Source organism: Bufo gargarizans, chromosome 6 (assembly GCF_014858855.1).
Source record: "Bufo gargarizans isolate SCDJY-AF-19 chromosome 6, ASM1485885v1, whole genome shotgun sequence".
Classification (NCBI taxonomy): domain Eukaryota; kingdom Metazoa; phylum Chordata; class Amphibia; order Anura; family Bufonidae; genus Bufo; species Bufo gargarizans.
This window is the reverse complement of record NC_058085.1, coordinates 334,204,966-334,337,505: the sequence shown is the minus strand read 5'-3', so window position 1 is coordinate 334,337,505 and position 132,540 is coordinate 334,204,966. Positions and strand designations below refer to the sequence as shown.

General features: G+C 43.3%; 1 protein-coding gene across 21 annotated transcripts; it reads left to right on the top strand.

The window, feature by feature from the left end:
* The first annotated feature begins 11,106 nt into the window (after nt 1-11,106).
* LOC122940834 (janus kinase and microtubule-interacting protein 3-like) lies at nt 11,107-107,482 on the top strand. 21 transcript variants are annotated; one of them, XM_044297627.1, is made up of 20 exons: nt 11,200-11,598; nt 24,459-24,674; nt 46,431-46,541; nt 51,041-51,187; nt 51,703-51,834; nt 61,476-61,511; nt 66,308-66,367; nt 70,544-70,660; nt 73,279-73,407; nt 75,310-75,393; nt 78,151-78,213; nt 82,574-82,672; nt 84,767-84,865; nt 84,950-85,003; nt 89,770-89,835; nt 91,002-91,070; nt 91,160-91,237; nt 103,015-103,218; nt 106,284-106,349; nt 107,432-107,482. In XM_044297627.1, exons 1-20 carry the CDS (start codon nt 11,215-11,217, stop codon nt 107,480-107,482), a joined length of 2,265 nt encoding a protein of 754 aa, XP_044153562.1. In that variant the 5' UTR covers nt 11,200-11,214. The 21 variants fall into 21 exon arrangements, with proteins under 21 accessions (XP_044153579.1, XP_044153562.1, XP_044153566.1 ...); XM_044297631.1 differs by having other exon boundaries at nt 46,428-46,541; nt 73,279-73,401; nt 84,950-85,009; XM_044297626.1 differs by having other exon boundaries at nt 46,428-46,541.
* The last annotated feature ends 25,058 nt before the right edge of the window (nt 107,483-132,540 follow it).

The following is a 132,540-nucleotide window of genomic DNA, read 5'->3' as shown; positions in this document are numbered from 1 at the left end:
TAGCAATTTCATAATTTAGTGGTTTCTGCTATATCAGAGCTATTTGAAATCTATCCCTAAAAGGGTATATAATATTCAAGGTGCACATTGGGTCATTCAGAATAACTTCACACACACCCGCTACTGTGTATTTCCAAGTCTAATTCTGGCACTAAACCCATACCTGTCACCCAGCGCCTAAATACTAGGCCTCAAATTTATATCCCGCTAAATCTGTCCCTAGTGCTGTAGCTGGGCGAGTTATTTAGTGTCCGTTCAAGCACATTTCTTGTTCTGGGTTGAAATACAATTCCCAATTTAGCAATTTCATAATTTAGTGGTTTCTGCTATATCAGAGCTATTTGAAATCTATCCCTAAAAGGGTATATAATATTCAAGGTGCACATTGGGTCATTCAGAATAACTTCACACACACCCGCTACTGTGTATTTCCAAGTCTAATTCTGGCACTAAACCCATACCTGTCACCCAGCGCCTAAATACTAGGCCTCAAATTTATATCCCGCTAAATCTGTCCCTAGTGCTGTAGCTGGGCGAGTTATTAGTGTCCGTTCAAGCACATTTCTTGTTCTGGGTTGAAATACAATTCCCAATTTAGCAATTTCATAATTTAGTGGTTTCTGCTATATCAGAGCTATTTGAAATCTATCCCTAAAAGGGTATATAATATTCAAGGTGCACATTGGGTCATTCAGAATAACTTCACACACACCCGCTACTGTGTATTTCCAAGTCTAATTCTGTCACTAAACCCATACCTGTCACCCAGCGCCTAAATACTAGGCCTCAAATTTATATCCCGCTAAATCTTCGTTACCGCTGTCCTGTTGTGGCTGGGCGAAGTTATTTAGTGTCCGTCAAAGCACATTTCTTGTTCTGGGTTGAAATACAATTCCCAATTTAGCAATTTCATAATTTAGTCGTTTCTGCTATATCAGAGCTATTTGAAATCTATCCCTAAAAGGGTAGATCATATTGAAGGTGCACATAGGGTCATCAGAATAACTTCACACACACGCTTCTGTGCATTTCCAAGTCTAATTCTGTCACTAAATCCATTACCGGTCACCCAGCGCCTAAATACTAGGCCTCAAATTTATATCCCGCTGAATTTGAATACAATACATTGGGCCAAATAATATATTTGTTGTTGTGGTGAACCATAACAATGAGAAAAACATCTAGTAAGGGACGCGGACGTGGACATGGTCGTGGTGGTGTTAGTGGACCCTCTGGTGCTGGGAGAGGACGTGGCCGTTCTGCCACATCCACACGTCCTAGTGTACCAACTACCTCAGGTCCCAGTAGCCGCCAGAATTTACAGCGATATATGGTGGGGCCCAATGCCGTTCTAAGGATGGTAAGGCCTGAGCAGGTACAGGCATTAGTCAATTGGGTGGCCGACAGTGGATCCAGCACGTTCACATTATCTCCCACCCAGTCTTCTGCAGAAAGCGCACAGATGGCGCCTGAAAACCAACCCCATCAGTCTGTCACATCACCCCCATGCATACCAGGGAAACTGTCTCAGCCTCAAGTTATGCAGCAGTCTCTTATGCTGTTTGAAGACTCCGCTGGCAGGGTTTCCCAAGGGCATCCACCTAGCCCTTCCCCAGCGGTGAAAGACATAGAATGCACTGACGCACAACCACTTATGTTTCCTGATGATGAGGACATGGGAATACCACCTCAGCATGTCTCTGATGATGACGAAACACAGGTGCCAACTGCTGCGTCTTTCTGCAGTGTGCAGACTGAACAGGAGGTCAGGGATCAAGACTGGGTGGAAGACGATGCAGGGGACGATGAGGTCCTAGACCCCTCATGGAATGAAGGTCGTGCCACTGACTTTCACAGTTCGGAGGAAGAGGCAGTGGTGAGACCGAGCCAACAGCGTAGCAAAAGAGGGAGCAGTGGGCAAAAGCAGAACACCCGCCGCCAAGAGACTCCGCCTGCTACTGACCGCCGCCATCTGGGACCGAGCACCCCAAAGGCAGCTTCAAGGAGTTCCCTGGCATGGCACTTCTTCAAACAATGTGCTGACGACAAGACCCGAGTGGTTTGCACGCTGTGCCATCAGAGCCTGAAGCGAGGCATTAACGTTCTGAACCTGAGCACAACCTGCATGACCAGGCACCTGCATGCAAAGCATGAACTGCAGTGGAGTAAACACCTTAAAACCAAGGAAGTCACTCAGGCTCCCCCTGCTACCTCTTCTGCTGCTGCCGCCTCGGCCTATTCTGCTGCTGCCGCCTCGGCCTCTTCCTCCGCCTCTGGAGGAACGTTGGCACCTGCCGCCCAGCAAACAGGGGATGTACCACCAACACCACCACCACCACCTCCGTCACCAAGCGTCTCAACCATGTCACACGCCAGCGTTCAGCTCTCCATCTCACAAACATTTGATAGAAAGCGTAAATTCCCACCTAGCCACCCTCGATCCCTGGCCCTGAATGCCAGCATTTCTAAACTACTGGCCTATGAAATGCTGTCATTTAGGCTGGTGGACACAGACAGCTTCAAACAGCTCATGTCGCTTGCTGTCCCACAGTATGTTGTTCCCAGCCGGCACTACTTCTCCAAGAGAGCCGTGCCTTCCCTGCACAACCAAGTATCCGATAAAATCAAGTGTGCACTGCGCAACGCCATCTGTGGCAAGGTCCACCTAACCACAGATACGTGGACCAGTAAGCACGGCCAGGGACGCTATATCTCCCTAACTGCACACTGGGTAAATGTAGTGGCAGCTGGGCCCCAGGCGGAGAGCTGTTTGGCGCACGTCCTTCCGCCGCCAAGGATCGCAGGGCAACATTCTTTGCCTCCTGTTGCCACCTCCTCCTTCTCGGCTTCCTCCTCCTCTTCTTCCACCTGCTCATCCAGTCAGCCACACACCTTCACCACCAACTTCAGCACAGCCCGGGGTAAACGTCAGCAGGCCATTCTGAAACTCATATGTTTGGGGGACAGGCCCCACACCGCACAGGAGTTGTGGCGGGGTATAGAACAACAGACCGACGAGTGGTTGCTGCCGGTGAGCCTCAAGCCCGGCCTGGTGGTGTGTGATAATGGGCGAAATCTCGTTGCAGCTCTGGGACTAGCCAATTTGACGCACATCCCTTGCTTGGCGCATGTGCTGAATTTGGTGGTGCAGAAGTTCATTCACAACTACCCCGACATGTCAGAGCTGCTGCATAAAGTGCGGGCCGTCTGTTCGCGCTTCCGGCGTTCACATCCTGCTGCTGCTCGCCTGTCTGCGCTACAGCGTAACTTCGGCCTTCCCGCTCACCGCCTCATATGCGACGTGCCCACCAGGTGGAACTCCACCTTGCACATGCTGGACAGACTGTGCGAGCAGCAGCAGGCCATAGTGGAGTTTCAGCTGCAGCACGCACGGGTCAGTCGCACTACAGAACAGCACCACTTCACCACCAATGACTGGGCCTCCATGCGAGACCTGTGTGCCCTGTTGCGCTGTTTCGAGTACTCCACCAACATGGCCAGTGGCGATGACACCGTTATCAGCGTTACAATACCACTTCTATGTCTCCTTGAGAAAACACTTAGGGCGATGATGGAAGAGGAGGTGGCCCAGGAGGAGGAGGAGGAGGAGGAGGAAGAGGGGTCATTTTTAGCACTTTCAGGCCAGTCTCTTCGAAGTGACTCAGAGGGAGGTTTTTGGCAACAGCAGAGGCCAGGTACAAATGTGGCCAGCCAGGGCCCACTACTGGAGGACGAGGAGGACGAGGATGAGGAGGAGGTGGAGGAGGATGAGGATGAAGCATGGTCACAGCGGGGTGGCACCCAACGCAGCTCGGGTCCATCACTGGTGCGTGGCTGGGGGGAAAGGCAGGACGATGACGATACGCCTCCCACAGAGGACAGCTTGTCCTTATCCCTGGGCAGCCTGGCACACATGAGCGACTACATGCTGCAGTGCCTGCGCAACGACAGCAGAGTTGCCCACATTTTAACCTGTGCGGACTACTGGGTTGCCACCCTGCTGGATCCACGCTACAAAGACAATGTGCCCACCTTACTTCCTGCACTGGAGCGTGATAGGAAGATGCGCGAGTACAAGCGCACGTTGGTAGACGCGCTACTGAGAGCATTCCCAAATGTCACAGGGGAACAAGTGGAAGCCCAAGGCCAAGGCAGAGGAGGAGCAAGAGGTCGCCAAGGCAGCTGTGTCACGGCCAGCTCCTCTGAGGGCAGGGTTAGCATGGCAGAGATGTGGAAAACTTTTGTCAACACGCCACAGCTAACTGCACCACCACCTGATACGCAACGTGTTAGCAGGAGGCAACATTTCACTAACATGGTGGAACAGTACGTGTGCACACCCCTCCACGTACTGACTGATGGTTCGGCCCCATTCAACTTCTGGGTCTCTAAATTGTCCACGTGGCCAGAGCTAGCCTTTTATGCCTTGGAGGTGCTGGCCTGCCCGGCAGCCAGCGTTTTGTCTGAACGTGTATTCAGCACGGCAGGGGGCGTCATTACAGACAAACGCAGCCGCCTGTCTACAGCCAATGTGGACAAGCTGACGTTCATAAAAATGAACCAGGCATGGATCCCACAGGACCTGTCCGTCCCTTGTCCAGATTAGACATTAACTACCTCCCCATAACCATATATTATTGGACTCCAGGGCACTTCCTCATTCAATCCTATTTTTATTTTCATTTTACCATTATATTGCGATGCTACCCAAAGTTGAATGAACCTCTCCTCTGCCTGTGTGCTAGGCCTAAATATATGCCAATGGACTGTTGCAGTGGTGGCTGACATGAAGCCTGATTCTCTGCTATGACATGCAGACTAATTCTCTGCTGACATGAAGCCAGATTGTCTGTTACGGGACCTCTCTCCTCTGCCTGGGTGCTGGGCCTAAATTTATGACAATGGACTGTTGCAGTGGTGGCTGACGTGAAGCCTGATTCTCTGCTATGACATGCAGACTGATTCTCTGCTGTCATGAAGCCAGATTGTCTGTTACGGGACCTCTCTGCTCTGCCTGTGTGCTAGGCCTAAATATATGCCAATGGACTGTTGCAGTGGTGGGTGACGTGAAGCCTGATTCTCTGCTATGATATGAAGACTGATTCTCTGCTGACATGAAGCCAGATTGTCTGTTACGGGACCTTTCTCCTCTGCCTGGGTTCTGGGCCTAAATTTATGAAAATTGACTCTTACAGTGGTGGGTGACGTGAAGCCTGATTCTCTGCTATGATATGAAGACTGATTCTCTGCTGACATGAAGCCAGATTGTCTGTTACGGGACCTTTCTCCTCTGCCTGGGTTCTGGGCCTAAATTTATGAAAATTGACTCTTACAGTGGTGGGTGACGTGAAGCCTGATTCTCTGCTATGATATGAAGACTGATTCTCTGCTGACATGAAGCCAGATTGTCTGTTACGGGACCTTTCTCCTCTGCCTGGGTTCTGGGCCTAAATTTATGAAAATTGACTCTTACAGTGGTGGGTGACGTGAAGCCTGATTCTCTGCTATGATATGAAGACTGATTCTCTGCTGACATGAAGCCAGATTGTCTGTTACGGGACCTTTCTCCTCTGCCTGGGTTCTGGGCCTAAATTTATGAAAATTGACTCTTACAGTGGTGGGTGACGTGAAGCCTGATTCTCTGCTATGATATGAAGACTGATTCTCTGCTGACATGAAGCCAGATTGTCTGTTACGGGACCTTTCTCCTCTGCCTGGGTTCTGGGCCTAAATTTATGAAAATTGACTCTTACAGTGGTGGGTGACGTGAAGCCTGATTCTCTGCTATGATATGAAGACTGATTCTCTGCTGACATGAAGCCAGATTCTCTGTTACGGGACCTCTCTCCTCTGCCTGGGTGCTGGGCCTAAATTTATGACAATGGACTGTTGCAGTGGTGGCTGACGTGAAGCCTGATTCTCTGCTATGACATGCAGACTGATTCTCTGCTGACATGAAGCCAGATCCTCTGTTACGGGACCTCTCTCCTCTGCCTGTGTGTGTGCTGGGCCTAAATATATGCCAATGGACTGTTGCAGTGGTGGCTGACGTGAAGCCTCATTCTCTGCTATGACATGCAGACTAATTCTCTGCTGACATGAAGACAGATTCTCTGTTACGGGACCTCCCTCCTCTGCCTGGGTGCTGGGCCTAAATATATGCCAATGGACTGTTGCAGTGGTGGCTGACGTGAAGCCTCATTCTCTGCTATGACATGCAGACTGATTCTCTGCTGACATGAAGCCAGATCGTCTGTTACGGGACCTCTCTGCTCTGCCTGTGTGCTAGGCCTAAATATATGCCAATGGACTGTTGCAGTGGTGGCTGACGTGAAGCCTGATTCTCTGCTATGACATGCAGACTAATTCTCTGCTGACATGAAGCCAGATTGTCTGTTACGGGACCTCTCTCCTCTGCCTGGGTGCTGGGCCTAAATTTATGACAATGGACTGTTGCAGTGGTGGCTGACGTGAAGCCTGATTCTCTGCTATGACATGCAGACTGATTCTCTGCTGACATGAAGCCAGATCCTCTGTTACGGGACCTCTCTCCTCTGCCTGTGTGTGTGCTGGGCCTAAATATATGCCAATGGACTGTTGCAGTGGTGGCTGACGTGAAGCCTCATTCTCTGCTATGACATGCAGACTGATTCTCTGCTGACATGAAGCCAGATTCTCTGTTACGGGACCTCTCTCCTCTGCCTGTGTGTGTGCTGGGCCTAAATATATGCCAATGGACTGTTGCAGTGGTGGCTGACGTGAAGCCTCATTCTCTGCTATGACATGCAGACTAATTCTCTGCTGACATGAAGACAGATTCTCTGTTACGGGACCTCTCTCCTCTGCCTGTGTGTGTGCTGGGCCTAAATATATGCCAATGGACTGTTGCAGTGGTGGCTGACGTGAAGCCTAATTCTCTGCTATGACATGCAGACTAATTCTCTGCTGACATGAAGACAGATTCTCTGTTACGGGACCTCCCTCCTCTGCCTGGGTGCTGGGCCTAAATATATGCCAATGGACTGTTGCAGTGGTGGCTGACGTGAAGCCTCATTCTCTGCTATGACATGCAGACTAATTCTCTGCTGACATGAAGACAGATTCTCTGTTACGGGACCTCTCTCCTCTGCCTGGGTGCCGGGGCCTAAATATCTGAGAATGGACTGTTCCAGTGGTGGGTGACGGGAAGCCAGATTCTCTGCTATGGAACCTCTCTCCAATTGATTTTGGTTAATTTTTATTTATTTAATTTTTATTTTAATTCATTTCCCTATCCACATTTGTTTGCAGGGGATTTACCTACATGTTGCTGCCTTTTGCAGCCCTCTAGCTCTTTCCTGGGCTGTTTTACAGCCTTTTTAGTGCCGAAAAGTTCGGGTCCCCATTGACTTCAATGGGGTTCGGGTTCGGGACGAAGTTCGGATCGGGTTCGGATCCCGAACCCGAACATTTCCGGGATGTTCGGCCGAACTTCTCGAACCCGAACATCCAGGTGTTCGCTCAACTCTACTCGGAAGCTGTCTTACATTTAGAATCAACGGAGGATACGCCGAAATTATGTAAAGCCCGGCGCCTCTACATAACTTCGGCGATTCACCAGCAGCGCAGGGGCTTATAAAGACCAGCGTCTAAAATTTCAGTCTTAAAGTGTAACTGCCATTTCATTTTTTTTTACCCTAATGGTATAGTACACCCTGCTGTATAAGTGCTTTTGTGCTTTATCATTTAAACTGTTTCAGTTTCACCTCATAATAACCCCCAGAAATGCGTATCACTTTCACATTGAGCAGGCCTCTTCTCACAGGGTTGTAATGTGCAGCAGTCTCCTCTGTATTATAAACAAGAGAGGGGAGAGCACTGGGAGAAGGACCACAGCCCTGAGCAATGGGGAGAGCACTAGGAGGAGGAGCACAGCCCTGAGCACTGGGGAGAGCACTAGGAGGAGGACCACAGCCCTGAGCACTGGGGAGAGCACTAGGAGGAGGAGCACAGCCCTGAGTACTGGGGAGAGAACTGGGAGGAGGAGCACAGCCCTGAGCACTGGGGAGAGCACTAGGAGGAGGACCACAGCCCTGAGTACTGGGGAGAGCACTGGGAGGAGGAGCACAGCCCTGAGCACTGAGGAGAGCACTAGGAGGAGGAGCACAGCCCTGAGTACTGGGGAGAGCACTAGGAGGAGGAGCACAGCCCTGAGCACTGGGGAGAGCACTAGGAGGAGGAGCTGAGCCCTGAGTACTGGGGAGAGCACTAGGAGGAGGAGCTGAGCCCTGAGTACTGGGGAGAGCACTAGGAGGAGGAGCACAGCCCTGAGCACTGAGGAGAGCACTAGGAGGAGGAGCAAAGCCCTGAGTACTGGGGAGAGCACTAGGAGGAGGACCACAGCCCTGAGTACTGGGGAGAGCACTGGGAGGAGGAGCACAGCCCCGAGTGCTGGGGAGAGCACTGGGAGGAGGAGCACAGCCCTGAGTGCTGGAGAGAGCGCTGGGAGGAGGACCACAGCCCTGAGCACTGGGGAGAGCACTAGGAGGAGGAGCACAGCCCTGAGTACTGGGGAGAGCACTGGGAGGAGGAGCACAGCCCTGAGCACTGGGGAGAGCACTAGGAGGAGGAGCACAGCCCTGAGTACTGGGGAGAGCACTGGGAGGAGGAGCACAGCCCTGAGTACTGGGGAGAGCACTGGGAGGAGGAGCACAGCCCTGAGTGCCTGGACTCAGGCACAAAGTGGAGGGGGGAGAGCTGCTGTAGATGCTGCTTTCTCCTGAATAGTAGCAGCTAGAAACATGCAACTGGTCTTGTTTGAAAGCTGACATTCCAGGATGACAAGACCAGAATGACAGCTAAAGTCCAAGCAACAGAGGAGAAATCACTGTTAGAAATCGAGTCGGGAATAATGGCTGGTAAAACCTGCTTTTACTTTCACTTTCAGCTGTAGTCACTGCATCCCAATTTCTATTAGTGATATCTTCCCCTGTTCTGAACATATTGCTGTCATTCTGGGATTGTCTAAAAGCTTGGAATGTCAGCTTTCAAACAATAGCAAACCAGAGATATGAGCAGCTAAAGCAGCCCCCCCCCCCTCCATGTTAGTGTGGAGGAGAATGAGGGAGCAGCTGCAGAGCTGACAGGGTGAGATAAAAAAAATTACTGATTTCATGTAATGCAGGGCTTGTCTGTCTCTGGTTAGCTGTATGTGAGCGGATACACGCTGCTCTGGGGTAGTGGGGGAGGTTATCTGCATTCTGCTTGGTCTTGTCTGTCTCTGGTTAGCTGTATGTGAGAGGATACACACTGCTCTGGGGTAGTGGGGGAGGTTATCTGTATTCTGATTGGTCTTGTCTGTCTCTGGTTAGCTGTATGTGAGAAGATACACATTACTCTGGGGTAGTGGGGAAGTTATCTGCCTTCTGATTGGTCTTGTCTGTCTCTGGTTAGCTGTATGTGAGAGGATACACACTGCTCTGGGGTAGTGGGGGAGGTTATCTGCATTCTGATTGGTCTTGTCTGTCTCTGGTTAGCTGTATGTGAGAAGATACACATTACTCTGGGGTAGTAAGGAAGTTTTCTGCATTCTGATTGGTCTTGTCTGTCTCTGGTTAGCTGTATGTGAGAAGATACACATTACTCTGGGGTAGTAAGGAAGTTTTCTGCATTCTGATTGGTCTTGTCTGTCTCAAGTTAGCTGTATATTAGAGGATACACACTGCTCTGGGGTAGTGGGGGAGGTTATCTGCATTCTGATTGGTCTTGTCTGGCTCTGGTTAGTTATATGTGAGAGGATACACACAGCTCTGGGGTAGTGGGGAGGAGTTATATGCATTCTGATTGGTCTTGTCTGTCTCTGGTTAGCTGTATGTGAGAGGATACACACTGCTCTGGGGTAGTGGGGAGGTTATCTGCATTCTGATTGGTCTTGTCTATCTCTGGTTAGCTGTATTTGAGAGGATACACACTGCTCTGGGGTGGTGGGGGAGGTTATTTGCATTCTGATTGGTCCTGCTAGTTCATGTAAGAAGAGCAATGGGTTATGGGAAGTGAGGGAAATACAGGATTGCCTCGAGGATAGCAGAGGCCATCTTAGGAAGATGCTGAAAAAGAGGCACAGAGAAATAGGGTTGCTAAGGGCTGAATACAGACATCAGAAAGGTAATATTAACTGAAAAATAAAGCTTCATGAATATCTTCCCTTCATCACACATGTTAGGAATTTCAATTTTGGTAGTGAAATGGCAGTTATACTTTAATAAATGTGCCCCTTTGTCTATAAGCACCATCTAGTGGAAGGCAGGAAGAATTTGTAGCATTTATGGCTTTGTGAATGGAAGCAGCGGTTGCCTATGATCATAAATAAATATAATAAATGAACGCAATTTGTGTTTGACTACTGCACAGGAGATTATTTCTGTTCAAAAGCCATTTATACTATGTGCTATCCTAGGCAACCACCTACCTTCCGCAATAGAAGTAGTTGGTCAGTAAGAGAAATTATTTACAATATTGTTATACCCCAGTAGTTGCGGCACTATATAATCCCTATCTTTCTATATGCTACCTCAATTTTTTTAGGGAAGGCCTCTATCTTGGCGTATGAATAGCTCCATCTAGTGTCTGGTGGTGTTATATATTCTATTTTATTTTCATTTTTTCCCCTACAATTTCTCTGGGATCCGACAAGCAAGATTCAACATGCCAGGGATCTACCGTAGTTACATCTGTAAATTGGACAGGAAATATAGAGTTGATGCTAGGATAATACAGATTGGTCCCATTGCTTACTGATACAGTTCCAACAAAGAGTGGTGAGGGAAGAGTTGTAGAGGGTGAAGAGGAGAAATTTATTACATTTTCTTCTCCACTGTATTCAGATAAAATGCAGAGTGTAAAAGTAAACTGAAATATAATTGGGAGCTGTTATTTATACTGTTTCCTAGTATTTTATTTGAAGTAGCTGCTGATACTCCTTACGTTGTATTTTAGAGTACCCCAATAATTGCTCGGTCTTGGAAGCTTCCACATGATCTCTATGTCATAGATTGATTTATATATGTTATATTTCTTTAGATATAGATATTCATGAAATATATATTTTTGGGTCATTTTTAGGTAAGCAAGCTTGAACGAGAGAAAAATCAGGAAATCCGCCAAATTCGAGAACACGAACAACATAAAAACATTGTTCTTGTGACAGAGCTAAAGGCCAAACTTCATGAGGAGAAAATGAAGGAGCTCCAAGCCGTCCGGGAAGCCCTATTGAGGCAACATGAGTCGGAACTGATCCGGGTTATTAAAATTAAAGATAATGAAAATCAGAGGCTGCAAGCTGTGGTGAATGCTCTGAGAGACGCGGCCCCGGACAAAGTGAAGACAGTTCTTTATAACGAGGCAAAGGAAGAAGTCAAAAAAAGTTTTGAGTTTGAGAAAATCAAAATGCAACAAGAGATTTTTGAGCTCAAAGGAGCCAAAAAACAAGTGGAGGAGGCATTGACTGTGGTTATTCAAGCTGATAAAATGAAGGCTGCGGAAATTAGGAGTGTGTATCATTTACATCAAGAGGAGATCTCCAAAATCAAAAAGGAATGCGAGAAAGAAATCCGGAGATTGGTATGTGGCGAAATAAAGTTTATAAAGTACAAACTATGCAATGATCTCACATATTTACATTTACAGAAATGTCTCTAGCTGCATTGTTGACTCAATTTTGAGCTATTTAACGGTTAATGTATAAATGTGTCATTTGTGGTAAAAATAGAAATTCAGATATTATTCTAGAACATGCCTCAATATGTAATAAGAATATAAGTTTCTGCAATAGGCATCCTAACCACTAGGTGGTGCTATGGAAAACTGCACTACAACCTCTTGAATGACAGGGCTGTATCCTTAATGTGTTTCTGTACAGTGATCAGCTTAACAGCACACCATGTGGATGGTCATGGTATTGCAAGCAATATCTTTCATAGCTGCCATTAGATAAACAGACAGTTTTGGTACCTTACAACCCATTAGTGGTCCTCAAGTACCAAAATTGGATGTCCTACAGCAAACAAGCCTCTGAAGGCGACGATTATATAATATGCAGACATGTAAAATAATTTCCTCAGCTTACAATACACACTGTGCAAATTATATACATGGTCGAGTCACATTATTATGACCACTTCCTACTTTTGACGCCGGCAGCGTGTAGCTCATGAAGCAAGTCACGTGTGATGAGCTGGCTCGATGGGTATATAAGGTATGTGATAGGCTGTCTGCACACATACCCCTTGTTGCTATCATGGGTAAAAGGGGTATTTTCATAGTTGCAAAAGGAATGATTATTGGCTTTCAGGCCAAAAGTGGCGGTATTTCTGAAACTGCGCAGTTGGTGAACTGTTCTCGTGCTGCTGTGGTGAAAGTGTATCGTGAGTGGACAAATGGCACCATTGTGAATAAGCAACGTGGAAACTGTGGAGCACTACCTGCCATTGACACGAGAGTGTAACATTTGCTATAAAGGTGCACAAGGGTGGACTGACACGCCACAGTGGAGAATCTCACCACCAAAATGAACCAGGGGGCTACCAGATGTGTGTCTAACACATCTCTTTTCTGCTTCATAGAACGGATGGATGTTGGTGTGTCAGGCGAGAAACATCAGAGAACAAACCCCCTGCAACCATTGCTGGAAGAGCACAAGCTGGTGGTGGCAGCATTATACTCTGGGGAATGTTTTTGTGGCATTCTCTGGGGCCTCTCAACCAAATTGGGTATGAATCCATCCTTGCAGAACACGTACACGTATACAGGCTGATTGTCTTCCCTGGGGTGGATGGGATGTTCCAGAAAGACAATGAGACATGTCACATGGCTAGAAATGTCTGACATTGGTTGGAAGACCATGACCAAGACTTTCAAGTACTACCCTGGTCCCCTAATTCCTCCAACTTGAACCAGATGGAACATCTGTGGGACAACCTCAATGGTCGTGTTCTATGGATTCCCCCCCCCCCCACGCCCCCTCTAGTAGCTGTGGGATGTTCTGCAGTCGGCATGGCTCTAGATACCTGTGACAACCTACCAGTACCTTATTAAGTCACTTCCAGCCCTTCTAGCTACTGTGAGTGTGGCACACAGTGGTTACTCTGAATATTAGCTGTTGGTCAGAATAATTGGACTCGACTGTGTATATTCATGGATTCATATAAAATAAGTCAACAAAATAATAAATTTATTGTACCTGTGCAGGAAAAAAGGGAGAACTTGGTTAACATTTTTAGCAAGATCACAGCGCTGGATATTTTATGAGGTAAGTAAAATTGCACCAAAAATGGTGCCTCCTCTATCCAAGTTCATATTTTATATAGGACACCATTATATAAGGGGCAGGCTTCCTTATATGTCACATCCATTCATCATTATCAGCTGCCTTATGCCAACCCTTGAGCTGAGAACATCAGTTGAATGCAACTCCATCTTTCATTCTCATCCATGACCTCTCCATAAGCTCCTTTGATGAATTCAATGTAATTAGAGGTGTTGGAATTTGTCCCTCTTGTACTGCTTTGTACATCTTGGTAAAATCCTCCCTTTTTGTATACAAACCCAGAAGCGGAATGGATAGCGTGGATAAGAATGTGCCCTGCGACCTTGACCCAGTTAAGTACTCGTAAACGTCCTTGTGTATGGACATTGATATAAAGACAACTGGAAGATTGGTCGAATATTTATAGTTTTTGTTTTATTGTTTTCCAGATATCAGAAAATAAGAAATTGCAAAAAAAGACAAATCAAGGCCGAAGGGTGAGACTGATTTTCCTCATTACAGAACATTTCAGTGGATCAAAAAGAAATGAAGATAATTTATTGAAAATAAGAAAAGTTTTCAAATTGATGTCATATGCTATACATACTGTTCTATATAATCTCAGGTCTAGAAATGTAACTACTAATTGCAATAGCCTGACAGATACCTTTAATCATAATGTCCATTGCCCCTGCTGTCTTTTGCTGTTTTCTAAATTATAAAATTTGAGGCAGTTGCAAGGATATACTGTCCAGGACGGAACTACTGCTGTAGCAGCCATAGCGGCTGCTAAAGGGTCCGCAATATAAAGGAGGCCCAGTCAGTAGCTGACACCATAGCCAGCTAAAGTAAGGGTCTGTTGTGACCTGCTCTATCTCAGGAGCTATAGCAGCTAGAGCTAAGAGCCAGGTCTTGTTTTAAAGCTGACAATCAGATCTAATTTATGACCTGCTTTATTGAGGATCTACTGGTTAACACCAAAATCCCTGTCTTGTTTTAAAGCTGAGATTAACAGCCTAAGAGAGAGGAAGATAAATATAGAGCAGGTTAATAGGGCCACCTTTCTTATCTTCAGCCAACTGTGCTTGAAGGAGAGGGGTGCCAGTGGGGGATGTGCTGACAGGCTGCAGGGAGAGGAGAGAGATCATCTTATCTCTCTGTAAGTACTGTAGAGAGCCCAAAGGGAATGTGTAACATGGACTTCTGTGCATTTTATCCCCTTCCTATCCCTTTAAATCACAGAGCATAGTGGCTTTCTGATGGAATGCAAAGATGTGTGTATGCCCATCTAATCGCCTCCCTGTGACTACTGTATCAGGTATTTTATTGACACCATGACCCAGACATTTATTAGCGTTCGTATCACGGCATAAAATAGGTTGCACCAAACATTTGCACCTCACACAGACATTAATAAAGTTTCCATTTTACACCACTCCTATGCTTTCCCTTTTGTTTCCACGAGACATACTATTGTTGTACAAAAGTAGTAAAACGGAAAAAAAATAAAATTGGTATTGCTGTAATCATTCCGATACAGAAAATAACACATTATTTATAGCACACGATGGTGAAGGGGGAGCATATTCAAAAGATTGCTATGGGGCTCTGCCTTTTCTAGTTGCAACCCTGGTGCTGGGTGACCTTTGCGAATTTTCCTAAACATATGTATTCTGTTGACAATGAATTTTGAGCAGGCTTTCTTCTCTAGCTCCTATCTCTGCCTCCAACCACAATGGGTTGCTTTTGTACACCGCCTGTGACATGCATCCTGCTGCATAGGGCACAGTAATCCACCTCTCCTGTGCCTTAAAACTTGGACTCTCCAGCATCTAAGATCTTCTGAACTATAGCTTCTGAGACGTGATCTGGACACCCCTGTTTGTTTCTGTAACTCTTTTCCAGTTTTACAAACAAAACAGATATGCGTTCACCTCCACGACAGAAATTGGACAGCGACCTCCACTATATCGGGATAGGTGGTGGACCCGGCTGCTGGATCTCTAAAATTAAGATATTTATGGAAGACTGAAGTACCATGCTTGAAAATAACAACGTAAATTCCAACTAAAATAAAGTGCAAGGAAAAGAAAACCATTTTGTACTGCAGTACCGGATAATTGTGCTATATTGAAGCTGGTTCATGGGGTGGCGGTAGAATTTATGTTTATTGCTTTTCCTAGGAATCCTCCAGGTTGATTCTGTAGCCACAAAGCTATATTTTATGCTTCATATCAAGACTTCAAGGTGCTGAGATATCAAATTTAGCCAGCTAACATTCCCTATAAGCCTTCCAATCACACAGCAGGGACAGCCCCACAGGCAGCGAACAAATGGTAGCTCTAGGCTTGTGAAATAAATCAGTAACGTTGATTCTGCCATCAAGAGGTACAGAATCTATATGACATCTTACCTCATTATCTGCTTCTTTCAAACCCTTGAGGATTTCATTTAGTTCTTGTTAGGCATAGCTAACCAATCAATAGATCACAGAGCTACAAACATTCACTGTACTGCGGTTGGTTTTCTATAAATTTTGCGTTGTTTCTTTTATATTATTTTTATCTTTGATCTTAATAAACCTCCAAGAAGCATCAACACAACATTTGTAAGATAAATGTGGAATCACATAGACCATGCAGCGTGAACATTAAGGGGGGTCACTTATTATGGGAAGTACACCACTTTTTGGTGTACTTTTGCTACAGTTTGGTCGCAAATGGGATTTGTGGCCGAGTCTGAGATTTTTCTCCGCTCATGTAACTTTTTCTAAGGTGGCAGGAAAAGGGAGAAAGGGGCGGACAGGCAGGCCCATCTGATTCATCATTTTCTACGCCTGTAGCAAGGGAGCTGGCATAGATTTAAGCAAGTCGCACGGCCAACTGTAAAGCTCCTCTACTTAACTTAGGCACGCAGCAGCAGACATGGACTACGACCGGTGTCTAAATCGCCGGTCTTAGTAAATGTCCCCCTAAAGGTCTACCCATATAAAAGAGTACAGACACAATCAGTGATGTTATTGATGGTGGAGGGTAAGTTATAGGGTGTTTTCTGACCTGTTGTAAAACCTGTGATTAAAGGGGCTTTCAAGAACTGAAATATTAACGACATCCTTAGAAAAGGGCATCAATGTCATAATGGTGGAGATCGAACTCGCAGCACCACCGCCTATTAGTTGTTTGAAGGGGTAACTCACTCATTCGACAGTTGCGGCCTCTTCTTCTGGTCTGTGACATCAAGCTCTTTGTTCACATGACATTTTTGCAACTTAGTCCTAATCAAGTGAATGAGAGGCCTCATACACACGACCATATCCATTTTGTAGTTCGCAAATCACGGATCCACAAATTACAGATGCGATCCGTGTTTTGTCCGCATTTTTTTTTGTGGACCCATTGACTTCAATTGTTCCATGGTCCGCATTTTGCATGTATATCTGTTCCACAAAGAGATAGAACATGTCCTATATTTGGCTGCAAAATGAGGATCACGGACCCCATGAGTATGTAAAAGGACTGTATGAAATTAGAAGAGCATGGAGACTTTCAGCTTTCTTGCCCATGGACTAAGTATGGTATTGCACATCAGACCCACTCATTTGACAAGAGTGATGCTGTTACTGGAGAAAAGCCATCATGTTTTTCTAATCCCATACAGCACATTACACATACACTTTAAGCCACTGTCCAACATGGAAACCAGGAAACATCTTGGAGAGCCATAAAGAATGGGAGTCAAAGCTTCTTTGTCCTAGTAATTCGACATGACACCACACCGTGTCAACTTTTAAACAGTGTTTTTAGATCATTCTGAATTCTTCAAAGGTCCTTTATCTCTTGCAAAGTCTTATTATGTCAGTGCAGTAAAGTTTGCCTGTGTAGGTATACCATAGATTATGAGAAATAGAAAATTGCATGGTGGCTCAGTGGTTAGCACTGGTGCCTAGGTTTCAATCCGACCAAGGACAACATCTGCATGGAGTTTGTATGTTCTCCCCATGTTTGCACACGGTTCCTCCGTGTACTCCGGTTTCTTCCCACACTCCAAAGACATACTGATAAGGAACACAGCTTGTGAGTTCCAGTGGGGTCGAGTAAAATTAAAATAAATAAATAGGTTTACAGTGGGATAGATGGAGGAGTATTTGGGTCTAGCGTACAGCACTTGCCCCATCCCCACTAAAGAGTATAACTTACTATGAATGACATGAAAATGTAGTAATGTGTTGTGTAACAAATCATGCAAAAATAAAATGTCAAGTTCAGTATTGTTCTCCTTGTGTTATTGACACTAGCACCATCTCAGATCAGACATCTGTGTCTCTACAAAAGCACCATTTCAGATGAGCCAACCTGCAGTGCCTTACAAGAGCACCATCTCAGACAAGAAAACTTGTGCTGTCACAAGAAGATCATCATCTCATTTAAGACAACTTGACGTGTGTCTATAAAAGCACCATCACAGATGAGCTAATCTGCAGTGTTTCTACAAGAAAACAGATTAGCTAACCCCCATTGTCTCTACAAGAGAACCATCTCAGCTAAGTCAATCTGCAGTGTCTCTAGAAAGAACACCATCTGAGACGAGAAACACCTCTGTGTCTCTACAAGAATACCTCAGATGGGGCAACCCACAGTTTATGTACAAGAGCACTACCTTCGATCAGGCAACCCACAGTGTCTTTAAATGAGGGCTATCTTAAGAGTCTGTACAAGGGCACCATCTCAGATAAGGCAACTTGTAATATCTCTGCAAGAGTACTATTACAGATGAAGCAAAGCATTTTCTTAGAAAAGCCAAACTTCGAAGAGTTGACTCATGGTGAAGAGTACCATTTCAGATAAGCCAATATGCAGTGAATCTACAAGACCACCATCTCAGACTAGCCAATCTACAGTGCCTCTACTAGAAAAACATCTCTGATAAGCCAACCACTATTGTCTCTACACAAGCACCATCTTAGACAAGCATTGTTATCACTTTTTCAAAATGCCCAGAAATGCTAAAGTGAGTTGTTCTGACTTTGTCTTGAGATGGACCCTGTGAAAGAACCTTTGGACTTTACTGACATTACTTCCATATTTCCTGAGATTTTAACCTGACGTTGAGTTCAGCAGCAATCTCCATTCTCATTTATTCATTCTATTTATGACATTGACATCTACCATCTAAATTCTACAATAAATGGCAGTCAAGCTACAGTAAAAGAGTTTTCCAAACTAATGTATTACTGGAATGGGAGGAGTATTAAAAGTAATGATGGAGACATTAACACATTGTATCCCATCACTAAGGCTGTCCAAAAATTCTGAAACCACACACTGGCGACCAATGAATACAATTATTTCTATATGGACGTCACAATCCTATGACCCATTTTTATAAATATTGAAACATTGGGTCTTCTTCGAGATGGCTTTGTGTCCTGGGAAATTTACATGACACTAACTGTAATACTTAAAGTGTGCCTGTTTAATCCTATTTAACCAGATATACCGCCTGACAGGGTTGATCCTGCTGATTAAAATGATACCTGACTTGTGAAAATTGGTTGTCGTGCTCCTGAGAAAAACTATTTTAATTCTTTATGTCGATGAGGGCTTCAGTTCACTGAGAGGTGTGGCCATCACTGGAGAGCTGAGGGTTTAGGCCCCGCCCCTCCATGTACTGAAGCCCTCTGCTGGGTGAAGAATAGAAGTCTGTTTTTCTTGGGAATGCTGCAACCGATTTTTACCAGACAGGTATCATTTTAATCAGCAGGGACAACCCTGTCTGGAAGTATTTCTGGTTTTATAAGGTTGATCCTGCTGGCAAGTGCTTACAATTACAAGCCTAGGATATATTTTACTGACTGTCTCATTCTTGAACATTCTGATTATAGTGGACTTTATATGAGTTTCTCCGTCACTGCTAAATGAAAAAACTTGTAGGAGCTTATGGTAGGCAAATAGAAATTTGCACTAAATGGATCATATAGGAAAAAAATGGGTTAGGAAATTTTGTTGAAAAGTGGAACTTTCCTTTACTTCATTGTCTATCATTGGTCATTGTTGCACACTGCATAAGCAATCATATTGATCTCATGATATTTGATATCCCACCCTTCATTTCCTAGATGGACATTGTCTTTGTTGGATGCGTTCGGCTATGTCTTCTACACATTCTGTGCTCTTGGCTTCTCCATGTTCCTGAAGTCTGCATACTATACTACAGTGGATGATTTTATATTACACAAGCACGTTGCACCAATCCAGCGTATCTCTATTCCATTTTGCAGAGTTAAGCTGCTTAGTGCTGTAACTTAACAATGATCTCTGTACGACCCCAGACGTATTTAACATGCCCGAAACCGGATTGTGCTAAGCAGAGCTAAGATGCATTGTGTGTATTCTGTTAAGCCTTGCTTCACTTGGTGTCTCTGTGATTACATTGATTTTTACTGTATTAACAGCGCATTTATTATCAATGTAGTCAGTATGTGTCACATGCAATGGGTCTTCATGTCTAGATAAAGACATTTTACCCAGATTTCATGTTTCCCAAGGATATGTGGGGAGAAAAAAAAATGGAGAAATGTGTTGGTGTTCCTAAAATGTATGGAAATGGTGATGCTAATGGAAGAGACTTTCTGTGCAGATCTGTGTGTTGCAAGGACAAAGCTGCACTTAAATCCAATCTAAAAGAAATTGAATCACCTTCAGTACTTGGTACATTTGTGATAAACGAGTTGACCTTAGGTCGCTGTATGGTAGTTAGCTCTGTTCCTGTACAGCATGGGATCCCGAGTTTAGAACTGATCTGGTCGAAATTAAAGTTCAAGGGGCACATTTATTAAGATCAGCCTTTTACCCGCAAATCATTAAAAACCCTTGTGCTGGAGGTGGATCCGCTGGAGTTATGAAGAGGCACAGGCTGTTAGACAGTTTCCGAGCTGTGTTACACTTAGACCTTTTTCTATGCCAGAAACAGGCGTAGAAAATGGTAAATGAGATGGAACCTACTGGCATATCCCCTTCCCCACCCACGCCATGCCCACTTCTTCAGACCTGGCGTGAGCAGGGAACAGAATCTGTGCCTAAAATACCCCTAATATAGGCATATTTCAGCTTCATAAATTACCCCCTAAATGTTCTCTCCAGTTTCGTATAGGATTCCTCCCACACTTCAGCTATATACTGTAGTAGTCTAGCCTTAAAGGGGACCTTTCACCGATTATTACAATGTGAACTAAGTATACAGACATGTAGAGCGGCGCCCGGGGATCTCACTGCTCTTACTATTATCCCTGGGCGCCGCTCCGTTCTCCTGCTATGCCCTCCGGTATCTCCGCTCACTAAGTTATAGTAGGCGGAGATTTCAGTCACTAAGTTATGGTAGGCGGAGTCTGCCCTTGTTCTGCTCTAGCGCTGGCCAATCGCAGCGCAGAGCTCACAGCCTGGGAGGTTATTTTCTCCCAGGCTGTGAGCTCTGCAATGCGATTGGCCAGCGCTACAGCAGAACAAGGGCAGACTCCGCCTACCATAACTTTGTGACCAGAGATACCGGAGGGCATAGCAGGAGAACGGAGCGGCGCCCGGGGATAATAGTAAGTGCAGTGAGATCCCCGGGCGCCGCTCTACATGTCTGTATACTTAGTTCACATTGTAATAATCGGTGAAAGGTCCTCTTTAAAGGGATTTTCCGGGACTTTGATCTTGATGACCTATACTCAGGATAAAGTAGGACATTAATACAGGGCTCCACCCGGCACTAACACCGATCAGCTGTTTAATAAAGCCACCAGGGGGCGGAAGCATAACATAACATCCAGGATCGGGAAGCAGAAGCCTTGGCCCTCTGTTTAATGGCCTTGTTCCATTGTGATGGGCCCCCATCAATCTGATATTGACATATCCTGAGGATAGGTCATCAGTAGGTAAGCTTGAAGGAAATGTGTTAAAAAAAAAAAATTCTGCCAGTTAAAACCATAGCCATAGACACAGTGGTCTGGAGCTGAACACATTGACTTCTAAGGGAGAGTTTTATAGGTATGCTATGTGACCTGTGCAGTAGGGATGCGCGAACTTCAAGTTTTGAAGTTCGGGTTCGTGTATATGCTGAATTGCGTTATGGATTCCGTTACCACGGACCATTAGAGGCATTTCATTAAACATTCCGTCATGATAGAAAGTCTATGGTCAGCATAATGGATCCGTCCGGTTTCTGTTTTGCAGGAGTCCCCCCTATTCCATTATGCAGGAGTCTATTTATTTATAAGGGCTCTTTCAAACAAGAGAGTTTTCCATTCAGATGCGATATGTGTTGTGAATGCATAGTATCTGGACTGAATCCTGACCTATTCATTTCAATGGGTTTGTGTACATGAGTGATGTTTTTCATGCATCCTCTTTGCGTTCGGGAAAAATCACAGCCTGTTTTATATTGTGCTTTTTTCATGCAGCCCTGGGTCCTTAGAAGTGAATAGGGCTTGCGTGAAGGTCATAAGGCAACCGCATGCAATGCATTTTTCACTTATGGTTGCAGGGAGATGTAGATGGTTGTTCTTCAGTTTGCGTGAAAAACACATGCAATCCAGATACAATCTGGACAGAAAAAATCCACACACTGAAAGCAAAACTGATTCAACTTGCCTGCAAATCAATCAGTTTTTGCCTAAACAGATCCGGACACAATTAGTATCACTTGTGTTAGTACTTTCACACTTGCGTTTTTCTTTTCCGGCACAGAGTTCCGTCCTAGGGGCTTTATACCGGAAAAGAACTGATCAGTTTTATCCCCATGCATTCTGAATGGAGAGCAATCCGTTCAGGATGCATCAGGACGTCTTCAGTTCAGTCTTTTTGACTGTTCAGGACAAAGATAAAACCGCAGCATGAAAAGACTTAGGGCTCTTTCACCCTGCGTTATTGTCTTCCGGCATAGAGTTCCGTCGTCGGGGCTCTATGCCGGAAGAATCCTGATCAGGATTATCCTAATGCATTCTGAATGGAGTGAAATCCGTTCAGGATGCATCAGGATGTCTTCAGTTCCGGAACGGAACGTTTTTTGGCTGGAGAAAATACTGCAGCATGCTGCGCTGTTTGCTCCAGTCAAAAATCCTGAAGACTTGCCGCAAGGCTGGATCCGGAATTAATGCTCTGACGTCATTCTGGAGCGCACCGGGAGCCGCACGGACTGTAAGTATACCGCTCCCCCGCTCCCCACTACTACTATGGCAACCAGGACTTTAATAGCGTCCTGGCTGCCATAGTAACACTGAAAGCATTTTGAAGACGGATCCGTCTTCAATTGCTTTCAGTACACTTGCGTTTTTCCGGATCCGGCGTGTAATTCCGGCAAGTGGAGTACACGCCGGATCCAAACAACGCAAGTGTGAAAGAGGCCTTACCTGAATGCCAGATCCGCATTTTTTTCCATAGGAATGTATTAGCAAAAAATACCAGAATGCTGGGATTCCTAATGCGCAGAACGAAAAAAAGGTGAAAAAAATAAATGCCGGATCAGTTTTTTCAGGTGACACCGGAAAGACGGATCCGGCATTTCAATGCATTTTTATGACTGATCCGGAAATTTTTCAGACTGATCAGGATCCTGATCAGTCTTACAAATGCCATCAGTTGGCATAAGTTTTGCCGGATCCGGCCGCAAGTGAGAAAGTAGCCATAATTAGTATTTTTTCTTTTGCCAGTTTTTTTTGTCAGACACTCTTTGACGTGAGGGTGGGACTTTAAGATTTCTATCGTTACTTTGTGGACTAGATTTTAGGTTCTAGGTTTTAGTGACCATATGCCAAGTTACAAAAATGCTGTGCTCTTTTTAAAGATGGAAAATGAAATCTACACTGAATATTTGAAAGTAAAATGAACAAAAAAAATTGTTTTTATTGCAGTATATTTAGAATACCACAATAGAAATAATTAATTGCAGAATCAGGTAGGATAAGGTTAAGATATATAACTCAAAGGAAATTTCAAACAAAATACTACAGCCATTCCATTTGATCGAAACCCTTCTTTGTTTCAAGTGTATCTTCTTAATCAAAATCTATTGGTCATCTTAACGGTAGAAGAATCAGACACATACAGTATGTCGTGTGTTTTAGTAAATACTTGCTTCCCCCATCCGTGTCATGCTATTCCTTTGTTTCCTCCTAGAAATGTAGAAATAAGTTGATAACTGAGTATTACGTCCTCCTTGTCTATACACTTTTAGCACTGACTGGACAGTGTCAAACCTTTAAGCGACAAGTCCCATTGACAAGGTGATTGATAACACCGGTTGTCAATTTCTTGATACATTTCCAGAAGGAACAACACAACACTATGTAAAGTTGTAATAACAGATGATCGAAAATTGTTTTACCATGAGGAATACAAATATTTGCTTAAAGGGTTTTTTCCAGAATTTTTATATCGATGATGACACCCACCACCTCCACCAATCAGCAACAATCCATGCCAGCGCACCTCCCCTTCATTGTTTGCCAGCTTGCCACTGACATTGAGCGGTGATCAGGTGTAATCACTTCTATGGGACGGCTCCTTCCTATTCAAGGGTATATTACAGAGCCGTCCTATAGAAGTGAATGGGACGGCTTGTAATTACACCTGCTCACCACTGCTTCAACCAGCTGATCGGTGGAGGTGCAGGGTGTCGGACCAATCTGATATTGATGACCTATACTAAGGATAGGTCGTCAGTTTTAAAATCCTGGAAAACCCCTTTCAACAGACAGGTCAGGAGAGCTGAAAGATTACTCCAGAAATTTACTAATGATGGCCTATCCTCGTAATAGACCATCAATATCTGATTGGTGAGGGTCTGACACCCTGCACTTTATGCCAATCAGCTCCATCCATGGTGTAGTGGAGGAACTGGTTACTGCAGCACTGCTAGCACTGAAGTGAATGGGAGCAGCCCTGCAGTAGCCATCTCCATCCACTACACCACGGATAGAGCTATGTAGTCCTGCCTCAGACCTCCAATTCCGTAGCGACTCAAGAACAGTAGATCAACAGGTTTCAGACCCCTCCCTGCCAATCAGATATTGATGGCCTATTCTGAGGATAGGCCGTGTAATGGTAAAATTCTGGAAGACCCCTTTAGGGCGGTGTCTGGTGAACGTATCACCCAGTACAGCTGCATACAAGTGATATTTCTTCTGTTCTCATTATAGATGGATGCAATTAAATTGAAAGACAGATCAGTCTGCTTGTTGGAAAAAGAGTTAGGTGTTCAATCCGGGCATGCTCAAAGACTGCAGCTCCAAAAGGAGGCTTTAGATGAACAACTTGTCCAGTTCAAAGAGTCTGACCGCCATCTAAGTAGCCCAAAGAGAGAACTTCCTTGTGCAAGTGGTGCAGGAGAAGCTTCTGATCATTCCGGAAGCCCTGTAAGAACAGTTTATGTGTTGCTGGCTAAGAATCCATCCTGCTTCCGTCTCATAGACTTCTTGCTAGCTTGCTCTTTATTTTTAATTCCATTTTGTCTTCAAATTTCCCATTTTGTGATTGCTCTATTTATTTTTTGTGCCATTTTTTAGTGAACAGAAGAAATTAGAAGAATCTAGCAGTTGCTTAAAGGGCCAGTGTGTCTTTCTCATTGAGAAAGTTTTAATGTTTAGGTTCCCTTTCACAATCATTTAATGTCCCAGTTTATTTGAAAGGAAAAATGTAGCAACTTTGCAATATGTTTTAATTTAAAATTTCCCATTGTTTTGTTTCCACAGGCCATATGCAGATCTATGTTTTCTATGGTTACAGACTACAAACAAAACTTGAATGTAGTCTGATCTTGCAATTAGTCCCTTTAAAGGGGTTGTCTGGTTCCCTATATTGATGACTTATCCTCAGGATAGGTCATCAATAACAGATCTGCAGGGGACCAACTCCTGACACCCTAGCCAATCAGCTGCGGCGAGCAGTGCAATTACAGCTCCTCCGCCCCATTCAGATCCCTTATGAGCCATAGAGGAGGATATCAGTCCAAGAATGAAGCTGTATATGAGAGCCAGTAAAGACAGCAGCATCCTGGACACACAGATACAGTATGTAATGCTAGGAGAGTCCAAGTGAGGAAAGTCTAAATCCAGAAACCGACTGCAAACTGAATATCAGGATGTCTGAAAGTAAATGAGGATATGTAGACTAAGACAGTGCAACTTTTTTTTTAACCTCTTAATGAACAGCCTGTTTTGGGCCTTAGGCCTCTTGCACACAAATAGAGATGAGCAAATTAATAAAAAATTTGATTCGGCCGGTTTGCCGAATTTTTTGAAAAAAATTTGGTTTAATACGGATTTATTGCGGTAAATCGGGTTAAAGAAAGGGCTATTATCTGGCTGCAGAGAGCCTTTATAGTGGTGTATAACACTGTGCCTTGCACATAGGGAGTCTGCTGTGTAAGTTAAATGTAACAGATCTCCTGGCACCCCGACCGGGTACCTCCATTGATGGATGCTTCTAGCGCTTCCCGAGGGCTCTAAGCACTCCACTTGACACCGTAAGCACTGCAGACCCCACGAACCGCCAAAGCTTGGTTGAGGTCTCGCCGTCTCCTACCCACCCTGGACCTACGACAAGGCTCCAGGTACCAGGAACAGCTCTTACAAGAGCTAGTAGTAAACTCCCTTTATTGAAGACCAACTCAGTATATATACAGTTCAAGAAGTTTAAAAACAATAAACCATTAACAACATGCAAACAGACATCTTCACCCCCTCCATAATGAATGAATAGAAAGAGAGGAGTCACATGTGATGGGATTACCTCCTGAGTGTATCATAGGGTGATCTACTCATCTAGGAGTCGGCTGCTATTATAATCAACTATCTTAATCCCATCACTAACACAATCATTGGGAGTCTCAGTGCAGAGTTAACCCTTTTTGTGTTGCTGAATCGACACCATGCCTTTTTAATGGGCAATAGGAAATATGTGGCATATAAATTACACACATAAATCAGGGTTCATTTTCCTTGTCACCCCAAAAGGTCTTAGGGGGTATACATAGTTCTCGGTCCATAGTCTTTAGGAAGGAGGCTGGCCCTCAGGCTTCTCCAGCAGCCCCAGTGACGGTTCAGTCCATCACATTAAAGAATACTGTGAGTCAGAATTACATGCAGATGACAGGCATCACTCTTAGAATCACTGCACACTTCACTTATTAGGGCAGTCACGGGGCCAAAACTGACCAAATAACTCAAGTGGCCCAGTCATGAAGTAGGGAGGGTGGAAACAGCATGAGGAGACCACAGAGTGGCCCAATGACAGTGTGGAGGTGGCAGCAGCATCGGGAGGCCACATAGTGGCACAATGACAGTGGAGAGGTGGCAGCAGCAGCATCTTGAGACCACAGAGTGGCAAGGTGACATAGTGTGGAGGTGGCAGCAGCATCAGGAGACCGCAGAATGACCTGCTAACAGAGTGGGGAGGCGGCAGCAGCATTAGGAGACCACAGAGTGGCAAGGTGACATAGTGTGGAGGTGTCAGCAGCATCAGGAGACCACAGAGTGGCAAGGTGACATAGTGTGGAGGTGACAGCAGAATCAGGAGACCACAGAGTGGCAAGGTGACATAGTGTGAAGGTGACAGCAGCATCAGGAGACCACAGAGTGACCCGGTGACACAGTGGGGAGGTGGCAGCAGCATCAGAAGACCACAGAGTGGCAAGTTGACATAGTGAGGAGGTGGCAGCAGCATCAGGAGACCACAGAGTGACCTGGTGACAGAGTGGGGAGGTGGATGGCAATACGAGTACCAGCTGAAGATGGTGGGTGAATAAAGAGCACTTGGCATCAGATGTGTGGCATCAGGCGGCTGGCAGCATCAGAATAGTAGTTGAGGCAGGTAGGCAGAAGAAACCGGTCTCTTGTGTCAAAGGGTTGGTGTGGTACCATGGATGATCTACTCTGATGCATCAGGCATTGGTGGGTGGAAATCCTGGCTGATCCACGCCTGATTTATCTTGACAAAGGTTAGTCTCTCCACATTTTGGGTGGACAGGCGAGTTCTTCTTGGGGCAACTATGGCCCCCGGGGCACTAAACACCTGCTCTGATGCCACACTACTGGCCGGGCAGTAGGGGTGGCAGGGTAGTGTCCAAGTATGCCACCCCCTGCTGGTTCAGGTCCTGCTCCAGGTCTAGCTGCTGCTGCTGGTAAGTAGTTTCTTTAATAGGCGTGTGAAGAAAGCTGCTCATCAGCGACTCTAGTCTCAAGTTGCTGCTGATGGAGCTGGAACTGCTCCTACCCCCCCCCCCCCACCCTGCCACAGCAGCCATGGCAGTTGGAACATGAGTGCAAAGGGCCCCCCGGTTCATACGTGCGAAAGGATGGACGATGGCGCAAATAGGCAGCGGCCAACTCACTATGTAGGATGTCTCTATAGTAGTTTAGTTTGTCCTCCCTCTTTGCGGGTGTAAACAAGGCCCCCATTTTGGACTGGTATGGTGACAATTCGGCTGTCACTACGCAAGCAAGTGAGCATGCATCGGGTCATTTGTGCAAGTGACTCGGAGGGACTCCCTGCCTCCATCTCCACTGCATACTGCCACAGTGTGTCTGGGTCATCTGCCTTGTCTTCCTCATCACCCTGTAGCTCCTCTGGCTGCTCCTCTTCTCCTGTCACCTGTGTGTAAAAACCACCCATTTCGCTACACATTGCTTGTGCTCCAATGTCCTTTTCCTCCTCCTCCTCCAGTTCAGCCCCCACAGGGCTCATGTGGCCGTGAGATCTAGGCACCATGTCTCCAGTCCCCTGACCAGCCAGATTTACCAGCATCTGTTCCAGGACATGAAGCAGTAGAATGACGTTATTCATCTTATAGTCCTGGCGACTGACAAATAACGTGACCTCCTCAAAGGGCCTGAGCAAACGGCAGGTGTCACACATGAGCTGCCACTGGCTGACATCGAAGTTACACAAAGGAGTACTCCTGTCCGCTTTTCAACTTGAATGGGTCCGTGATCCGTCCTGCCTCCGTGGGGTTTCGATCCGTGCTTCCGTTCTGTCCGCAGAAGTGAATGGGTCCGCTGTATGCGGGCCGCAATATGGCTACGGGCACACATCGTTTGTGTGCAAGAGGCCTTAGTGACCAAGAGTTTTTTTTCTTCCAATTTTTTTTAAATAACAGAACTATAACATTTTTATTTTTCATAGTGTTTGGAGATGGCTCTCCTATTGACCAATATATGGAAAGGGTTCACCTACTGGAAAGATTCACACAATCTTCGTATGAGAAGTAATATTGATAAATAATAGTAGGGCACACCTACATTCGGCTACACACGGAGACAGGCTGTAATAGCAATTAAAATTTATTGAAAGTATAGTAAATCAAATTTATTTAAACTATAGTGCACCACAATTTTTTTTTAAAACACTGATAGTTCCCTTTAAAATACGTAGTATCTAAAAACCATATATATAATGTAGACTATTGTATCAGTTGTAATATAAAGACCATTGCGTCGGCATAGATGGTGCTGACACTGTACATCTATATGCAGTATACAGAGAGACCAGGTAGTGGCAAGATCTGCGTAGTAGCTTAGTGCACAATAGCCGCCATACGCCGATCCCCTCTTCTATAGACTGCAAACAATATTGTATAGATTTGTTGCAAACAGATAAGTGAGCTGCTAGTTTGTAAAATAGCTCGGTTCACTGTTAGTTTATTGGAGCTAAATTAGTGTCTGTAATGTAGCTCATATATTGCACCTGGGAGCTAAACTGGTGCAATATATGAGCTACATTACGGACACTAATTTAGCTCCAATAAACTTTGTTTGCAACAAATCTATGCAATATTGTTTGCAGTCTATAGAAGCGGGGATCGGCATATGGCGGCTATTGTACACTAAGCTACTACGCAGATCTTGCCACTACCTGGTCTCTTTGTACACTGCATATAGACGTACAGTGTCAGTACCATTTATGCCGACGCAAAGGTCTTTATATTACAATTGATACAATAGTCTACATTATATATATGGTTTTTAGATACTACATATTTTAAAGGGAGCTATCCTGGCATTTGTTTTGTTTTTTTTTACAACGTTCATTGTATGGAATAATTCACATTATATTTGTGTAGTGCGGTTTAAGGATGCGACGATACGAAACATGTGGAGATTTTATTTTTGCTATTTTTTCCATTGAAAAGCATTTTTATTTCCTGGGGGGAAAAAAGTTTGTTTTTTAATTGGAATGTTTTAATTTTACTTTTTTAACCATTTATTAGTCCCACAAAGGGACTATAATAGACTATAGAGAGGCGCAGCCTACTGGGAACACGCAAGGCAGGCTTGGGGCTCATACTATGTCTCGGCCTGCTATTCAAACATCAGCACCCCCTGCAATCTCATTTGCGTGGTGCTGATGGGATACAGAGTTAGTCCGCTGCTTCTGTAACCACTTACATGCAGCGGGCACCATTGCTCGTAGTAAGGCGTTAACCAGCCTGGATTGGCGCTCCTGACAGTCTGGGCTGTTAGAGCAGGAGCACAGCTCTCATGTGAGAGCCGAGCCCCTGCTCTCTGCTGCATGGGAGACCCAAGCAGCCCTGAGACTGGGCTGCCATGAATAGGTGGCGGCCCAGCCTAAGGCCTCTTAGTGACCGCCACAAAAATTCATATGGGTGGTCACTAAGGGGTTAAATTCAAGGAAACAATTAACTTTTAGTTAAAGGTTTCCATAACAGTAGCCCCGCACAAACATTACCCAGTGGACTAAGCCTTCTGCTTCTAGCATCTTCCACTTGGCTACTGCAAGCAGTTGATTGGTGGAGGTTTCGAGTGTCGGACTCCCACTGATCTAATATGGATGACCTATCCAAGTGGTAGGTCATCAATATATAAAAGGTGGAACATCCCTTTAATGTAAAACTATGCAATATATAGCTATGTACCATAGCAAAAATCAATAATGGGCCTCTCATTACGATACCATGTCTCACCACCCATGCCCTTCTATGACTCTTAAACCAGTACTCCAGACCATTGAGAGGGGAGCTCTGCACAAATTCTTCTCATTCAGTAACAAAGGGTATGGAACCCAAAAGGGCTCGCGCCTACTCGCAAGGGCACCAAACTGTAGAAGCCACATGTTCAGCCCCTATAGTTTATATACCCCTGGCCCAACACAATGTGAGCCTAGTGTTAGTTTAACAAGCCTCTGATAATTTTTTATGGCACCAGTAAACTTGATAAATGTACAGGCAAAGCTAAGTAACCAACAAAGCACCTTCCATGAGAGCAACCCATAGAGATGACTAATATTATATAAATGATATATCTCAGCGCATTTAACACAAGCCTAGATTTGTTCTGCAGGAAAAAACATTAAAATGGAAAAGTACACTTCCTGTACATTGTCTATGCAGGCGTGATAAATAATTCACATCCATATACTCTGTCCAGGCATGTAGGGGATAAGTGTTTCCTGACTTTTCTTTTTCTACTATGCCTGTCCAAGACAATAAAGACTACATTTTGCTTGCTCTAAGCAGTTTCCAAGAAAAGTCTCTTGTACTCTACAACAGTTTTTACCAAAATTAAAGGGGTTTCATTCAGTTTATTTATTTGGAATGTCTTCAGATCTTTCCACTTTTTTTTACATATTGTTATGTTTCGACCTTGTGCTAAAATTAAAAAAATGTAGTTTTCCCCTGTCATTCTGCACTCAATACCTTATAATGAGAAAGTGATAACAGAATGTTAGAAATCTTTGCTAATTTGTTGGAAAGGAAAAACTAAAATCTCCCATTTACTAGTAATCAGAGCCTCCAGTCTTCTTGGGTATGATGCCACTAGGTTTGCACACCTGGATTTGGGGATTTTCTGCCATTCATCTCTGCAGAACCTCCAGGTTGGATGGGGACCGTCGGTGGACAGCCATCCTCAGGTCTCTTCAGAGATTCTCTATTGGGTTCAAGTCAGGCCTCTGGCTGGGCCACTCAAGGACATTCACAGAGTTGTCCCTAAGCCTCTCCTGTGTTGTCTTAGCGGTGTGTTTACAGTTATTTTCTGGTTGGAAGATGAACCTTCAGCCCAGTTTGACATCTTTTTTGGTCTGGTCTTGCATTGTGTGGTTGCACCAAATTTATGAAATGGTGCACAGTTTTCATGTATTTGGTGTATCTGCATTGTGTTGTATGACTACACAAGGGGGTTGCATGGCATGTCGCAGATAGTAAAGACTCCACGCCATAATCTAGATCTAATCTCACTTTTCTGCCTTGAACATAGACCACTTTGAAAAGTGGCTTGTCTCCTAAATGTCATAGAAATGTCGCAATTGCCATGTTGTGCAACATTTTTACACCAAAAATCTGACATGCTGTATCTGGTTTGATAAACTTCCCTTTTACAATTGAGGCCAAAACTTCAAACTTGCTTTCATCAGACCAGAGAATCTTGTTTCTCACAGTCCGAGAGTCCTTCAGGTGCTTTTTTACAGACTCCAGACAGGTTTCATGTGTCGTTTACTGATAAGAAGCTTCTTTCTGGCCACTCTACCATAAAGTCCAGATTGGTGGAATGCTGCAGTGACGGTTGACTTTCATGAAGTTTAGTTTGGTGGGGTGGCCAGCTCCAGGAAAAGTCTGGGTTGTTCCAAACGTTTTCCATATAATTATGGAGGCCACTGTGCTCTTGGGAACTTTCAGTCCAGCAGAAATTTTGTACCTATCTCCAGATCTGTGCCTCCACACAATCCGGTCTCTGAGCTCTACAGGCAGTTCTTTCCTCCTCATGGCTTGGTTTTATCTCTGATATGCATTGTAAGCTATGCCACCTTATATAGACAGGAATGTGTCTTTCCAAATCATGTTTAATAAACTGAATTTACACAGATGGATTCCAATCAAGGTATAAAAACATCTCATAGATGATCAAGAAATCGGAGGCCTTCAGAGCAAAATTTCAAGTGTTATCGCAAAGGGTCTGAATACTTATGTCCTTGCAAAGGTTTACTTTTTCCTTATTAATACGTTTGCAAAGATTTATAAAATCATGTTTTAACATTCTCATTACAGATTGATTGATTTGAAAAGTAGATTTTTTTTTTTTACTTTGGCACAAGGCTGTAATATAAAATATAAAAAAAATGAAAGGGTCTGAAGACTTTCCAAATGCATTGTAGATTGTATCCTTTTTATTGGCTTCTCCAGTGTATTCAATGATATTGTGAATGTTGCTTGGGATTTTTTATCAGTATCATCAAAGACAGTATAGCACATGGTTGTAAAATGCAGCAATACATTGCAGAGATAAGCAAACTTTTTGAAATTACCGGTAATTTCATGTTCAATTTGTCTTTAAAATTTTTGGGGGATTTGTGTCCAAATCGATTCTACACAAATCTAATATGCTCCAACTGGCCTGAATATTAAGGCTAGGTCTACCTTTTATTAATCTTGTTGATTTTTATATCTTTTCATATTTATTTATATTTTTTTCAAATTTTCATTGTTTCTCTCCTCCCTCCCCACTTTAAGATCTGATAATGACAGCAAAAGCAAATAATGTCAGTGTGACACTGACATATATAGCTGTGGGTAAAAGCATGGTGGACGGTGTTAACAAACACCATGTTTAAAAACATTGTGCCATCACATGTATTATCATTTTGAATAATTGAAACCTTCTGAATATTGTCCCTTATTGGGGCAGATGGTGTTCGAACATACACAGTGTTATGGGAAAAAGGACAGTAGCTTGTTGAGACCAAGCATCCAAAAATTATACCTTAACATGGGAAGACATCAGCACCTGTTTATACACATACATGTTAATATCATAAGAACCAGTTGCTTTTTTTAACAAGCATTCAAAAAATATGCATTAATGGGGGCAGAATGCCTGCAGAAATATTTACACAGAAAATCATTAATTGTCAGAAGAAACAGTGACTTGTTCTGTAGTTGTAGCCTGGAAAAATTATCCCCTTTAGGGCTCATGCACACGACCGTTTTTGTTTTGTGGTCCATTTTTCACGGATCCGTTGTTCTGTATCGGAGGTTTTTTTCTCTCTGATTTAAGTCCTCTTCCGTTCCGTCATTCCACAAAACATATCCGTATGGTTTCTGTATGCAATCCATTTTTTGCATATCGGAAACAGAAAAAATAACTTATTAATCACCAAACACATGAGCAATATGGGCTGTGCATTGCATTTCTACAGTATGGATGCGCAAAATACGGATGAAATACGGATGACATACGGATGTGTTCCGTGTGCGTTCCGTATTTTTTGCGGACGCATTGACTTGAATGGGGCCTCGGACCAATATTTGCGGACAATAATAGGACATGCACTACTTTTTTGCGGAACAGAAATATGGAAACGGAATGCACATGGAGTACCTTCCGTTGTTTTTGCAGACCCATTGAAGTGAATGGTTTCGCATACGGTCCGCAAAAAAAAACGAACGGAAGAGGAAAGAAAGTACATGAGCCCTTATTTTGGAACAGAAGCAGTACAGTGTGGCTGTGGAAAGGGCAGTATCAGCAGTAGCTACCAGCACTAGCGGCAAAGCATGGAACAGACAAGTAGATGTGTGTGGCTGTGTAGGGGTAGTAGCTGTAGTAGTGGCAGCTGTATAGGAGTAATGTAGTGGGAGTAGGGGGATTAGCAGCGGAGAGTAACAGCTGTGTCAGTCGCTGCAGCAACCATAAGGTACAGAGCATGATGGTAAACAGGCAAACAGCAGCAGTGGCATGATGGGGCCGGTGATCAACATCCACCATTAGCAATTGCAGATCTATTCATAGGCCTGAGCCAGAGGTGTGTGAAAATCTTCACAGATCCATGCTTGACCCATTTTGACAGAAGTGATGTTTTGTACACTGGAGAAGGACAAGTTTGTCCATTTGGGGGTGACAACGCTGCCTGCCACGCCAAAAACTCTCTAAGATGACACTCAGGGATGGCCAAGACAGTACAATGAAAGCAAACTGGGCCAGTTCAATCCACTGTTCCAATCTACCCTCCAGTCCATAAGGTCAGGGAACACAGTATGTGCCAGGGAAAGGCCACAGTCATATAGAAAATTAGACATTTTTAAACAATAAAAAAATATGGGGGGTTCAGTCAGCACAGCCCTGTATGCAGGTGCACATTGCTATGGCGAAATACAGATACAAACGTAAAAACACAAATGCAATCGCACTCTGAAACCAGCACTCTGCCCTGCCTCTATGCTGGATGTTGAATAAGGCATTGGTGTACATTTTGGCCAAAGCGTAATAAGCCACTCACCATGTCAAGGTCGCCTCCATGAGTGGTCCCTAACACTAGTTCCTACCTGTTATGGGCCATGACAGCCACACAAAGTCCAGGGAGCGCAGGCACAGCATGCACGCCAAGCACACTCTGCCCTTAACCCCGTCCGGTGCCATTACAGCTTTCATCGGATCCAGGGATGCAAGTACCAACATGCATGCTGAGCCCACTATATACTTCTCCTGGAGCCAAATGGTTACTGGTAGGCGCTATGAAAGCAGACTCATAAAAAAATATGGACAGCTAGACCAAAGTACTAATCTCATACAGCAGAATTACATTTTGGTGAAAGTGCAGAACTGTGTCATATTTCCATAATGATGAAACAATATTTACGGTCGCCTGCCTGGAAAAAAGTCCAACTGGTGGCATACAGAAGAATTCCGTTTTTTAAAAGAATTACATTTTACGGAAGAAGACACTGTAGACACCTGGCCAAAAGTCTGACAGATGGAGTATGGCAAAAACTGCGGCTGATGGAATTAAGAATAATTACATTTTAAAGAAAAATAACATTTTGGTGAATGGGCAGAACTGCTCCTTAATTACCAAAATTAGGTGTTACAGCAGCAACTGATCTGCCAACAACTTGGCCAGGTGTGAGTTGCTCAAAACCTGATTGCTGAGCACTTAAAGTTGTTTTCTGGCCACACATTCTATTATCGATGACTGATGATAGAGCGGAGAAGGAGTCTGAGCAGGAAAACAAGTAATTGAGGATGATAATGACAAGGACACTCTACTGGTTGTGGATGTGGGCCTGCTGCCGCAAAGGATACCAGGAGGAGGACAGACCTGTTCTGATTTGGAACGCTGGCCAGTTCTATTTTCCCATATGATCTGGTGATGCCGCCTCATGTGCTACAATAGAGCCCTGGTACCTATGTTTGTGTTTGAACTTCCATAGCTTATTTTAATCCTGCAGATGTTGCACACGGCTGTTGTTTTGTGAGCAGCCTTATGGATAAAAACTGCCATACCGGAGATACTCGAACAGAGCTAGCGGCAGCAAAGGTTTGGTCTAGATCTGGCATGTTTTGAGCCTGCGCCCACAGTATCATTGGCATCACCATTTCTCCAGCTGACCACATTAGAAGCAGATCTGGCCCTGGCAGTTCTTTTGGAGGTTTTGGCTGTACGTTGCATCCACCTTTTATTACTGCTGCGGCCACCACCCTTCTCCTCTGATGTATTTTCCTTCTCCTTAGCACCCAGATCCAGCCTCCAGGTCCTGTCTAACACACAAGCATCATCATAGTCCTCATCCTCCCCGCAACTTTTATCAGACTGTGATAGGTCATTGTGGGCTTCCTGGTCCCTCTCCTAATTCCCTTCTCGGTATTTGCCCTGAGTACTACTGTTATAACAACGGCCCATACCTCCACTACAATGGCTACAATTGAAACTACTGCTACTGCTACTGCTACTACTACTACTACGCATAGGGTCCCTAACCTCTGTCTGAACCTGCTCCTCATGCAGTCCAATCGCTGATTGTTCTCACACAAATCATCAACATGGTGACTATATTGAGAACCTTTGATAGCACATGGGGTTTTGTCACCTCTTCTTAGGAAAAATGAAAGCATCCCACTGGGAGGGGCTGGTGAATACAGAGAGGATGCAACTGAAACTGAAAGGCTTCTCTGGGGCCAAAGCACAGTATCTGGCTCTAAAACACAGTATCGAAGGTGACATCCACATAATCCTGCTATGACTGAATCTTGGATGATGAAGCATGGGTCTTTTGTTTTGCATTTTTCCATTTACCAGACATTTTATTATGAGGCCTATAAATGAAAGATTGCAAGTTTTGTACACAGATTATTAAACGGCACTAGCAAAATTGCATGTGTTTTATTTTCTGTAATTTAAAGACAGGTGCAACTAAATGTCCCTCCCCTTCTACAAATACAATGTACACTGGTATTGTCAATTTACAATAGTAAAAATGCAGTGTTTGCAGTAAAATGTATTTGCTGTAACTACATGAAGTGAAAAATAGCCAGCAGCACTCCAAATCAATTCAAAAGTAGATGGTTTATTGGACCCAAAATCAGGCGACGTTTCAACAGCTTGTTGCTGTCTTTATCAAGCACAGTGCACATGTGTTACAGACACACTTTAAATAAGGGCATCAATCAAAAATAGATTAACATCAATTGAACATAATACAGTGAATATACAGTGAACGAACAATACATGTGATCATGAAAAATACATATGACAAATTGGCCTCATTTGGCCAAAATAATACATCAAATTAAAACTACATTAATTCCACATATCGTGATTTATATGGAATGTATCATAATAAGTGTCAGTGATTACCCTAATAAGGTGAATTAAAAACTCACTGTCAGGTGGGCAGCTGCATGGTTGGCGTTAAACATGCTCCATTGGCGTCCCCATGCATGATTTGCGCATGCGCGAAAATACTATACGTAATTAGCGCATGCGCGAAAATCTCATAATTAGCGCATGCGCGAAAATACACGTAATTAGCGCATGCGCGAATATATCAAATCTCGCGATTCCTCCGTTTTCGAGCGGCTGGCTAACGCCCACAACTAAGATGGACGAAACTGGATCAAATGCATTGTGCGCATGTCAGAGCAGTAATGGGTGCCACCCAACACATATCACATGATCAAAGTGATCTCAATAAAGCTGCTAGTCCATGGAACCCGATATTATAAATGAATGGGTCCTAGGGCAATGCCGCACGGCCACCCACATGTCAAAGCACGTATGGTAGTCGGGCACAGTGCCCCAAAGATCCAAAATCAAAATAATAAAAATTGTTTTACATGGTTTGTATATGAATGTCACATATTAATTGACAATTCATAATAATGAGATGTCGGCGTGAACAATGGGAAAACAACCCTACATTGCAGGGGGAACCCAACGGCACGCCACTATTCTCTCAAAAAGTAACAACATTGATATCCATAATTGAATATAAGCATTCAATACAAGGAAAAAAGGTGAAGAACAACCATAATAATGCAGGTGCCATGGTCAAACAGATCAAATTTTTCTATATGAACGGTACACGGGGGCATCCAGAACAATGTACAACAAATTCCGCACAAATAATAAAGCACTGAACCAGGCATATATTGGTTGAATAAAGTAAATAGATATTGGGGAGCCAACTGGAACCAGGATGAACGTCACATCATGCAGTGTCTCCGCCAAGGCAGTGAGATCAAAATGAATCTAAAAACAAAAAGAGAAAATTTTAGTAATTCTCATAAAAAAATTATACTTGATTCAAGATAATCATTCAAATGCAGAAACACACGTGCATTTGACCCACAGAAAGGAATACGGATCCTGCAGAGTAGAGAAGGCATAGGATATGGGCAGTGCCAGGGCCAAACTACACTAATCCACCCTAAAGTCCACGTTTAACCCATTAGGTTTTAACGTCTTTAGCGTATATATCCAGTATAACTCGCGTTTTTTGAGGATAGCCTGTCTATCTCCACCACGCCTCCCCAATTCTACCTGTTCCAAAACACGAAATCTCAAATCACTCTGTGTGTGCCCTGCCTCTTTAAAATGTTTGGACACTGGTAAATCCATCTTTTCTTTCCTGATGGAGTAGCGATGTTGATTCAATCGTGTCTTTACATCCCACGTGGTCTCACCAACATACCACTTCCCACACGGGCAGGTAAGTTGGTAGACCACGTAGGATGAGTCACAGGTCAAGAATTGAGTGATTTTCATCATCCCACCAGTGGCCGGATTTAAAAATGTATCTCCTTTGATCATAAGTTTGCAATTTATACAATGATAGCAAGGGTAGCAGCCAGTACGAGTAGAACCACACATTGTCCTCACATTGATCCTGGCACTGCCCACATCCGCCTTCACCAGTCTATCACCCACATTCCGTCCTCTCCGATAGGAGAAAAGAGGGGGTGATTTAAATTCCGCAATTTCGGGAAAACTATTCCCTATCAATCTCCAATGTCTCCGAATGACACCCGCAATTTGCGGGCTGTCAGTCGAGAAATGGGAGATGAAGGGAATGCGAGGACTTTGAGCCTCTTTCTGAACGGTAGTATCAGTGGGTTGATTCCCCAATCTATCAATGGTGTTTCTGATCAGCTTTTTCGGATATCCACGTATGGCAAATTTCTGACTCATTTCTTGGAATCTAGTATGTCTCACTTGTCTGTCCTTGACTATGCGATGTACTCGCAAGAACTGGCTGTAGGGTAGAGATCGGATCATGGAACGAGGATGGTGGCTGTCATATCGTAACAGAGTGTTCTTGTCAGTAGGCTTAACAAATAAATCAGTGCTCAAACCTCGTCCCATGATCCGGACCTCTGTGTCCAGGAACTGTAGTTTATCCATGGACTGCACCATAGTGAATTTCACAGTGGGGTCGATTTCGTTGAGAAAAGCGTGGAACGCAAGGAGGTCCAACGTGTCGCCCGTCCACACCAAGAAGATATCGTCGACATAGCGCCACCACCCCAGAACATGTCTGAAGTGGTGGCTGTCATAGATCGACGACTCCTCGAGGTGGGCCATGTAGATGTTTGCATAAGTGGGCGCCACGTTGGACCCCATCGCGGTTCCACGCAACTGAACAAAGAAATCGTCCTGAAAAAGAAAATAATTTTTCGTGAGAACAAATCTTAATAATGAAAGTAAAAATTTTTGACAAATTTCAGAATAATCAGAACTTCTAAGACACGTCTCAACGGCCTGCAGGCCGAGCTCATGGTCAATCGACGTGTATAAACTACACACGTCGAATGACACAAGAGCCGAGCCTGCAGGGACCTCAAGATCATTTATTTTGGACAAAAAATCACCCGTATCTCTGATGAATGATCTGGTGGAGATAGCAAAACGGCGCAACATTTTATCAAGAAAAATCGCTACGTTGTAAAAAAGGGATTCCCTCCCAGATACAATTGGGCGGCCAGGCGGGGGCGAAACCCCCTTGTGTACTTTTGGCAGGGTGTATAACAGAGGTGTACAGGGCTTGTCCCGATACAAGTAGCTGAACAACTTGTCATCAATAATTTCCGCCTCACGGGCTTGATTTAGAATATCTCTTAGCTCCCTTAGTAAGCCAAATTTCGGATCCTGTGCGACCCGTTTATACACCTGCGGATCGTTAAGTTGGCCATGAATCTCCCGAATGTACTCACTGGTGTCCATTACCACAACCCCACCACCTTTGTCCGCGGACTTGATGGTGAGGCTGTGGTCGGAGGCCAGAGAGCACATTGCAGTCATCTCGTCAGAGGTGATATTAGCAAATCTAAGATCACGGTGTTCAGAGACACTTTTCAATTCATTTAGGTCCCTGCGTATGGCTAGAAAAAAGGCATCAACAGCTGGATGATCAATCACAGGGTTAAAATTACTTTTAAGATATAGACCTGTATTGTGCAAAGACAATTCTGTTAATCTATTAACTTCACCTCTCACAGTTTGGTTTTGTGTGGCAAACCAAATCTTGAGTTTGATACTACGTAAAAATCTATGTAAGTCCAACTCAATGTTAAACCAATCAGTCTTGGACACAGGGCAAAAGGACAGGCCCTTGTTCAAGACTGATAGTTGTGCATCATCTAGAACCGTAGAGGAGATATTTACCACTGTGTCCTCATGGAGGACTATACACGTGGATTCATATATATATGGCAACGTGATCCCAAGAATCCTAGAGGAGGAGATAGGAGGCAGATTCATCCCTCTGACAAAAGACATACACGATCTCAATCTCAAAATAAGAGTCAGGAACGTGTAGAGGCCAACCAGCAAGCAACTTGTCCGAAATCTTTTTTAGGACTGGGTACGGATCCTATAGAACCAGGAGGGGCGGCAAACGCCACCGGAGATGGCGAGGACAGAAACAAAAACCTCAGACCTCAGCGCCAGAAAGTAGTGAACAAAAAGAGGACACAGTGGTAAATATCTCCTCTACGGTTCTAGATGATGCACAACTATCAGTCTTGAACAAGGGCCTGTCCTTTTGCCCTGTGTCCAAGACTGATTGGTTTAACATTGAGTTGGACTTACATAGATTTTTACGTAGTATCAAACTCAAGATTTGGTTTGCCACACAAAACCAAACTGTGAGAGGTGAAGTTAATAGATTAACAGAATTGTCTTTGCACAATACAGGTCTATATGTTAAAAGTAATTTTAACCCTGTGATTGATCATCCAGCTGTTGATGCCTTTTTTCTAGCCATACGCAGGGACCTAAATGAATTGAAAAGTGTCTCTGAACACCGTGATCTTAGATTTGCTAATATCACCTCTGACGAGATGACTGCAATGTGCTCTCTGGCCTCCGACCACAGCCTCACCATCAAGTCCGCGGACAAAGGTGGTGGGGTTGTGGTAATGGACACCAGTGAGTACATTCGGGAGATTCATGGCCAACTTAACGATCCGCAGGTGTATAAACGGGTCGCACAGGATCCGAAATTTGGCTTACTAAGGGAGCTAAGAGATATTCTAAATCAAGCCCGTGAGGCGGAAATTATTGATGACAAGTTGTTCAGCTACTTGTATCGGGACAAGCCCTGTACACCTCTGTTATACACCCTGCCAAAAGTACACAAGGGGGTTTCGCCCCCGCCTGGCCGCCCAATTGTATCTGGGAGGGAATCCCTTTTTTACAACGTAGCGATTTTTCTTGATAAAATGTTGCGCCGTTTTGCTATCTCCACCAGATCATTCATCAGAGATACGGGTGATTTTTTGTCCAAAATAAATGATCTTGAGGTCCCTGCAGGCTCGGCTCTTGTGTCATTCGACGTGTGTAGTTTATACACGTCGATTGACCATGAGCTCGGCCTGCAGGCCGTTGAGACGTGTCTTAGAAGTTCTGATTATTCTGAAATTTGTCAAAAATTTTTACTTTCATTATTAAGATTTGTTCTCACGAAAAATTATTTTCTTTTTCAGGACGATTTCTTTGTTCAGTTGCGTGGAACCGCGATGGGGTCCAACGTGGCGCCCACTTATGCAAACATCTACATGGCCCACCTCGAGGAGTCGTCGATCTATGGCAGCCACCACTTCAGACATGTTCTGGGGTGGTGGCGCTATGTCGACGATATCTTCTTGGTGTGGACGGGCGACACGTTGGACCTCCTTGCGTTCCACGCTTTTCTCAACGAAATCGACCCCACTGTGAAATTCACTATGGTGCAGTCCATGGATAAACTACAGTTCCTGGACACAGAGGTCCGGATCATGGGACGAGGTTTGAGCACTGATTTATTTGTTAAGCCTACTGACAAGAACACTCTGTTACGATATGACAGCCACCATCCTCGTTCCATGATCCGATCTCTACCCTACAGCCAGTTCTTGCGAGTACATCGCATAGTCAAGGACAGACAAGTGAGACATACTAGATTCCAAGAAATGAGTCAGAAATTTGCCATACGTGGATATCCGAAAAAGCTGATCAGAAACACCATTGATAGATTGGGGAATCAACCCACTGATACTACCGTTCAGAAAGAGGCTCAAAGTCCTCGCATTCCCTTCATCTCCCATTTCTCGACTGACAGCCCGCAAATTGCGGGTGTCATTCGGAGACATTGGAGATTGATAGGGAATAGTTTTCCCGAAATTGCGGAATTTAAATCACCCCCTCTTTTCTCCTATCGGAGAGGACGGAATGTGGGTGATAGACTGGTGAAGGCGGATGTGGGCAGTGCCAGGATCAATGTGAGGACAATGTGTGGTTCTACTCGTACTGGCTGCTACCCTTGCTATCATTGTATAAATTGCAAACTTATGATCAAAGGAGATACATTTTTAAATCCGGCCACTGGTGGGATGATGAAAATCACTCAATTCTTGACCTGTGACTCATCCTACGTGGTCTACCAACTTACCTGCCCGTGTGGGAAGTGGTATGTTGGTGAGACCACGTGGGATGTAAAGACACGATTGAATCAACATCGCTACTCCATCAGGAAAGAAAAGATGGATTTACCAGTGTCCAAACATTTTAAAGAGGCAGGGCACACACAGAGTGATTTGAGATTTCGTGTTTTGGAACAGGTAGAATTGGGGAGGCGTGGTGGAGATAGACAGGCTATCCTCAAAAAACGCGAGTTATACTGGATATATACGCTAAAGACGTTAAAACCTAATGGGTTAAACGTGGACTTTAGGGTGGATTAGTGTAGTTTGGCCCTGGCACTGCCCATATCTTATGCCTTCTCTACTCTGCAGGATCCGTATTCCTTTCTGTGGGTCAAATGCACGTGTGTTTCTGCATTTGAATGATTATCTTGAATCAAGTATAATTTTTTTATGAGAATTACTAAAATTTTCTCTTTTTGTTTTTAGATTCATTTTGATCTCACTGCCTTGGCGGAGACACTGCATGATGTGACGTTCATCCTGGTTCCAGTTGGCTCCCCAATATCTATTTACTTTATTCAACCAATATATGCCTGGTTCAGTGCTTTATTATTTGTGCGGAATTTGTTGTACATTGTTCTGGATGCCCCCGTGTACCGTTCATATAGAAAAATTTGATCCGTTTGACCATGGCACCTGCATTATTATGGTTGTTCTTCACCTTTTTTCCTTGTATTGAATGCTTATATTCAATTATGGATATCAATGTTGTTACTTTTTGAGAGAATAGTGGCGTGCCGTTGGGTTCCCCCTGCAATGTAGGGTTGTTTTCCCATTGTTCACGCCGACATCTCATTATTATGAATTGTCAATTAATATGTGACATTCATATACAAACCATGTAAAACAATTTTTATTATTTTGATTTTGGATCTTTGGGGCACTGTGCCCGACTACCATACGTGCTTTGACATGTGGGTGGCCGTGCGGCATTGCCCTAGGACCCATTCATTTATAATATCGGGTTCCATGGACTAGCAGCTTTATTGAGATCACTTTGATCATGTGATATGTGTTGGGTGGCACCCATTACTGCTCTGACATGCGCACAATGCATTTGATCCAGTTTCGTCCATCTTAGTTGTGGGCGTTAGCCAGCCGCTCGAAAACGGAGGAATCGCGAGATTTGATATATTCGCGCATGCGCTAATTACGTGTATTTTCGCGCATGCGCTAATTATGAGATTTTCGCGCATGCGCTAATTACGTATAGTATTTTCGCGCATGCGCAAATCATGCATGGGGACGCCAATGGAGCATGTTTAACGCCAACCATGCAGCTGCCCACCTGACAGTGAGTTTTTAATTCACCTTATTAGGGTAATCACTGACACTTATTATGATACATTCCATATAAATCACGATATGTGGAATTAATGTAGTTTTAATTTGATGTATTATTTTGGCCAAATGAGGCCAATTTGTCATATGTATTTTTCATGATCACATGTATTGTTCGTTCACTGTATATTCACTGTATTATGTTCAATTGATGTTAATCTATTTTTGATTGATGCCCTTATTTAAAGTGTGTCTGTAACACATGTGCACTGTGCTTGATAAAGACAGCAACAAGCTGTTGAAACGTCGCCTGATTTTGGGTCCAATAAACCATCTACTTTTGAATTGATTTGGAGTGCTGCTGGCTATTTTTCACTTCTAGTACATTGGACCAAGGTGCTGGTCCACACTGGCCGGACGTGCACCCCCTGCTTATACAGTGTGCTGCTTCCTCACTTTCTTCAAATAATTTGCTGTAACTACATGTTATCTTGCAGTAGTATACAACACTTTCACTAACATAGGTATAATAATTGTGTTATTGCAATAAAATGCCTTTGCTCTAACACTGAACAGTATCTTGTCAGCCTCTGAGCCAATCAGGGAAAGCTCTTTCCCCCACTTCCTTCCTGTGTCATGTGATCCCTCATCTTCTTTTTTACTCCTGTTTTTCCTGCCAATTTTCACAGTAAAATGGCACAGGACGCCGATTTTTCTTGAGTCATCTGAATCAAACTAAAAAACTTTGGATTAGTTTTGGCACATGATTTTTTGTGAAATTTGTAATGAATCCGATTCTTTTAGAATCGATTAGCTTATCTCTGATTGCGAACATTATATATTGTACATGGGGCCAACTTTTATATGTTTATGGAGAAAAATGGGTATGCAGCAAGCATTTTCATCTATTTCCATGAACTAATTTGTTACATATAAATATATGTAAGTTATCTTTAAAGGGGTTGTTCGCAATACAAACACATCCTATATTAACAGAAGCCAAAATATGGCTTTTTCTTTCCCTTTTGTAAACATCCCTGATCAGCTTAGTCACCCAACACAAGGCTTTTCCCAACATGGCTAGTTTGGTAGGCTATTTATGGCAGATTTTTTGGGATTTTGCATGGCTATGGTATTCTTTTTTTCCTCCTCTTTCTTAAAGCACATCCTTGAAGTAGAATCTGTCATTATCATATTACCATATCTTCCCGATCGTGCCAAGCCTTAATCTCTCTGCTTCAGTATTGTGCGCTTTATTCCTTTATATGCTTATAATATCAATCAGTATCTCTTGGAATTTTTTTTTCATCTTAAAAGGAAATGTGTCATCAGAAAATTACATATTGTTTAAATCACATTTTTATGCTAAACAAAACATATTTCTTTGGAATTTTTAGAGTTTTTTTTTAATCATTTTTCAATGCCACTGTATTAAAACAATGTATACTCAGGGTTGGACTGGCCCACCAGAGTACCAGTGGTTCCTTCGGTGGGCCCAAGCTCTGACAATAATGGACCCCTAATAAAACAGGACCCTTAAGGGCCTATATACACAGAGGGTGGGCCCTCAGAATAAATTCCTCTGGTGGGCCAATGGACTTCAGGATGACATTGTGTATACTATCCTGCAATTTTCACATTTTCTACTAGGCATTATAACAGGTCATGAATTCTTGTTCTGTGCAGGTAACTTTTCAGTAGCTATCTTATTAGCACCACAGGCAGAATTGCAATGACCAGCAACACCTCTATATAGATAACACAGGATCTACCATTCACAAAAGGTGATATCACAGCTTATCTGCTCCCTCCTGACCTCTGCACAGGTCCCAGAGCATGCCTAGAAAACTCTCCCATAGAAGTCAATGGGTCAGCTCCTGTCCATTGTGTCTATGGCCCATGTAGCTGCTCTGAAAAAACTAGTGGCCAGTGTGAAAATTGCAGGATTATATGCATTTAAAAAAAAATATATAGATAGTGATAATTGGATTATTATTTTTTTAACTCACTGAAATTCAAAAAAATATGCTTAACATAAAAACATGATTTAAACAATTGTTAATTTTCTGATAACATGTATCTTTTAAGTTGCCCATAAAACTTTCGAGTCATCAATTCTCATCTTTATTTTTGCTTTTCGTAGCTAAACAACCTGACTCTTAGGGTTGTTGACCCACGCTCTCTCCTGCACCAGTTGTATGATGGAATGGTTCCAGTCTTAGAGCCGAACTGCCAGTTTTGAACTTATTATGGGTTATATAGGTGACTGTAGAACCAGAGTCCGTGTCTGGTTTCACATTCTTATAGTGAATTGGAGAGGGTGGGTCGGGTGATAATTATTTTGCTGTTGCAGAACAGAGAAGCCTTTGGGTGAGTAACGTGCAGAAACGTAACATGTACTGTATGTGTACAGAGGTCTGGACTATACGCTACACTGGCAGGAATGCTACTTTATTTTATGTGGCGTCTGTGGCTTTTTTGTGCCTCCATAGACTTACATTTCCCTCTCACTCAGACATGCTTCGTATGTGCCATTTTTTGTAGTATAACTCTTTGTGGGATCTCAGTGACTTTTGGTGGTCGTTGTCCTCACTTTCCAATCAATTTCCAGTTATTTGCAGTGGATCTTTGTTTCAGGAACAGCAGTTGGATGAAAAGGATGCTCGCCGCTTTCAACTGAAAATTGCAGAATTAAGTGCGATTATCCGTAAATTAGAAGACCGCAATGCTTTGCTCTCAGAGGAGAGGAATGAACTGGTATGTGTATCAGGTTTTTATATATACACTACACATGATTCATGTCTTGAATAGATGATACTGAAGTTTAGAAGTAAGGGTGCTACCACATAGTTGGTTTTTTTTATGCAGTTTTTGAAGCCAAAAGTAGAAGTGGATTAAAGTAAGAGAAGAAGAAGAAGTTGTATCTGTTCTTTATAGTTTCTCTTCTTTTATAATTCTGGCTTCAGAAACTGCGTAAAGAAAATGGGAACGTGTGGCAGCACCCTGAATACTAAAGCAGGGGTGCAAATAAGAACCATAAAGCAGTGGGATGCATAGCCATGAACCAATAACAGGCATGGGTGCCATTTTATTATGGGATCCTCTCTGGTCTATCTACAGCCTGTAAACAATGCAACAATCTAGTGTCAAAAAGCCTAAAAATAAAACCCATAATCCAGTAAAGGCTGGGCATGATAGGTATAATATTATAATATAGGCTCTGTTAACACTTGTAGTAGATGATTTTTTTATGACCTGAATACCATAGTAAAAAAAATTGTCAATCGTGACATAATGGGTTAAGGAAAATCCTAACACATTTTTTTCAAGAACAAATTAAAAAGGAGCTGTCCCATCTCCTGACATGTCTTTTTTACTAACTACTTGCATTCCCCATGTAATACCAATTCTGGAGCATCTATTCTTATGACTCTTATGTTGTGCCATTCCTTTATTATTCTATTTAGAAATTGTCAACCAATTGCTTGCACTAGCAGTTTGCAATAAAGGTCCAGATGGTTGTTACCAGCTGAGGATGTGTCCCTGCACAGTCTGACACTATCCAATCAGTGCTGCCACACTCCCAACTGGTAGCACCCAGATGGACCATCACTGCAGACTGCTAGTAATTCATTCATAACTTCTAGCAGGAATATTAAAGGAATGGCACAACATAAGAGTCATAAGGATAGATTATACGGAATTGTTATTACATGGGGAATGCAAGTAGTTACTAAAACAGACATGTCAGGTGAGGTGTCAGGTCCTTGTTAAGCTTCCTTTATGCACACATACACAGATTTCTGACCATTAATATTAATCTACAGCTTCATGCATATGGCTATATTATGACCCTGTACAAACACCCGTAGAAGTCTATGGGACTCCTGTGTCCATATGTCTCATATTTCATAAAGAAATGACTGTGCTTCTTTGTTCAATCATAACATTGAAGGAACAGTTATGTTTGGCGTTCCCTAAACTCTCTTTAAAAAAATATATTCAGTAATAATATGTTAGTTGGATGCACAGGATGGTTGATACACCAAACAGGGTGCTCTCAGTCTTGCAGCGTCACCCCGCTGTTGAAAGGAACAAAAATATGAAAAAGATGACTGGGCACACCTAAGATATTGGTTACTAATATTTATTAAAGTACTTGTAATAGTTTAAAACACAAATCCAATGTGATGATGTATGGTACAAAAGTATAACTTTAAAACATTGCGACACTGTTTGGCAGCATTCAAAGCAAAAGTTCTGCGTATTTGTGGTTGGGATGAAGCTGAATTGGTCACTCACAGATGATCTTGTAACCTAACATCCTCATTCCAAACTCAACATGGGCAGAATGATAAAGTACGTGAGGTAGTACATAGAGTGAAAATAAAGCAATATATTAGCGGTTAAACTACAATATTAGTAATAGTCATACAGTGACATAGAGTATAAAATCAGGTGACAGTAGGATAAAATAGGGATTCGCTTGATGTAAAAAGGTTCTAAATATCCAGATGTAGCAAATACAGTCCCACAGACTGTATTTGCTACATCTGGATATTTAGAACCTTTTTATATCAAGCGAATCCCTATTTTATCCTACTGTCACCTGATTTTATACTCTATGTCACTGTATGACTATTACTAATATTGTAGTTTAACCGCTAATATATTGCTTTATTTTCACTCTATGTACTACCTCACGTACTTTATCATTCTGCCCATGTTGAGTTTGGAATGAGGATGTTAGGTTACAAGATCATCTGTGAGTGACCAATTCAGCTTCATCCCAACCACAAATACGCAGAACTTTTGCTTTGAATGCTGCCAAACAGTGTCGCAATGTTTTAAAGTTATACTTTTGTACCATACATCATCACATTGGATTTGTGTTTTAAACTATTACAAGTACTTTAATAAATATTAGTAACCAATATCTTAGGTGTGCCCAGTCATCTTTTTCATATTAAAAAAATATATATTTATACAAACTGGATTCCCAAAAAGTTGGGACACTAAACAAATTGTGAATAAAAACTGAATGCAATGATGTGGAGATGGCAAATGTCAATATTTTATTTGTAATAGAACGTAGATGACAGATCAAACGTTTAATCCGAGTAAATTTATCATTTTAAAGCAAAAATACGTTGATTCAAATTTTCACGGTGTCAACAAATCCCCAAAAAGTTGGGACAAGTAGCAATAAGAGGCTGGAAAAAGTAAATTTGAGCATAACGAAGAGCTGGAAGACCAATTAACACTAATTAGGTCAATTGGCAACATGATTGGGTATAAAAAGAGCTTCTCAGAGTGGCAGTGTCTCTCAGAAGCCAAGATGGGTAGAGGATCCCCAATTCCCACAATGTTGCGCAGAAAGATAGTGGAGCAATATCAGAAAGGTGTTACCCAGCGAAAAATTGCAAAGACTTTGCATCTATCATCATCAACTGTGCATAACATCATCCGAAGATTCAGAGAATCTGGAACAATCTCTGTGCGTAAGGGTCAAGGCCGTAAAACCATACTGGATGCCCGTGATCTCCGGGCCCTTAAACGACACTGCACCACAAACAGGAATGCTACTGTAAAGGAAATCACAGAATGGGCTCAGGAATACTTCCAGAAACCATTGTCAGTGAACACAATCCACCGTGCCATCCCCCGTTGCCAGCTGAAACTCTACAGTGCAAAGAAGAAGCCATTTCTAAGCAAGATCTACAAGCTCAGGCGGTTTCACTGGGCCAGGGATCATTTAAAATGGAGTGTGGCAAAATGGAAGACTGTTCTGTGGTCAGACGAGTCACGATTCGAAGTTCTTTTTGGAAATCTGGGACGCCATGTCATCCGGACCAAAGAGGACAAGGACAACCCAAGTTGTTATCAACGCTCAGTTCAGAAGCCTGCATCTCTGATGGTATGGGTTGCATAAGTGCGTGTGGCATGGGCAGCTTGCATGTCTGGAAAGGCACCATCAATGCAGAAAAATATATTCAGGTTCTAGAACAACATATGCTCCCATCCAGACGTCATCTCTTTCAGGGAAGACCCTGCATTTTTCAACAAGATAATGCCAGACCACATTCTGCATCAATCACAACATCATGGCTGCGTAGGAGAAGGATCCGGGTACTGAAATGGCCAGTCTGCAGTCCAGATCTTTCATCTATAGAGAACATTTGGCGCATCATAAAGAGGAAGGTGCAACAAAGAAGGCCCAAGACGATTGAACAGTTAGAGGCCTGTATTAGACAAGAATGGGAGAGCATTCCTATTTCTAAACTTGAGAAACTGGTCTCATCGGTCCCCAGACGTCTGTTGAGTGTTGTAAGAAGAAGGGGAGATGCCACACAGTGGTGAAAATGGCCTTGTCCCAACTTTTTGGGGATTTGTTGACACCATGAAATTCTGATTCAACATATTTTTCCCTTAAAATGGTACATTTTCTCAGTTTAAACTTTTGTTCCGTGATTTATGTTCTATTCTGAATAAAATATTAGAAGTTGGCACCTCCACATCATTGCATTCAGTTTTTATTCACGATTTGTATAGTGTCCCAACTTTTTGGGAATCCGGTTTGTATATATAAAAACTCTCTTTTAGCCATATTATTCCCTGTTTCGGCTGCACAGCTAGATGTATTTCTCTCAGAAGCAGGTGGTGCCAGTACTGTACGCAGTGATCTCACATCCCTTACGATATTTGTTTTCTTCTAAGAAGCTCAGAAAGCTGATAAGGATGGATAAATCAGACTTACAGAAAAGTAGGAGGCTGCTATAATGCTCAGAAGCAGAGTCAAAGCTGCTGTTTTATCAGGTTCAGGATCTCAGCTAGCTCTGACATACCCCCACTTCCTCTCATCTGTCTTCTGAGTCTCTGTTACCAGATCTTGCCTGACAACAGGCAACAGATTTCAACTTAGATGGAAGTGAGACCCCTAGTGGCCATGACTTTATTGCTTTTTTCAGGTGGATGCAGGCATATTTTTTTTTAAATGTAGTGATTTAGAAATTTGCTAATTACACCATTCTCTATTAAATTAAATGGAATTGTGTGAAAGTGCAGTGTCGCTTGAAAGCCCAGTAAAAATATGATTTAGCCACCTAAGTCTAACTTATCATAAAAAAAAAGGGTTCTAATCTCAGGCAATAGAAATATTTATTAAATATTAATGTATTGTTTAGGAACCACATTAATATGAAATTTTGTGTGTGGTTGGTTGCAGCATTTACTTCATCCATACTTTTATATTCCAGCTTAAACGCCTCAGAGAAGCAGAAAGTCAATATAAACCTATCCTAGACAAAAATAAACGCCTTAGCCGGAAAAATGAGGAAATGTCTAATTCACTGCGACGTATGGAAAACAAATTAAAGTTTTTAACACAAGAAAACATAGAAATGGTGAGTAATGTTCAGACCCAAACATTTATGTCTAAAACTATCTAGTAGCCTTGCTTAACCCTGCTCAGAACCTGGAAATTCAGGTATGGAATCAAGATATCCCTAATATCTCGTCACCCACATGCTGTACTGAAAGGGTCCAGGACAGTAAGGTATGTTTTGGGAGAACTTTAATAGCTAAATCTGTCAGAATTCTGGCTGAATTTGGATCCAAACACTGGCATATATGCTGTGCTCCAGATTTATTATGTGTTTTATACTATTGATAGTGATGAGAAAAGGGGTGCAGCTTACAGAAAAGAGGCGTGAAGTCTAGGAAAGCATATTACTTGAAGTGCACCAATGGAGATCAGTCAGCATATGGAAGGGCATTTTTTATCAAGACTATTTTCAATGGAAATAATTTGGTTGCAAATTAGGTGCATGCCCTTTAATGTCAGGTTAGGCTACAGTATTCTTTCCTTAATGTCCATTTTTTATATTTTATGTATTTTAATATGTATCTTATTGTCTAGAGACAAAAGGTTCGTACTATAAGAAGACCAAGCTCTTTGAATGATCTTGACCAAAGCCGAGAAGAGAGGGAAATCGACTTTCTAAGGCTACACCTTAATGAACAGCAAATTATTATTGATGAACTTTCTAAGGTAAAATATGGCGGTGACCATGCTGCATTTGTTACCACAAGAGATCTTCATTAGAGATGGCCTTGCGGTTTGCCCGGCGGTCGTTTTGCGGCGAACTTTGCTCGTTCGCAATTCGCCGAACATGCGAACACATGCCGATATTCGCACGCACCATATTCTTTTGCATAGCGCCGAACTTTGACCCATGACACATCCATCTGGTGGGAATGGACAGCCAACTGAGATGTTTCAGCACATGGACACACCCCCCAACCCTACAACAGAACCCAATCTGGTAGCCATTTTATATTATGTGTTTTGCCAGTGTAGGGAGAGGTTGCATTTTAGAGCAGGGACAGTTAGGGACACGAAATGCTAGCTAATAGGGCCACAAAAGTCCTTTTAAGGACTGGTATAGGTGTGCTATCAATGGGTGTGATATAGAGGGGTGTGATATACTTGTGATATAATATACTTTCTAACATAGAAATTATATTATAGTGTATTTGTATTGTGCAGCAGTTGTGTGCGGTTCTGCTGTGATACCGCAGGTATATAGAGGGACAAACGCTATTGGAGTAACTAATTGCAACGAGTGTGATATACCTGTTGCCCCCAAAAAAACAGCTTGAGGGCTGCAATATACCTTCTTCCACAAAATCCTGATTGAGGGGTGCTATATATCTGTTTCCGCCAAATGCTGATTGAGGGGTGCTATATACCTGTTTCTGCCAAATACTGATTGAGGGGTGCCATACACCTGCTTCCACAAAATAGTGATTGAGGGCTGTGATACACCTGCTTCCACAAAATACTGATTGAGGGGTGCGATATACCTGTTTCCACCAAATACTGATTGAGGTGTGCTATATACCTTCTTCCATAAAATCCTGATTGAGGGGTGCTATATACCTGTTTCTGCCAAATATTGATTGAGGGGTGCTATATACTAGTTTCCGCCAAATACCGATTGAGGGGTTCCATATACCTTCTTCCACAAAATACTGATTAAGGGGTGCTATTGCTATAAACCTTCTTCCACCAAATACTGAGTGAGGGCTGCCATACACCTGCTTCCACAAAATACTGATTGAGGGGTGCCATATACTTGTTTCCGCCAAACACTGATTGAGGGGTGCTATATACCTGTTTCCGCCAAATAGTGGTTGAGGGGTGCCATATACCTTTGCAGTGATGGCCAGTTCGCCATGTTCGCCCGCGAACATATGCGGGCTGCCATCTTTTCTCACAAGTCCGGCGAGGCGCAGGTAAGCCCTTACCTGTGCCAGGAGCCGGTCTGTAACAAGTGCGGTCAGCGGGAGCAAGCAGTTCCGACAACAGCCCGATGAAGGCCCCCGGTGGCTGTTATCGGAACTGCCTGCTCCCGCTGGCCACACTTGTTTCAGACCGGCTCCCGACACAGGCACAGGTAAGGGCTTACCTGCGCCTCGCCGGACTTGTGAGAAAAGATGGCAGCTCGCATATGTTCGCGGGCGAACACGGCAAACTGGCCATCACTGTACCTTTGTCACGTACCGAGATCAGACCGGCCCACCGCGTCACGTGACAAGAGTTTGCCAAGCCCTTCAGGCCGATTCACCTTACACCCTCACACTCTGGTAACTTGAGCATAAATCGCCACTTGAAGCCTGCAAGCACACCCACGCACTAACACGAAACTTTCACTGCCACCACCCGCCCGTTATAAGGTCGACAGGACACCCCTGAGTGTTCCACTCGCAAGCAGACACTCACACGATAGCAAGCCTCACGGAAAAACAACATACAGCCTCAGACTGCACACACACTCTTCATGGAACTAACAGGTTCTTAAAGTTACAAGACAAACCATCAAACTATTAGGTTTAATGTATAAAAAATAGACAGTACTTGGTTACAAAAAATGACACATACATAAATGGCAAACAATTGTAAAATAAAAAGGAGAAAACAAAGAAAGTTCTAATACTTAACATTTGTGTGGTAAAAGTCCTTTCCTCCCAGGAGATATGGGTAGAGTAATGGTGCACAAACCAATTCGATTGGATCTCCCACTTTGCAACACCCAAATATCCAGGGATTGCATTTTTATGCCTTTCCTCCAGGGGCAGGCCTGAGGGGGACTCTCACTCCCACCTCTGGCTCAGCCCCTCTAGGCACAGCTACATGACCCATGCAGCCGGCCCCCTGGCCAACTTGGGAACAGGTATGAAAATATCAAAAAGATAGTTTTCCAGTTGCCCTGGTGAAGATACAGACCCCAGCCCTTCTTCATATTTCATATCTCATCGATCCGAGTCCTAGCATATCAAACGCTACACATCAAGGACGCGAAGATGAGATCCTTATTTAAAGAAGATGAAGGCGAGTTGATGTCTGGTGTCCAGCGATGCCCCCATCATACCAGAGATGATAAGCTAGATTTTGGGAACATCCGATCCCTCCTGAACAAGTTATGAAGGATTATGGTTCATGCTCTGGTTAGAAAACCCCCATGCTGACGCGAGGCGTCGGAGAGTCTGTTGTCCCCTGTCCCGAGTGTGACCAGCAAACGGGTCCATCCTCGTTAGCATCTCTGTGCTAACTACCCCCCGGGGAGCAGGCTGCTGTTTTCCCAGGTAAGAGGCAGACATCTCGGCCTATATGCAGCCTTAAAGGGTTTCTGTCATCAGAAATAACGTTATGTAGCTGACTGACATTAGCGATGTGCTAATGTCAGCAGTACATGGCTGCCGACATTCTCTTAAAATAAAGACTTTTAAAATATGCTAATGAGCCTCTAGGTGCTAATGGGGCATTGCTTCAGCACCTAGAGGTTTGGTCTACTCACCCTTTGGCAAGCCCAGGTCCCACTGATAGACTTCTCCTCATCGTCATGTAAATCCTGCGCCTGCGCCGTCCCGTTTAGTATTCAGCGCAGGCGCAGTGAGTGAAAGACGCACTCCTGGTACCGGCTTCCTCACTACGCCTGCGCCGAAGGAAGGAAGCCAGCAGCAGGAGCGTGTCCTTCACTCACTGCGCTCCATGTCCTGCCTCTTCTCCTTTTCCTCTCTCCTCCCATTTGTCATCCACTCCACCTTCCACTGTGCCGTCGTCGCGTTCATCTCGCACAAGGCAGCTTCCATGGCCCCAATGTTCGAGCGTAAAAAATGATGATGCTGGATAATCCTCTTGCCCAACGGCTGACCCCTGGCTTGTCTGAGCTGATAGCCCGCCAACTACTGCCATATAAATTGGTGGACTCGAAGGCCTTTAGAAAATGTGTGGCCATTGGCGCACCGCAATGGAAGATCCCCGAAGGAAATATTTCTCCCAGAAGGGCATCCCTGAACTTTATGGCCACGTTCAGCGGCAAGTTAATATATCTCTGGCACACAGTGTCAGAGCCAAAATACATCTGACCACAGACACGTGGTCTAGCAAACACGGGCAGTGAAGGTACATAACTTTTACTGCCCACTGGGTGAATCTTCGGACGGCCATCAATCATGTATCCCGTGGCACCCATGTGGATTTGGTGTTGCCACCATGGATTGCATGCAGGCCTGCATCTTCTTCTCCTCCTCGGCTGACTCCTTTTCCACTGCTACCGCCTCTTTCGCTGCACCCCCCAAGCTCCCCAGAACCCTTTTGACGTGCCAGGTGAGACGTTGCCATGCTGTGTTGCGGCTGTTGTGCCTGGAAGCCAAGAGCCATACCGCTCCTGCACTCCTTTCAGCTCTGCGGTCACAGGCCAATCAGTGGCTAACCCTGCTCAATTTGACAGTTGGTAAAGTGGTGTGCGACAATGGTGCCAATCTGCTGAGCGCCCTGAAACAGGACAAAGTGACACATGTGCCATGCATGGTACACATCCTGAACTTAGTCCTGCAGCAATTTGTTGCCAAATACCCCAGGGTCCAGGACGTCTTGCGGCAGGCCAGGAAAATCTCTGGCCATTTTAGAAGATCTTACACGGCCATGGCTCACCTTGCTGACGTTCAGCGACAACACCACTTGCCCGTCAGACGTCCGATTTATGACAGCCCAACGCACTGGAACTCCACCTTGTATATGCCTGATAGGCTGCTTCAGCAGAAATGTGCCATTAACGACTACCTGTACGAACTCTGCGGCAGGACAGGTTCTGGGGAGATTGTGAGATCTGCTCACGTGCAACGCCTGCAGACTTCTGCGGCCATTTGATGAGATCACCAAACTGGTCAGTCACAGCCAGGGTGCAATCAGTGACGTCGTACCTTACGACTTCTTTCTGGAGCATGCATTGCGTCGTGTCATTGATCGAGGAGCAGGAGCTGGCCTTGCTGCGAGAGATGCTGCATTCTACTTTTGCAGGCACTGGCAGAGGAATTTCCACCCACACCGAAACAGGTGCGGGAACCAATCCTACGGCGCCTGCAAAAAGAGGGCGGTTTGAAGATGTGTTGGTCACTTCGAATATTGCAGCCAACCCATCGACAGCCGCCCTCCGGATCCAGCCTCAGGGAACGCCTAGACCGACAGGTGTCCGACTACATTGGGTTAATGACCAATGTGGATGCTCTGAGAAGCGAGGAACCCCTTGACTACTGGGTGTGCAGGTTTGACCTGTGGCCAGAGCTGGCACAATTTGCCATGGAACTCATGGCTTGCCCCTCTTTGAATGTCTTGTCCGAAAGGACATTCAGCACAGCAGGGGGGATAGTGACCGATAAGAGCACTCGCCTAGCTCACGACAGTGTGGACTACCTCACATTTTTAAAAATAAATGAGGCATGGATCTTGGAGGAATTCAACACCTGTGATGACCATGTGTAATTGAATTTCCTCATGCCAGCCCACACATATCCGCCACCACCCAGAATAAAGAGTTGTCCTGGCCTTATGTATATACAGCAGCATTAAAGGCCTTTTATGTCAGGTGAATGCCTAATTTTTTTTAACAGTTACATATTTATCCTGTGACCGCCTAATGTTCCTCCAGCCACAGAATCCAAAGTTCTTTGCTGTCAGGTGAATGCCTATTGCCTAATTTTTTGGGGCCTGTACTGGCCGACAGTTACATATTTATCCTGTGACCGCCAAATGTACCTCCAGCCACAAAATCCAAAGTTCTTTGCTGTCAGATGAATGCCTATTGCCTAATTTTTGGGGCCTGTACTGGCCAACAGTTACATTTTTTATCTCTAGCCACATAATCACACCCTTGTCTCACTCCTCTGGCTCATATTATGGTGGCGTATGAACCGCATTCACCATAAAGACCTTCTAATATCACAGGGTCATGTGACTGTGCCACCTTATACCCCGCATTGTGCCCTCTTACCACACCCTGTGCAGTGCCCCTAGTCTTTCCCTGTACTATGCCCTCTTATACCCTTTTATCCGGTCACAGTATGGCAGTGTTATCCGGTCACTGTACAGAGGTGTTATCCGGTCAATGTATAGCGGTGGTATCCAATAACTGGATGGCCATAACTGTATCCCTTTCCATGCCCACGCCATCCTTTTTTATACCTGGCATGCTAAGGACCTTTGCGCCAAAATCTGTATCAGAAATACGCCTAACATAGACATATTTCTATATAATAAATGACCACCTAATTGTATTATTATTCAGGGGTAGGGCTGATATCTTTATATTTTATAAATTCTAGTGTATTATACTGTGCCCTGTATTTCCCAGTAGAAAATTATCCTTAGGAAACACAGTTCTCATCCCTGACCACCAGGACCAGGTAGTCTCTGTCAGTACATGGCGGCCTCCCCTCTCCGCCACGCTGCTCCGCTGTGTACTGGTGCTTATTCTGACACTAGGGCTGGGTTCACATCCTATTTTTGCCATCCATTTAATGCATACCAAAAATGTATGCGTTAACAGATGCCTTAGACTGATGCCGTACAGTGGCGTCCGCTCACCATACAGTACCATGGTAGAAAAATGTATGTTAACGTATGCATTTTTTTATTTGGACTCTGCAGGATACAAAAACATGGAGTGCTGCACATTTGTATACATCAAACCGATAGGAAATAAAAAATTTCCAGGCTCCAGCAGGGCACATTTTTGAGAGTTTCCCTTTAAGACGCATAAAAATGGACCCTGATTAAAATACATATTTTTTATGGGAATTTTTGCCAATAATTCCCCTCTGGTATATCACTGTCCATGTTGTTGGACTATTTGTGTACTTCTAGTAAGTGTTTATTGGCTGCAAATATGACCTGAAGGTTTTTCAGGTTTGCCTGCCATTAAAGGGAATGGGGCACGCCACGAACGCGTGGTTCGTGAACATTTGATCGCGAACGCGCGTTCGCGAATCGTCCTGGCCAATGTTCGTCATTCAATAATCTTCATCAGTCCTCATCAGGTCATGTTTCCTTAACTTGAATATATTGTTTTTGGGGCCTGTACTATGAAATGTTATACTGGTGGTCTGTGCCCATTGCGTCTCACTCCCCCAGGTGGACATGGTCGCCAGAGCTCCCTTGTCCTATTTCCCTGGCAGTTTGTGTTTGACATTGTCCTACTGCTGTCTCCAGGCTGGCATGACTGCTGGAGTAGCGCTGATTAGTTTCCTTCATGCGGGTGGACACCTGTCTCTCCTCTGCTGTATGTAGGGCATTCCTGCCTCCTCCAGCTCTTGAAGGCACACCTTAGTCTTCCCTGGCCAATGGCTAGCCACCTTAGGGTATTTAGGGTATTTTGCCTAAGCAATAGATTCTAGTGTCCTGCTAGGTGCGCCATTGTCTTTGCCTATCTGTGTACTGACCTCTTTCTCTCTCTGGATTTTCCCCTTTTCTGCCTGACCCTTCTTTTCCTGACCTGATCTCTGCCTGTTGCTTGTACTGACCCTGAGCTGCCCGCCCTGACCCTTGGACTGATTATGGATTGCATGAACTCTAAATGCCCTGCCTGACCTCAGCCTGTCCCTAACAACGGTTTTACTTGACCACTCTGTGCTTAATGCCAGTGTCTCTTGACTCCTGTGGGTCTGCAGCCTCTGAAAAGGGACTTCTCCAGGAGGTAGTGGACGGGTGGTTCCCTGCAACAGAGTCTAAACCCTTGTATAGGAATTGAAAAGTGAAGGCAAGGGGCTGGCAGGATAACACCTGTGGAGCCCCAGTCCAAATGAGTTCAGTAGGCACAGCAGAGCCACATCCATTTCAATAACAGGCAATGGACTCCTTTTGAGCATTTTTTATTACTGATGTAGGCTTCTTTCACATTAGCCTTAGGATTGTCCAGTAGGCTGTTTCGGCATGGGAACAGCCTACCGGATCTGTACTAATGCTTGCACATGTGTGCTGCCGGAAGTCCGCTCCGCCCCCATTCACTATAATGGGGACGGGTCGGAGATGCGGCCGCAGCACGGTAAACATGCCATCAGGAGACCGGACAAAAACCGTAGCGTCCTAAGGCTAATGTGAAACTAACCTTTCATGGAATTTGGACTAAAGCATTTTTATGCAGACTGGGTGGCTAAAAGTTCTGTCTTCAGACACTCTCTCTCCTCTCCAGAAAAATCTAAACTCCAGATCAGAAGTTCACAGTGACTAGCATTCTGCAGTTTACTATGCACAGTGAAACATACAGTAGAAGCTGCATAAGCCAAAGAAAGCAACATTTTTAATAAAAACCTATTACAAAAATGTGGAATCTGGCTCCAGAGGTGTCCATAGACTTTAAACTATAGACTTATTCAATGGCAGATATTAAAAATGAAAATGGCTGCTCAGACTGTCCATATTCTGGGCCCCCTGCAGGCTAAAACATATTGCCAAGAGAAATGAAGATAATCTGACATAATACTGTCTTTGAAGTGAATATGCAGTCAGACAAGGGCTTTCAATAAAAAATAGATTCCCTATTTGTGTATTTTTGTACTCTTAGGGGCAAAAGAAAAAGATATACTATAGTAATAAAAATGATGTTTGATGCACACAACCCTGTTCCATCAGTAGCTAATACAAACCGGATTCCCAAAATGTTGGGACACTAAACAAATTGTGAATAAAAACTGAATGCAATGATGTGGAGATGGCAAATGTCAATATTTTATTTGTAATAGAACGTAGATGACAGATCAAACGTTTAATCCGAGTAAATGTATCATTTTAAAGGAAAAATACGTTGATTCAAATTTTCACGGTGTCAACAAATCCCCAAAAAGTTGGGACAAGTAGCAATAAGAGGCTGGAAAAAGTAAATTTGAGCATAACGAAGAGCTGGAAGACCAATTAACACTAATTAGGTCAATTGGCAACATGATTGGGTATAAAAAGAGCTTCTCAGAGTGACAGTGTCTCTCAGAAGCCAAGATGGGTAGAGGATCACCAATTCCCACAATGTTGCGCAGAAAGATAGTGGAGCAATATCAGAAAGGTGTTACCCAGCGAAAAATTGCAAAGACTTTGCATCTATCATCAACTGTGCATAACATCATCCGAAGATTCAGAGAATCTGGAACAATTTCTGTGCGTAAGGGTCAAGGCTGTAAAACCATACTGGATGCCCGTGATCTCCGGGCTCTTAAACGACACTGCACCACACACAGGAATGCTACTGTAAAGGAAATCACAGAATGGGCTCAGGAATACTTCCAGAAACCATTGTCAGTGAACACAATCCACCGTGCCATCCGCCGTTGCCAGCTGAAACTCCACAGTGCAAAGAAGAAGCCATTTCTAAGCAAGATCCACAAGCTCAGGCGTTTTCACTGGGCCAGGGATCATTTAAAATGGAGTGTGGCAAAATGGAAGACTGTTCTGTGGTCAGAGTCACGATTCAAAGTTCTTTTTGGAAATCTGGGATGAAATGTCATCCGGACCAAAGAGGACAAGGACAACCCAAGTTGTTATAAACGCTCAGTTCAGAAGCCTGCATCTCTAATGGTATGGGGTTGCATGAGTGCGTGTGGCATGGGCAGCTTGCATGTCTGGAAAGGCACCATCAATGCAGAAAAATATATTCAGGTTCTAGAACAACATATGCTCCCATCCAGACGTCATCTCTTTCAGGGAAGACCCTGCATTTTTCAACAAGATAATGCCAGACCACATTCTGCATCAGTCACAACATCATGGCTGCGTAGGAGAAGGATCCGGGTACTGAAATGGCCAGTCTGCAGTCCAGATCTTTCACCTATAGAGAACATTTGGCGCATCATAAAGAGGAAGGTGCAACAAAGAAGGCCCAAGACGATTGAACAGTTAGAGGCCTGTACTAGACAAGAATGGGAGAGCATTCCTATTTCTAAACTTGAGAAACTGGTCTCCTTGGTCCCCAGACGTCTGAGTGTTGTAAGAAGAAGGGGAGATGCCACACAGTGGTGAAAATGGCCTTGTCCCAACTTTTTGGGGATTTGTTGACACCATGAAATTCTGATTCAACATATTTTTCCCTTAAAATGGTACATTTTCTCAGTTTAAACTTTTGTTCCGTGATTTATGTTCTATTCTGAATACAATATTAGAAGTTGGCACCTCCACATCATTGCATTCAGTATTTATTCACGATTTGTATAGTGTCCCAACTTTTTTGGAATCCGGTTTGTACTTCACATGCAAATATTCCATTAATCCATTTTATCTCATCCTATCATATTGGATTAGACAATGTAGCAGCGACCATATTGCTGTTGCAAACCTAATTTTATAATATTTCTATTTTTTTCCCCTAGACACTGGAAACTGCAGGCTATGTGAAGAGTGTCATTGTAAGTATTAGAGATGAGTGTGTACTCACTTTATCCTAGTGCATACAGAAATGCAAGAATTATCCATTGTATCATGTCCACCTTTAAATGGGTATTGAAGTTCCAGCAAATAAAGGTTGCTGCAAGATCTCTGCTTGCTGTCATTCAGCTGGGACTTTCATTGCTTACTTCCAGGGGATAAAACTCTGTGCTGTCCATGTGATGGACCCATAAGTGCACGACTCATTGCAAAGAGAAAACCGTACTGTCATTGTAACGAACTGTGCACATGTCTGTCCAGCCAAAAACCAGGACAGATTTTTCTTGAAACTAAATTGGAAATGATAGCAAGCAGAGATAAAGTATTGCTTTCTTTTAGCGCCACACCTGTTCGCAGGTTATAGGTGGTATTGCAGCTTATGCTCATTCACTTTAATACAGCCATACAAAATACAACCTATAGAAAGATGTGGTGCTGTTTCTGGAAGAAAGTAGACATGATGGGGGTCATTTATTATGGGAAGTATGCCACGTTTTAGCGTACTTTTGTCGCAGATTTGGTCACAAAGCGCATTTGCGGCCAAATCTGTGACTTTTCCCCGTTCACGCCACTTTTCCAAGGTGGTGGAAAAAGTGGATGGAAGGGGGTGGGCTGGCAGGCCTGTCTGATTCATCATTTTCTACGTCTGTTTTTGGTGTAGAAAATTACTTAAATCTACACCAGCAAGGGAGCCGGCATAGGTTTAAGCAAGTCGCACGGCTGCCGGTAAAGCGCCTAAGCTATGTAGAGGCCGGCCCCTCTACATAGGCGCATCAAGCGGCAGCGGACATGCACTAAGACTGGCGTCTAAATCACCGGTCTTAGTAAATGTCCCCGGATGTTCTTATCCTGGACACCCCTTTATTCTGTAATACTTTGTTGATACCATTCTACAGAAGAATGAATAACTTTGTAAACGCATCACATCATTTATCTTGTATGAATTTCGAGTTAAATCTTGTATTATACTCCAGAGCTGCATTCACAATTCTTCATATACTAGAGCTAAAATCTCCCAGCTATCCCTGCTGGCTCATGTCATGGTAGAATTTTTGCATGATCCCTAAACAAGGGATCTAGCCATGTTGTCTGCAATGCTCCAAATATAAAAATTTACTCTAGGGGTAAAAGAATGATGAGACAAGACTCCGGGTGGTATTTGAGTCTTCTTCTACCTCTTCCAACTCCAAATGGCAGAAGGCCCCTCACTTCGTTAGCCAAGCCCTGGGTGTCACCCGTACAACCTAAAAATACAAATGAGCCTATAGGAATGTGACATGTGGTTTAGCAAAGAGTGACATATGTATCCTCATAGTGACATATACATCCTCACAGCATGCATCTGGACGCAATTAGGATACTCCAGGCAGGAAAACCAGCCAAATATTTTAAGGCTACTTTTAAACTTGAGTTTTTTTTTGGATCGGGCAGGGTTCAGCAAAAACGCTTCCGTTACTGATAATACAACCTTCTGCATCCGTTATGAACGGATCTGGTTGTATTATCTTTAACATAGCCAAGATGGATCCGTCATGAACTCCATTAAAAGTCAATGGGGGATGGATCCGTTTTATATTGTGGCAGATTGTGGCAGAGAAAACAGATCCGTTCCCATTGACTTGCATTGATGCTCCGCATCCCAGGACGGAAAGCAAACTGCAGCATACTCTCCGGTATGAGAACGGAACGGAATGCATTTTGGAGCACTCCGTTCGGTTCAGTTACGTTTTGTCCCCATTGACAATGAATGGGGACAAAACGGAAGTATTTTTTCCCGGTATTGAGACCATATGACGGATCTCAATACTGGAAAATAGAAACGCTAGTGTGAAAGTAGCCTAACCCTGGTATATTCAAAATGTAATTGTGTTTAAAATAATCCTACCATATCACTCAGTATCTGCACAGGGCTTGTTCTAGCAAGACCTTTTTCCCAATTTAGCATTTAATCAATATTTTTATTTATTTATTTATTTAGTTTGTTTTTAACCTAAAAGAAGCATTTACAAAAAATGGCAAATTATTTTCTCTTTCTTGACTCCACTTATGATCTTGGCTTTAAAAAATGCATTAAAAATACAGAAGAAATATTGAATGATGGCCTGAAGTGCATCTTGGTGGGTGTTATTCTTTACACCAGGCATTTTCCAGCAAACTGATGGAGGAAACCAATAAAACTGACTACACATTAGATATATGTCAGCTGAACGCGTTGAGACTGGTGGAACCAGCTAACCAAGTATGAAATACTTGGCCAACATGCCCGATACGCTTCATTAAAAACACATGCACATGTTTCTGAACTGAATGTGTATGGCCAATGTAAAGTGGTGTTCTGGTTAGATGAGGTTCTCCTGTATCCACATGGTAGAGGATAACTATTAGGCCTCTCTCACACTACCGTATGGCTATTTCAGTGTTTTGCGGTCCGTTTTTCATGGATCCGTTGTTCCGTCTTTTTGTTTCCTTTGTGTTTCCGTTTCCGTTCCGTTTTTCCGTTCCGTTTTTCCGTATGGCATATAAAGTATACAGTAATTACATAGAAAAAATTGGGCTGGGCATAACATTTTCAATAGATGGTTCAGAAAAAAACGGGACGTATACGGAAGACATACGGATGCATTTCCGTATGTGTTCAGTTTTTTTTTGCGGACCCATTGACTTGAATGGAGCCACGGAACGTGATTAGCGGGCAATAATAGGACATGTTCTATCTTTCAACGGAATGGAAAAACTGAAATACGGAAACGGAATGCATACGGAGTACATTCAGTTTTTTTTGCGGAACCATTGAAATGAATGGTTCCGTATACGGAACGCAAAAAACGGCCCGCAAAACGGAAAAAAAAAATAAACGGTAGTGTGAAAGAGACCTTAGGCTACTTTCACCTCAGCATTTTTGCTGCATCCTGCAGGGATCAGCAAAAATGCTTCTGTTAGGATAATACAACCGTCTGCATCTGTTCAAAAGTAGCCTTAGCCTGGAGTAAGTCTGATCACTGGGACTCCCACCAATCATGAGAATGGGGACCCTAGACCCCCGAAAAGAATAGAGTGGCAGGTTATACAGGCAACATTGCCAATCTATTCATCTCTATAGGACTGCCAGAACTAGGCGAGCGCTTGTACACAGCTACCTCCCGATAGAGAATGAATGAGGCAGCAATGCGGTTGCTTGACCGGCTGCTTTATTCATTTTAGGTTTATGGGGCCCTCGTTTTTGTGATTGCTGGGGTCCTCAGTAGTCCGACCCGCACTGATCTAATAGTTATTCCCTGTCTCATGGCTAGGGGATAACTTCATTTAACTGGAATACCCCTTTTACTGTCCTTCTGGTTTAGAGGAGCACAGCTAAGGCAAGGTTCACATCTGCAGGAAGGAATTTTTCGGATCCATCATAGGAGCCGAGAAACAGAATTCAAGCTGTGATGGATCTGTCAAATAATGGATACCAATCCTACCCAATGGACCCCATTGACCTGTAAAGGAGTCCGTTGAGTTTCCATCATGGAAGACAAACCTCTGGCACAGATGTAAACCAAGGCTAAGCTCTTAAAAGTGACAGCAATCTTGTTGGCTGTTTCCAGTAACAGCAAGCAGAATTGTGAATGCAGCTCTGGGCTGTAAGACAGACTATAACTCCAGCTTCATGCACATGGCCGTCTCCATATTTTGGTCTGTAAACCACAGTTCCGCAAAATAAAGATACCTTCCTTGTGCGCGGTATTCTCACTCCCATCAATAGAAATGACTGTTTTTGCAATGCGGACCAGAATAGGACATGTTCTATCATTTGTGGAACAGCCAGATGGATCCGGAAAATGTGTCCATAGCCCCATAGAAATGAATGGGTCAGCATGCTATCAGCAAAAATGAAAGAAATTCTGGGCATGTGCTTTAGGCCTTAGTAGTAGAACAAGATGTGTCTGACATCAAGCTTTTTGACTGGTTCTAAAAAAAAAACTGAAAAACTGTAACATTCTCTCTGAACAGCTGTAAAATGCAATATAAAAATGGTCAGTGGAGGACATGTCCTTTAAAGAGTAGGTTCTTCTTGGTGTACAGGTAAGTTGGGGAGTTATAGGGGTATTACCGTAAATTCAGCTTATGTCCCATCTACTGCATACAGCATAACTAACTGCTGGGTGGAGGTATGACCACTGGAATCTCCACCGATACCAAGAAAGATCTCATAGCCTCGCCCCCAGTAGAGCGGGAGGTCAAGAATGTACTCTACCACTCCATTAGTTCTCTATGTGATAGCTGAGCGTCGTACCCTGCTTTCTCCAGCAGTCCCATAGAGAATGAATGGAGCTGTGAGGTGCATCTTCTACCTGCTGCCCCATTAGGATGGGAGCTATAGGGTTCCTACAGCTCCCATCCTAATGGGGCAGCAGGTAGAACATGCTCCTATAGGAACCCTATTCTTGGGATCGGTGGGGGTCCCATCAGATGGACCCCCACTGATCATATACTTATCCCCTATTTAGTGAATAGGGGATAACATGTAGTTACCAGAGTACCCCTTTAAACAAAAAATTATCTCGATCTGTCCATTAGCATTTGGCCAATGGTACAATTTACGCTGTCAGACCTAAAACAGCCTATACCACCTGATAGAGAAGCTGCGGAGAGCTTCAATTCCCAGGGGTCTCTCCATGCCAGGTAGTAATTGGCAGCCCCCAAACCAACCAAGCGAGATTTACCTCTTCGGTTTCTCATGCCAGTCACATACTGAAAAACGACTTATAACTGTGCAATTAATTTTTATCTACAGGACCGAGAAAAGCTTTTAAGATTTAGGAAGCAACGGAAAAAAATGACAAAACTCCCTAAGGTAAAATACTTCTCCATTTATAAAGATTTCTGTGCAGAACAGATGATTTAGGACAAACCGTTCCGTCTCTAAGTGGAGAAAGGCAGCAGTGCCTGCAGAGTGCGTTCTTTCTAAGTGTCACACTCCATGTCTCTCAATTTCTTTTAGATCTTTGAAGAGTAAACCCTTTGGCCTCTGTAAATATTAGAACGGGCTTTGTGGGAACCGGTGTGAATTTGCTTTGCCGGTGTCTCGCTCAAGGTCAAATTGCCTATTAAAGGGCCTTTCTATTCTCGGAAGGTGATTGCATATTGCTAGAATATGCTATCACTTCCTGAGTATGGGGATCTGAGTGCTGAGAACCCCCTTGTTCTTAAGAATAAAGGGACCTAAGTTCTGATTTAGTGCTGTAGCACCTTAACGGTCTTTCATAGCACTGTAGAGCCCCTGACCCCCAGGGACCTGCAAAGTATCTCAGTTCAAGTGAAGGTTCTTATGATGCGTTTCCCCGCACAGCCAGTGGCCACAAGTGTTGCTGTGCAAGGAAAAACTTTGAACAGGTAGCAGCCAAAATTGCAGCTCCTTCATTCTCAAGATCTATTGGGGTCTCCACTATCAAGATCCCATTGAGGAAGTGATGGCATATCCAAGCATTATGGAATATTGTGGAATATGAGACATTGTTTTGGTTCTCTGATGGTCAAATTGCCTATTAAAGGGGCTTTCTATTCCCGGAAGGTGATGGCAAATTGCTAGAATAAGCCATCATTTCTGAGCAGGTGGGGTTTGACTGCTGGGAACCCCCCATGTTCCTGAGAATAAAGGGACCTAAGTTCTGGTTTAGTGTTGCACCTTAACAATCTTTCTCAGCACTGTATAAAATCACCACTGTGCTATGTATATCAGATGATACATGATTGAGGCATCTAAAGGATCCAATAAAAGGGGGGCAGCACAATCGCCGCTCCGTCATTGCACCCACTACTTACAAAGAAGTGCACGTGATGAAGTAATTTGTCACCAAGCAAATTTTTTTTGCTAAATTTGGCGAAGAAGCCGAATTGAATTTTTGAATACTTTGCCGATCACTACTCCTGAACAACAGGGACCTGCAAAGTTATGCTAGACTATGCCATAATAGCCTGAGTATGGGGGTCTTACTGCTAGGAATGTCCTTGTTGTTGAGAATGAAGAGGAGGTTTCTGCCTTACTGAGATGACCTTGCTGTGGTAGGCAGACACAGATGTGTTTTGATAAAAAACCAGATCCTTCATTTTGAGAGTCTCAGCTACCAGGATCCCATTGATGAGGAAGTGATGGTATATGCAAGCCATGTGGTATATTGCAGAGTATGAGACATTGTTGTAGGTTCTGAGCACTTATTAGAATATTTCTTTTTTTTAACCAGATTTTGGATCAGTCTCAGGTTACGGGGGTACAGCTATAATGAGATGTTCCACAGTTTGTATAAAATCATCATTTACTCAGCTCCAGAATCATCAAACATTTACACAGTTACTAAGTAACGGCAGCAGGAATCCCGGTAAAATAGGGCGCCTGCTGGTAACTTTCCTTACTGCTTTGCTCCTGATGTTAAAAGATTCAGCTTTTATTCTGTGAAAAGGAAATCGAAATGTAGCAACCAAGGTATAAATAAACAAAATTCTTAGGCTACTTTCATAGTAGCGTTAATTTTTTTCTGGTATTGAGATCTGTCATAGGGTCTCAATACCGGAAAAATAAACGTTTCTGTTTTGTTCCAATTCATTGTGAATGGGAACAAAACGTAACTGAACAGAGCGGAATGCTCCAAAATGCATTCTGTTCCGTTCTCATACTGGAGAGCAAACCGCAGCATGCCGCGGTTTGCTTTCCGTCCTGGGATGCAGAGCAAGATGGATCTGTCATGATCCACAATGCAAGTCAATTGGGACGGATCCATTTCATCTTACACAATAGAAAATGGATTAGTCCCCCATTGACTTTTCATTTTTTCAGCAGCAGATTCGGCGATTCCAGGACTCCTCTTCTGTCATCTAAGATGGCCGCACTGCTTCTCAGATGCATACCATGCATTTGGTAGTCCTAGACACTTCCTACTTGTCCAGCCCTGCTCTTGGATGGACAGCATTGCTAACATGAAGTGTCAGTATGCATCAAGTAGTCTGAGAAGCTCTGCGGCCATGTTGGATGGAAGAAGAGGAGACGGGGAATTGGTAGATCTGCAGTTAAAAAGAAAAGGAGGTCATCAGTTAAGGGTTCCCCACTAAATGTGATTTTATTTCCTTGACTATTTCCTTGAACAGGAGGATGGACTTTATTAAAGTCTGCCGTAAATCGGTGGTTCTTGAGCCATTTGTCTAGCTACCTAAGGCTGGACGCTGATTTAAAAGGCAAGGATGTTTTTAAAGAAGAGATATTACTGAAAATAATAGCATTGCACACAATGTGCTGCTACTTGTTACCTCTGTGTGTACCAAGCATCCAATGAGAGGAAGAGCACGCACAGCTATATGTACCACCTAATCAAAGCAGCCTCTGGAATAGGCAGGGTAAAAGTGCACTGAAGACACCCGCTTCTTAGATGGGATAACAGGAGTACATTCAGACTTGGAGGTAGCTACACCTTTAAGTATATACTACAAACGAAAAAAAATCACTGAAAAAGATAAAAACATCCTGCATGATATGATAAATAAATATGCAGATGTACATAGCTATATTTAAATAATAGCACTCACATAATAGATGCAAAAAATATATGTAGACTAAAACCTTGTTCTGACATACTAAAATCTGAGATTCTTAGCTAATATATTTTGAACAAAACACATCTGTGCCTGCTTACCAGCTCCAAGGTGATTTCAGTCAGGCAGGAACCTATTCTATTTATTACCTGTTTCTATGCCAGTGGACATCTACATGCAGGAGTGACTGCAGGAATGTTTTCCATCACTTCTCTCTGAAACGTAAAAAATGTGCCTGTTATGGAGGCATTTGCTCCTTGTTTGCCTATTTGGATTTTTTTTTACTAATTCAGAAGTTTTCTCATTTTAGAGACATGCGCCTATTTCCAGCTTACTTGCACCACATTTTCATGTGCATACTAAGTAAACCAGTCTTAGTGAATATAAACCTGTCGTAGAAATAAAGAACCACTAGAGGTCAGACTATTGTCATTATGCCTAGTCTAATTCATAAAGTGATTGATAAATAGTCGGCAAAATACAGACAGGTGAAGAACATATGCCTGTCTAATTGAAAGCCTAAAAATACACAAGATTGATAAATGTGCCCCAGTGCCTACTAAATGTTCAGTGCCCTGCTACGTCTATTGGTTCCAGTGATCACCAGGATGAAGGACAGGAGCAGTCAGGTGTAACCCAGCAGAGCCATTACAACTATTGCAAGGCTGACTAACTCCCCTATAAGTGAATCTGTAATGCCAGCCCTAGTTATAGGAGCATGATATTTCATAAAAAATTTACAAAATAATAATGTCTTTTTATAAAGGTACACACTGTAATAACAAACAATACAAAAAACTGTTGAAAAAATAGAAATAAAAAAATCAGCCACCTAAAAAACATCTGTAATCACTCAGTCAATAACCATAATCCATTTACAACAATTATTGGGTCTATTTTTTGGAACTGAATTATATGAAAACTAATACGGTCATATATAAAACTTCTAAAATAGCCTCAATAGCCCCCTAGAAAGTATTAAAGTAATGTGTACTAAAAACAGCCAAATAGGTTCTGGTCTCGAAGACATGAATCAGTTAGATATGAAATATGGAAAATCCCGTTCTGACACTTACCAGGTCCTTGCTGGTCTCTACTTCTTCCTGATTCCGTCTCAAGACAAAATGCCTGGAGATGGTGACTCAGCCAATCACTGTCCACATTGGTGACCCGCCTCAGCCAGTGAATGGTTGATCAGGCATCTAAAGCCATTTCCTGACCACCAGAGACCACCAGGGACCTCCTAAGCATCGTAACGGGAGCACTGGTAAGTATAACTTTTTTCACTTTTTTTTTTATCCCACTCCTAGGCCTTTCCTATTAGTTTTTACTACCCTGGACAGTAAGAACTCCTTAAAGTCACATACTCCATAGGGGGCAGTATTCCCAGGCAGGTGCTCTTGGCCAGTCAAACCCATCATATAATGGGTTTTCCATTTCTAACTTCTAGCCGGTGGTGGAAACATTTTTTGGTTATGATGAAGAAGCATCTCTGGATTCTGATGGTTCCTCAATCTCCTACCAAACAGACCGCACTCCTTGTACGCCGGATGAGGATGTGGAAGAGGTGATCCGATTTTGTTTATTATATAATTCATAGAATTAATCCATTACGTGCATAGCCAATTTTATCATTTAGGACTTTTCATTTTTTAGGGATTTGTTTTTCATTTTTTTCTTATTGCAGTCCAGCCGACATAACTTTATTGTACTTTATTCATGTAGCTGCATGAGGGCTTGTTTTTATTTAGGACAGGTTGTGTCTTTTTTAAAGGCTATGTGGACACGTTTAGGGGTATTTTTGGGTTCAAAAATCTTTTTTTCACTTGGACTTTATTAAAAATGTTCAGATGCAAGAATTAAAGACCAGTCTATTTGCAAATTATCACTTTTTGTTTTCTTTGAATCCTGTCATCTGATATCTGATGTGTAGCTCTTATCTCTGATCTACTGATGTCCTAAACACTCATTATAGATCAATTCTTATTAAAATGATAATAATATGGCTTAAATAAGATCAGAAGAACAGAGGATAAGGAGATAAGAGCTAAATATGAGCAGTCAGATGACGGGAGTCAAAGGAAACAGAAAGTGACAGCTTGCAAATAGACTGATTTTTAAACCCTTATTTCTCAGAAACGGCTCAACAGACCAATTGAAAGAATCATTTTTAGCCCAAAATGACTAAAATACAATTATTAAAAAAAATGCCCTCAAAAGGTATACATAGTCTTTAATCCCTGTTTTAAGAAGCATTAACTATGATGAATTATTTAAGAGATTTTTTTTTTTTACAGCACTTTTGTTTTTTCATCTTGCACCATTCACCACGTTATATAAATAACATATTAAATAGAAAATTGTAGTTTGAATCTGTTTCAGTAAATCATTTTATTCCCTATACTATAACATTACTACTTTGTGATGCTCCCCTGTTACTCTTCCTAGAAATGTATAAATAAGACTCTTTCACACGAACGCTTTTTTTTACGTTTCCGTTCCGTTTTTGCATTCCGTACCATTTATTTCAATGGATCCGCAAAAAAAACCTGAAAGTACTCCGTATGCCTTCCGTTTCCGTATTTCCGTTCCGTTTAAAGATAGAACATGTCCTAGTATTGTCCGCAAAACGGACAAGGATAGTACTGTTCTATTAGGGGCCAGATGTTCTGTTCCTCAAAAAACAGAATGCACACGGACGTCATCTGTATTTTTTGCGGATCCCTTTTTTTGTGGACCGCCTAGAGGCCTAAATTGAAAACTGGGTGTCAACATTTCCCAAGTGAAGTGGGCGTGGCACTTCACAGTCAGCACTGACTGAACAGTATCAGACTGTACAGGGACCTACCCCCCACTGATAACACCCACTAGTTAAAACTGAGTTCGGTAAAAGGTTTTTAATAGTAGAAATAAATTTCGAAAGTTATTACCCAAAGTCTCGCGAGGCTTTGCGAAGTAATAGCTTTGGCTCATCAGAGCAAATACATTTTAATACTGTACGAAGCGCTCGTTCCGTACAGTATTCTAACAAAGTTTTATGCTAATCGACTTCGGATGTTTCATCCGAAGTCGATTCGCTCATCTATAATTAGGTGTAGTAAAATGATGACATTGTAGAAAAGCAGACAGATCCTATTAAAAATTATTCTGTGGTACCACATTATGGATTAGTAGTACAAAATTTGTGTTGGGGGAATTACACAGCCACAATTCTGGAAGTAAAAAGTCACACATTTTGTTTAACGGCCACATTTTTCAAACATTGTGCAACATTTGATAAACTTGGCTCAAATTAACTGATGACTTTTATTTTTAGATATTAAAGGTTGCCCAAGTTATAAAAAAAAGATGAGCAGGTCATCAGTATCTAATCTGTGGTGTTGGGGCAACTCACAGAGCACAGCAATGACAAGCAAGAAGCAGGGAGGGATCATCGGTTCAGATGAAAAAGAAATCTAGAATATTCCCGAATGCGAATATATAGCACTATATTCTAAATCTTCCCGAATTCTCGAAGTGGCAATATTCACAATTAAAATTCGCAATTCTAATATTCGCGCCCAACCCTACTGCTTATTAGTGATTTATTATATCCATCCAAATAAATATACAGACGATGACCAACGTCTCGGGCCAACCTGGACCTTGTTCAGGGCTGTGGCGTCCTGATACAGATTTGATGGAGGATGGCGTGCTGCCGAGGTGACCACACAATAGCTGGGCCTGCGCAGTAACCTCAGCAGCACGCCATCCTCCATCAAATCTGACGTGAACAAGGTCCAGGTTGGACCGAAACGTTGAGCTGCACAGCCGCTTTCCAATGGAGGGCACTGTGCTTGGCAATCTGCAAAGAGACCACAGCGCTCACTGAAGTGCCACACCATTTTTAAAAAGTTTATTGGCGGGGGTGCCAGGCATCTGACCCCCACCAATCAAATAGTGATGATAGGTCATCATCAGTATTAAGCACTCGGACAACCCCTGCAACACATTGGAATACTCCTATCCTGACCATTACCACGAGCCGACATCCAGTGGGTGATGATGCAAACAAAGCTCCTGAGCCACCATTACATTTTCTTATGGTATAAGGAACTGAAAATAGATACAAAATGATAATTTATAAACAGAGCAGAAAACACAACTATTGCTGCCATTTACTAAAGCAGTGCTTGCACATTGTAGGGCATGGCTAAGGAAGAGACAGAGTTGAGATTCCGCCAGCTGACCATGGAATACCAGGCTCTGCAGCGAGCGTATGCTCTTCTACAGGAACAAGTCGGTGGGACTCTTGATGCAGAACGAGAAGTTAAGGTATTGTTTTCTGTTCTGTGCCTTCTAAATGAAAGCCTAAGTGCAAGGACAAACAAACTTACACAATTGCAGACATTTTGCAGTGTCACACCATCTTCTGCTCCGAGTGATGTCACACTGTCAATCCAATGACATCATAACCTGTCTCAGTGAACACACAGTTGAGTATCCTAACAGGCCTCTTTCACATGAGCGAGTTTTCCGCGCTGATGCAATGCATGAAGTGAACGCATAGCACCCGCACTAAATCCTGACCCATTCATTTCAATGGGTCTGTGGCCTTCAAACATCAGTTCTGCGTTGCGTGAGAATCGCAGCATGTTCTATATTCTGCATTTCTCACGCAGCTCTGGCCCCATAGAAGTGAATGGGGTTTCAGTGAAAAACGCATCGCATCCGGATCTAACCTGGATGCAGTCCGGGTGCAATGTGTTTTTCACAGATGGTTGATAGAAGATGTTGTTTGTAAGCCTTCAGTTTTTTTTCACACGCGTGAAAAACGCATCAAAACTGATTGCACCCGTGCAGAAAAAACGGAAATACTGAACGTAATTGCAGACAAAACTGACTGAACTTGCTCTTGTTTGTGTGAAAGAGGCCTTAAAGGGGTTTTCCAGGTTCATGAAGAAAAACCACAAAGAAAGGCCTTATGCACACGACCGTTGTTCTGGTCCACATCCGAGCCGCAGTTTTTGCGGCTCAGATGCGGACCCATTCACTTCAACGGGGCATCCGTTGCTCCGTTCCGTGGCCCCGCCAAAAAAATATAACATGTCCTAGTTTTGCGGACAAGAATAGGCATTTCTACAATGGGCCGCCTGTTCTATTCCGCACACGGGCGGCTTCCGTGTTTTGCGGATCCGGATACCGCAAAAAAAACGGAACGGTCGTGTGCATGAGGCCAAATACCGATGTACGTGATAATACCATGACCATAGATTTTATTCATGAAAAAAATTACATTTCTGCCACTATATGCATCCCTGCCGTTTGTTGACAGGCTGCAGTTGTGGGGCATCTCAGTAGTTTCAGTTTTATGATTGAACTACATTTCCCAGCATGCCCCACACTGTCATATGATTGGTATTAATCTCCTCCCTCTCCTCAATCCCCTGTTCCCTGCTCGCAGATACCATTCTATATGTATGCGTGGATCCAGTATCTGTTTGCTGGATCCTTACATGCACGTTTCCCACACCACAATACGTTGCTCCCAAAATGGGGCCGGGATTGCTGGGGTTCTTCACCACGTGACCCATAGATTTGACATTATCACAGCAGTTCTGCTCAAGTCGTGTGATTGCCGGTGAGGGCTCGGCACAGGGGCTGTTGATGTAAGGTGAGTAAATTACAAAGATGGCATTTGGATGACTGTGGGTTGGTTAGCAAATTAAAGTGTGGTCATCGACTATACTTCAGACAGGGGTCTGGAGGGAGCAGGGCAGAAGGTTTCCACTCATGAAGGTAGAAGTCATTATAAAACATGGCTGTCCCGTTGAACACTGTGTAGTGGCCATGCCTGGTTACTGTACTTCACTTGCCGCCATTCACTAGAATGGGACTGAGCTGCAGTAACCAGCCATGGTCAGCTTATGGTAGTGTATGTGCCTGTTTCTGCTGCCTGAGGCGAAAACTAAAACAGCACCCCCCCCCCCCCACCCATGCCAATTTCTTAACCTAACCTCTTCGCCACAATGAAAGCGTTCATTGCCCATGGTCCTTCAGTTGCCCCCCTCTTGCCCCTACCTAGTGCTGCCTGAGGCAATCGCCTCACCTGGCCTCATTGGTGGTGCACCCATGGACCTATCCCAAGAATTAAAGTCCTGGAAAAAAACCTTTAAGTAGGTTGTAACTTACTTTTAACTTTTTATTTTCACATGTGTATTTGCATATATCCCACAGACTCGAGAGCAGCTACAAGCAGAAATCTTCAGCTATCAAACAAGGATAGAAGATCTGGAGAAAGCAATGTCTGAGCAGGGTCAGGTAAGACACATGCTTCATATATCTGTAGACTATATGGAGACCAGAATTTGTAACCAATCAAAAACCTTAAAGATTTTGTCATCAAGATGTATTCAATGTTGTTTATGTTATGGGGCATCCATCTTTTATGGGAGAGTTCTGTGGGCATGCTCTGGGTCATGTGTACCATTCACTTTGCTGTGAGGGGGAGGAGGAAGAAGGAGCGGTCATCTCCATTGTCGATGGTGTGAGCATAGTCATAGCTAGGCCCTCCCTCGCCCACCACTCTAGCCTTATATCTAAAGACCCTGGCCAAGGCAGAATGGCATGTTGGCACCTCCCTGGCATCAGCAGCACAATCCCTGCTAGCCACCCCTTCCCTCCTTGCTTGTGCCCTGGATGTAATCCTGTGTAACCATCTATCAGCTTTGCAGCAGAGGTAGTAACTTTCATTGCAATCTTGCCCTCTGATGATAATGGTGTGACTGCTGATCCTGCCCCCAGTGTACACAGCACAAGCTGAAAAGCAACAACAAGCATTGAGAGAGTTTGGTGGTCTCTGTGAGGACTGAATATGTGGGTTTAAATTTTTTTTAAAAACATAAATAGTTGTGCTGAACTGAGTATAGGCAGGAGACTATGCTTAAAGTGTTACATACTGTAGAGCCCATTGAACCCCAGGGGGAGGGAAGAAATGTGCTTCAGGGGAAGTGAGGACTATATGTAATATAGTTGGAGCTTCGCATATGTATGATTGGGGTGTAATTGTGCCATATCCCTCCAAAATGCGTTTATTTATCAATGTTTCTTTTTTATTTGTATTTATCTATGTATTTTTTTTTATATATTTATTTATTACATTTTTATATAGTCTATGTCTCTCTTTTTTTTTACATTAGGTCCCTGAAAAGCTTAGATACATTTGAGACATTAAATTATTTCATGTAGTAATTTTGTTAGAATAATAAATTACAATAAATGTATACCCTAATTGCTATTACATTGTTCTTCCCATTCTTTTATGCAGACATCATTACTCTGATTCTCTGCTTTTGTTGATCAAACTGCAAATCTACAAAGGCGATCTGACGCAGGCGTGCTTAAATTACTGCTCCAATATGGCTTTGCCATTACAATGAATCAGACTGAAACATTGGTTTTAATCAAAGCTCCTGCTTTCTAGAACAGGCTAGAAAGCCCAGCAGGTGAAGTGGCAGGGAGGTCAAGGAAAGTCTACTGGCAGAGCAATAAGGGGTGTAGAGGTTGCAGCTGTGCATATTTCTGCATGTCTAGGGTAGCCCTGGTGAGATAACAGAAGTTTGATAAATAGGGGCTATTTAAATTGTACTTTAACTTGGGGCTCACCAGCCCAAGACTGTGAGAGCATGCTGGGGGTTGTAGTTTTACAAAATCTGGAGAGTTCCAGGTTGCAAGACTCTAGTATGAAATCGTCAGGACTAGAGGGCGAGGCTTCAAACTATGGTTATCAAATGTGCCTTCTGTCACGCTGATATCCTAATAAGTCATTGCCTGGACAACTATATCAAGGAACTGAGGAATTGGCAGTATGGGGTGACGTGGTTTCTGCCAGGATTCAGTGGCATGATCAGCCTCAGGCCTCATACACAATACATATAGCCGTTTCCGTCTGTGGCCCGTATTGCGGCCCGCAAACAGCTTTCACTTGCGGAACAGAGGCACAGAACCCCACGGAAACACTACTGAGTGCTTCCGTGGGGTTTCTCTCCGTGCCTCCGCACCGCCCAAAAAATAGAATAGAACTTTTCTTGAGATGCGGGCGGATCACTGACCCATCCAGGTTGAATGATCTGGATCCAATAAGGCAGCCGAATGGATAGTGTCCGTGCATTGGGGACCGCAAATTGCAGTCCCCAATGCACGGAATGGCCGAGCAATGTCCTTGTGCATGAGGCCTTATAGGAATAATAACATCTGTTCTTTTATGCTTGAGCTGGACACAAATTATTATAAATGGGTGCATATAAAGAGAGGCCTCAGCAGTGTAACATCGGGCCGCAATATAAAAATGCAAATAGTGTCTCCAACCTGCCTTGTGCAATTTATAATACTGACCTTTGGACCCTCTAAGACACCAAGAGGCTAAACCTCTGAAGGGCACCAGAATAAGCTCTTTCCTGGAATCTCTTGGCACACTACAATCCTAGTGAGATTAGTGACTTATGTTAAGCACAGTACTATTGCTTACCCAACGGGTAACCCCCATCTGGATCTTCATTGCAAACTGCTAGTAATTCATTCATAACTTCTAGCAGGAATAATAAAAGAATGGCACATCTTAGAGTAAAAAAATTAATGCTCCAAAATTGTTATTACATGGGGAATGCAAGTAGTTGCTAAAACAGACATATCGGGAGAGATGACAGTCTTCTTCTCTATACTATAACACATAAGTATATGCTGACGGCTGATTGCTTGCTCATACTATAATCTCTGAAAAAAGGTTTTATTAATAGGCAAAGAAAGGATAAAAACAACAGCGACACAAAATAGGACGTGCATCACTTCCTTCACAGTAGGCAGAATTGAGGAATAAAAGTGTTTTTTCAGCATTAGCAGCCAAGACGACTTTTGTGTTTTTCTGCATGCTTGTTGTCATAAAACAATGCTAACAAAGGACTTGAAAGGACTCCTAGGATTAGGCAAGTACTTAGGAATCCTTTTGTAGTGTCTGCTCCGGCTATTTATTAGTTGTTTTTGTTAAATAAAGTCGATTAATGCATTTCTTCTTTTACCAAGGACATGAAATGGATAGAGGAGAAGCAGGCACTTTACAGACGAAACCAGGAACTCGTTGATAAAGTAAGATGCCTCATTTTATCCTTGAGGGGTTTTCTGGGAGTTCAGTGTTGTTGGCCTATTCTCAGAATAGGCAATCAATATCAGATCAGTGGGGGTCCAACACTCTGCATGGTTCAGAACCCCCAACAATCGGCAGTTTGAAGAAGCTGTGGCACTCCAGTGAGCTTCGCGGCCTTCTCACAACCAACCAAGAACAGCTCTATCCATTGTATGATGACTGAGCTAGGTATCGCAGCTCAGCCCCATTCACCTGAATGCCATGTGACCGATGAACGCGACATCACAGGACTAGGTAGAGGCCACAGCTCTCAGTGGAGTGATTGCCTCATCACACAGCTGATCGGCAGGGGTGCCAGGAGTAAGACCCACACCGATCAGATATTGATGACCTATCCTGAGGATCGGCCATCAATATAGAAGACCTGGAAAACCCCTTTAAAGTAAATTTCCAACTTTTAGCACCATGTCATTCACTATCACTCAAAACATTAAACTGGTGAAGTGAATAACATTGATTATCTTGTGAAAATGGTGCCTGTCAAGTATTGGGATATATATTAAACACCAAGTGAATAATCAGTTCTTGAACTTGATGTGTTGGAAGCAGGAAAATGGGCAAATGCAATCTCTTTTTTAATCATTCCATTCTACTAATTGTTTTGCTAAAATAATTTTTTCATTTGGTTTTTATAAAAAAAAAATCATCAGCTTTTCCTCTATAGCTTTCGCTTTCAGTACATTTGCAGACTGTTGCTGTAACATTAAGTAAATTCAAAAGATTTGAGAATGAATAAGCTTACGTGGGCTAAGTGAATAAATGTATTTACCAAGTAATTAAACATAAGATAACACAGACAAATGACATACTGAATAAAAAGTAAATACATCACCAGCCTTAATGGAGTGAGACTCTGTCGATTATGCTATAACACATGGCTGTCTACCAAGTTATAACACATGACACCCCAGGGTGTACAAAAGATAGGGCAAATGAATACTTACATCCTACCTAGGATGGATGAAGTTTTTGATACAGTCCCCAAATGTATGTGTGTCACAGATTTTAAACCTTTTAGCCCCCTTTACAGTGTGCAGCACACATGTCTCTGAGATCACTCAGGAATGTGGTCTTATCAGCACAATGTGGGATGGGTACTACATTACAAGGCACATCATTACACAGAATGCTAATAATAAAAGGGAACATAATTAAAGGGACAAAACCAATCAGTACTTAAACATATCCTTACAATACAGTTGCTTCTTCTTCTCAGTAAATATGTCACCTGTAGACCTTTATACTTACTTTCCTTACTGCTCATAAAACACTCATTATGGCTAAATTACTTTCAGTTTAATAAGAAATTTAGTTTAAATGAATGTTTATAAGCTGTAAGGAGTTCATAGATAAGGTCTACAGGATTGAGCTGTCAAAGCAACTCTCTGATGGATTCACTGAGAATGGGGAAGCAGTGGTCTGCAGATACACTGAAGTTGAAAGTGTATGTGGATCTGCTGTGCCATTTTAACAGACTTGCCTTGGGGCTACTACTCCAAAAAGCGTTATCTAAGTGTCCGTCCCCCCGGTATTCATTATTTAACCCATATACAGGAATCTGTACTTCACTACAGGGAATCCACCAGATCACTACCTCTTGGAATAGTCTCTGTTCAAGTGATGACTGACCCTTGGCGGTCAAGAGACACCAGTACGGAGCACCAAGGGATCAGGAAAACAGTTGTCAGGGAGAAGCCAAGTTCAGGGTAGGCAGACGTTGTGCAATCCGATAAACAGTCCAAGGTCTGGGCAGACAGTTCAGGGTCAGAACAAAATCAAGCAGAGGTCAGGCAGTGAATGGTCAAATCTGGAAAACAGACAGAAGTCAGTACATAGGCAGACAAACCTAGAACAGCTCATCTTCACAGGACTGGTGTACTAGAACCTATTACTCAGGCACTCTTCCACAGGGGACGGTACTTGTCACAATGATACTTATGTTGAATATAATTATATAATAAATAACTTACTAATATAGTCCATGTTGCAATACTGCCTCCTCTCCTGGATAATTGTCATCTTATAGTCCCTTAGATCATGCTCCTTGTTAATCAGTGGAAGCATCTGCTCACTGGGTAGTAAAATGCCAGCCTGTTTGGTGGCCGGGATAGCGCGAGCAAGCGCACACATTTCCGCACATGCGCACAAGCTTCCTCCTATTCCAGCCACCTTGTATATGGTGTCTAGAGCTGCTATCAGCAATGACAGTAGCCTGGGGAGCAGTTCAAGAAGAAAAGCCAGCTATAAGAGAGGAAAAGGCACCTAGCTGAAAGCATGTGAAGCCTCAGGAGCGCGCATGCACAGGCAAGGAGCGGGATTACATTATCTCAGTGCCGCTCGCCTGTGTCATCATTCAAAGAAATAAGCACCGCCCCCTGTAACTCAGACAGTGAGCCTAGGTAGCTGCTTGGAAGAGCAGAAATCGGGAGGTGAGACAACCCCTTTAAGCTGGCCGTAGGCTGGGGAAGATTTGGGTGCACACTGTTCCTTTAGGAGCAGGTGGGAGCATGGGCACTGCTGGTAAGAAGCAGCCTGCTAGAAAGGAACAACCAGCTTGCTCCAGTGGCTGGACCCATCAGGAAGAAGGAGAAGAAGGCTGTAGCAGCACGGGAGCAAAGGAGGCAAGTGAGCAAAGTGGTACCCGTGCCCATCAGGGAGAGCGGAACAATGGTGGACATGTGCAGCAAAGCGGACCGCAGGGGCAACACGTGAGGTGACGGTGGGCCGATGGGGGTACTAGTTCATTTACTCACGGTTAGCAGAGCATCTCTAGGCCGGCAGTGCAGTGGAGGGAAGGACAGCACTCTCTATTGCAAGGAACACCAGCCAGATGAAAGTTGAGGTGCCCTTAATGGTATAGGTGTTTAAGGTGCTTTGGTGGCTGGGCCCCTGTGTTTGTGACGCCAGCACTGTTAGGTGAAAATGAAGTTAGTAGGAAGGATGAGTCAGTTGTAGTAAAACACAGTTGAACTTTTACTGAATCAATGGTCTCAGGACAGTTGGTACAGTTTATTTATATAGCAAAAGCAATAATCCAGATGTTGGTTTAACTGGAATTCCTATAACAGGTCTGGCAACTGTCAGTTGAGGAGTTCTCTCAAGACTTTAGCTTTAATAGGCAGGCTGACAATTCTTGCTTAAATAGTTTTGCACTAAGTCCAATCTCTACTATTCAGGTACTGAATATAATGATTTCCTACTTATGTTTAGCAATCCAATAAGGGAGTTCTCCCTTGTGGCAAGCAAACTCTCTGCTACATTATTTGATGTAGAATGCTCTCCTGAAGTATTCAGGTTCACTATGTCCCAGAAGGCGTTTAGTGAAAAAGGATAATTCTGCGCACTAATCATCCAGTTGTGTCCAGGTAGCTTTAAGTTCCTCACGGTCACTGGTGCTTGTTAAGTCCCTTGGCTAGACTCAGCTCTAATCTTCACTAGACTTGCTTTTTTTTCAGTCTGTGCTGGGCTGCTGTGACTACTTGGTCTGTCCTCTCCAGGCTTGATCAGTGCCCTAATGAAAGAAAGGCAGCTAGATCTTCGACTGCGCCTGCTCTCCTCCTCCATACACTTCCTTCTCCTCTCACAACTAACTTCAACTTCCACTAACTTTATTAGCAAACGCCTGGTTATATATAATATGTGGCGCCAGCACCACCTAGGGGCGAATAGATGTAATGACAATTCCAGCCTAATATTAGGAAATACGATACATTAAAGAGGACCTTTCACTACTGTACAAACTAAAAACTAACTAGATCAGTGGGCAGAGCGGCGCCCAGGGGTCCCCCTGCACTTACTAGTATGCCTGGGCGCCGCTCCGTTCGCCCGGTATAGGCTCCGGTGTCTGCGCTCCCTCTGACTGATTTTTGTAGGAGGCATGTCCCTTGCTGCACTGCTGGCCAATCGCAGCGCACAGCTCATAGCCAGCTCATAGCCTGGCTATGAGCTGTGCGCTGCGATTGGCCAGCAGTGCAGGGGGACTCCTGGGCGCCGCTCTGCCCACTGATCTAGTTAGTTTTTAGTTTGTACAGTAGTGAAAGGTCCTCTTTAAATAAGACAGTTAGCAGCAAAAGTTTAAAGTGCCGGCATATAGCACATAGTGGGACACGGCACATGGGCTGCTGATAACACAAAAATCTGTAAAGGAAAGATTGCTGAAAAAGACCAATTGAAAAAAATGATTTGTACATGACTTATAAACAGAGTAGGGAGTAGATTTTATGTATTACACTGCAATCATATATGTTACTATTCTATAAATTTATATAGATAATACAATTAACCCTTTATTTTCCATCACAGATCAAACAAATGGAGACCGACGAAGCCAAGCTCAGACACGATGTCCAAGATGCGAAAGACCAGAATGAACTGCTGGAGTTCCGGATCCTAGAGCTGGAAGTATGTGTCAGACATTGTAATCTTTATAACTGAGGTTTCTAAATCTCCCGCATTTATGCTGAACCTTGGATCGTATGAAATATTTGGAGAAATCATTGTGACCTTGTCAATACTTGTATTCGTGACTTACTGTATATCTTACCCAATGACTTTTCATGGATGCGTTAAATATCTGTCTAGGAATGAGAATCATGTGACCATGCTTTATAATGAGATTTATTAAAGGGGTCATCTCATGAAAACAACCACTAGTTACATAGTTGCTAAGGTTGGAAAAAGACAAAAGTCCATCAAGTCTAACCTGTAATCCTGCTATATCGATCCATAGAACAAATCCCTGGATCAATGTCCATTTTCCTTTTAAAAAGGGGTTGGGCCAAAGGGAAAGGGTGTGTAGAACAAGATTTCTATACATTGTCATAAGCCTCCATGTCATTTTGAATTAAAAGTCATCTAAACCTTTTTTGAAGCCATCTCCTGTATTTGCTGTGACCAGCTCCTGTGGCAGGCAATTGCGGGAGTCGTTCTTACAGAGTGGCTCTCAACCTGGAATCTTACAGGGGTTCTTGATTGGAGGACCCTCCTGGGTTATGTCATTATGGTCTAATCGGGCATATGGGGTATAAATCTTTTTTTTTTTTTTTTAGACAACCACTTCAAAGTTATAAAAGGTGCCCATTATGGCTAGTGCTCATGCTCTTGCTCATAACCACTGCCCGCACCTCCCTTTCTGTCTTGAGTGATGGCTCCTTTGCTGTCTGACGTCATTGATTCCATCTCTGAAATCCCCTGCATACGCCGTGCAATAGCAGGATTACTCTCCTGGCTGTTTGCATTGATTTCACTGCTGGAATCATCAACGTCGGATAGCAAAGGGGCCATTAATTAGGACTGAGGGGGAGGCACAGGCATTATGTCTGAAAGCTGGAGCATTTGCTGCAATGGGGACCATCCAATTGGTCTTAATTTCATATTGATTAAAACTTTGAAGTATGTGTAGTTAAACCATGATACATATTAATAAAGGTATGTTTGTCCCTTACTAGAGATGAGCGAATCTATAAGTTCCGAACAAAATTTGCTCCAATTGCCCTGGAAACTGGTATATAACATCCTCTAATCCTCTAATACACAGATTTTATTAATGAAAACTCTAAATCTTTTTTTTTTTTATTTCATTTTCCCTCGCCCGCCCCCTCGGTATGATACAGCATCAGGTGTAGCTGTATGTACCTTTATGGTTGCCATCGCAAACTGTGGTTATTGCTTGTCCGCAACTGACTGCAATTACCTCCTGCCTGGTGATGACAGAACACTAAGGATTGCTTATGCGCTGGGCGCCGTTTTACAAGATTCGGCCAAATCGAACCTAAAAAGATCCGGGTGCCTAAAAAATCTGAGATTTGGAACGAATCTCCAAATCTTCAAATGGATTTGCTCATCTCTGTCCCTTACCTGGCATTGTAATTAGTTCTATGGTGCAAATAGCTCTGATAGTTTCCCTTTAAAGGGGTATTCCAGATGTGACAAGTTATCTCCTGGCCACAGAATAGGGGATACCAGTGGGACTCACGGTGGTAGGACTCTCACCGATCTAATAGTCACAACCGGAATACCCCTTTAATGTGAGCCTTATGATTATTACCATTCCAATGTAGTATAAACCATACCTAGCACTAAAGGATTGCTCCCTTTTTAGCAAATAAAGCCTATCCACTGTATAATAAGAATTTGTGCAGCTTTTTAATATGCTTTTCATACCAATTCCTCAACACTTTTTCAAGATCTCTGCTTGCTGTAACTCAACAGGAACCTTCACTGCTTATATTCTGAGCTTGAAAACCTGGCCCTGTCTTGTGCCGATGCTTATGTCACGATTTCCTGTGAGATCATCCTGTAACCATGATGGATTTTGCATCCTCTGGAAAAGAGCAATGAAGGCAACTATTCAATGACTGTCAGCAGGGATCTTGATAGCCATGATACACAAAAAATATTAGACATTCATTTGCTAAGACCGGAATACTTCTTTAAAATGGATATATATACACATGAATTTGTTTAGACAGTAAACTAAATATCTTTTACTTTCAGGAAAGAGAAAGGAGGTCCCCCAACATTAATTTCCACCTCATCCCCTTTCCGGAAGGGAAGAGCCCCCTCCAGGTTTATTGTGAAGCTGAAGGGGTGACGGTAAATGAAGTCTCTTCTGTTATTATAGGATGAAGGACATAAAATGTATCCATTAAAATGAAGGTTGTGTCCACTTCCTCTTAGGACATCATTGTTTGCGAGCTGATGAAGAAGCTGGACATTCTAGGGGATAACGCCGTAAGTGTATGTCCACTTTCTAAATTGCATGTCCTAGCTGTGTCTATTGTCTCCATGCAGGCGTGCATACCACAAAGTATCGGGCTGCGCTTCTAATAAATGTCGCTATTTATTGTAAAAGGAGAACAATCGCTATAGGTGCTGGTGTGTGCAGCCTAACGCTACCCGCACACAGTGCAGACTTGTCTGCACAAAATCCCCATGAAATCCGCACCAAAACCACATAAAAACGGCACCGAAATCTGCACTACTTATTATGGTTTCGGTACTTTGGTTTTCGGTAATTTGTTGATTTGGGGACAATTTGATAGGAGGAAAATCTGTTGGCCGAATGAGCAATCTGCATGTTAAAGGCTTTGGACACCTTCGGAGGTAATTTTATATTTATGATTGCATTTTACTTATTTTTGGCTAAAAATATATTTTTTCAATTAACCTTTATTCAAAATATTGAGCTGTTCTGTCCCAAAGGGTTAACTGTTTTTCTAGCTGTGGGAATCATACTTTCACTTTGTGCTGCTAATAAACTTTATTACTAAGAGGTCATAAACACTTATTTAAGACATTATCAGTAAGATAAGAACCGAGCTGTAATGATTGTTTATAAGGTCAGAGAGCAGAGATAAGGAGTCCTTCTGCTCCTGGTCTGACGGAAAACACAGAAAATCCAAAGGGTGCTACTAGGGCATCTCAGCTCTGTACAGAAAAAAGGATGCCATATTTGTAATAAAGACAATTTAAAAACAATTTTTAGCTTAAAATGAGTACAATGCAATAATAAAAAATTGCTCCCAAAGGTGTACATTACCTTTAAAGAGGCCCTGTCACCTACCCTGAAATGTCTGTTTTAGTAATTATTTGCATTGCATATGTTATATTAATTCTGGAGCATCTATTCTTATGACTCCATATTATGCCATTCCTCTATTATTCCTTTTAGATGTTTGTGAATGAATTGCCAACAGTCTGGGTGTCACCAGTTAGAGGTGTGTACCTTCACAGTCTAAGGCTACTTTCACACTAGCGTTTTGGCTTTCCGTTTGCGAGATCCGTTCAGGGCTCTCACAAGCGGTCCAAAACGGATCAGTTTTGCCCTAATGCATTCTGAATGGAAAAGGATCCGCTCAGAATGCATCAGTTTGCCTCCGATCAGTCACCATTCCGCTCTGGAGTCGGACACCAAAACGCTGCCTGCAGTGTTTGTGTCCACCTGACGAAGCGGAGCCAAACGGATCCGTCCTGGGAAACAATAGAAGTCAATGGGGACGGATCCATTTTCTCTGACACAATTTGACGCAATAGAAAACTGATCCGTCCCCCGTTGACTTTCAATGGTGTTCATGACGGATCCGTCATGGCTATAGAAGACATAATACAACCAGATCCGTTCATGACAGATGCATGCATGTATGATGGTAACGGAAGTGTTTTTGCAGATCCATGAAGGATCCTCAAAAACCGCTAATGTGAAAGTAGCCTAACAGTATCCAATCAGTACTGTCATGGTCAGACTGTGCAGAGACACTTCCCTAATTAGTAACACCCGAATGGACCTTTGTTGAATAACAAAGGAATGGCTCAATATCGGTAGTTACTTGAACAGACATGTCAGGAGAGGGGACAGGTCCTTTTTAAAGGGGTTATCTTCACGGGGAAATTATGGCTTGTTACTGTATGTAGTATTATGTTCTGGCCTATTAACTAAATGGCTAGTCATGTAATCCAAGGATGGGCCATGTACCCCAGAGCTACTGTATATCTATATTTGTTAGTGTCCTTCCACTAATAAAAGGGGTCCTGAGCAGGAAAACGTCCTGTATGATGTCCATGTGCACTAACAGATTATGTGGGAAGGGGGAAGCTGACGTTGTTCATGCAGAGTAGTATTACCCGCTGGTTATTCAAATGGTCGGCCATGTATAATAAGTACATACTCTTTGTTAGCAGCTTTTAGTGGTCCTAAAAAAAAAAAGAGGCCCAGGCAGGAGTGAGTTCTATATAATGTCCACATGTCATCCTGGTCAGAAGTTCTCTAAAACCGTGGCCTTTCATTACATTGAATTAGTTGGTGTCATTGTTTTTGCAGTGTATGGCAATGCAGCATGCTTTGCTTTGTTCTATAGCTTTTATGTTGTTTAGTTTTATGCTTAAAGGATCATTTTACCGAAAATAAAACAAAAATCTAATTATAAGTGGAGTTCAGTGATTTAAAATTAGGATCCATCTTAATACCTAAGATATATGAACACATAATTTTTAATGAAAACATATTTATTATGATTAACATAGGCCAATGTATGACCCTGTCCTGAAATCATTGATGCTATATTTGGAGAATGCTCCACCCAGAAAAAGTCGTTTTCATTGAACTCCACTCAAAAGGGTTTGTCCGGGATTAAAGAAAAAACTTTTGTCTATAGACTGTGTCTGGTACGGCAATTACTTGAATGGGGCGAAGCTGCAATACCAAACACCGACCATGGATGAAACTTTCTAGCGCCATACAGCTGCTTTAGAGGCTATGGACACCTTAACGCTGGGTTCAGACCTGAGCGTTCTGAAACGAGCGCTCTGTATGCGCGATTGTACGGGCATTTACAATCGCGCATACAGAGACTGGCGTTCACACATTGTCGCTCAAGCACTTGTTTGAGGGTCGGGCGTTTTACAGCGCGATCGTACGCGCTGTAAAACGCCCAGGTGAGAACCATTCCCATAGGGAATCATTGGTTCTTGCCTGTTGTGCGTTTTACAGCACGTAGGAACGCGCTGTAAAACGCTCAGGTGTGAACCCAGCGTTAAGGGGTTGTGCCAAGCACCTCACCTATCTCCGGCGTTCCTATAGAGAATGAATAGAGCTGCAGTATGCATGCCGCTCCATCAGAACAGGGGAACTGGACCCCCATTCTTGTGATCGGTGGGGGTCCAGTGGTCAGCTGGTTATCCCCTATACCGTGGAAAGGGGATAACTTAAAAACTACCCCTTTAACATGGAGAAAATTATTTTTACATGTTAATTTGAGTAATAAAAAAATTGCACTGTTGTACAGGGTCAGATTGAGGTGCCTAGGGCCCACCAGTAAAATTCATTCTGGGTGCCCACTGTACAGCTACATGCAAATATTACCTGCTCACACAGCGCCAGACATCAGCAAAACACTCAAGATGATTGATTATGGGGTCCGTGCAGTGACTTAAAAAAGGCAGGTCCCTGGGGAAAGAGGATACAGGCTAGCCTGTCTCTGTACGTAGACATCATCTACCCCATTTTTATATGAACATAGGCTGGTTGAGATTCTGTAAACTGGCCATCCATATGTAGTACAGTCAGTTTACTGTATCATGTGGCACTTGTGCAGGAGGTGGGAGACTTTTGGCCCATCCTTGCTCAGGGCCCACCAGGGGATTTACCTGTTCCCCTGTAGGCCAATCCAGGCCTACTGTTGTTGTGTATAATCTTTCTTCTTTTCATTAATTTTTGGACCCCCTGATTTGTAATTTGTAGCCTGCTCCTAGTTTCAGACTTTTCTAATGTGGACATGTCCCTCCCAGTAATACATATTGAGATGCAAGGAGAAAAAAAGAGAGAGCTTCTGATTCAGTGGATGGAAAACACAGGTATCTATATTGGAATTTCCAATATACTTTCCCTGTGTCCTCTATCCTTCTTTTTTCTCCTGGCATCTGGATATCCTGCCTGGCCAGGGACCAGCATCTGAAGTGGAGCATATTGCATTCTTGCATAGCGTCTCTCCTCTAGCACAACTTAGACAGGTGAGCACCTTTCTTCATTCACAGTAATACATATTGGATCTGTGTGTCCAGGATGCTTCTGTCTTCCCCTTGCAAACAGCCTTGGGCCAGATTTATCATTAGCTCAAGTCAGAATAATGGAGTGAAAAAGTCACAAATTTTTGCGCAATCACTAAAACTGCGCAAAAATTTGCGACTTTTTTCTGCTCTGCACTATGCTCGCCAGTTTTCTGAAAGTGGGCATGTTTTCTTATGTAAATTAATCTCTAGACAGATTTACTATTGAGACTATTTAAAAAGTCGCAAAAAAGTCGCAAGAAAGTCGCAAAAATTGCGCAATTTCACTCCAGTGAGGACCATGCTTATCTTATGAGACTTTTTAATAGAACATGCGACTTTTTCATAAAGATTTGCGACTTTTGTAAAGCTGCTTACTGACGGATAAACTGCTACCGTCAAACCACATTTATTACAGTCTTAAAGGGCCGTTCATAAATCTGACTTGGCTAAAACTGACTTTAGCCATATGTGAAAGTGGAGTGAGCTGTCAGAGTCATGATAAATCTGGCCCCTTGTGTTTGCTTTTCTCACTATTTACAGCCAGTGTGTGCTGCCCTCCATGGACACTTAACCCCATTCCACACTCTGATCTGCCTTGTACAACCTCCTCATCCTACCTGCTGCTATCTCTAACACTGATAAATGGTAGGAGAATAGAGATAGCCATCAGAAACAGGAGCCATGCTCTGACAGATTTATGTCAGCAGCACCAGCAGCTAGGTGAAGGGCACACTCAATGTAGAAGCAAAATTGTAGATTTTTAATAAAAAAAACAACTATTTAACAAGTTGCTTAATTTTGCATTTATGAATCAAATGAACAACAACAAAAAATCAACGTACAGGTGTCCATAGCCTTGAATACTATCGTTTCTCATAATCATACTGTAGATGGGATGATTCTTCAGTAAAAAATAACATGTTTCTAACCACTATAATGTACTTTGTGTGCAGAACTTGACCAATGAAGAGCAGGTGGTTATAATTCAAGCTAGAACGGTCCTAAACTTGGCTGAAAAGGTAAATAACTTTTTAGGGTACTTTCACACTTGCGGCAGAGGATTCCGGAAGGCAGTTCCGTCGCCGGAACTACTTGCCGATCTGGCAATCTGGACGCAAACGGATGCATTTGTGAGACGGATCCGTCTCACAAATGCATCGCAATACCGGATCCGGTTGTCATCTGGAAAAACGGATCCGGTATTTATTTTTTTCACAGATTTAATGGTCTGCGCATGCGCAGATGGAAAGAACGGATATGTTTTGCCGGTACACTTGGGGCCGGATCCGGCATTAATGCATTTCTCGCGAGTGTTCAGGATTTTTGGCCAGAGAGAAAAGTGCAGCATGCTGCGGTATTTTCTCTGGCCAAAAAACATAAGAGGGACTGAACTGATGCATCCTGATGCACACTGAGTGGATTTCTCTCCATTCAGAATGCATTAGGATAAAACTGATCAGTTTTTTTCCAGTATTGAGCCCCTAGGACGGAACTCAGTGCCGGAAAAGAAAAACGCTAGTGTGAAAGTAGCATAACACAAGTTCTTTCAAGAGATCTATATACTGCATGTTAGAGAGGAGCGAATCGATTCTACTGATTTCGAATTTGTTCCCAATTTCTTGTGATGCATTTTAATCTGTTCAGTCTGTGTTTTTTCATATGATTTTCCCCTGATGGTTGCCTCAAACCTTTCAATTAATGCTTTTTCAAGGAAAGGCTTTGCATACCTTTCGATTTCTGGGAAAGATGTTCAAATTAGCTTTTAACACTAAGCCTATCTGATGCCAGTAGAGGTAACCTATGCTAATTTGCATCTATTTTTTCCAGAAATGCAGAGCAGTATTGGCTGGACTACAGTGCTCCTCATGCATACTAGGTGGTCTCTCTAATAAAAAAGAGCACCCCCCCAAGACCCCCAAAAAGGCCACTCAGTTAACTAAAGCAATTTTCTCATGAGAAACTTAATTTTCTTGTCCTTTTATAAGGAGAACTGACTTGCACATCTCTTTCCAATGGAGTATTATGTGTGTGTCTCTTGATCTTTAATAGTACTTTTAATTTGGGTAGGATCAATTTGTATCCAATTTTTATTTTATTTTTTGCAAACTACAACTGAAATTAATTTCAAGACATTTTCAGATGTCCATCTTCTGAGTTGGCTGTAATGTTTATTCTCTTCTTTTAGTGGCTCCAGCAAATAGAGGTGACAGAGTCTGCTTTACAGCAGAAGATGGTGGACATCGAACATGAGAAAGTAAGAGATGTAATTTTGAAATTATGGATGTTAAGGTGCAGACTGGTTCTCCTTTTACAATTGTCCTTCATTATTGCTTTATGATATAGGAACTGTTTACAAGACAGAAGGGATATTTGGATGAAGAACTTGACTTCAGGAAACAATCATTGGATCAGGCTCACAAGGTACCTGCTAAATGTTTAAAATGTTTAAATCATAATTTTGTCTGGAAATGTTGCTTGTGTTAGTGTTAAAAGCTTAAACACATGTAACACTTTATATTACTATCACAACTAGTGGCTTTTTGATTTAAAGGGACCCCGTCCCCGTGAAGCAGCTGTATTAACCACAGTACTGCATGAATAGTACACTTGACGCTGAATTCAGATCAGTCATTTTTATCTCCGTACTCACTCTGGTTGCCTCATTGTGCACCCACACACCAGCCATGTAATATATAGAGAAGACCGCTCTTGGAGTCCTCTCCATTGTGTGTGCATGTTCTGAACACTGGGTGTTATCATTCCCACTTATCAAAACGGCATATCTATACTATAAACAATTTGCTACTGTCAGCACTGATTGGACAGCATGAGCCAATTGGTAACACCCAATTGTAAAAATGTATTGATAAATTTCATTGGGGAATACCAGAGGAATGACACAATGTAGAGTTCTAAGAAAAGATGCCTCAGAAGTCCATAGGGCCAGGCAGATGTTCCTTAAAGGATTTATCCAGGATTTTGATATTTATTGCTTATTATCAGGATAGGTTATCCCGGCACCCCCACCAATCAGTTGCTCCGTGCCCTCTTAGGCTTTTTTCTAGGCCAGTGATGTCACCGTTCATCAATTACATGGCCTAGACACATCTCAGTCTCATTCAGGTGAATGGCCTGAGCTTTAGTACCAAGCACACCGCTATCTAATAGACCACACTGTGCTTGGCAAGCTACATACGAGGAGACCACAGCACTCACAGTTGGACACCCCAACTCCCAATCTGATATTGATCACCTATCCTAAGGATAGGCCATCAGTAATAACATCCCAGAAAACACCTTTAAATATCAATATACTGTAAGGGATTAAGGGATCACTCTCTCTCAGGGGGTTGCAATCACAGACTTCTCCTCTGACAATGAGGTTCAGGTCCAAAAGGTGCTTTATTTAGTCACTTCAGCACCATCACACACATAGTAACATAGTTCATAAGGGCAAAAAAAGACATTTGTCCATCCAGTTCGGCCTGTCATCCTGCAAGTTGATCCAGAGGAAGGCAAAAAAAAACTGTGAGGTAGAAGCCAATTTTCCCCACTTTATGGGAATAAAAAATTCCTTCCCGACTCCAATCAGACAGTCAGAATAACTCCCTGGATCAACGACCCCTCTCTAGTAGCTATAGCCTGTAATATTATTACACTCCAGAAATACATCCAGGCCCCTTTTGAATTCCTTTATTGTACTCACCATCACCACCTCCTCAGGCAGAGAGCTCCATAGTCTCACTGCTCTTACCGTAAAGAATCCTCTTCTATGTTTGTGTACAAACCTTCTTTCCTCCAGACGCAGAGGATGTCCCCTCGTCACAGTCCTGGGGATAAATAGATGATGGAAGAGATCTCTGTACTGACCCCTGATATATTTATACATACAGAGGCGTACATAGGAATCACTGGGCCCCATAGCAAAAATCTGAATTGGGCCCCTTAACCCCGCCCACTACCCACCATGGCCCCTCCCACTTCCTGACTTTGCTCCTCCCATGCCACACCCCCATTACATAAATTTATACATGACCTACAGAAACTGTTAGGGGTTTCCTGGAGGTGACCTGTCACATGGGATATCTGCTGCAGCCTGCAGGTCTCCTTATTTGGGGTGCCATGTTAGGCTACTTTCACACTTGCGTTCGGGTCTCCGCTTGCGAGTTCCGTTTGAAGGCTCTCACAAGCGGCACCGAACGGATCCGTCCAGCCCTAATGCATTCTGAGTGGATGCGGATCCGCTCAGAATGCATCAGTATGGCTCCGTCTGTCCTCCGCTCAGCAGGCGGACACCTGAACGCTGCTTGCAGCGTTCGGGTGTCCGCCTGGCCGTGCGGAGGCAAACGGATCCGTCCAGACTTACAATGTAAGTCAATGGGGACGGATCCGTTTGAAAATTGAGCCATACTGTGTCAACTTCAAACGGATCCGTCCCCCATTGACTTTCAATGTAAAGTCAAAACGGATCCGTTTGCACTATCATGTTAATGCAAACGGATCCGTTCTGAACGGATCTAAGCGTTTGCATTATAGGTGCGGATCCGTCTGTGCAGACACCAGACGGATCCGCTCTGAACGCAAGTGTGAAAGTAGCCTTAAAGGGAATCTGTCACTAGCAATTTACCCCCAATTTTTTTTTCATGAATCCATGTTTAACAGAGTACCTGTTTTCCATCTGTCTTGTTCTTTTGATTGTGAGTCTTGTCATGTCTTCAAAAAATCGATTCTTATGATATGTAAATGAAGCTGTAAGGAGCCCAGAGGGGCGTTATTCTTTCTCCACGGTGCCCAGGAACGCCCCTCTGAAGTGCCGTGCCCGGCTAAGTTTGAAAACTAATAACGCCTCCAAGTTAATCTAAATCGCCTCCCAGAGGCGCGGCTAAGTGCTCAACAGCCCCCCTCCTCAGTGCCGCGCTCTGCGGCAAACACCCCGATCCTCCTCTCGCCGGCATCCCAAATCCCGCGCAGGCGCAGTGCCGTCAGTCATCTTATCATAGCGCAGGCAATCGCCGGCACTGTGCCTGCGCGGGATTTGGGATGCCAGCGAGAGGAGGATCGGATTTGGGAGGCGATTTAGATGAACTTGGAGGCGTTATTCGTTTTCAAACTTAGCCGGGCACGGCACTTCACAGGGGCGTTCCTGGGCACAGTGGAGAAAGAATAACGCCCCTCTGGGCTCCTTACAGCGTCATTTACATATCATAAGAATCGATTTTTTGAAGAAATGACAAGACTCCCAATCCAAAGAACAAGACAGATGGAAAAAAGGTACTCATGGATCCATGTTTAATAAAGTACCTTTTTTCCATCTGTGTTCTTCTTTTCCATGTCAGTCTTGTCCTTTCTTCTAAAAATCGATTCTTAGGACATGCAAATGACGCTGTAAGGACTGGAGCCCAGAGGGGCGTTTTTCTTTCTCCACGGTGCCCCTCTGATTAGTGCCGTGCCCGCCTAAATATGAAAACTACTAACGCCTCCATCATTTAGCTGAATCGCCTCCCAGAGGCGCGGCTAAGTCCTCAACACCCGCCCCCCTCCTCAGCGCTGCGCTCTGAAACACCCGATCCTCCTCTCGTCGGCGTCCCAAATCCCGCGCAGGCGCAGTGCCGGCGATTGCCTGCGCTCTGATAATACGGCTGAGGGCAACAGCTTCAACATCGTCACTGGGCTCGGCGCATGCCCAGTGACGATGTTGAAGCTGTTGCCCTCAGCCGTATTATCAGAGCGCAGGCGCAGGCAATCGCCAGCACTGCGCCTGCGCGGGATTTGGGACGCCGACGAGAGGAGGATCGGGTGTTTGCAGAGCGCGGCGCTGAGGAGAGGGGCGGGTGTTGAGGACTTAGCCGCGCCTCTGGGAGGCGATTCAGCTAAACATGGGGGGGCCCTGGGGAGAAAAGCAGCCGCATAGCCGGCTGCAGGTCATCAGTGGGCGGGGCCTTATCTGCGCTACGGGCCCCCCAGTGCCGCGGGCCCCATAGCAGTGGCGTGGTCTGCCTCTATGGGCGGTACGCCACTGTATACATAGTAATTAGATCTCCCCTCAGTCGTCTTTTTTCTAAAGTGAATAACCCTAATGTTGATAATCTTTCAGGGTACTGTAGTTGCCCCATTCCAGTTATTACTTTAGTTGCCCTCCTCTGGACCCTCTCCAGCTCTGCTATGTCTGCCTTATTTACAGGAGCCCAGAACTGTACACAGTACTCCATGTGTGGTCTGACTAGCGATTTGTAAAGTGGTAGGACTATGTTCTTATCACGGTCATCTATGCCCCTTTTGATGCAACCCATTATCTTATTGGCCCTGGCAGCAGCTGCCTGACACTGTTTTTGCAGCTTAGTTTGCTGTTTTATTAAAATTCATAGATCCTTTTCCCTGTCAGTGTTACCGAGTATTTTACCATTTAGTATGTACGGGTGACTTGCATTATTCCTTCCCATGTGCATAACTTTACATTTGTCAGTGTTAAACCTCATCTGCCACTTATCTGCCCAAGCCTCCAATCTATCCAGATCCCTCTGTAGTAGTATACTGTCCTCTTCAGTGTTAATTACTTTACACAGTTTAGTGTCATCTGCGAAAATTGATACTTTACTATGCAAGCCTTCTACAAGATCATTAATAAATATATTGAAGAGAATAGGGCCCAATACTTACCCCTGAGGTACGCCACTAGTGACAGTGACCCAATCTGAGTGTGTACCGTTAATAACCACCCTCTGTTTTTTATCACTGAGCCAGTTACTTACCCACTTACAGATGTTTTCTCCCAGTCCGAGCATTCTCATTTTATATACTAACCTTTTATGTGGTACAGTGTCAAATGCTTTGGAGAAGTCCAGATACACGACATCCATTGATTCGCCGCTGTCAAGTCTAGAACTTACCTCCTCATAGAAACTGATTAAATTAGTTTGGCATGACCGATCCCTCACGAAGCCATGCTGATATGGCGTTATTTGCTTATTTCCGTTGAGATGCTCTAAGATTGCATCTCTCAGAAAACCTTCAAACAGTTTACCCACAACAGATGTTAAACTTACCAGCCTATAGTTTCCAGGCTCTGTTTTTGGACCCTTTTTGAATATTGGCACCACATTTGCTATGCGCCACTCCTGTGGGACATTACCTGTCAGTATAGAGTCTGCAAATATCAGAAATAAGGGTCTGGCTATGACATTACTTATTTCCCTTAGAATACGGGGGTGTATGCCATCCGGTCCTGGCGATTTGTCTATTTTAACCCTTTTAAGTCGCTGATGTACTTCTTCCTGGGTCAGACAGGACACTTTTAATGGGGAATTTATTTTTACATTCTGCATGTCATCTGACAGTTTATTTTTCTCAGTGAATACATTGGAGAAAAAAATATTTAACAGCTTTGCTTTCTCCTCGTCGCTCTCTGCGACTCCCAGACTCCCAGACTTCAGATTTATACTTTTTAACATTTATATAATTGAAGAACATTTTAGGGTTAGTTTTACTCTCTTTGGCATCTAATCTCTCGATCTCTAGTTTGGCTGCTTTTATTTGTTTTTTACATGTTCTATTTTTTTCCTTATGGTTTTTCAGTGCTTCCGTGCTACCCTCCTGTTTTAGTGATTTATATGCTTTCTTTTTCTCATTTATTGCTTTCTTTACCGTTCTATTTATCCACATTGGTTTCTTTTTGCTCCTTAACCTTTTATTCCCATACGGATGTACCTCTCACAATGAGATTTTAGGATGTTTTTAAAGATATCCCATTTTGTGGCTGTATTTTTATTTTTGAGGACTTTGTCCCAGTTAGTTAGGCCTATGGCCTCTCTTAGTTGGCTAAATTTAGCTTTTTTGAAGTTTGGTATTTTTGTTCCTCCCTGCTCTTTTGAATGACAATTGGAAGGTTATTACTTTATGGCCACTATTTCCCAGGTGTCCCCCAACCTGCACGTCTGTTGTTCTGTCCGGCCTATTGGTTAATGCTAAGTCCAGTATGGCTGTCCCTCTAGTCGGTTCCTGAACCAGTTGGGAGAGGTAATTGTCTTTGGTTATTGCCAAGAACCTGTTTCCCTTATGAGATATACAAGTTTCAGTTTCCCAGTCTATATCTGGGTAGTTGAAGTCCCCCGTAATAACCACCTCATTATGATTTGCCGCCTCGTCTATCTCGTTTAGTAGTAGATTTTCTGTGGACTCTGGTATATTAGGTGGTTTATAGTAAAATCCTATTAGTAATTTATTGTTGTTTTTAGCTCCATGTATCTCTACCCACAGTGACTCTACATGTTCATGTCCCTCACTTATATCTTCACGGACTGAGGGCTTTAGACAGGACTTTACATAAAGGCAGACCCCTCCCTGTCTCCGGCTTTGACTATCCTTTCTAAACAGACTGTAACCTTGTACATTAACTGCCCAGTCATAGCTATCATCCAGCCATGTCTCAGTTATTTCCACTGTGTCATAGTTCTCCTCACACATCACTAATTCCAGCTCCCCAGTTTTATTAGTCAGGCTTCTGGCATTAGTATACATACATTTGAGAGGTTTATGTATATTTTTTACCCTACACCTTTCCTTCTGAACTGTTCTAGTCCCTCCTTCCATTTCTCCCCCTGTCCCACTTACCTTGCCCCCGGTCTCTATCTGCACTATCTTCCCCTCCTATAATGTAATTTCCCTCCCCCCCCCAGTCCCTAGTTTAAACACTCCTCCAGCCTTCTAGCCATCTTTCTTCCCAGCACAGCTGCCCCTTCACCATTGAGGTGCAGCCGGTCCCTACAATAGAGCCTGTAGCCGATAGAAAAGGCGGCCCAGTTCTCCAGGAACCCAAACCCCTCCTTCCTACACCAGTTCTTGAGCAACTTGTTAATCTCCCTAATCTCCCCCTGCCTTTCTTGTGTGGCTCATGGTACAGGCAGTATTTAGGAAAATACTACCTTAGAGGTCCTTGCCCTCAGCTTTTGACCTAAATCCCTGAAATCATTTTTAAGGACTTTCCACCTACCTCTAACTTTGTCATTGGTTCCGATTTGGACCATGACCGCTGGATCTTCTCCAGCCCCTCCCAGTAATCTGTCAACTCGATCCGCGATGTGTCGAACTCTAGCGCCAGGAAGACAGCACACTGTTCGGCGATCACGGTCTTTGTGACAGATTTCCCTATCTGTTCCCCTAATAATGGAGTCGCCCACTACCAACACCTGTCTGGCCTGCCCTGCTATCCTGGTTCCCTGCTTACTGGAGCTGACATTCCCCTGACTGGCAGAGGAAGTGTCCGGCTGCAGCAGTGCCGTCCCTGGACTAACATCCCCCTCATCTGCCAAACATGCAAACTTATTGGGGTGTGTCAGATCAGGGCTAGCCTCCCTGGCACTCTTCCCTCTACCCTACTTTCTAACTGTCACCCAGCTAGCTACCTCACTTTCCTCAGCCTCCTCTCTGTCACCCTCCCCCCTCATCTACCCCCAAAGAGTGCTTGCTCGGTGAGAAGCAAACTCTTTTGCAAATTGTCAATGCCTCTCAGTGTTGCAACTTGCCCATTTAGAGACTCGATTTGCGATTCCAAACGGGTAATTTGCTTGCATCTTGAACAAAGATATGCACCCTTGAACTCCTGTTCCAGGACTGCATACATCATGCAAGATGTGCACTGGACTGCGTTGTCAATTGTGCAACACATACTACATGGGGATTACAACAGTAAAAAAGGAAAACAGTAAATATGATTTAGAATTAAACCCTGTCTGCTGTAGTTGAAGGACTACCTAAAATTAAGCCAACAACACACAAGGAAATTATATCCAACCTTAGATTCCAACTCCTTTTTCTTAAACTCCTTTTTTTTTTACTCCACTTAATAAGAAGCCCACTTAGTAGAGAAAGCCTCAGGAAGAGCAAGCTCAGGGAGTTCAGTGGTTCAATTTATAGCACCTGGTTACCCAGGCCACTCCCCTTAATCAAGCAGAGAAAAAAATATCAAAAATAAACACCTGCCCGTCTGGGCTCTAACTAACACAGTAGTTTTCCCTGACTCACCTCTAAGCACAGGTTTACACACAGGGTCACAGGCTCCAAGCCTTAGATAAACACCGCTTCCAGGACTTTTACTGTACACCTCGCCACAATACATTGGCTAATATTGTCATTTCTATTCCAGTATTGACTTGTTTGAACTTCAAAAGTGCACATGGTTGTCCGCTGAACAACTGACCCTCCAAAAAATGGGTTGTTTATTGTGTGGTCATAGTAATTCTATGACTGGTCACATGCTGGCGGAGATCCCACATGGCACAGGATGTCTTACAGGCAATGCTACCCTCCAGAAGGAAACGCACAGAAGGAAATAAAAAGGTTAGCACACTACTCGCTGTTGAAGCAGCACGCGGACCTTCTTCTTTCCTTCTGTGTATCTGGCTGCGAGTCGGCCTCTCTGGCACCCAACCGGAAGATTCAGTAAGCCTGCTGGAAGTGGCATACTACCAATTACAGTGTTGTGTCTTTGCACAACCAGTTGAGGTAAGCCTCTACTCTACCAGCTTTTCACGTAACCATCTGGTCCTTCACACAAGCGCGTCTCCTCTCTCTCTCTCTATTCTCCAGAAGGAAATGCCACCTATAGGTACTGTAAATCAGTGTATGACCCATTAAAGTTAGTTACCAACCCATTACTATAATTTATTATTAAAGCGCCATTTATTCCATGGTGCTGTACATATGATAAGGGGTGTGCATACATAAAGCAAAACAAATACAATAAAAATGAACAAGACAAGTTACAAACTAGTACAGAAGGAGAGAGGACCCTGCCTGCAATGGCTTACAAACTACAAGGTATGGAGGAAGGACACAGTAGGTGAGGGTAAAAGCTGGTCAAGGTGGTATAGCAGCAGGGCCACTGGTTGTAGACTTGTTTGAAGAGGTAGTTTTTCAGGTTTCTTTTGGAGACTTCCACAGTAGTTGACAGTTTTTGGGAGGAGAGTTCCAGAGCATGGGGGATGCACGAGAAATTTTTTGGAGGCGATTGTGGTAAGAGGAGATAAGAGAAGAATAAAGAAGTAGGTCTTGTAGGGGTCAGAGATTATGTGTGGGACAGTACCGGGATATCAGGTCACAGATGTATGCAGGGCACAGGTTGTGGACAGTCTTGTATGTCATAGTTAGTGTTTTGTACTGGATTCTCCGGGTAACGGGGAGCCAGTGAAGGTAATGGCAGAGAGAAGAGACAGATGAGTAACGGGGGAGCGGTGGATTAGTGGGCAGCAGAGTTAAAGATAGATTGGAGGGGTGAGAGACTGCTATTGGGGAGGCTGCAGAGAAGGATGTTACAGTAATCTAGGCAGGAGATGATGAGGGCATGTACAAGCATTTTTGCAGACTCCCAGTTGAAGAATGTGCAGATCTGAGGGATATTCTTGAGTTCAAGGTGGATGGGGCTTGGATGTGTGATTTGAAGGACCAAGCAGAATCAAACAAAGGTTACTTCAAAGCAGTGGACTTGTGGGACCAGGGAGAGCATGCAACTTTTGACTGTGATAGATATGTCTGTTGGAGGCTGAGAGAGATGGTGGAAAGATAATAAATTCCATTTCCTCCATGTTAAGTTTTAGAAAACAAGAGGAGGAGAAGAAGGATATAGCAGATAGACATTGTGGAACTCTGGATAGTAAGGAGGTAGTAAGTGAGATCTGAGCCTAGGAACATTTTGGTCAAACCATAGACTCCTCTAAAGGTGATACCCATAGGTAGCATTAGAGGGATAGCTTTCTTCCTTTTTGAGGAGAGGTAACTTTTAGTCATAGTGAAAAACAACAACATTTTACATAGGATTTAAATGCCTCAAACACTGGCAAGTGGTCAGCCAACCAAAACTTTAACTCCTTCAGGACCTCCACCGTACATGTACGGCGGAAGTCCGGTCTTTATTTTTTTATTTATTTTTATTTTCAAAAAGTAAAAATTTACAATCTTCCAATTCATTATAAAAAAACTATGTAATACAGCATAATCTCATCTTATATTAAATCTCCCTCTTATCTTTACCCTCCATCCCCCCTCCAACACCCTTTTTCCGCGAAGCTGCCGTCATTACACCTAGTGTTGTCATTTCCAATTACCCCACATCCTCAACCAAGCTGCTTTCTTTCCCACTGTTTGGGCAAGACTATATTCGTACTGCTTTACCCTATTCATATACTCCATCCACTCCTGGAGATTTGGATACTTCGTAGAGCCCCAATATTTAACTATTATTATTTTGGCCAAAGCGATGCCCCGTAACCAAAGTAATTGCTCGTTTGTTTTTATCTATCTCTGGGCGCATACCTAGGATCACGTACTCAACACGTGCTTCGTATTTCATAGGGGAGCTGTTCTGCAGTTTCCGAAATATTTTGATCCAGTAATCTTTTATCCCCAGACATTCCCAAAACAGGTGTTTGTAATCTCCTCTATCTTTGTTACATTTATAACAGTTCTGTTCTCTGTCTTTGTAGATAGTGTGCAATAGTACTGGTGTATAGTAGAGACGGTGTATAATTTTCAAAAGAATCCGGAAGTCCGGTCTTTAAACATGGCGCCCGCTTACATGTGCAGTGGGCGACATAGCCGCCAGGTTTCTGCTATTTAAAATAGTAGACACCTGGTGCACATGTAGGCGATCAGCCTACAGATGCCGTAGTCAAATTTGACCACGGCATCAGAGCAGTCCGGAAGTGGAAGCCTCACACTTCCGCTCTGGTAATAACGTTCCCCGGCTATGTTTGGGGAACCTGTTACCATTGCTCTAATAGACCGAAGCCTCAAGCAGGCTTCAAAGTCTATTAGATAAATAAACCAATACAGGCCAATAGGTGGCAGCACTGTATTGTTATATCGAAAATGAAGTGTTCAATGATGAGTAGATAGCCATCAATGAACAAAATGGGCAATCTAATATAAAAGTTAAAATCTCCCCCCTTTGCTTAAAATAAAAATACTTAACCAATAAAATAATAAACATTATGGGCATCGCAGAGTGCAAAAATGCCCATACAATTAAAATATAACAATATTAATGGCATATTTTTTGTCACTTCAACTACCCAATAATTTTTTAAATAAAAAGTCACACAATTCTTATTGGTATCACTGAAAAGTACAGATCGCCCCGCAAAAAATGAGCTCTCACACAACCCCATACACATAAATACAAAAAATGTATGAGTCAGAATATTGTGCTAAAATGTTTTTTTTCTCAAAGGTTTTAATTTTCTTTTCAGTATTACCGTATTTTTGACCCTAGAAGACAAACCGGCCCATAAGACGCACCTAGGTTTTAGAGGAGGATAATATGGAAAAAATATTTTTCATTACACCTTAGGTCAGACCACCAATCAGATCCCCAATGTTAATCAGACCTCAGCTGACAGCCCTAATCAGACCCTCAATGTTAAGACCCCAATAAGACCTCAGCTCAAACTCCAATGTAAATGACTCCCAATCAGACCTCTGATAACAGCCCCATGCCTCTCATCACCCCCCATATTCAGCCCTTATGCCTCTCATCAGCCCCCATAATCAGCCCTTATGCCTCTCAGCCCCCATTATGCTTCCAGCAGCCCCATGTTTAATAAAATAAAAAAACAACTTACCTCTCCTGCTCCTGGACGCCGCCGCTCCTCACCGCCCGCGATCATCTTCCTCCTGCTGTCGGCTGTACTGTGATCTGACGCGCACAGCGCGAGGTCACAGAGCGCCCTCACGCTGTGCACAGCCTTCACAGCCAACAGCCGAGTACAAAGCCTTCACCGCTTCCTGGTCCTCCGGTACTAATGAGCGCTTCCAAGTATGGTATCGTTGTAACCAAACTGACCTGGAGAATGAAGATAACAGGTCAATTTCACCACATAGTGTACAGTGTAAAAAAAAAAAAAAAAAAACCTTGTCAAAACCTTTTCCAAATCTACCCCATTTGGAATTATTTTTTTCGCTTCCCACTACATGGTATGCAATCGTAAATGGAACCATTAGACAGTACAACTTGCCCAGCAGAAAAAGTAAGTCCTCATGAGGCTATGTGAACGGAAAAATAAAAAAGTTAGGACTATGGGAAGGCGGGAAGTGAAAAACCAAACCGCAAAAATGGAAAATCGCAGGGTCCTCTAAGGGTTAAAATAGTGAATTATATCATTCATGTATGCCGTCAAGGAAACTAAAGGAAGGTTTTGGTCTTTACTTAGCACATCTTGGAGCTAGAAGCCATGTTATTTGACGCCTTGCAGCAAGAGTCTGGAGCCAAGATGTCTCAGCTTCTTTCAGAGGAAGAACAGGATAAGCTGAAGTTTGCAGTGGAACAGTGGAAACGACAGGTCATGAGCGAGCTCCGAGAAAGAGACGCACAAATCCTGCGGGAACGAATGGAGATAATTCAACATGCACAGCAGGTACAACACTGTCCATAATAATCATATGATAAGTAGCTGCAGAATTAACATACAATAGGAAGAGCAGCTGCAGGCACCCAAGGGGTTTTACTCAATGGAAGCCCCATAGTCTGGTAAACTGTCCAATGTTCCAAAACAAAAAAATTTACAAAAGAGAGTCGCCAGCAACTTCTATCAGGGCTGTGCATTTGCAGTCAGTCAAGGCTAGGCAATAACAAAGCTCCTGGACTTTAACGCTCCATGTGCCATACATTTCCAGAGCTAGTGCTATGTCCTTAAAGGGGTATTCCAGGAATTTATTATTGATGGCTTAGCCTCAGCTGTGTCCATATTGTAGTGGTCAGAGCTGGTTACTGCAGCTCCCATTCATTTCAATGGAAGCAGCGCTGTAGTAACTAGCTCCGACCACTACCCAACGGACGGCACTGTGCTGACTAATGTCACCGGAGATACTGCACAGGTGTCGGACCACCACTGATCAGATATTGATGGCCTATGCTGAAGATAGGACATCGATAGTAAAATTCTGGAATACCCCTTTATTCTCTAGTGCCATAAATGTAAGGGCATATCATTACAGCTGACACCCTTCTGCAACAACCAGGATTGGAGATAACACTTATCTTAGCTGTGTAACTTCTTACATACTGCAGATGGAAACGGGTAGTGCGTAGCACTGGTGCCTTGCAGCACTGGGGTCTTGGGTTCAAATCCGACCAAGGACAATATCTGCAAAGAGTTTCTATGTTCTCCCTGTGTTTGTGTGGGTTTCCTACGGGTTCTCCGGTTTCCTCCCACACTCCAAAGACATATTGATAGGGAACTTAGATTGTGCACCCCACTGTAATGTCTGTACAGTGCTGCGGAATATGTCAGCACTATATAAGTGAGTAAAATAAAAAATATTGCAGTGTACTATAAAAGCAAGTAATGATTATATGTCCTCTAGAGGGAATTTTTTATTTTTTTTTAAAAAAACAACATACAAAGGGGGTGATTTATGAAGAAAAATCTGCACCTTTTCCCCGCTCATGCCACTTTTCCGAGGTGGCAGAAAAAGGAGGCGTGGCGGGGCCAGATGTCACATCTCATTTACCATATTGTATGCTCACCAGCAAGTGAGCTGGTATACTTTAAACGCGCATCTGCCGCCAGCACTGGGGAATTAAAACCAGAGTATAAATTGCTGGTCTTAATAAATAACCCCCAAAGTGTTCAAACAAAATAAATCCAACTTAAAAGCAAGCAAACCCATTTTTCCCTTACAAAATATTACACTAAGGAAAAAAAATAACATAAAGATATTATAAAAAGACACATAATTGGTATCACTGTAGCAGAAGAAACCATTGTATACTGTAAAACATACAGTAGATTAGATATACAATACAATATATTGTATACAAAAGGACTGGGCACACCTAGGGTATTGGGTCACTAACTTTATTTGGTACAGTTACTATGTCAGCCCCAGTTACAGGAGAAATCAATAGTTAAAAAAAAAGTTAAATGTCCCCTAGAGATCTTGTATGACCTTATGGGGGACACAAAGTGTAAAATAAAAAATAAAATAAAAAAGAAAGCGTTTTGAAAAATAAAAAAATATTTCACATTTAATTAAAAAAAAATCCAAATCTGTGGGGATTCGTTCTGGTAGACAGGGTGTGCAGACGCAGTACAGATGCAAATTACCAGTTCTAAAATCAAACTTCCGTGTTTATTTACACATAAAGCAAAAACAAAATGTCACTTTGCAGTCTTGGTGTTAATCCACATAGCAAAAATCACCTTGTTGGCAGTTCAGCCTTCAGCAGTCCATAGCAGGCTTTTAGGGGGCTTGTTTCCCTTACAGATGGGTCTCAGCCCTCCAGCACGGCACAAGCCTCAGATCTCAGCACACACACCTCCTGAGCTCCACTGTCAGACTGAGGTATCCTCACCTGGCAGTGCTGGCTGGTTTTTAGGCCTGGCAAAACCCGGCCTGGAATATGGGGAGTAGTCCCCCACCCAGCACTTTGACTACTCCCAGTAAGAGCCATCCCGGATCAGCTATATAGCCATACTAAGGCTCCTTTCACACAGGCGAGAATTCCACACGGGTGCAATGCGTGAGGTGAGTGCATTGCACCCGCACTAAATCCGGACCCATTTATTTCAATGGGGCTGTGCACATGAGTGGTGATTTTCACGCATCACTTGTGCATTGTGTGAAAATCACAGCAAGCTCTATATTGTGTGTTTTTCATGCAACGCAGGCCACATAGAAGTGAATAGGGCTGCGTGAAAATCGCAATCATCCGCAAACAAGTGCAGATGCGGTGCGATTTTTATGCATGGCTGCTAGGTGACGATCGGGACCCGATCTTTATTATTTTCCCTTATAACATGGTTATGAGGGAAAATAATAGCATTCTTAATACAAAATGCTAAGTAAATTAGGGATGGAGGGGTTAAAAAATTTTTTAAAAATTAAACTCACCTCATCCACTTGCGCAGCCCGGCTCGTCTTCTTTCTTCTTCATAGAGGACCTGGGAGAAAAGTGTAAGTCTATGAAACACCTGTTGAGTGAAGTGCTCACTACACCCCTTAAAAATTCCTTGGATGGTATAGTTTACAAAATGGTGTAACTTTTTGGGGGTTTTCACTGTGGGGTTATCTCAGGGCCTCTTCAAATGCAACAGGTTTTTTTCTCCCAGGCTGTGAGCTGTGCGCTGCGATTGGCCAGCGCTGCAGCCTAGGAGAAGGAGACGCCCACAGGACAAGGGAAGACCCACCTACTATAACTTAAGGAGCAAAGGTACCGGAGCCTAAAACGGGAGAACGGAGCGGCGCCCGGGGATAATAGTAAGTGCAGTGAGATCCCCGGGCGCTGCTCTATATGGCAGCATACTCAGTTCACATAGTTTATACAAGTGAAAGGTCCTCTTTAAAACCAAATGTCTGCATGATGTTCAGGCTATAGAAATAATAGCAATCAATGGAAGATCTAACATACAACCTGTGTGGTTCAATAGATCTTCCTCCAAAAGAAAATCCTCCCTTTATTGCACTGTGTCTTTTTCAGAGAATAAAGGAGCTCGAGGAGCGACTAGAATTTCAGAAGAGACAAATAAAGGAATTAGAAGAAAAGGTAAAGCCGCGAGATAAACTTTCTCTATTATTATTTTCCATGGAGCAATTAGTGGTTGGGCCACATATTATTCGAAATGAAATATTTTTGGTAAAATTCACAATTTCCAATTTGTTTGAGAGAATATTTGCTTTCAAAACACTTTAGACATGTCAGACGTTCTGTAACAATAAAGCACAAGCAGGTAATAAAAAAAGCAGGATCACGTACAACAGTCCATCCCATATGATTAGCTCAATCCAGGGGATCACAAATAAAGCAAAGATGGACGTCAGCATTCTTCTTAAATCTGGATTTTTAGTGCCTTTATCCAAAACACCATGCGACATTTCAGTCTTAAAGGGGTTGTGCACAAATGTAGAGGATTTGGCAAACCTTCCCCCACTTGGCTGGACCTGTAAAGGGAAGATTACGCACCCGTTTCCCTGCGCCGGCTCCTACTCCTCCCGGCCTGCGATCCTCCACTGGGCTCCCTTGCTGTAAACATCTGATTTGACATTGCCGCAGCCAATAACTGGCCGCGGTGGTGACTGCCCCCTTTACGTCATGACAAATGATCACATGATGCAAGGGCATTCGGTCTCCACTGTGGCCAGTGATTGACTGCGGTGATGTGAAGCCGGATGTTGCATCGAGGGAGCCCAGCAGAGCATCGCAGACCTGGAGGAGAAGGAGCGGGAGCCAGCGCCGGGAAGCAGGTAAGTAATCTTCTCTTAACAAGTCTGGCCAAGGGGGAAAAGATTTGCCAGGAACACTAACGTTCAACTTTGCTTTATTTATGTCCATTCTCGGAGAGAATTCCAGGTGTTGAGACCCCCCACCCAATTTACCAAAAATTATCTCTTTTGGTGGTAAATGCTTTCTTCTCTGTCTTTTGATTTGTAAATTTGTGGCCACCATTTTTATAGATTCCTCCGAAATAAATCACAAAATTTTCAGATTCGCAAGAATCTAAATTTCTGGGGAATCTCATAGCTAATTTGATTCATTTAGATTGAGATCGATTCTCTCATCACTAACTTTGTTATCTACTTGAGATATATTTCTAACGTGTCTCTTTTCTTTCTTCCCCTTTGTTCCAGTTTTTATTTTTGTTTCTATTTTTTTCTTTAGCTTTTATATTATGGTCTTAGATCTTACGCACTTTGTACAAGGTAAGAGTCCTAAAAGACTTAGAATATTGGAGTGAGTAGAATACACATAAAAGTATGAAAATAAAAGTGAGCTGAAAATATTACCATGTACGACAGATTAAGTATTTCAGATGACAAGCGCACCATGGTTTAAAGCAGGGATGTCAAACTCGTGGCCCTCCAGCTGTTGCAAAACTACAACGCCCATCATGCCTAGGCATACTACAGCTATCAGGGAATGATGGGAGTTGTAGTTTTGCAACATCTGGAGGGCCATGAGTTTGAAATCAATGGTTTAAAGAGCCTATGTCAGCATGATCAACCCTACTAGTATGCCTAGGGTTGATCATGCTGACACACCTTAAACCATGGTGCGATCGTCAGCTATTCTCAGCGGAGTGGAGGTGTCTGCCCTCAGCTCTGTCTACTTCATCACTTTCATATAAGTTGCTTCATCTACACATTTATAACTTGTATTCATTCCTACATATAAGGGCTCATGCACACGGGCGTTGCCGTTTTGCGGTCCTTAACTTGCAGATCTGCAAAACAAAGATACCGACGGTGAGTGTTCTGCTTTTTTTTGCGGAATAGAATGTCCTGCTCCCTATAGAACTTTCCTATACTTGTCTGTAAAACGGACATGAATAGGACATGTAAAATTTTTTTATGGGGCCGCAGAACGGTCACATGGATGTGGACAGCACACGTGTATGCTTTCCACATCTTTTGCGGCCCCATTGAAGCATTGAAGTGAAAAGGTCCACATCCGACCCACAAAAAATGTGGATTTGACCAAAAATACGTTCATGTACATGAGCCCTTAGAAGTATCTGAAGGTGTCCCCTCTTTTCTCTTTCACGCCTTCCCTCTTCTGGCATAGCTTGCCTCAGTATGACATCTGTACTGAATGGACCAGACAGCAAATGAAGCTTAATGTACTGAACAAGACCAAAATGTATTTTTATGGAGTCCCGTGGTGCTCTGCTGGCTTTTACAGCAGTTTATGTGCGACTTAACAAAAGCTTTGCCTGAAAACTAGTCAACCGATTCAGGACAAATGGATCCATTTAAGTTCCTGCTAAGCAGGTATTCAATTGCTTCTGTAAAGAAGTCCGCTTGTCTTTAATGTCCTTAATCATTCATGTGCATCAGTGAGGAGGGAACAAGGAAGTGGAACTTACAAGATGTCCTTCTGCCCCATGGCTGGTGCTGTTTCTGAAGGTGAAGCTCGGGTGGTGGAATCGACCAAGCGTCCTGGACCCCTTTATGTTGGCCTTTTCTAACCAATCGCTATAATCGATAACACATGAACATGTCATCATTTTACTAGAGGAAAGCACAAAAAATTCAATTCTGACTTGTCTGTGAAGAATCACGCTTTATGTTACCCTCAAGACATCATGGCTGCTTCATAGGGAGGCATCGATACCGTGATCGTAGTGCATCACCTACCAAGCTGCAAAGCAAGAGGAGCTGAAGAAACGGAAATGAAATTTAGTTTTTTTTTAGATTTTTTGGACTTTATTTTTTAAAGGTAAGAAATATTTCCTTACTTCTACTATACTGATGGTGGGGTCCACACAGAGGGGCAGCTTTACTAATCCTGAAGATGGCCTAAGCTTAGACCTGATTTATCCTAGGGGCTCAGGCTGGATGATAAATCTGGTGTAGCGATAGACACTTTTCTCAAATTTTATACCAACTATCGGTTGGCTTACTTTGTGACAAAATTTGACACCAGAATTGTAGCTCAATTATGGAGCAAAATTAAGGCTGGGTTCACACCTGAGCATTTTACAGCGCATTCCTACGCGCTGTAAAACGCTCAACAGGCAAGAACCAATGATTCCCTATGGGAATGGTTCTCACCGTACGAACGCGCTGTAAAACGCCCTACGCCCCAAGAAGTACAGGAGCTTCTTTGGGGCGTAGTGTCGCGCGTTCCCGTACATAGACTTCCGGGAATGCGCGACAATGGGCGTTCGCTTGCACAGGAGCCACGTATGTGAGACGCCCATAGAATCGCGCATACAGAGCGCTCCATCCAGTACGCTCAGGTGTGAACCCAGCGTTAGCATTTTAGGCTACACCCATTCCGGTCAGATCTCCCGTCTCTTGGTAAACCACACCACTTTTTAAACAGATTTCTTTCAGCCTAAAATGTGCCAAATTGCGCCACATTTTGGTGCAATTTACACCACAATCTAGGTGCACTCACATTAGTAAATGTGGTGTTCAGCATGGCACAAATATAGGAGGGTGCAAGGGATGCAGCTGGTGAGAGGATAGCAGAATTTTTCATGGTGCCTGACAGTGGGGGGCGCTGTTGTAGAATTTGCATTAGGGCCCAGGAGCTTCAAGTTTGAAAAGGTATTTTTAATATAATTATGGCACCATTGAAATCATTTGGGGAATTATTCATCCGTATGCATCCAGTGCGTTAGTGAGTATCAGAGCAGATTTATTAAAACTGGATATTAGTTGGTTAAAGTAAGGCTAGATTCACATGACCGTATGTGTTTTACCGCACGCAAGTTGCGGATCCGCCCAAAAAAACGGATATTGTCCGTATGGCATTTTTTTGTGTGCATCCATTGTAACAATGCCTCTCCTTGTCCGCAAAACAGACAAGAATAGGACATGTTCTATTTTTTTGCGTGGCTGTGGGACGGACATACGGATGTGGATAGCACAAGGTGTGCTGTCTGCATTTTTTGCGGACCCATTGAAATGAATGGGTCCTCTTCCAATTCGCAAAAAAAAATGGAACGAACAGAAACAAAATGCTTTCCTGTGAATGTAGCCTGAGAAATAGATAAAAAATAGTGCGTGACATAACTCTGTCTTTTCTAGGTGAATAGTCCAATGGATGCTGCAGGATCATCGTCTGTTCACATCTGCATCATGGGGACGGTCGGGTTCCATGGGGATGTGCATTTTTGGGTTGGAAAAATAGCGATGTATTGCAGGCAATTTGCAGCACTATTTTTCAAATACAAAACAGCTAAATCTGTGACAGAGGATAGTCTGAGACAAGTGTGAATGGAGTCAGACGATATGTAAAATATATTTAGCCTTATAACAGATGCTTTAGGTCTAGGGCTGTTTTTATAGGGTGGAAGCTCAATTGTTCACTGCCCCAATTTCTAAGAGACCCCCCGCCCATGGACAGGACCCCCGGGAGCTTCCCTGTCATTGGAGCAGAGTGTTAATTTTCCCTGAGAAATAGAGAGCAGGGGAGGAAGGGGCAGCTTAAAAGGGATTTGCAGTTTGCATCAACATCCTTTTAAAATAATGATTTATGATGGTAGCTGTAATTCTGTAACTTATTTATTTTCCCTTCATTGCTCCGTTATCTTCCGTTCTGGGCTCTGGTCACATGACCATGTCCATGCAGCTCTGTCTTATTTCCTGTGATGTTATATCCATGGACAAGGCAATGATAGGGGAGTGTCTATGTAAATATATGGGTGGGAGGAGCTATAAACTAGCTGGGTGTTAGGGGCGGTGCTGGAGGTGTGGCAGAGGAAGGAGAAGTGCATCGTGGGTTTGGTTGGATCCAGCAACAGGAAGTGCTACATACAGCATGGAAATAACAAGCCAGAGTGATTTTGGTAAAAACGGGCCAGTAGAGCCAAACTGAAAAAGAAAATGGGGAATATGTACATGAGGTAAGCAGCTACATGAGCTTATCTGTAAAATGCCATAGTAATCCTGGAATACCCCTTTAATGCACTTTACCAAGGGCCCATTTTCTACAAAAGCAGACAAACATGGCACAGGCCTGTAAACATACAGATATGTGAACATATTATTTCCCAACATGAAACTCAGTGGAGGGGTTAAAAAAAAAAACCTCTTTAAAGGGCCCCGAAAACCGCCACAGATGGCGGGCACCAAGCTTCTTTCTAAGACATGTAATGGAGCCATAGAGGACAGTTTAAAATTTTATTTTCTAGATGGGCCTCGAAATGGCGCAGACACAGCTTTTTAAGTGCAGGGTGTGATTAGCAGTAGAGATGAGCGAATCGAATCTAACGAACTGGAATTAGATTAGAATTTCAGGATAAATGTGATTCGCTACAAAGCCGAATTTCCTCATGCTTTATGGTAGCGAATCGATCTTAATTAAAGATCTCGGCCGAAATCCTGTGCATAGTGACATATGATGTCACCACGCCAGCCGGTGTGAAATTTTGTGCAAAATCTTCAAGCAAGATGGCGGCCGGCCCATCGCGAGCAAATGCGGACGGTAAGTATAATTTTTTTGTCTGTCAATTTGACACTGTATTGTTACTCTCAGATGCCGCGATCATGTATGAACACGGCATCTGAGGGTTACTATGATGGAGAGAGGCGCTATCACAGCTCCCTGCCATTGCACCCGCTACTTGTTACAAAGTAATTCATCACAAAGCAAATTGTTTTGCAAAATTCAGCGAAGCAGCCGAATCAAATTTTCCAAAAGTTCGCTCATCTCTACTTATTAGTGCAGAGTAGTGTTTTATAGGGCAGATGCAAAGCATCCATAGAAACTTTCATCCGAAGGCACATATTTTATTAGATATTCAGTATATTGTAGATATTGTTCATCTACATGCACAGCATTTCATAGTATATGAATGTCCACGTGTCCTTTTGGCATCTGATGTCAAGGTATATATTGGAAAACCTTTTGGGGCAGCCCGACAAGGATCATGTTGGTTGAGACTCTATTCCGGTTAACAAAGATAACAAGAACCCCCTCCACTTTGCTGTTTCATCCATACATATGACAATAGATTCCAGCCGCGGAGACCCCCATTTATTTTGAGGGGATGTCCCTATGTCATAAACATTCGCCAATGTTTTTTTATAGCTATCCGAGCCACATGACTCTACAGCAAGGCTGTGAATATATATATATATATATATATATATATATATATGCATTAAATAAACAATATATAAAGATATGGCAGCACCAACCTGTATATGAAAATGGGTGCTAGCTCCAAGGGGAAAAGCTTGCCCGGAATATAAAACTGAAAAGCAGAGCAGCACTCCTAATTGTGGTAAAAAAGGATGTGTTTATTCACCCATAAGTGACGCAACGTTTCGGCTCCAACATGAAGCCTTTCTCAAAGGCCGAAACGTTGCGTCACTTATGGGTGAATAAACACATCCTTTTTTACCACAATTTGGAGCGCTTCTCTGCTTTTCAGTTATATATATATATACTAAATGGAAGTGCTATTATATAAAGCCAAGCCACCCCTCGTCTTAGCTCGAACCCGAATCATTTTCCAATCGGTATACAGAGGCTCCTCTAATCATCATGCACTGTTAGTAGTAACCACAAGATGGCAGTATAATATAAAGGAAGCATTAACTATTCTAAACAGGACTGAATCCTATACTAAGGTCTTGTGCTCTGTCACACAGTGAAGATCTTAAATGCTTGCTAAAATAATATTCCATGTTTTTTTAATAGTATTTTTTATAGAAATTTATTTTATGTTTTTGCAAAATGTTAAAGATTTTGAGCATTTTTTGATATCCTATAAAGAAGACTATGGGGGAAAACACACCCAGAGCATGTTGCATTTTGGAACAAAATTCAACTGACCCCAAAAAACTTAGAACCCCCCAAAAAAACATAGCAATACAAAACTCTCTCTATGCAATATTTTCCATATTTTCCCATAGATAGACTTTATAGTAACAAAGTTAAAAATGCCACAAAAATCCAACCTAAGGCTACATTAACATGAATGTATAAATGCGGAACGGATGCCGTCATGTGTGGCCTGAGGGGGAAAGCGCTGAAGACCAGCAGAACAGTGAAGCAGGGCACGGACAGCTATGGAAACGAACTGCCTGTGGTGAAAGGAACTGCAGGACAGGTGTGCCCCCCAGCCTCTGCGCCCGGGGCATGTGCTCTGCCTCCCCAACCCTCAATATGCCCCTGATCAAAACTGGTGTAAAGGAAAACTGGCTTAGTTGCCCATAGCAACCAATCAGACTTCACCTTTCATTTTCCAAAGGAGCTCTGATAAAAGAGAGGTGGAATCTGATTGGTTGCTATGGGCAACTAAGCCAGTTCTCCTTTACACCAGTTTTCATTAATCTCCCCCACTATATGGGCAAAAACACTTAAAAAAATGTCTCAAAATGCTACATAAGAAGCTGATCAAGTCAAACCTGTGTGTAAAGGATCCCTAAGTAAACTTTTTTCTTCAGAATTTTGTATGAGGTTTTTAAAATCTGTACAGAGCATTGTAAGAAGCAGAGTATACACAGGAGTTGACTATAAAACATGTTTGAGGTGAGGACCTGAGTGTGGAAAACCTTCCTGAAGCATGACAGTCCATGGGAATACATTAAAGGGGTCCTCTCACTTCAGCAAGTGGCATTTATTATGTACAAGCCACTTACTAATGTATTTTTGTTGTCCATATTGCCTCCTTTGCTGGTTGGATTCATTTTTCCATCACATTATACACTGCTTGTTTCCATGGTTACAGACCACCCTGCAATACATCAGCAGTGGCCGTGCTTGCACATTATCGGAAAAAGCGTCGGCCTATGTGCCCTCCCATGGTCCCAGCCACCAGAGACACTTTTTCCGATACTGTGCAAGCACGACCACTGCTGCTGGATTGCAGGGTGGTCGTAACCATGAAAACGAGCAGTGTATATTGTGATGGAAAATTGAATCCAGCTAGCAAAGGAAGTAATATGGATAATAATGCATTAGTAAGTGGCTTGTATTAACTTCCTCTACATAATAAATGTCACTTGCTGAAGTGAGATAAACCCCTTTAACCCCTTAGGGACCCATGACGTACCGGTACGGCATGGTTCCCCAGTCCTTAAGGACCCATGACGTACCGGTACGTCATGTATAGTTTTGATCACTGCCGCCCAGCGGGCGGTGATCGGAACCCGGTGCCTGCTCATATCATTGAGCAGGCACCTTGGCTAAATGCGCGGGAGGGGGTCAATTCAGACCTGCAGTTTGCGGCTTTTACCTGGTGCGGCGGCGGTGGTGCCATCAGGACCCCATGGGGCTGTAGGGGGGACCCGATGGCATGGAAGGACTTCCTGAGGCATCTGCGCTGCCTTCCGGTGAAGAGCCTGTGAGATCCAGCCCCCTGGATCTCACAGTCCGGAAGCTGTATGAGTAATACACACAGTATTACTCATACAGCCAATGCATTCCAATACAGAAGTATTGGAATGCATTAGAAAGGATTAGACCCCCAAAGTGGTACAAAAAATAAAGTGAAAAAAAGTTGAAAAAATAAAGTTTCCCCCCCAAAAAATTTAAAGTTTCAAGTAAAAATAAACAAAAACGTCATTTTCCCCAAATAAAGTTAAAAAAAAAGGTAAAAAATAGGGGGGGGGGGTATACATATTAGGTATCGCCGCGTCCGTATCGACCGGCTCTATAAACAGATCACATGACTTAACCCCTCAGATGAACACTGTAAAAAATTAAAAATAAAAACTGTGCTAAATAAACCATTTTTTTGTCACCTTACATCACAAAAAGTACAACAGCAAGCGATTAAAAAGGCGTTTGCCCACCAAAATAGTACCAATCTAACCACCACCTCATCCCACAAAAAATGAGCCCCTACCTGAGACAATCGCCCAAAAAATATAGAAATTATGGCTAAGAATATGGAGACACTAAAACATCATTTTTTTTGTTTTAAAAAAGCTGTTATTGTGTAAAACTTACATAAATAAAAAAAAGTATACATATTTGGTATCACCGCGTTCGTATCGACTAGCTCTATAAAAATATCACATGACCTAACCCCTCAGATGAACACCGTAAAAAATAAAAAATAAAAACTGTGCTAAATAAACAATTTTTTGTCACCTTACATCACAAAAAGTGTAATAGCAAGCGATCAAAAAGTCATATGCACCCCAAAATAATGCCAATAAAACCGTCATCTCATCCCGCAAAAATCATACCCTACCCAAGGTAATCGCCCAAAAACTGAAAAAATGATGGCTCTCAGACTATGGAAACACTAAAACATGATTTTTTTTGCTTCAAAAAAGAAATCATTGTGTAAAACTTACATAAATAAAAAACAGTATACATATTAGGTATCGCCTCATCCTTGACAACCTGGTCTATAAAAATATCACATGATCTAACCTGTCAGATGAATGTTGTAAATAACAAAAAATAAAAACAGTGCCAAAACAGCTATTTTTTGTTATCTTGCCTCACAAAAAGTGTAATATAGCGCAACCAAAAATCATATGTACCCTAAACTAGTACCAACAATACTGCCAACCTATCCTGTAGTTTCTAAAATGGGGCCACTTTTTTGGAGTTTCTACTCTAGGGGTGCATCAGGGGGGCTTCAAATGGGACATGGTCAAAAAAACCAGTCCAGCAAAATCTGCCTTCCAAAAACCGTATAGCATTCCTTTCCTTCTGCGCCCTGCCGTGTGCCCGTATAGCTGTTTACGTCCACATATGGGGTGTTTCTGTAAACTACAGAATCAGGGCCATAAATATTGAGTTTTGTTTGGCTGTTAACCCTTGCTTTGTTACTGGGAAAATTGGATTAAAATTGAAAATTTGCCAAAAAATTGAAATAATGAAATTTCATCTCCATTTGCCGATAACTCTTGTGGAACACCTAAAGGGTTAACTACGTTTGTAAAATCTGTTTTGAATACCTTGAGGGGTGTAGTTTCTTAGATGGGGTCATTTTTAGGGTGGTTTCTATTATGTAAGCCTCGCAAAGTGACTTCAGACCTGAACTGGTCCCTAAAAATTGTTTTTTTGAAAATTTCTGAAAAATTTCAAGATTTGCTTCTAAACTTCTAAGCCTTGTAACATCCCCAAAAAATAAAATATCATTCCCAAAATGATCCAAACATGAAGTAGACATATGGGGAATGTAAAGTAATAACTATTTTTGGAGGTATTACTATGTATTATAGAAGTAGAAAAATTGCAATTCTTTACAAATTTTTGGTAAATTTTGTATTTTTTTTATAAATAAAAATATTATTTTTTTACTTCATTTTACCAGTGTCATGAAGTACAATATGTGACGAAAAAAACTATCTCAGAATGGCCTGGATAAGTCAAAGCATTTTAAAGTCCTTAAGGGGTTAAGGCTACATGATCCCGATGAGGCTATTCACATGGTTGTATATTTAAGGGACGGTGAATAGTGGCCGTCAAAAAATAGGACATGTCTAGAAAGACCCTATTTAAATCAATAGCACCATTTTTAAGGGCCACTGAGAAAGGAGTGCATCTGTCTAAGGGCAGTTTAAAACTGGTATACTAGGGAAAAATGTATTTTTAGGCGTTAAAAAAAATACCTCATCCACTTGCATGAGCAGAGGCAGTCACTTCTTTCTTTATAGAAAAAGACCTGTCGAAGGACCTGCGCTCAGCCCGATGATGTCACTACTCGATCATGCTGGGATGTCATCATCCTCAGCTTTGGCAGGTCCTTCTTCTCTCTGCACGTGCAAGTGGATGAGGCGAGTGATTTTTTTTTTTTGCTGAAACAAAACATTACTGCTGGGGGACATTATTACTGCTGGGGGACACTATGTGGAGCATTATTACTGCAGGGGGCCACTATGGGGGACAATATTACTGCTGGGAGACACTATGTGGGGCATTATTACTGCAGGGGGCCACTATGAGGGACATTATTACTGCTGGGGGCCACTATGGGGGACATTGATACTGCTGGGGGCCACTATGGGGGACATTGATACTGCTGGGGGCCACTATGGTGGACATTGATACTGCTGGGGGCCACTATAGGGAACATTAGGGCCAATATGGGGGACATTATTACTGCTGGGTGCCACTATGGGGAACATTGGGGACAATATGGGGGACCTTATTACTATTGGGGACAATATGGGGGACATTATTACTGTTGGGGCCAATATGGGGGACAGTATTACTGTTAGGGCCACTATGGGGGACATTATTGGCTACTATTGGGGGAATTATTACAGCTGGGGACACTATAGGGGACTTTATTACTGCTGGGGGCTACTATGGGGGGACATTATATGTACTGGGAACACGGCAGGAGTTGTGATTCTTATTAAAAAAGCCAATGAAATAAATCCATTATTCATGGCCATTTTTAACTGCCATGAAACACAGATGCAAACGGCCATTAACCCTTTCTACCACTGAGTTTTTTTCATTTTCGCATTTCGTTTTGCACTCCCTGCCTTCCCAGAGCCATACATTTTTTATTTTTCTGTTCACAGGGCTTGTTTTTTGCAGGACAAGTTGTTTTCCAACTTTTCTTGCGTTTTGACACTGATAAAATAAAAACCCTAGAAAAAAAAATCAGTTTTATTTTTTTAGTCGCCATATTCTAACCCCTATAACTTTTTTGTAGTTATTTGTACCGAGCTGTTTGAGCATTCATTTTTTGTGGGGTGATCTGTACTTTTCATTGGTACAGTTCTGGGGTGTGTACGACTTTTTGATCACTTTTTATTTAATTTTTGTTGTGGAAAAAAAAGCTACCTAAAACGGCGAATCGGCCATTTTCACTTTCTTTTCCGTTTGCCTATGGAGTGGCGCCATCTTTAAAGACTTGGCCAGCGCTGTACTAGTACGGAGCTGGTCAGGAAGGGGTTAAAAATGGACAGATGACCACAAATTGGATGCACAAATGGTTGAAACATGGCCATCAAAAACTGACAGTGTGTCCGTTTTTAATGGACTTTTTTTTTCACTGTCGTGTGTATGTAGCCTAAGATGCATGCATCATGGAATTTTCATGCAACCATCTTATGACTATGAGAGTCTATCGATAAGAAAGACTTGGGCTAAATGGGCAAATGTTGTGTGAAAGTCACAGTTTATTCCCTACAATGAAGGGTCATTTTGTCCCTGGTCTTAAAAGTGGTAGGTGTCTTGGAGGGCAGGGTTGGACTGGCCCACCAGAGTACCAGAGGATCCTCCAGTGGGCCCAAGCTCTGACAATAATAGACTCCAATAAAACAGGGTCCTTAAGGACCTACGTACTCCGAGGATGGGCCCTCAGAATAATTTCCTCTGGTGGGCCCAAGGGACTTCCCCCCGACACTGCTGGAGGAGGTATTTGTGGTATAACCTACAGATAGGACTTCTGAAGGTGTATTTTGCAGCAGTCACTGCTTTCTATAGGAGACAGAGCCTGGAAATCGTTCCATGAACCTATGAAGCTCTACATCTCAGGACGCCATGTGAGTTTTTCAGTTGATACATGGTGTGGGTACAGCAAAAAAAATAATAATTTACACGGTCAGTTTCTTGTGGCCATTTTGCATCCTTGTGTGCATCCATTTTCTGGTCGCCTATCCGTTTTGGACGACTGTTTTGCATCCGTTTTTAACGGCCATTAGACGGGTGCACTTCAGTCTAAACAGCCGCTAAAAACAGGCCCATCGATGGTCCATCTGGCTGTGAAAACGGCCAAAAATATGACGTGTCCTTTTTTTTACGGCTACTGTTCATTGGCCTTTCAAAAATGTGAATAGCCCCGTTGACTTTAATTTGTTCTGGAAATGGCCGTCAAGCGGACGTTTATCACTGCCATGTGAATATACAATTTATCTCATCGTTTTCAGCCCCCGGTTTACGTTATTTTGAAATAATAAAACATAACTTTTGCTGAATAGACTGAGCGCCCTTTAAATCATGTAACCGTTTCAGTCACTTGCCCGGCAGTTTTTGTTTCTCCCATTGTAAGTCCTCATCGCTGTCACTCAGCATAATGTCAGAATTGCCGCTGTCTCGATCCATTCATCTGGAAACGCTTGTAGCAAAATGCTTGCTTGTCTGTGACAGAATTTCCCTGACCTGTTACACGGGTATTTGTTGCAGGTGAGGACCAGGGCTTTGTTCTCTGAGCGTCAGACTGCAGCTGCAATTTACTTGTCAAGACCAAAGCTATTACTAAAACACCCGCCACCCTCTGCCCCCGTGCTTCTAAACCCCATTAATATGGCATCTGATATTCCGAAATATAAGAAGCAGCATTACCCCCCGACACGATCTGCTGCGCTTCCTCTCCCTAGATGTTACTGCATATTTAGGCCCATAGGGAAATGTGAAACACAACTCAAACAATGGGGGACATTTATTTAGACCGGTGTATTACACGCCAGTCTAAGGCCTAGTTCACACGAACATTTTTTTTGCGAGTGTACGGGCCGTTTTTTTGTGTTCCGTTTTACGGTCCGTATATGGAACCATTCATTTCAATGGTTCCGCAAAAAAAACTAAATGTACTCTGTATGCATTCCGTTTCCGTATTTCTGTTTTTCCGTTCCGTTGAAAGATAGAACATGTCCTATTATTTCCCGCAAATCACGTTCCGTGGCTCCATTCAAGTCAATGGGTCCGCAAAAAAAAGGAACACATACGGAAATGCATCCGTATGTCTTCCGTATCCGTTCCGTTTTTTCAGAACTATCTATTGAAAATGTTATGCCCAGCCCAATTTTTTCTATGTAATTACTGTATACTGTACATGGCATACGGAAAAACGGAACGGAAAAACGGAACGGAAACGGAAACACAACGGAAACAAAAAACGGAAAAACTGATCCGTGAAAAACGGACCGCAAAACATTGAAAAAGCCATACGGTCGTGTGAACTAGGCCTAAGGCTACTGTCACACTTGCTTTGTTCATTCCGGAATTGAGACCCGGCAGATGATCTCAATACCGGAATGAAGCGGATCTGTTTTGATTTTGCACGTCAGGAGGCATCAGTTGTTTTCAGTGCAGGATCCGTTTTTTTAAAGTTTTTATGAACGGACACAAAACCGCAGCTTGCAGCGGTTTTGTGTAGGGTCACAAAACGGAATGCTGATGGAACGGAAGACGTCCTGAACGGATCTCTTTCTATTCACAATGCATGAGGACTAAACGGAAGCATTTCTTTTCTGGTATTGAGATCCTCTGCCGGATCTCAATACCGGAAAACAACAACGCAAGTGTGAAAGTAGCTTAAATCTATCCTCAAATTGTGCCAGGTGCACCACAAGAAGAGCGCGCCTTTCAATGATTGTGGCGCATCTTTGCAGGTCCGTGCACCAGAAAGGTAGGTGTTGGGCCAGCTACGCCTGGCCCAGTGCCGCCCACTCCACCCACTTTTGGCATAGTGATAACAGGCGATGAAAACCCTCAAAACGTCATAAAATGTCGCGTAAGCTGGGCGTGTGCAAAATATTGTGAATTTTTTACACCAGTTTTGAGTCATACAGGGAATGATTACTGTCCCCCAATTGTTTTTATTGTGGCGTTATGGTGGCTTTATTGCATTTTTGGGGGTCAGTGGGGGTCCTGACTGACTTTTTATGACCATCTTAGATCCCCCCCCCTACACTGCCATAAGATTAAACTTATTTATGACGAGGCTTGCACACAAGCCACACATTCTGTTATGGATGTATCATGATGGGGCGTAGGACAAGGTGGAGGAGGAGTATAAGCAGGAGAAGAAGAAGCTGATGATGATGATGATGATGACAAGGACACTGTACTGCTTGGGGATGTGGTCAGGCTGCCACAAAGAAAACACTGGATCTGGTGATGCCACCTCGTGTGTTGCAATAGAGCCCTGGAACCTATGTTTATGTTTGAATGCCCACGGCCTATTTTAATCCTGCAGATCTTGCGCACGGCTGTGGTTTATTGTGCCGGTCTTGTGGAGAAAAAAACTTGCACAGAGCTAGCGGCAGCGGAGCTTGGCGTGGCACGTTTTGAGCCTGCACCCACGGTATCGGCTGCATCACCAGCTCCCCAGCTGACCACAACAGAAGCCGATCTAACCCTGGCAGTTCATTTGGAGGTGTTGCTATACATTGCCTCTGCTCTTTATTGACACTGTGGCCACCACCCCCCTTCTCTGATGTCACCACCTCCTCAGCACCCTGATTGGGCTCCTAGGTCCTGTCCAACAGACAATCAATGTCATAGTTCTCACCCTCCCTGACACTTTTATCAGACTAGAATGCACTAAATGTAAGTGCTTTATTAAGATAACAGTATAATGCGCTAAACTTAACTGGTATATTAATGCAACAGTATAATGTGTTAAATGTAACTGGTATATTAAAGCTATAGCACTGAAGTTATATATTAAACATTAGCGCAATTCTTTGAATTGAATTAGTATATTAGTGCAGTAGTATAATGCTTTGAACTGTACAATTTTAACTGGCAGCCCACACTTTTCTCGGCTCCCTATTGTAGAAATGCCAATTTATTGTCTGCAAAACGGACAGAAGAATAGGGCATGTTCTATCACTTGCGGAATGACCACACGAATGCAGACAGTACACAGATGACTTTCGTGTGTTGTCCACATTTTTTGTAGCCCCATAGAAATAAATGAAAATCCCCAAAATTTCAGATCGTACGTGGACCAAAAATACAGTCAAATGAATTTAGCCTAAAACACACAGTGACCCTATATGCTCCCCGTCTGATAAAATCCGGACTTTTCTACATAATTAAATATATCCATAAACTGTCCCTACAACACACTAAAATTGCTGGCTCATATCGCTATCTGCGCTCAGAATGGCGGCCATAACTTCTGAAGAAGCCCACAGACTCAAAAACCTGCCAAAATCTTGCCCCTTAATTGGCTCACAGGCTGTCAGCCTCTAAACCAATCAGGGCAAGCCTCCCTCCGCGGGCCATGTGATCCCCATCATCATCCTCACTGCTGTTTCCTGCTAATTTGGTAACCTGGAAAATGGTTAGAAGCGAATCGCCAAAACTTAGGATTTGTTTAGCAGCAGATTTTTTTTTAAATTTGTAACGAATCGTTAATAAACAATTATTATAAATAAAATCTACAGCAGCCTGTATCTGGCATAGGTTTTTGTGGAAGATGCAAAAATGTGTACCAGGACCCCCACCTACTGTGGAATTTTGGCTGCTACCTCCGCAGAATCTACAGCTTCACCCCTGATCAGATGCCACATCTAGGAGGAATTCTCCCCTAAAAGCATCACTTCCACTGGAAGAATATTTCCATAAAATACTTCCACCTATAGGTATCACATGGTGGTGGAGGGAGTAGTATGGAGGGATAGAGACTCCGCTACAGTGTGCACACTTTATTAAAGGGGTTTTCCTGGTTCAGAGCTGAACCCTGACAAACCTCCATTTTCACCCTGGCAGCCCCCCTGACTTCAGCATCGGAGCAGTTCATGCTCTGATGCTCTCCTTTGCCCTGCGCTAAATCGCGCAGGGCAAAGGCATTTTCTGGGGTTCCGGTGACGTACCAGGCTCTCGTTAGGGCTGCCAGGTGGAGGGTCTGACTTTAGAGCTGCCCTAGCCTGTAAAACTGCTGGGGCAGCGCTAAAGCCAGCCCATCAGAGCTGGTAATGTCACGAACACACTGCTGGGCAGAAGCCTCCGCCCAGCAGTGTGTTATTGTAAATAAAAGAGCCCTTGCCCTGCGCGCTCCAGCACAGGGCAAGGGAGTGCATCAGGGCATGAAATGCTCCGATGCTAACATCAGGGGGGCTGCCTGGGTGAAATTATGGGTATGTAAGTGAAATGGAAATTCTTTTCTGAATAGGACCATTACAGTGGCACCATGTTTGCGCCTGGCATTTAAACTTGGTGTTGCACTTGTCATCGTCCCGTCTGCCCCTCCTGTATTAAAGAATTATGTGTCATGGGTGACAATGTGACATTATGAAGTTGCTGCCAAGCATAAAGTATAACAAAGGCCATTGATGGGGCTTCAGGGACAGTTACCCTCAACATCTGCACAGACAATCAATCACTGCTAATGTAACAAGCCCGCAGTAGAGGAAACTATTCTTATTCCTGAAGAAGGCCGTCCTCATAGAGCACCAATCTCCTGGTACAAGAACCTCTATAAGTAGAGGATGATGTCTAGTCTAACTAAAATAAAGAATTTATCTATCTAAAAAAAGAAAAAATAATATGAAAGATGGCAGCACCAGAGTCCAAGATCAAACAAAAAGCGAATGAGGTGCAAGCCCAAGGGGACTAGACCATTGCCTAGAAATTAAAAATGCAAACCGGCTGCACTCTGAAATAATGAAAAAAAGGAACAAGCGTTTATTAGCCTTTCTCTAACTTACTATCTATCTGTCTGTTTGTTATATATGATAGATATGTAGATAGACAAATAGATACATAATATATCTATTCATTTTACATTCTATTTTATTATTATTATTTTATATTTGACATTCTTTTTTATTATTACATTCTGGTATTTATTTTTCTATTTATCTAACTTGTATCTATTTATGTATCTATCTATCATCTATCTATAATATAGATAAATCTATCTATCTATCTATCTATCTATCTATCTATCCTGTTACTGAAAGCAAAAAACTGTGGGTGCAATCCCTCCAGGGCCGGCCAATAGTCCAAAATATCGACTTGAAGAAATGAGGCAGCACTACCAGTAAGGTAAAAGGGTGATGGACCCACTTTTATTACCCCAAATCTATATATCACATATCTATCTACCTTTCTCTCTCTCTATGTAAGCTACTTTCACACTGCCGTTTCTGGGTCCGCCTGTGAGTCCGTTTCAGGGATCTCACAAGCGGCCGAAAACGGATCAGTTCAGCCCCAATGCATTCTGAATGGATAAGGATCCGCGCAGAATGCATCAGTTTGCCTCCGTTCCGTCTCCATTCCGCTCTGGAGGCAGCTTGCAGCGTTTTGGTGTCCGCCTGACGATGCGGGGGTAAACGGATCCGTCCTGACTTACGATGTAAGTCAATGGGGACGGGTCCGTTTTGACTTAGACTTTTTTTTAAAGAATAATGCAAACGGATCCGTTCTGAATGGATACAAGCGTTTGCATTATCGATGCGGATCAGTCTGTGCAGATACAAGACGGATCCGCAGCGAACGCAGGTGTGAAAGTTGCCTAATCAGTCAGGACCCAGCATAGTTGTCATACAAAGTTCTGTTACAAATGTAAGCCCCCTCTCTAGTGTGAACAAACCCTTATCTAAAGTTTTCCACAGAACAACTATATGTAAACCCCCGGAACTATCTTTACTCTGTGGATTATCAGTACACAAAGTAAACAATGTAAGGCCTAGTTCACACGAACGTATGGCTTTTATATTTTTTTGCGGTCCGTTTTTCATGGATCCGTTGTTCCGTTTTTGAGTCCCATTGAGTTTCCGTTTCCTTTCCGTTTTTCCGTATGCCATGTACAGTATACAGTAATTACATAGAAAAAATTGAGCTGGGCATAACATTTTCAATAGATGGTTCAGAAAAAACGGAACGGATACGGAAGACATACGGATGCATTTCAGTATGTGTTCCGTTTTTTTTGCCGACCCATTGACTTGAATGGAGCCACGGAAAGTGATTTGCGGGCAATAATAGGACATGTTCTATCTTTCAACGGAACGGAAATACGGAAACGGAATGCATACGGAGTACATTCCGTTTTTTTTGCAGAACCATTGAAATGAATGGTTCCGTATACGGAACACAAAAAAAACGGCCCGTACACTCGCAAAAAAAACCATCGTGTGAACTAGGCCTAACAATGTCAAGACAGATTCAGCTCTGCTACATCTGCATCTACACATCATTATAAGACTATGCAGGTAAATTAATCACATTAGGCCTCCATATACTGGTAAATCAAATTTGTTAAATTTCAAAGTGACACATTAGGTTTTTGCTTTGTACATCATTGGATTATACATTTAGTATTTGTGTAGCCAGTTGGGTGCATAAAAGTCAAGTAGTCAAACACCCTCATTAACATGAGAAAGGTCCCGCTCTGTAGAGATCGCACACAGCTGCGGAGTTTACAGGTTCAGCCCGGACCCACCATCTGCCAGCCGTCAGCCTCCTCAGTTACACTATCTGCTCCATAGACCAATAAACTGCCCTTTAGTGGCAATTACTCCTTCTTTACCTCCTGAGATCATACCGCCAGGGGCACTTAGATCAAGCATTGTCTGCCTAAAGTTCAAGCCCCCTTTGTATTAATTTCTATAGTTAGATACAGTATGTAGATGAGAAATAATAATCTGTTTAGTATTTTTTAAAATGTTGCATCAATTTTTTTTTACAAAATTTTTAAACTTCCCTGGAGGCATCCATATTTAGGACACCATACTTCCTTCCTGAATTGTTGTTATCAACAGTGTAGCAGAGTGTTTGCAAGGCCGTTTCTACAGCCAGGCGAGGGGTGCGACCGCACGGGGAGCATCATTCAGGACAGAAGAGGGGGCGCCGTCAGCCTTGCCCAGCGCCGGAGGGGGGCCCTTATGTCCGGAAGCAGCAGGAGTGGAGATGAGCGCTTCCATTGTGGAAGCGCTCATCTCCATATTCATCTGTATCGCCGTCCTCAGGACAGCGATACAGATGAATGGAGCGGAGGAGCAGGGGAGAGGCGTCTCCCTTGCATGTTCTTCTGATAGGCTATAGGCACTAGGCCTATAGCCTATCAGAGGCCGGTGCAGGTGGCGCAATTATGTCATCGCGCCGCCTGAGCCGTACAGAGCCGGAAGAGGCCTGCATCACATCAGTGACAGCAGCATAAGGTAAGTATATGTGTTTATTGTTTTTATTATTTATAGTATACTGTGGCAAGAAGGGGGGTGGGGGCCCTATATACTGGCACTATATGGATTGGTACTATGGAGAAGAGGGGAAGCACTATGGGGGCCACTATGGAGAAGAGGGGGAAGCACTATGGGGGCCCTATATACTGGCACAATATGGAGGGGCACGGCACTATGGAGAAGAGGAGAAGCACTATGGGGTCCCTATATACTGCCAAAATATGGGGGGGCGCTATGGGGGCCTCTATGGAGAAGAAGAGAAGCACTATGGGGGCCTTATATACTGGCACAATATGGAGGGGTACTATGGAGAAGAGGGGAAGCACTATGTGGGCTACTATGGAGAAGAGGGGAAGTACTATGAGGGCCCTATATACTGGCACAATATGGGGGGCACAAGGGAGAAGAGGGGAAGCACTATGGGGGCCACTATGGAGAAGAGGGGGAAGCACTATGGGGGCCCTATATACTGGCACAATATGGAGGGGTACTATGCAGAAGAGGGGAAGCACTATGTGGGCTACTATGGAGAAGAGGGGAAGTACTATGAGGGCCCTATATACTGGCACAATATGGGGGGCACAAGGGAGAAGAGGGGAAGCACTATGGGAGCCCTATATACTGCCATAATATGGGGGGGGCAATGGGGGCCTCTATTGAGAAGAGGGGAAGCACTATGGGGGCCCTATATACTGGCACAATATGGAGGGGTACTATGCAGAAGAGGGGAAGCACTATGTGGGCTACTATGGAGAAGAGGGGAAGTACTATGAGGGCCCTATATACTGGCACAATATGGGGGGCACAAGGGAGAGGAGGGAAAGCACTATGGGGGCCCTATATACTGCCACAATATGGGGGGGGGCACGGCACTAAGGAGAAGAGGGGAAGAACTATGGGAGTCCTATATACTACTAAAATATGGGAGGGCACTATGGGGGCCTCTATTGAGAAGAGGGGAAGCACTATGAGGGCCCTTTATACTGGCACAATATGGGGGGCAACGTGGAGAAGAGGGGAAGCACTATGGGGGATATACTGGCACATTATGGGGGCACTATGGGGCCTTTTATACTGGCACATTATGGGGGTACTATGGAGAAGAGGGGAAGGAGTACTATGAGGGCATCTACTGGGGGCCCTATATACTGGCACTCATTATAGGGGGCTCTATGGAGAAGTGGGGGGGAGGAGAACTTTGGGGGCATCTACTGGGGTCCCTATATACTGGCACTCATTATGGGGGGCTCTATGGAGAAGTGGGGGGTAAAGGAGCACTAGTGGGGCATTTACTGGGGGCCCTATTTACTGACACGCATTATGGGAGGGCACTATGGAAAAGTGGGGGAGAAGAGCACTATGGAGGCATTATATAGGGGCATTTAACACTGGCACCCATTTTGGTGCCACTATGGGGAAGGGGGAGAGAAACATTATGGGGGCATCTCTGAGGGGCAGTCTATAGGGGCATTTTATACTGGCACATTATGGAGGACACTATGGGGATGAGGGAGGAGCACTATGGGGCATCTTCTGGGGGCACTATATAGAAGTATTTTATACTGGCACAAATTATATGGGCACCTAAGCTCAACTGGGGGCACTAAGTGTTTTTTCTAATGGCACACAGTACGGGTCATTGGAACACATGAGGGCATTCTGGGGACATTGGCTCTACTGGGGGCACTAACAGATTATTATTATTTTTTACACTGACACAACGGGGCATTTTTTGTACTGGCGCACATTATAAGAGGGCGTTTTTCTACTGTCACACATTATAAAGAGAATTATTACTACCAGGGGCATTATGATGGGCTTTATTACAACTGGGGGACTATGGGAGCATTATTACCGTACTTCTGGGACACAATTACTGTTGTGGGCATTATATTACTACTAAGTGCACTCTGGCACAGAATTATTACTATTGTTGGGATTTTGGGGAGCACTATTACTGTGGGGGCACCCTGGCACAGTATCAGCTTAGCACAGTTATTTTTGGGGGACATTATGGTTACACTATTAGTGTCAGGGACACTATTTGCTGGGTGCAGTCATTTTTTAGAGCATTGTGTTCCAATCATTATTGAAGGGGGCGCTATCTGTGTGTAACTAGTATTTTCAGGGGGTTTATCTGTTTCTGCAGTATAGTTTTGGGGGTGCATGTTGGGATGTTGAGAAGGTGGGAGGATGATGGAAAAGTAGGCAAACTAACATGTCTGTCAAACTCTGCAGAGAGTCTGGTCTGAATGGAGAAGATAAAGAAAAAGAACATCTACATCAAAGAAGACGTCCCTGGATGTAAGAGGTATGTGGCGCTGTATTAGGTTACTTTCACAACTGCGTTAGTGATTCTGGCAGGCTGTTCCAGCAGAAAACAGCCTGCCGGAATTCACTGGATCCGGCACTGCTGAATGCAGACTGAATGCCTGCTGCCCCCATCAACTACAATGGGGTACGGCAGAGATCCGGACAGAATCTTGGGGGGAGGGGTGCTTTTTTGATGTTCGCCCTGTTGGTCAATTGCCCTAGAAACTGCCCTGGCTGTATGGCAACTGCAAGGAATAGGAGTTCATGTCTGAAAAATACCATAGTTTCCTATTACAGTCAGGGAGCAGTATACAGAGACTTATCTGTGTTTGTGGGGATGCTCCTGCCTTATCTTGGCCTCCAGCAGCACTATACCTCCTACTGACACTAACCCAGTATACACAGCAAAGCTAATAAGTCCCCTCCTCTAGAGACCAGAAATGCTAGAGGAGATGTATACAGAGAATTATCTGTGCTTATAGAGATGCTCTTCTGCCTTATCTAGCCCTCCAGCAGCACTAGACCTCCTACGGACTCTGCCCTAGTCTACACAGCACAGCTGATAAGTCTCCTCCCCTAGAGATCAGGAACGCCAGGAAGGCTGTATACTGAGGCTTATCTGTGTTTATAGAGATTCTATCCTGCCCTGTCTAGGCCTCCAGCGGTACTAGGCCTCCTGCAAACCTTGCCTCAGTCTACACAGCAAAGCTGATAGGCCCCCTCCCCAAGAGATGGTAAACTTCTGGGAAGCAGTATACAGAGACCTATCTGTTGTATACAGAGATTTATCTGTGTTTATAGAGATACTTTCCTGCCATATCTAGGCCTCCAGCAGTAGTAGGCCTCCTGCTCACCCTTCCCCACTCTACACAGCAAAGCTGATAAACGCCCTACCCTAGAGACCAGGTATGCCAAGGGACCTATATACAGAGAATTATCTGTGTTTATATACATATTATCCTGCCTTATTTATGCCTCCTGCTGACCCTGCCCCAGTTTACATAGCAAAGCTGATAGACCCCCTCGCCAAGAGACAGGAAACGCCTGAGGAACTGTATACAGAGACTTGTCTGTGTTTATAGAGCTACTATCCTGCCTTATCTAGGCCTCCAGACCCACTAGACCTCCTGCTAACCCTGCTCCAGTCTACACAGCAAAATAGATAAGCCCCCTTCCCAAGAGACTGAGAACACCTGGGGGACTGTATACAGAGTCTTATTTGTGTTTATAGAGATATTATCCTGCCTTATTTAGGCCTCCTGTTAACCCTGCCCCAGTTTACACGGCAAAGCTGATTAGAGAGCTGCACAGAACAGGAAGTATGTGGCTACTCAAATGGTTAGCCTGAAAACTGGAATAAGTTATAATAAAAACTTAATTTAAATAATTTTTCATTTTCTGATGTTACATTACTTTTAACTCCTTCCCGAAGGACATGTACTCAATGTCATAATGCCAGGAGGAGTATATGTTCGAAGATAGCTGAGCTCGCTTACATGGCTTTTTTTTGGAAGCCCCATAGCAGTCAGCGGAGAGGGCTGCGCATGCGCGACCTTCTCTTCATTCACTGCAGCGGACAATGGGATCCCAGAGGTGGGACCTGCACCTTTTAAACATTTGTTGCATGTCCTGTAGATATGCCATAAATGTCCAGATGGTTTCCAACAAGCCCCCAGGTGAAGAAAAGTCTAGCTGCTGCATGGGTTGCCATTACATAACTTGTATGTAACTGTACGTTTCAGTTGCATGTGTCTTTTTTGTATTTTAGAGGATCAGAGACAGTGATGGATGGAGTTCCCCAGTTATATTGTTGCCCCCAGGGAAGGAACATATTAGGTCGCACATTGTATGGTTAGTGGACCTATACCTGTATAGGATTTGCAGTAATTTCCATTATCCTGTATTACAAGTCTAGGTGTATATGGTCCAAGCCATCTGTCTTTCCAGAAGATAAAATCCACTCATGAATATTTAATGTAAATGCTGTCACAGACGTAACGATCTGGATGCAGAAGGTTTTTATGATAATAAATTATTCATTGCTACATAATTACTGACACCGTCCAACTTACGACTTAAGCTGCCTTCATAGTAAACCATGTTCAGTGCGATTATTATACACTTGGTCTAGTGACTGTATGAGACACGTACTCTGTAAATAAGACTGAAACATGGAATCCAACTGCCAAACCCACCTCAGCACAAAACAGCAGGAATGTCCAAATGTATGCAAATGGGACTGGGCCAATTGAGCCTCCTCATTCTGCTGATAGCTGATGGTCTTGAGGGCTGGTCCTGGCTGATCATAACTTGACGAGTATCTGTTGAAAATCTCTAATATCTGACTTTAATATATGATGTTCTGTACCGCAATCAATATGTGGTCTGCGGTAGAATGGACACTCACATGCCATTATGGGGGTGATTAATCAAGACTGGCACTTTCTACGCCGACCTTGATATCCTCTCCGCTGCCAGAGCATCTGCCTAATTTATGACAAAAAAAACACAATGCAGCAGCACTCTGCAAACACAAATAAAGTACAATAATGCCATAGTTATAGAAAATATTCTGGTGCTAATGCTACACACATTTTATAAATTTGAGATTCTTGGCAAATACATTTTGTACAAAATAATTTGTGTCCGTCTGCCGCGTCAAGGCGATCTCTATAAGACAGGAACCTAACGCTAGATACTACCTGTTATAGTGCCATACTGACCGCCATAAAATACAGGGAATGCAGGTTCCACATGCATGCTGGGTCCACTCTGCCTTTTACCATTTTTGGTGCCATAATGGCCTCCATTAAATCCAGGGAATACAGATACCAACATGCATGCCGAGCCCACTCTATGCCTCTCCTGGTGCCAGACGGCTTCCAGTTAACTCCGGGAGATCAGGCCACGTTTTTTTTTTTTTTTGTGCTTCTAGCCATGGCGACATACACCTGTGCATTGGACTGTGCTGACTGACCCCCTTTTTCTTGCAGTTGTACTGAGCTAGAGGTGTGGCTGGTTCCAGATAGTCTTGCACCCCTGACCAGCCTGTCTGCCCCATAGGCTAATTTTAATTAATGTAAGTATAAAGCTGTAGCCTGCTCTCTCTGCATTCATTGGAAGCCGTCTGGTACCAGGAGAGGCATAGAGTGGGCTCAGCATGCATGTTGGTACCTGCATTCCCTGGATTTAATGGAGACCATTATGGCACAAAAAGTGGTAAGAGGCAGAGTGGACCCAGCGTGCATGTGAAACCTGCATTCCCTGTATCTTATGGTGGCCAGTACGGCACATAACAGGTAGTATTTAGTGTTAGATTCCCGTCTTATAGAGATCACCTTGATGCCGGCAGACGGACACAAATAATAAAATGTATTTTCCAAGAATCTCAAATTTATAAAATAAGTGTAGCATTAGCAGCATAATATTTTCTATAACTATGGCATTATTGTACTTTATTTGTGTTTACAGAAGGCTGCTGCATTGTGTTTTTTTTTCTTCATGTTTCTAGCCATGGTGACATGTACCTGCGCATTGGGATGTGCTGACTGACCCCCTTTTTCTTAGTAATTTTCGACGAGGCACAGGCTTCGTCATAATTTATGCGCATCTTCCTGCAGTCCATGCTCCTAAACAGAAATCTATGTCAGCTGCTGTAGAGTTCTGGCTTCATATATATAAAATGTTCCTATAATGTCCCACATTACAATGAAAAGTGAGTAATATATAAAGAAATGTTCCCTATGTTTCTCAGGAGATCCAGTAAGTCGTGTCCCCCCTCTTCACTGTCCTGTGTAAGACAACTGGCTGCAGCAGGAACTTCTTCCCTGTCCGCAGTAGGAGACAATGATTGTCAAACCACACCCCTTTTACTAAGCCCCACCCTTTAGGCAGTCACTAGCCCAAGATGCTGTAAGTTTATTAATAAATGTACATTTGTGTGCAAAAAATAAATAAATAAAACTATTTATTTATTTTTTAATGGTAACACCCAGATGGACATTTATTGATAAACTTCTAGTACAGGGATCAGCAACCTTCTCACTCCAGCTATTCTGAAACTACAACTCCCATAATGCCCAATTCACTTTTATGGTAGTTAGAAGAACAGCTGAGCATGTTGCAAG

Bases quoted from the DNA above. Each gene is read 5' to 3' on its own strand.
- LOC122940834 (XM_044297628.1), top strand. From the start codon at position 11,215: ATGAAGGAGCTCCAAGCCGTCCGGGAAGCCCTATTGAGGCAACATGAG. The intron at 61,512-66,307 runs GTAAGTATTAGA...TTTTATCTACAG, and splicing joins GCTATGTGAAGAGTGTCATT to GACCGAGAAAAGCTTTTAAG. The intron at 66,368-70,543 runs GTAAAATACTTC...TCTAACTTCTAG, and splicing joins AAATGACAAAACTCCCTAAG to CCGGTGGTGGAAACATTTTT.